The sequence below is a fragment of the Amia ocellicauda genome, chromosome 12 (assembly GCF_036373705.1).
Source record: "Amia ocellicauda isolate fAmiCal2 chromosome 12, fAmiCal2.hap1, whole genome shotgun sequence".
NCBI lineage: Eukaryota > Metazoa > Chordata > Actinopteri > Amiiformes > Amiidae > Amia > Amia ocellicauda.
In genome coordinates, this window is record NC_089861.1 from 13,142,436 (window position 1) to 13,267,500 (window position 125,065).

Here is a 125,065-nt window from a genome sequence, read left to right on the forward strand (position 1 = left end):
TAAGATAATTCTGCTTCTGAGCTACAGTCCAGTAGAGCAGGGTCTCCAGCTCTGGTCCTGGAGAGAAACAGTCCAGTACAGCAGGTGTTCAGGTCTATATTACTAAGGAAGGGTCTGTGACACAAATTGACACAAATACGATATTGGTCTATATACGCGAGGAAGATGTCATCAAGCGGCATTATACAATCATGTAACACTTCAGAATAACGCAACATCTATAGTGGGTAATGAACAACATATTTAAGTACATGATGAGTAGCAAGCTGTAGAATTATTATTATTATTATTATTATTATTATTATTATTGTTTTTTTATATATAAAACATGAAAAAATCATTCTTCCAGGAAAGCAACAGTGAGAGAGTCTCAGCCGGCAACCTGTTCAAAGTGTTTAATGCAGTAAAATCAGACTTGCATATTGCAACACACCTACTACATTTAATTACAAAAAGAACACTTAATAACTATGTTAATGACACTTCTCTAGCTTATTAGTCATCGACTGATGTTATAGATCACTTATTAACACCCAGATGTAATATTATTACAGTGTCACCCAATCTCTGGGACCAGGTTGACACAGAGCCAATGCTCAGGATAAGCTACAGAAAGCTTATGAATTTGCAGTCTGCACAGTGACCCCTTTGAATCCACGGCCATAAATCTCAATACACTAGCTTATAAATAAGCGGTCTGATTTTCATTTTACATTTTTCCCGAATCTGGTTTATCAGATCTATAAATCCGAGGAAACCGATATTTCATTCCACAAGAAAACATCAGATAGAAATGTAATTTATGTGAACAGAATAACAGCATACATAGTTCAATATGTATAAAGACAACTTCATGAATGTCTGAATAGAGGAGAGACAGAGAAACACAAAGAAAGAGTCACAAAGACAAAACAAGAAAAGAGAGACACACAGAGATGCAGGAAGACACAGAGAGAGCGACAGACAGCACGGCTTGGCTACTCAGAAGCACCGCGCAGAGAGCCGGGCAGCAGTGCTCTGTCTCCGGGGCTGAGACTCACCGCTCGCCGCCAGAAGCAGCAGGAAGCTCCCTGCGGACAGAGCCAAGGCCGCGCCGGCGTCCCTGTGCTGTGTGGCGGGCTGGACTCGCAGCAGGGCGGGGGACTCCAGGGCTGTGCCGCCTCTCGGGTCGCGAATGAAAATGTAGGCGGGACTCGGAGTCGCTTCTGTGAGAAACTTGACTTTGCTGTAATAGCAGCTGTGAGCATAATGATGATAACTCAGTATCCAGGGATAGGCGCTACAGCCGAGAGGAAGACATGGTGTGGGGACCGAAATACCGGGCATTTTTATTATGTTTCTTAGTATCCAGGGCTTGATCAATATTTGCATGCAATTGCTCATTTATGCAGCTGGGTGTTTATAGGAGCAATCTAAAATACCTTGATAAAGCGTGCACCAGCAATGTCCCCCACCTGCGCCTGAACCCATTGCGCTCAGGAGTTAGGGACATAATTCACCCAGTGGTACATACACTACATACTGAGACGACCATGGTCAAGCTAACACACACAAAACATCCTACAGTAAATTGGCATGTTATTCACCATAATGGTAGTCAAGGAACAATACTATACGAATGCAATGTACACAATGGTGAGATTTTGATTCATGGAGTGACCAATTTCTCCATTGAACTATGTTATTGAATGTGCACACTTTGGGATGTCACAGTAATGGTAGACAGGGTAGCTTACTATAGGAATCCAGTGTCATTTGTAACGAACAAAGGGCAAATATCGATGTATGTAGTGTGCAATGTGTCATATTCACCTGTCTTGCCAATGCGCAATTGTATGGCATAGGTCATAACTACAAACTTCCAAAGTAAAAGTTTCTGAATTTCACAGTAAAGATAATCAGGGAAGCCTATTATATGAATCCAGTCTCAAAATATGACAGATTCATCTATTTTGGCAATGCGCTGTTTAGCCGCATATTGCTTATCGTAATGTTGTATTAAAATTAACAATACAGGTTCGCATTCAGTCTTATCCTCCACAGAAAATGCAAGCGATTGCACTGCCTCACTGGAGCCGCACTCGCGTTCACTGCAGAGCCGTGTGTGTAATGGCGGCCTCCGAGCGCTAGGGGGAGCAGCGCCACCAGAAATCAGTATCTGAGGTTCGTGTGAATGGCTTTAGCTGCAGTGCCCCTACTCAACACTAGACGTCGCGTTTTCGCCTTTATTACACCTCAGGGTCCTTATTTTGCGCAGCTCATATAGGAAGGTGAATCATTATGTCACTGATCCACACAGCACTGTTTCATATTCCTAACAGCCACTGTCTCACAAGTCAGCTAGCATGACTTTTTTTCCATCAATAATACTAACATCAATAACACATGGCTCTATTGTGTGTCTGTGTCAGTGCTGCCTTGGTTGTGGTTATGACCCTTGCCCAGTCTCTCAGGGATCACAGTGAGAGCGCTGGGGCTCCACTCTGAGCCAGTCTGGGTCTCTCTGAGTTGGAGGCTGCTGTCTGTGGGCCACACTGGAGCTGGATATTTTATACCTGCTGCCTTATCCTGTGTCCATTTACACACACAGGCGTAGACAGATCAAACACAGCTGCTCTCTGGGCTCATCAGCACAGTTTACAGCTAAAGCCTCATATCAGGGTCTTATGTATCTCTGTCCCGGGTTCACTGCAGTCATGTGACCGGCCTCGACACAGCCTGGCCAATAACACAAGGAGCTGAAGCCCCTACAGACTGTCTGTAATGCGTTGGCTCATTCAGGAGATGCTCTCAGACACTTAATGAGGTTTGATTGGAATAATAATGCTGAGGGGAGCTCTGGAGCCCTGGGACAGTGTGCAGTGAGGTCTCTAGAAACAGGAAGTGCCATGTGATGTCATAGACAGAGCCTGTGGACAGCCGGGTGAATAAATAAATCAATACATTCAGTTTGCGCTTCAAGGTTCAGAGTTTAAAGGCAGCCTGCAGGACACTCATTGCAGAGACTCCTGTAGACTGAAGAGAGCTCAGCAGTTATTCATCATTAACAGCTTTATTATTATAAGAAATTACACACAAAAAATAGAATAAAAAATAAATTGTAGGCGACTCTCCAGTGTCCAAGCTGTATGTGCAGATGTTGCATTGTGGGAAATCTGTGTAGCATGTGCAGGTGCTGCTGATGGGAACAGCTTCTCTCCAGCGCTGTGTAGCGGTCAGGGAGGGTGAAGGACAGCAGAGTGTGACTGGAGTGGGCGCTGCTCTCATGCTGGTGTAAGTGTGTTTGGTCCAGAGGTGCTGTGGTGTCTTCAGTCACTCTCTCTCTCTGTCAGCGTGAGGAGCAGGATTGAGCACAGTCTCCCCTGAGGTGTGTCTGTGTCAGTCTGGGTGATACAGATGCAGTTTAACCTGTGTGTGTCTGGGTGTGTGTTGGCCTCTCTCTCTGTCACTGGATGCTTGTCATTTCAAAGGCAGAAGCACCTTTATAAAGAAGGAATAAACAAGCCCAGTCAGAGCCTGTCTGTGGACACAGCAAGACACACTGCAACTGTGCCCACTGCCCTCACCTGTGGCCACAATGGGGACTGACCAATCTGTTACACATATAATACAATATATAGAATAAAACATGAATACTCAAGACTCATATTTTTAAAATACACTTTTCCTCTTTCCAGAAGCCCATTGGCTGTGGTGTGGTGTAGGATAATTTTGTGTGTGTGTATGTGCGTGTGCCCACAAGTGTGTGTGTGTATTTGTTCCCCCAGATGTCGGCTGGTTTGTGGTTTTCTGTAGAGTCACATTAAGCTCCATCTGACACCAGTAGAGGAATAAGCAGAGTTGTGAAATGGAAAGGAAACAGAAGCTTAAGCAAGAGGAGGACTTGGCGAAACAAACACTTTTGTCTCTGTCTCAATCATCAGTCAGTGTGTCTGTACTGAATTGTATTAACCCTCTCTCTCAGTGCAGTGTTAATGTACTGTAGTGTCCAGTCAGTCAGTGTGACAGTACTGTACTGTATTAACTCTCTCTCTCTCGCTCTATCTCTATTATCTATTATCTCAGAAGTCAGCTAACTGGTCTGGCAGCAGCATGGAGAACAAGCAACTGAGAGTTGGAGAGTCGGAGAGAAGGATGAGTGAAAGATGTTTGCAAAGATACCGAAATTAATTAAAAGTGAAGGATAAACATAATTAGAAGAAAAGTCTTGAGAAAACAAAACAAACAACTCATTTCAATTAGACTGTCACTGGTTTCCAGAGAGAGACACACAGACACCTGCCTTTACTCTGCTGGTCTCTCAGTCTCTTCAGGTCGGCTGTGATACGAATCACAGTGAGGACGGCCAGCACTGTCAGCACTGAGAACACAGCTGTCACTGCAATCTTCAGAGCCAGCGCTGCAGGAGCGACAGCACACTGACTGATGGGGCTCTCAACTGTGACACACAGAGAGAGAGAGGGAGAGAAAGAGAGAGAGAGAGACAGAGAGGAGAGGGTTAATACAGTACAGTACAGACACATGGACTGACTGGACACTACAGTACATTAACACTGCACTGAGAGAGAGAGGGTTAATACAGTATAGTACAGACACACAGACTGACTGGACACTGAAGCGCACAGACACTGGCAGGGCCCACAGCACTCAGACACACACACCGTCTCCAGTTCTCCTGCAGTACTCCAGGCTGTTGACTCTCTCGGTCTCAGTGCTGACAGGGTTTGTGGCCTCACAGCTGTAGGTGTCAATGCTGAGTCCTGCTATCTGCACAGAGACAGTCAGAGTGCTGTTGAGATCAGGGGAGCTGGTGTGGTTCAGGGAGATATTCCCCCCCTCTCTGTACCAGGACAGGGTCACCTCTCTCCCATTGGCCACAGAGCACTGTAGGGTGCAGGTCTGCGTGTCGGACTGTGCTTGTGTTTGGGAGCTATTCACCTGCGGCTTGGACGCACGGTCTGTGGAAGGAGAGAGAGAGAGAATATGATATGATGGCACAACACTCACTGAGCAACCTACCTCACAGTGCTGTACAGTCTCTCTGTTATGCACATATCCATTCAAAATCAATGCACTGAGAGAGAGAGAGAGAGAGAGAGAGAGAGAGGGTTAATACAGTACAGTCAGAGTGCTGTGGGGGTCAGGGGAGCTGGTGTGGGTCAGGGAGATATTCAGTACAGTGCAATGGTAACAGATCAGTGTTAAGTACAGTGCCATGATAACAGATTGATGTTCAGTACAGGGACAGTGAAGTCCTCCCAACAATCTTTTTTTAAACCAGACTGGAGACTAAAGCCACTGAACACCAAAACACAGTCTGAATGATCGGTGGTATCATCAGGGATCTCACAGCTCCTCCTTATCATGTATCACCCCCCTCACTGAACACTTCTCATGTGTTAATCCCCCCCTTACTAAATACTTTTCTATGACCAGTACAGAAACACAGTAATACAGCTTTTGACCAGTACAGTCCCAGTGTAGACCAGTGACCAGTACAGTGTCCCAGTATAGACCAGTGACTAGTACAGTGACACAGTAATAAAGCCACAGACCAGTGCAGTGTCCCTGTCCCCTAATCAGCTGCTGTAATCCCACAGAAATTAAGACAGATATCACAGTGTAAGAGGCCCTGTATCTATTTCTGTCTGTGTGTCTGTCCACAGAGCAAGGGCAGCTCCGGCCATTGGAGTGCTGACGGGGTTAGTGGCCACACAGCTGTAGAAGTGAGAGAGTCCTTCTGTCTCCAGAGGGAAAGTCAGGGGGGTGTTGAGATCAGGGGAGCTGGTGTGTTTCAGGGGCTTCTTCTCCCCCTGTCTGTACCAATACAGGCTCACCTCTCTGGCCACAGAGCACGGGAAAGGGCAGCTCCCAGCTAGGCTAATAATACTGCACGGATTAACTTTATTTCTAGCGAACAGCAAACCCACTACAAATGCCCATGGGTCATTCAGTTTGTGCTACTCTAGTCTCTGCATTGTGAAATCTGATACAGACATGATCGTAGATATATACAGTTAGGTCCATAAATATTTGGACAGTGACACAATTGTCATCATTTTGGCTCTGTACGCCACCACAATGGATTTGAAAGGAAACAATTAAGATGTGCTATAAGTGTATATCATCTTTAATTTGAGAGTAGTTACATCCAAAGTGAGTGAACGGTTTAGGAATTATACCCATTGTTATGACAAAATGATGACAATTGTGTCTCTGTCCAAATATTTATGGACCTAACTTTATATATGTATCTATGGACATGATTGACCAGTCACTACAGGCACTGCAAGCAGATGGGACTTATTGCAATGCACAGCACATGTGATGCATGCAGTGTGGACAAGAACCATCAAACTCATTCTGGTATGAAACAAAAAATAATAATAATTGGACCATCAAAAGGTTTGGGCCCCACTTTGTCAGTACAGCCTGGACTGCATGCCACAAAAGAGCCCGGTTCCTGACACGCTCAGTGTGCATTGCAACATGATGTGAAAGATTAATTCCGACTGTACTTATTTGCAGTTTCTAAGCACCATTAGGAGCACAATGACACTTACTGTACACTGTGAGGCAAAATGTTTTGATTATGCTCTTTTCTTCAGTGTTCTCCACTCTATATTCCACAGAGTCCTGTGTGTTGAGCTGTGTGATGTGGAAGAGTCCAGTGCTGCTGTCCCAGGTCACCCTGCCTCTGAACCTCTCCACATTGACAGGCATGAACTCCCCATTAAACATGTCTGCAATAGTGCGAAGTGGTGCACCATGTTTGAAATTACCAAACTGTAACACTGGGGATGTGAAAGTGACTGACCTCCCCACAGCGCCGATCACCTGCTGCACCTCAGGCTGGGAGGAGGAGGGAGCTGTGTAGAGAGAGAGAGAGAGCACCAGTAAATCCGTGCAACATCACTACACAACATCTATAGTGGGTAATAAGCACTGACACTGACTGCACCGCACTGACACTGACTGTACAGCACTGACACTGACTGCACCGCACTGACACTGACTGCACCGCACTGACACTGACTGCACCGCACTGACACAGACTGCACCGCACTGACACTGACTGTACAGCACTGACACTGACTGCACCGCACTGACACTGACTGTACAGCACTGACACTGACTGCACCGCACTGACACTGACTGTACAGCACTGACACTGACTGCACCGCACTGACACTGACTGTACAGCACTGACACTGACTGCACCGCACTGACACTGACTGCACCGCACTGACACTGACTGTACAGCACTGACACTGACTGCACCGCACTGACACTGACTGTACAGCACTGACACTGACTGCACCGCACTGACACTGACTGTACAGCACTGACACAGACTGCACCGCACTGACACTGACTGCACCGCACTGACACTGACTGTACAGCACTGACACTGACTGCACCGCACTGACACTGACTGTACAGCACTGACACTGACTGTACAGCACTGACACTGACTGCACCGCACTGACACTGACTGTACAGCACTGACACTGACTGCACCGCACTGACACTGACTGCACCGCACTGACACTGACTGCACCGCACTGACACTGACTGTACAGCACTGACACAGACTGCACCGCACTGACACTGACTGCACAGCACTGACACTGACTGCACCGCACTGACACTGACTGCACCGCACTGACACTGACTGCACCGCACTGACACTGACTGTACAGCACTGACACAGACTGCACCGCACTGACACTGACTGTACAGCACTGACACTGACTGTACAGCACTGACACAGACTGCACCGCACTGACACTGACTGTACAGCACTGACACTGACTGCACCGCACTGACACTGACTGTACAGCACTGACACTGACTGTACAGCACTGACACTGACTGCACCGCACTGACACTGACTGCACCGCACTGACACTGACTGTACAGCACTGACACTGACTGCACCGCACTGACACTGACTGTACAGCACTGACACTGACTGTACAGCACTGACACTGACTGCACCGCACTGACACTGACTGTACAGCACTGACACTGACTGCACCGCACTGACACTGACTGTACAGCACTGACACTGACTGCACCGCACTGACACTGACTGCACCGCACTGACACTGACTGTACAGCACTGACACTGACTGCACCGCACTGACACTGACTGTACAGCACTGACACTGACTGCACCGCACTGACACTGACTGTACAGCACTGACACAGACTGCACCGCACTGACACTGACTGCACCGCACTGACACTGACTGTACAGCACTGACACTGACTGCACCGCACTGACACTGACTGTACAGCACTGACACTGACTGTACAGCACTGACACAGACTGCACCGCACTGACACTGACTGCACAGCACTGACACAGACTGCACCGCACTGACACTGACTGTACCGCACTGACACTGACTGCACAGCACTGACACAGACTGCACCGCACTGACACTGACTGTACAGCACTGACACTGACTGCACCGCACTGACACTGACTGTACAGCACTGACACTGACTGCACCGCACTGACACTGACTGCACCGCACTGACACTGACTGTACAGCACTGACACTGACTGCACCGCACTGACACTGACTGCACCGCACTGACACTGACTGTACAGCACTGACACTGACTGCACCGCACTGACACTGACTGTACAGCACTGACACTGACTGCACCGCACTGACACTGACTGCACCGCACTGACACTGACTGTACAGCACTGACACTGACTGCACCGCACTGACACTGAATGTACTGATTGACAGACTCACCGCTCGCCGCCAGAAGCAGCAGGAAGCTCCCTGCGGACAGAGCCAAGGCCGCGCCGGCGTCCCTGTGCTGTGTGGCGGGCTGGACTCGCAGCAGGGCGGGGGACTCCAGGGCTGTGCCGCCTCTCGGGTCGCGAATGAAAATGTAGGCGGGACTCGGAGTCGCTTCTGTGAGAAACTTGACTTTGCTGTAATAGCAGCTGTGAGCATAATGATGATAACTCAGTATCCAGGGATAGGCGCTACAGCCGAGAGGAAGACATGGTATGGGGACCGAAATACCGGGCATTTTTATTATGTTTCTTAGTATCCAGGGCTTGATCAATATTTGCATGCAATTGCTCATTTATGCAGCTGGGTGTTTATAGGAGCAATCTAAAATACCTTGATAAAGCGTGCACCAGCAATGTCCCCCACCTGCGCCTGAACCCATTGCGCTCAGGAGTTAGGGACATAATTCACCCAGTGGTACATACACTACATACTGAGACGCATACACTATGGCAAGCCAAATTATCATTTAGAGATATCTCTAAATGCATTTAAAGACATCTTCAAATATTTAAAGATATCTCTAAATCATTTAAAGATATCTGCAAATCTATTAGAGATATTTGCAAATCATTTAAAGATATCTTATTTAAAAGTACATTTAGAGATATCTGCAAATCATTTAGCGATATCTTCAAATGACTTCCTGTATGTAGCCCAAGATTATCACTTCCTGTTAACTTGTTCATTAATTTCTATGTAACTGAAAAAGGAAACAGGAAGTGATAATCTCAGCCTAAATACATGAAGTCATTTGAAGATATCTCTAAATGATTTGCAGATATCTCTAAATGAACAGGATATTATTTGAAGATATCTCTAAATGATTTTCAGATAGCTTTAAATGATTTAGAGATATCTGCAAATCATTTCGATATCTTTAAAAAGCACCTTATTTAGATATCTCTAAATCATTTATAGATATCTCTAAATCATTTATAGATATCTTTAAATGATTTAGAGATTTCTTTAAATATTTGAAGATATCTTTAAATGCATTTAGAGATATCTCTAAATGCTAATTTGGCTTGCCATACAAACACTACATACTGAGATGCATACACTACGTACTGAGACGCACACACTACATACTGAGATGCGCATACACTGTATACTGAGATGCACACACTACATACTGAGACGCATACACTACATACTGAGACGCATACACTACATACTGAGATGCGCATACACTGTATACTGAGACGCACACACTACATACTGAGATGCGCATACACTGTATACTGAGACGCATACACTACATACTGAGAGGCACACTACATACTGAGATGCACACACTACATACTGAGATGTGCATACACTACATACTGAGACGCAAATACTACATACTGAGATGCGCATACACTGTATACTGAGACGCACACACTACATACTGAGACGCATACACTACATACTGAGACGCACACACTACATACTGAGATGCGCATACACTGTATACTGAGATGCACACACTACATACTGAGACGCACACACTACATACTGAGACGCACACACTACATACTGAGATGCACATACACTGTATACTGAGACGCACACACTACATACTGAGACGCACACACTACATACTGAGAGGCACACTACATACTGAGACGCACACACTACATACTGAGACGCACACACTACATACTGAGATGCACATACACTGTATACTGAGACACACACACTACATACTGAGACGCACACACTACATACTGAGATGCACATACACTGTATACTGAGACGCACACACTACATACTGAGACGCACACACTACATACTGAGATGCGCATACACTGTATACTGAGACGCACACACTACATACTGAGACGCATACACTACATACTGAGACGCATACACTACATACTGAGACGCACACACTACATACTGCAATGCACACACTACATACTGAGATGCACATTCACTGTATACTGAGAAGCACACACTACATACTGAGACGCATACACTACATACTGAGAGGCACACTACATACTGAGATGCACACACTACATACTGAGATGTGCATACACTACATACTGAAATGCACATACACTGTATACTGAGACGCACACACTACATACTGAGACGCAGACACTACATACTGAGATGCACACACTACATACTGAGATGCACATACACTGTATACTGAGACGCACACACTACATACTGAGACGCACACACTACATACTGAGAGGCACACTACATACTGAGACGCACACACTACATACTGAGACGCACACACTACATACTGAGATGCACATACACTGTATACTGAGACGCACACACTACATACTGAGACGCACACACTACATACTGAGATGCGCATACACTGTATACTGAGACGCACACACTACATACTGAGACGCACACACTACATACTGAAATGCACACACTACATACTGAGACGCATACACTACATACTGAAATGCACACACTACATACTGAGATGCGCATACACTGTATACTGAGACGCACACACTACATACTGAAATGCACACACTACATACTGAGATGTGCATACACTGTATACTGAGACGCACACACTACATACTGAAATGCACACACTACATACTGAGATGCGCATACACTGTATACTGAGACGCACACACACTACATACTGAAATGCACACACTACATACTGAGATGCGCATACACTGTATACTGAGACGCACACACTACATACTGAAATGCACACACTACATACTGAGATGCGCATACACTGTATACTGAGACGCACACACTACATACTGAGACGCACACACTACATACTGACACGCACACACTACATACTGAAATGCACACACTACATACTGAGATGCGCATACACTGTAAACTGAGACGCACACACTACATACTGAGACGCACACACTACATACTGACACGCACACACTACATACTGAAATGCACACACTACATACTGAGATGCGCATACACTGTATACTGAGACGCATACACTACATACTGAGACGCACACACTACATACTGGCACGCACACACTACATACTGAGACGCAGACACTACATACTGAGATGCGCATACACTACATACTGAGATGCGCATACACTGTATACTGAGACGCACACACTACATACTGAGAGGCACACACTACATACTGAGATGCACACACTACATACTGAGACGCACACACTACATACTGAGATGCACATACACTGTATACTGAGACGCATACACTACATACTGAGACGCACACACTACATACTGAAATGCACACAATACATACTGAGACGCATACACTACATACTGAGATGCACACACTACATACTGAGATGTGCATACACTGTATACTGAGACGCACACACTACATACTGAGACGCATACACTACATACTGAGACGCATACACTACATACTGAGACGCACACACTACATACTGAGACGCATACACTACATACTGAGATGTGCATACACTAAATACTGAAATGCACACACTACATACTGAGATGCGCATACACTGTATATTGAGACGCACACATTATATACTGAAATGCACACACTACATACTGAGATGCGCATACACTGTATACTGAGACGCACACACTACATACTGAGACGCATACACTACGTACTGAAATGCACACACTACATACTGAGATGCGCATACACTGTATACTGAGACGCACACACTACATACTGAGACGCACACACTACATACTGAGATGCGCATACACTGTATACTGAGACGCATACACTACATACTGAGACGCACACACTACATACTGAGACGCACACACTACATACTGAGACGCACACACTACATACTGAGATGCGCATACACTGTATATTGAGACGCACACACTACATACTGAGACGCACACACTACATACTGAGAGGCACACTACATACTGAGACGCACACACTACATACTGAGACGCACACACTACATACTGAGATGCACATACACTGTATACTGAGACACACACACTACATACTGAGACGCACACACTACATACTGAGATGCACATACACTGTATACTGAGACGCACACACTACATACTGAGACGCACACACTACATACTGAGATGCGCATACACTGTATACTGAGACGCACACACTACATACTGAGACGCATACACTACATACTGAGACGCATACACTACATACTGAGACGCACACACTACATACTGCAATGCACACACTACATACTGAGATGCACATTCACTGTATACTGAGAAGCACACACTACATACTGAGACGCATACACTACATACTGAGAGGCACACTACATACTGAGATGCACACACTACATACTGAGATGTGCATACACTACATACTGAAATGCACATACACTGTATACTGAGACGCACACACTACATACTGAGACGCAGACACTACATACTGAGACGCACACACTACATACTGAGATGCACATACACTGTATACTGAGACGCACACACTACATACTGAGACGCACACACTACATACTGAGAGGCACACTACATACTGAGACGCACACACTACATACTGAGACGCACACACTACATACTGAGATGCACATACACTGTATACTGAGACGCACACACTACATACTGAGACGCACACACTACATACTGAGATGCGCATACACTGTATACTGAGACGCACACACTACATACTGAGACGCACACACTACATACTGAAATGCACACACTACATACTGAGACGCACACACTACATACTGAAATGCACACACTACATACTGAGATGCGCATACACTGTATACTGAGACGCACACACTACATACTGAAATGCACACACTACATACTGAGATGCGCATACACTGTATACTGAGACGCACACACTACATACTGAGACGCACACACTACATACTGAAATGCACACACTACATACTGAGACGCATACACTACATACTGAAATGCACACACTACATACTGAGATGCGCATACACTGTATACTGAGACGCACACACTACATACTGAAATGCACACACTACATACTGAGATGTGCATACACTGTATACTGAGACGCACACACTACATACTGAAATGCACACACTACATACTGAGATGCGCATACACTGTATACTGAGACGCACACACTACATACTGAAATGCACACACTACATACTGAGATGCGCATACACTGTATACTGAGACGCACACACTACATACTGAAATGCACACACTACATACTGAGATGCGCATACACTGTATACTGAGACGCACACACTACATACTGAGACGCACACACTAGATACTGAAATGCACACACTACATACTGAGATGCGCATACAATGTAAACTGAGACGCACACACTACATACTGAGACGCACACACTACATACTGACACGCACACACTACATACTGAAATGCACACACTACATACTGAGATGCGCATACACTGTATACTGAGACGCATACACTACATACTGAGACGCACACACTACATACTGGCACGCACACACTACATACTGAGATGCAGACACTACATACTGAGATGCGCATACACTACATACTGAGATGCGCATACACTGTATACTGAGACGCACACACTACATACTGAGAGGCACACTACATACTGAGATGCGCATACACTGTATACTGAGACACACACACTACATACTGAGACGCATACACTACATACTGAAATGCACACACTACATACTGAGATGCACATACACTGTATACTGAGACGCACACACTACATACTGAGACGCATACACTACATACTGAGACGCATACACTACATACTGAGACGCACACACTACATACTGAGACGCATACACTACATACTGAGATGTGCATACACTACATACTGAAATGCACACACTACATACTGAGATGCGCATACACTGTATACTGAGACGCACACACTACATACTGAGACGCACACACTACATACTGACACGCACACACTACATACTGAAATGCACACACTACATACTGAGATGCGCATACACTGTAAACTGAGACGCATACACTACATACTGAGACGCACACACTACATACTGGCACGCACACACTACATACTGAGACGCAGACACTACATACTGAGATGCGCATACACTACATACTGAGATGCGCATACACTGTATACTGAGACGCACACACTACATACTGAGAGGCACACTACATACTGAGATGCACACACTACATACTGAGACGCACACACTACATACTGAGATGCACATACACTGTATACTGAGACGCACACACTACATACTGAGACGCACACACTACATACTGAAATGCACACAATACATACTGAGACGCATACACTACATACTGAGATGCACACACTACATACTGAGATGTGCATACACTGTATACTGAGACGCACACACTACATACTGAGATGCACACACTACATACTGAGATGCGCATACACTGTATACTGAGACACACACACTACATACTGAGACGCATACACTACATACTGAAATGCACACACTACATACTGAGATGCACATACACTGTATACTGAGACGCACACACTACATACTGAGACGCATACACTACATACTGAGACGCATACACTACATACTGAGACGCACACACTACATACTGAGACGCATACACTACATACTGAGATGTGCATACACTACATACTGAAATGCACACACTACATACTGAGATGCGCATACACTGTATATTGAGACGCACACACTACATACTGAAATGCACACACTACATACTGAGATGCGCATACACTGTATACTGAGACGCACACACTACATACTGAGACGCATACACTACGTACTGAAATGCACACACTACATACTGAGATGCGCATACACTGTATACTGAGACGCACACACTACATACTGAGACGCACACACTACATACTGAGATGCGCATACACTGTATACTGAGACGCATAAACTACATACTGAGACGCACACACTACATACTGAGACGCACACACTACATACTGAGATGCGCATACACTGTATATTGAGACGCACACACTACATACTGAGACGCACACACTACATACTGAGAGGCACACTACATACTGAGACGCACACACTACATACTGAGACGCACACACTACATACTGAGATGCACATACACTGTATATTGAGACACACACACTACATACTGAGACGCACACACTACATACTGAGATGCACATACACTGTATACTGAGACGCACACACTACATACTGAGACGCACACACTACATACTGAGATGCGCATACACTGTATACTGAGACGCACACACTACATACTGAGACGCATACACTACATACTGAGACGCATACACTACATACTGAGACGCACACACTACATACTGCAATGCACTCACTACATACTGAGATGCACATTCACTGTATACTGAGAAGCACACACTACATACTGAGACGCATACACTACATACTGAGAGGCACACTACATACTGAGATGCACACACTACATACTGAGATGTGCATACACTACATACTGAAATGCACATACACTGTATACTGAGACGCACACACTACATACTGAGACGCAGACACTACATACTGAGACGCACACACTACATACTGAGATGCACATACACTGTATACTGAGACGCACACACTACATACTGAGACGCACACACTACATACTGAGAGGCACACTACATACTGAGACGCACACACTACATACTGAGACGCACACACTACATACTGAGATGCACATACACTGTATACTGAGACGCACACACTACATACTGAGACGCACACACTACATACTGAAATGCACACACTACATACTGAGACGCATACACTACATACTGAAATGCACACACTACATACTGAGATGCGCATACACTGTATACTGAGACGCACACACTACATACTGAAATGCACACACTACATACTGAGATGCGCATACACTGTATACTGAGACGCACACACTACATACTGAAATGCACACACTACATACTGAGATGCGCATACACTGTATACTGAGACGCACACACTACATACTGAAATGCACACACTACATACTGAGATGCGCATACACTGTATACTGAGACGCACACACTACATACTGAAATGCACACACTACATACTGAGATGCGCATACACTGTATACTGAGACGCACACACTACATACTGAGACGCACACACTACATACTGACACGCACACACTACATACTGAAATGCACACACTACATACTGAGATGCGCATACAATGTAAACTGAGACGCACACACTACATACTGAGACGCACACACTACATACTGACACGCACACACTACATACTGAAATGCACACACTACATACTGAGATGCGCATACACTGTATACTGAGACGCATACACTACATACTGAGACGCACACACTACATACTGGCACGCACACACTACATACTGAGATGCAGACACTACATACTGAGATGCGCATACACTACATACTGAGATGCGCATACACTGTATACTGAGACGCACACACTACATACTGAGAGGCACACTACATACTGAGATGCGCATACACTGTATACTGAGACACACACACTACATACTGAGACGCATACACTACATACTGAAATGCACACACTACATACTGAGATGCACATACACTGTATACTGAGACGCACACACTACATACTGAGACGCATACACTACATACTGAGACGCATACACTACATACTGAGACGCACACACTACATACTGAGACGCATACACTACATACTGAGACGCATACACTACATACTGAGACGCACACACTGCATACTGAGACGCATACACTACATACTGAGATGTGCATACACTACATACTGAAATGCACACACTACATACTGAGATGCGCATACACTGTATATTGAGACGCACACATTATATACTGAAATGCACACACTACATACTGAGATGCGCATACACTGTATACTGAGACGCACACACTACATACTGAAATGCACACACTACATACTGAGATGCGCATACACTGTATACTGAGACGCACACACTACATACTGAAATGCACACACTACATACTGAGATGCGCATACACTGTATACTGAGACGCACACACTACATACTGAAATGCACACACTACATACTGAGATGCGCATACACTGTATACTGAGACGCACACACTACATACTGAGACGCACACACTACATACTGACACGCACACACTACATACTGAAATGCACACACTACATACTGAGATGCGCATACAATGTAAACTGAGACGCACACACTACATACTGAGACGCACACACTACATACTGGCACGCACACACTACATACTGAGATGCAGACACTACATACTGAGATGCGCATACACTACAAACTGAGATGCGCATACACTGTATACTGAGACGCACACACTACATACTGAGAGGCACACTACATACTGAGATGCGCATACACTGTATACTGAGACACACACACTACATACTGAGACGCATACACTACATACTGAAATGCACACACTACATACTGAGATGCACATACACTGTATACTGAGACGCACACACTACATACTGAGACGCATACACTACATACTGAGACGCATACACTACATACTGAGACGCACACACTACATACTGAGATGCATACACTACATACTGAGATGTGCATACACTACATACTGAAATGCACACACTACATACTGAGATGCGCATACACTGTATATTGAGACGCACACATTATATACTGAAATGCACACACTACATACTGAGATGCGCATACACTGTATACTGAGACGCACACACTACATACTGAGACGCATACACTACGTACTGAAATGCACACACTACATACTGAGATGCGCATACACTGTATACTGAGACGCACACACTACATACTGAGACGCACACACTACATACTGAGATGCGCATACACTGTATACTGAGACGCATACACTACATACTGAGACGCATACACTTCATACTGAGACGCACACACTACATACTGAGACACACACACTACATACTGAGACGCAGACACTACATACTGAGACGCATACACTACATACTGAGACGCACACACTACATACTGAGACGCATACACTACATACTGAGATGTGCATACACTACATACTGAAATGCACACACTACATACTGAGAGGCACATACACTGTATATTGAGACACACTCACTATATACTGAAATGCACACACTACATACTGAGATGCGCATACACTGTATACTGAGACGCACACACTACATACTGAGACGCATACACTACATACTGAGATGCGCATACACTGTATATTGAGACGCACACACTATATACTGAAATGGACACACTACATACTGAGATGCGCATACACTACATACTGAGACGCACACACTACATACTGAGACGCACACACTACATACTGAGATGCGCATACACTGTATATTGAGACACATACACTACATACTGAGATGCGCATACACTGTATACTGAGACACACACACTACATACTGAGAGGCTCACTACATACTGAGACGCACACACTACATACTGAGATGCACATACACTGTATACTGAGACACACACACTACATACTGAGACGCACACACTACATACTGAGACGCACACACTACATACTGAGACGCACACACTACATACTGAGACGCAGACACTACATACTGAGATGCGCATACACTGTATACTGAGACGCATACACTACATACTGAGACGCACACACTACATACTGAGATGCACACACTATATACTGAGATGCGCATACACTGTATACTGAGACGCACACACTATATACTGAAATGCACACACTACATACTGAGATGCGCATACACTGTATACTGAGACGCACACACTACATACTGAGACGCATACACTATGTACTGAAATGCACACACTACATACTGAGACGCATACAGTGAGATACTTCCGTATACAGTGAGATTTCACATCCGTTTACACTGAGATTTGACCTCCACATACAAGTGAGATCGGTCATCAGTCACATGTCCGCTCAGCTCCACCCATTAGCCACACACCGCACAGTGGTCCCTTTTGATAAGCATGACATTGATTGTGTTTGGTTTTATACAGTTTTAACTGTTACATATGTAGCAGTCTCAGTCCACTGTACGTTTTTCACTTTGATTACTTTGATTAAATACACTTATATCACATTGCACGCTTTGTGTTCTCCCCTCCAGTGCCCATGCAGTTCGATGATTAATTGAATAATTTAATAGAGTATTTAAAGCCCCTGTGTCACCAGTTAAGGGGTGGCCACTCCTTTGATGTGTAGTCCTTCAATAAACCCGAATGTGTTGACAGCACTGCCGCAGTCTCAGCATTGTCTCAAGGAAATGACAACACTTCCGCTTTCTCTGATAGCGAGAGGTAACGTTAACTCGTGATCACGACATAACGGCCCGTTATGTCGTGATCACGAGATAACCAGAGGGGCTTTTTTTTTTTTTTTTTTTTTTTTGAGCCACCGTAACCTACAGATAGCGAGTTAGATATAGATTTATAGATAGTTATCGAGACATGGATATAGAAATAAATAGATATTGTGGTAGAAAAATCTAAATGTTTAAATTACAACAATTGTCCAGTTGCATAATCATGTCCCTCCAACACATTTGCCTCTTCAACACAATCACTGTTCTTGTTTGTACACGCACATACGTCTCTCTCGACATGTACCAAGCGCTTCCAAGCAGTGAACTTTGTTTCAGTACAATAGCTTCAAATGGTTCAATGCTTTGGAAAGCTTTGTTCCTCCATCACTCATTGCAGAGACTCCTGTAGACTGAAGAGAGCTCAGCAGTTATTTATCATTATCAGCTTTATTATTATAAGAAATTACACACAAAAAATTGAAAGAATCATAAATAAATTGTAGGCAACTTTGTGGTTTCCAAGCTGTATGTGCAGATGTTCAGGCCCATTTCTAGCCTTTTGGGGACCCTAAACAGAATTTTATTGGCGGGGCCCCCTCACTAGCCCACTTGGCACAACATCAAAGGCAACCATCTTGTAAACGTTTGTATAAGCACACATCTGTATGGACAAACATACAATGTACAAATATTCACGTAAAGACTAAAAACAGACCTTATCTTATCAAAAGTCTGGAACACTGTTGGAACACCACAATTGCATTATGATATTTAGCCACAATACAAACACTGACCTTAAAAACCGACAAGGTATCAAAAAAGCTATTAAAAGCTTAATAGTTTCAAAGTATAAAATATATTAAACTTTATGGACACAGCATGTTGTGAACTAGAAATATTTATTTCACCTATGAGATTTGTAGTTCTCACATTATAATACTAATCTACCTGTTCGTTAGCCTAAATTAATTATTTTGTGAAATAATCAAGTAGACCTGCATTTCCCGATCCCATTTTTTACAATGACATAATCAGCAGCACCCCTTCATGTGTAGTCTGATGTCTGTCAGTCAACACGTCCTGACTGATATTTATTATACACTTTGCAGGTTTAAATAAGTCTATCTATCCAAATCCCATTTGGTGATTTTAACTTTATAGCTAATTAGCTAGCTTGATAATTGATGCTGCAGAATTAGTTAACAGTGTTATAGCATATATTTTTACTGGAAAAAATTGAACAAACCTCTTGCAGATCCTATTCAAGGTCAAACTCGCCACAGAAGCAAATACACAGCCACAATGTTATAATACAATGCTATTTGGATTGTCCAGTTAAAGTAACAAGAAAAAACACAAAGCCAGCCATCTGATTTAACTACAAATTGAATGTAATTTAATGTAACTTTAGCCAGTGTGCAATCAAGCTACAGCAATACAAACACAGCATAAGCAAATAATATTGCAATACCTTTCTCTTTTGCTTGTTTTTCTTTTCATAAAAAAAAAATTACACACCACATTTGTATGTTCTTGTTTTTCTGACATTATAATTTGGTCGCGTTCATAATCCTAGAAGTTTTCTTTTTCTTCTTTTCTGCCACACCCACACCATAAGGTCGCATACGCAGTTGCAGATCGATGGCAGGTTTCTAGCGCATAAATTATGATTCCATGATGCCCCTGGGCACGACTCACTCATAAACACAATCTGTAAATTCATTGAAAACTAATCATGTATGAAAATCAATTATAGAAAATCATTGAAAATATATTTTATGTAATTATTATAATGTTTTGCTAGGGGGCCCTCTAGCAGTCGGGGTCCCTAAGTGGCCTCCTATGTCGCTTATGCCTATAAAACGGCTCTGCAGATATTGCATTGTGGGAAATCTCTGTAGAGTGTGCAGGTGCTGCTGCTTCTCACCAGTTGTAGGATAATTTTGATGTTTGTGTGTGTATATGCATGTGCCTACAAGTGTGTGTGTGTATTTGTTTCCCCAGAAGTCAGCTGGTTTGTGGTTTTCTGTAGAGTCATGTTAAGCTCCATCTGGCACCAGTAGAGGAACAAGCAGAGCCTCAGAATAACTAGTTGTGAAATGGAAAGGAAGCAGAAGCTTAAGCAGGAGGAGCCTTAGAGAATAAACACACTTTCTCTTGTGCTTTAACTGTGCTGTGCTGCACTACACTGGACTGTGATAGTGCTGCCATTTCCCACAGTGAGGCAATGACATCACTGCAGTGCAGTGCAGTAATTCAGTAATTCAGGTCTCAGTGCAGGTGAGGTCAAGCTTGAAATGCTTAAGATCTTCAAGAGTTGTACTTTATGCTGAAAAGTGAAGCCTTGCATTTTAGTTGGTGGGAATACTAAATAATAAAGGAGGGACTTACTGTGAATATCTTCTGGATTCACTGCCTTCTAGTTAGCATGGAAGCCTGAGTCCACCACTCTGGCCTTGGAGGAAAACTGTAGAGCCATGGTCTCACTGATGCTCACTACATCAGCCGGTGTGCTGCTGCTACAGTGGAATCCTAGGAAAGACACAGGGTGGAATTTCAAGCAGATGTCATGCAGGCTCAAACTATGTAGATAAGACTTACCACACTTCATCCACACTCAAAAAGTGCCCTATAAATTTGATTTTATTAGAATCTTGATTCTGACTGCAGGACACAGTATTTTCATATCTACACTCTATGTTTATCGTTACTTATCTAATAGCAACAAATTGTTTCAAAGTGTGTAAGACAATCTGAGGGAAAAAATAAATAAAACATTTTTTAAATACAGAGATCTTGTTTATCTGGTTTACATCAGGGACATAAGATTTAAAAAGTAATCAGGAGATTGTTGGATAACTTCTATCAGGCTTTCTTGAAAACTGAAGTGATTGCTCTTATTCTGGTAACAGTTTGGGAATCTTGAAATGCTGACAAAAATTACCTTGTGATAACGGTTTTGAAATGCCAAGATCCTGAAATATATTATTTTGTTCATTTAATATTGTTTATATATATATATATATATACACTCACCTAAAGGATTATTAGGAACACCATACTAATACTGTGTTTGACCCCCTTTCGCCTTCAGAACTGCCTTAATTCTACGTGGCATTGATTCAACAAGGTGCTGAAAGCATTCATTAGAAATGTTGGCCCATATTGATAGGATAGCATCTTGCAGTTGATGGAGATTTGTGGGATGCACATCCAGGGCACGAAGCTCCCGTTCCACCACATCCCAAAGATGCTCTATTGGGTTGAGATCTGGTGACTGTGGGGGCCAGTTTAGTACAGTGAACTCATTGTCATGTTCAAGAAACCAATTTGAAATGATTCCACCTTTGTGACATGGTGCATTATCCTGCTGGAAGTAGCCATCAGAGGATGGGTACATGGTGGTCATAAAGGGATGGACATGGTCAGAAACAATGCTCAGGTAGGCTGTGGCATTTAAACGATGCCCAATTGGCACTAAGGGGCCTAAAGTGTGCCAAGAAAACATCCCCCACACCATTACACCACCACCACCAGCCTGCACAGTGGTAACAAGGCATGATGGATCCATGTTCTCATTCTGTTTACACCAAATTCTGACTCTACCATCTGAATGTCTCAACAGAAATCGAGACTCATCAGACCAGGCAACATTTTTCCAGTCTTCAACTGTCCAATTTTGGTGAGCTTGTGCAAATTGTAGCCTCTTTTTCCTATTTGTAGTGGAGATGAGTGGTACCCGGTGGGGTCTTCTGCTGTTGTAGCCCATCCGCCTCAAGGTTGTACGTGTTGTGGCTTCACAAATGCTTTGCTGCATACCTCGGTTGTAACGAGTGGCTATTTCAGTCAAAGTTGCTCTTCTATCAGCTTGAATCAGTCGGCCCATTCTCCTCTGACCTCTAGCATCAACAAGGCATTTTCGCCCACAGGACTGCCGCATACTGGATGTTTTTCCCTTTTCACACCATTCTTTGTAAACCCTAGAAATGGTTGTGCGTGAAAATCCCAGTAACTGAGCAGATTGTGAAATACTCAGACCGGCCTGTCTGGCACGAACAACCATGCCATGCTCAAAATTGCTTAAATCACCTTTCTTTCCCATTCAGACATTCAGTTTGGAGTTCAGGAGATTGTCTTGACCAGGACCACACCCCTAAATGCATTGAAGCAACTGCCATGTGATTGGTTGGTTAGATAATTGCATTAATGAGAAATTGAACAGGTGTTCCTAATAATCCTTTAGGTGAGTGTATATATATATATATATATATATATATATATATATATATATTAACATCTGTCAGTCAATTAGTGGGGGGGGGGGGGGGTTGGGTGACATGTGAAAGAGATGCATAACATAGGGAGAGGAAAAATACAATGAACCTAGGTCTCAACATGAGTCTCCTGTAACTAAAAGATATGAAAAAAAAAAACACGTCAAGCTCGGAATTTAAACATGCATCTTAAACAGCTTCAGGAACTCGTGGAGATGTATAAGGTGACATTTTTGAAGCCCGTCTTCTTGCTTGAAACTACAGAAGTCAATCATGACATAGACAGAGATACTGAGCATTATAAATCAATATTGAGACTGATGCTCCTCTGAACCTATGTTGCCCATTTTATCAGACAGGCTGACTTTGTCGTTCAGGCAGAGCAAGCTGTCCTGTGGTCTAGATGGGGGAATGGTTAGGTTCCACAGACACTGGGCATTGTTGCTGTAGCAGAGAGGGTAGCAGAGAGGGTGGCATATCGAGGAAACATTGCCCCCAAAACCACTTTAGTCACTTTAGGACAGGATATTGTTACAAAGAATCAAAAATGTAAATTGATCTGTGCATAGAAATACAGCATACACTTATCAACTGTCACAGATTCCTGCCACCAGCCAGATTTCATTTACAGTGGGTGAAACCCCAATCAATCACTCACTTGAAAAATTCCTTAAGGCTTATATCATAGATTTTTTTCTGGATGACTTGTTCAATCCAGGAGATGTAGGCAGAGCAACACAGGGATTTTTGTTCATGGTGCAGCAAATGGGACCAAAGCTGGTGAAGCCATGCAAATGGTCACCAAAACATTTTAGCATTCCTAGTCTCTATAGTGATTTTTAAGTCACACTTTGATTTGCAGTGTATAGATATTTTTTCAAATACTGAGCATATGTTAACAGCATTAAAATAATAACAATCTATTTAATCTATAAATAATGTTTTGCATATGGCTATATATTATTATTATTAATTATTAATAATACAAATAATAATAATAATAATGTATTTTGTTGTTTATGTATTACTGCATTCAGCCACACACCATTGAATTGAAGAGCTGTAAGACTTTTGCCAGCAGAGGAAGCTCTTGTCACATGATAACCACAAGGAGACAACCATTTGCTTTTATCAGGTACATTAATGTATTTGTTACTTCGTTAATACAAAGACTTGATCTATGAACATTACCTTGAACATGGTTATTGTATTAATGTATTCACTAATGTAAATTCCACAGACTTTGGGAGAATTTAATAAATGTAATACTTTTAAAAGGCAAAAGTGAAAAGATTCCTTGTTCACTATGTTCCTTTGCTTTATGATTGTGTCTGTAATTCAGTATATTTTAAGGACAAGTTTTGAGCTGAAATGCTTGGTGTTGTTTTTTTAATGATCCCTGTCTTTATGATAAACTGTAATATTTATGTAAATATTACATTCTGGATGTGCTTATTAATACTTCTTTCCTGCAGGGTATAGTGCTGCACCATGATATGTGTCTCACTTGTTTCATTCCCCCAGCCAGTTGCGTAGGATTTCTTGCTTGCAGGCAAAACCGTCCCCTCAAGTGGCAAGCAGGCACAGTCAATGTGAGTGTTGGCTGGTGCCTCTACATCTATCCTTACCAGGGCGATGTCAAACTCCATAGAGGGCACTTGAGGGTGCTTGACGCCTTCGTGCCTGAAACTTCCCAGCACCCCAAAGCACCTCTCACTGTCCTCAACAAAGGTCAGGTTGTGTTTCCCCAGGCACATAAGCCAACGCTGAAGCTCATTGGCATGTCTACGGAGACACAGCAGATTTTTTGTTTGGATTTTGGTATGTCAATTTAAAACCTAGCTCAATAAAATTAGATTTTAAAGCTGATTGTATTACATTTTTCCCCTCCTTTTTGCCTTAATTCTGAACTGGCAATTAACTTACTCCTGTGGCTTCTGTGCTGTTTCAAGAAGACTGAAATATGGAGATTTAATGTGTATGGAACAGCTAACATCTGAACATCTGCAGGCAGCCACCCATGCCCAACCCCATGCCAAAGCTCAACCAGTTGTCTGCTGCTGCCTTGGAACTCAAGAAAGTTTGGCAGGATTTAGGATAACCACTCCTCCACTCTATCAGACTGCTTTTACCAGATGCGCCACTCAGGATGTTACCTTCTAAACAGGTAACATCAAAAGTCAGAGTATAAAACAATTCAGTTCTATTCGAATGCCGCAGTGTTCCAAACTAGGTTATCTAGTGCTTTAAGCTAACTTATTAATGAAGTGACTTCTGAGGCCCTGATAACTGAGTAGCGTCCAATGATGGAAAGATTACATTTGCTTGCAGCTCCAAAGAAGAAAAAAAAGAAAATAATTTCACGAGGCTGGCAATCTGTTAGCAGAGTTTTAAAATATATATATCTTGGTGTGCACTTAGATAATTTCAAGTTTTATTGTTATATTGTAGAAAGATGCTGATGGGCATTTGGAAAAATAAAAAGATATCTTACCTAATGAAGCCGTGAGCTGCTGTTAAAAACCCAGTACTTGTGAATCAGAGGCCTGACACAGGTATGAAAGAAGACTCATTCTGACTGGCTGTCCAAACCTGCACTAAAAAGTGAATGAGTTTTTATGTTAATCATATGTATAACATGGTTACGGTTAGGGTTAGGGTAAGTGTGGGTTCATGTACTCAACAACAGAACTCAGATGATGTTCACAATGTATTGATGTTTAAATCCTATAGTATTGCTATATTGACTTATGGTATCTTATTGTAAAATGTTACCAGAAAGATACAAACTAAGAGAAAACAACTGTGTATATATGTGTGTGTCACGGGCAATATATCACTTATATATAATTTAAGCTGAGTCATTCAGGTTGCAAACTGATCAAGAGACTCCACTACCGGTCAAGTAGTATGGATGAGCAAGGAGAGGGAAAGCCAGGGCTGGAGAGGGGGGAATGTGGAATTCCCTTTGCCTTAATTGAAGTTAATCTTGTCTAGTTTGCCTTAATTGAAGTCAATTCAGTTCAGCTGCTGAGTTGGTGAAAGTAAATAGGTTGTGGAAAGGTGATTTAGTCAAGTACTAGCAGGAATTCTGTTCCAGGTGGAGCCAGGCGGAGCCAGTTAGGTGTGAATTGGTGGCAGTAGACAAATTACTTAAAGCAGCTGTTGAGAAAGAGCCGCGCTGTTTCTCGGTGACAAAAAGTTAAGCAGTTGACTAGGGAACAGGAACCAAGAGAATGAAAAAACTGTAACATTTAGAAGCATATGGCCACTACAGTGTAGGTTTGTAGAATGATTGCCTTCCTGGATGAACTCATCCAAGAAGATTTCATTTGTGAATGTTGTCGGCATGTTGAAATCCTAGAGATCGAGGTCTGTGATCTTGAGGCTCAGCTTATTGATCTGCTATGTATGAGTGATATAGAAGAATTAGTCAATCGGCCCATGAGTGCTGGCGTGTGACTATGATGTTGTAGGAGTGACAGAAACATGGCTTACAGAAAAGGATGGGGATGAATACAAGTTGAAAGGATACACACAGGATTCACAGTAATCAGGACTGCATGTAGCAAGGATGTGGCTGTTATAATGGGGGATTTCAATTTCCCAAACATAGACTGGGAAAGCCCAGTTGGGACTACAGAAGCAGAAATATAAATGGTTGAGATGGTAAATGACTGCTTTCTAACTCAATTTGTCAGGGAACCAACCAGAGAGAGTGTATGCATTGACTTGATCTTTTCAAATGACCAAGATAGTCAGAGGGACACTAGTTAGAGAACCAATGGCAAACTGTGATCACAATATGGTTAGCTTTGAGGCATTCTTTCAAAAAAACAAAAACAATGGTCTACAATTTTAGAAAAGCAAACCTTCAAGGTATGAGGCGGCACTTAGAAGAGTTAGACTGGATCACACTGGATACAAATTCAGTTGAAAATGGATGGTTATATTTTAAGAATATACTACTTGAGGCTCAGGAGAAATTTGTACCAAAACTTAGCAAATTGAGGACCAAATGGTTTAACAGAAGTATCCAAAGATATATAAAGAGAAAGAAAATGTTGTATAGTGCATACAAAAGGGATAGGGACTAAACAAATACAAAGAATATGTTAAACTGTAAAGAGATCTTAAGAAAGGGATCAGGAAAGCAAAGAGGGAAATATAAAGAAAGCTCTTGGAGCTAAAACTAATGCAAAGAGCTTTTTTCAATACTACAACAGCAATAAGTCAATAAAGGAGGAAGTGAAACAGATAAAGGGCAAAAACTGAAGTTTCTTGGAAAACGAACAAGATGTGGCAAATGTTCTCAATGAGTATTTCACAAAAGTTTTTACAAAAGAAAAATGAGAAAACATGCCACAGGTTAACAATCAGTCCAGTCAAACCCCAAGAGAGATCAGGATAAATGAGGAGGAGGTACTAAAGGGACTAGCAGAATTAAAAACAAACAAATCACCTGGGCCAGATGGGATATTTACAACAGTAATTAAAGAAATTAGGGAAATAATTTATAGGCCATTTACTCAAATATTCCAAATGACACTTAGAACAGGGGATGTGCCAACTGACTGGAAGACAGCAAATGTCATACCAATCCACAAGAAAGGGGACAAAACTGAGCCAGGAAATTACAGACCAGTCAGTCTCGGAAAAGATGATTAGACAGAAAATAGAGCATCTTCATGAAAACCATATTCTTGGAGACAGTCAACATGGGTTTAGACGAGGCAGATAATGTCTTACTAATCTATTACAATTTTTTGAACATGCAACTGCAGCTGTAGATCATGTGAAAGCATATGATATGATATGATAGATTTTCAAAAAGCTTTTGATAAGGTTCCACACCAAAGACTGATCCTCAAATTGGAAGCTGTAGGCATTCAGGGTAATGTAAATAGATGGATTATGAACTGGTTGATGTATAGGAAACAGAGGGTGTCGATTAGAGGAGTCGCTTCTAACTGGAGAGAGGTTGTTAGTGGAGTTCCACAGGGAGACTACGTGGGGACTTGATTCAAGTCCTCAAAATCATGAAAGGCATTGACCACATCAAACCAAAGGAGCTTTCCCAGATCAGCAGGGACACACGCACCCGGGAACACAAATGGAAATTGGGCTTCAAGACATTCAAGACAGGAAAACAGGAGACACTTCTTCACACAGAGAGTTGTCACAATCTGGAACAAACTCCCCAGTGATGTGGTTGAAGCTGAAAATTTAGGAACATGTAAAATCAGACTGGATAGGATCCTCAGATCACTTATTAATGGACACCAAACACGCATGATGGGTCGAATGGCCTCCTCTCGTTTGTAAACTTTCTTATGTTCTTTCTTAATGTTTCTAACAAAGCTGCCAATAGGATGGATATACATCCTAACGCCAGAGCCAACAGGCTCACATACAACCTCAACGCCTTTATCTCATCAGATCACAGGGGTTAGAGGCAGTGACCACTGGTCAAAAAGCAAGAATTGTTAACATGCGCATTTACTTTGTTTGTATTTGCCAGTTTAAAATCTTTAAAAATAATTAGTTATTTGCTATTTTAATGACTGGGTGCACACAGGCATTAATAATTAATAAAATAAAATAGCATTGCTTCGCTGCTTAAACTTATTTTGGTGTTAAAACTTATGAGTGACAGAAGGAGTAGTTAACTTACTTTCTGTTTAATGGTGAGAGCTTGAACGGGTTAAGCTGATTAATGCACACATAGCAGGCAATGTTTAAAGGGCCCGGATGACAGCACACATGTAATGTTGTAAGTTGTAAGAGGGTATGTATATAAAGGCATATGGGATATGTGTGTGTGTGTGTGTGTGAGATACAAATTAAGAGTTAAGAAATTAATTGTTAAGTGGTCTCAATTTTTTCAAGAGCTATATATGTATATATATATATATATATATATATATATATAAAAATTCTTCTAGGTACACTTGCATGCAGTTTTTGAAGGAACTCGGCAGGTAGGCTGGCCCAAACATCTTGGAGAACTAACCACATTTCTTCTGTAGATTTAGGCAGCCTCAGTTGCTTCTCTCTCTTCATGTAATCCTAGACAGACTCGATGATGTTGAGATCAGGGCTCTGTGGGGACCATACCATCACTTCAAGGACTCTGTAGCATTAAGGGGGGGTGTATTTTGATAAGAGCATTCTAGCCCTGAGCTGGAGCTCTGATCTAAAGAAGACTTCTCCCCCAAAGTTACCAGAATTCTTGAGCTCATCGGCCCATGAACTGTTCTACGTCAAAGTGACAGTTTTGGGAGTATGGCTCACCTAGAATGTGCCAAATGGCTCGGAACCCCTGCTGTGAAAACGTCTGGGGAATGTGGCTTGGAGGTTATAAACCCCTTTGAAGCGGGCGAGAGCCAAAATCTCGACACAGAGCTACGAACCCAGGCCAACCGGCATTTCCAAAAGATGGCATGGATTGACATCAGGCATAAATCGAGTCTCCTCCAATAGGAGACTGGGGGCTAGCACAAATCCAACCTCGCAAACTCAAGAACCAATCACCTATGATCTAAAAGGGCATAAAAAGTAGCGCACAGCACTTTCTCTCTCTCTCTCTCACCTGAACCGGTAACTTGCTGCCACAGCTCAACTTGTAGCTCTGTTGCCAGAACCGGAACCAGAAACCAACCAAGTCTTTGCCGGCAACAGAAGAGTTAAACTGGGAGAAGGAGATTGAGACATACGAATAATTATTTTAAAGAACTTTAGAACTTGCGCCTGCCTGCCTGTGCCCACCTGATCAGTGGAGTTGAGTCTTAAGAAACTTGTCCGTCAGAAACTAACAGGGCCCTGCTTTCCTCAAAGACTTTGTCTTCAAGTAACTATGGTGGAAAACCCTGCTTGCAAAGAGGACATCCTGTGCACAACCTTGGAGCCTTCAAACCAGTGGAAAATCTGTTTGGAAAACACTCTACTTTCGCGAAAGCCCAACTTCCAGGAGCATCGACTCAGGAGGTTATTGGACAAAGCCGAACCGGACTGCCTGTGTTCCAAACCACAACCACAACAAACTTTGTTTTGTTGATCTTCAGTGAATTTTAATTTGTTTTCCCTTTTTGTATAACTAGTCTAGTGCTACATTTTATCTTTGTTTTTAATACATTTGAGAATTGATATCTTTGGAATTGGTGTCTGTGTCCAATTATTGCAGAAATTGAGATCTACAAGATTCTAGGATTCTTGATAAGGTGATACTTAAATTCACTTCTTTAACTGAAATGTATAAGTGTACCTTGTGATACAACTCCTTGTTCTTCTTTACGCTGAAGTTGGTTCTTAATGACTTTGCTGTATGTTTGGGGTCGTTCTCACGCTGCAGAATAAATTTGGGGCCAATCAGATGCCTCCCTGATGGATAAGTATCTGCCTGTACAATTTGCAGAAATGCAGCCCCAAACTTGCAAGGAACCTCCACCATGCATCACTGTTGCCTGCAGACACTCATTCGTGTACTGCTCTCCAGCCCTTCGGCGAACAAACTGCCTTCTGCTACAGCCAAATATTTCACATTTTGACTCATCAGTCCAGAGCACCTGCTGCCATTTTTCTGCAACTCAGTTCCTGTGTTTTCATGCATAGTTGAGTCGCTTGGCCTTGTTTCCATGTCGGAATATTTAATGTTATTCTTGTCCTTTATTAGTTTAAGTTCACCCATGTCATGTAAATAGTACAAACTAAATTGGAGGAGCTATAGAGGGAAAAGGTATAAAAGCTCAGCAGAGAGCTCATTCAAAAAAACCTGGGGATAGACAGGTCCTCAAATGTGCTTGAAGTGCTTAATCAAATGCTATTGCCGTGAAATTGTGCTCAAATGATTATTTGGTAACACTTTACAATATGGTACCGTAATTGATCATGAATTAATATACAAATTCCATAGGATTAAACATCAATGCATCATGAATATCATTAGAGTTCTGATGTTGAGCACATGAACCCACACTTACCCTAACCCTAACCATGTTATATATGTGATTAACATAAGAACTCAGATGAAGTGCATGCATGTACATGTGTTTATCCTGTGGTATTTATATATTAATTAATGAGGAATCATGGTACCTTATTGTAAAGTGTGACTTATTTAATATGGAGAAAATAGCTTGTTTTGTTTTATTAAATAAAGTAGTTTGCCTTTTTGCAAGCAATCTACTTTTTGGAGTGATATTTCTACACTGACTGCCTGGAAATCCCTACACATGCCAACTCCCGAAACATGCCACCAAAATGTCAAGGTGCAGGTAATGTATAAAATATGTATAAAGTGTTAAATTATTTGTCCTAACACAACCTTAGAATTCCTAATAAAGGTATTTTGGTATTTGAGAGTTATACTGAGGATCTCCTGAGAAGGCCAATTACATTAGCTAATCTGAGTTTGAATCTAAACTGCTCTGATTATGACTAAATTTAGATTTCTAATTTGCTAGCACTTTATAAGGACATTACAGAGCTGTGTTATTATTCAAATTGGTCTGTTCCTCTTATTTTCTTTTCTCCTTTATCTTCATAGAGTAGTTTCTAATAAGTGCCACATTTGAAATCATGTAGATTAATACATATACTGTCTCCTGTGTTTAAGTTACAATACGAATTAGTAAGAAATATGAAAGGAATATTTTGTTTAGACCACATATTCTTCTTTTTTTTACAAATACATATTTTCCCCCTGCCAATTTCACAGTTTGCTTGGCTGAAAGAGTCTTGAGGGAAATAATTACTGAATTTATATGCCTAGTAGATGTCTGGACAATTGCGTTATAATACATAGCAAAATACATATTCTAATATTGCTGTATTTAGGGCAAGATAAAATTAATGGTAATACTTGACATTAAAGGTTGTAATTTGTGTTTGTAATGGGCACTTACTGGTATCCCCCACTGCTTGTTTCCATTGACACATATTACATAATACACTGTTCCTATAGACCAATGGTTCCCTATCCTGGTCCTGGAGACCCAGTGTCCTGCTGGTTTTTAATCCAGCTGCACCCTCAAATAATTAACCAAACCTTAATTGAAATAATAACTCTGTGTTGAGAGATTTGTCTATTGATCATTAAGAAATAGTTATCTATAATCCTTAAATTAAAATGTTAGCATGAGAATGAAGCTGTGATTGTCTGTGAGTGCATACTATACAGTTAACTAGACAGATAGAAGGAGAGATAGACAGAAGGAGATAGACAGAAATCATTAAAATTAAGGAACAGACTGAGCATCATGACTCTTTTATTAATGCAAATGTATGCTGTTATCTAGTACAACATGCCAGCTAAACATGAATGTTGATTGTTCATGATTTCACTGCACTGGCTTCATTCAAATCCGACCTAATATTAAACCAATAAATAAACACATACACAAATAGCTAATAGAAGCTAAATTAAAGCACACAATGGAAGGGATTTCCTGATGTCTGCAGCAGTGTAGTCTTTACAGTATAAAGAATATGGTAACAAGAAAACAGACTTCATAATTCCAAAGCTATGTTAGTACTCTTGTCCTTTTATGGCAAAAAGGTTTAGACACATGCATGTGCTCCAACAGGCTCTCCATTTACAATCTGAGTATTTGTTGACGGAGTAATGGTGGCTTGCCACATGTTGTCGGTCAATCTAAAAAAATACAAATTATTATTAATATATATTATAATATATATATTATATTATAATATATATTCATATTTTGTCTTATGTCAGCATGAATGTACGTTTATAATTAATTGGAAGTACTCCATCATCCCAATTAAATATAAACATACATTCATGTCTGCATAAGAAACCTTAAGAACCATAAGAAACACAGAAGGCACATAGATACAGTGAGGGGAAAAAAGTATTTGATCCCCTGCTGATTTTGTACGGTTGCCCACTGAAAAAGAAATTATCAGTCTATAATTTTAATGGTAGGTGTATTTTAACAGTGAGAGACAGAATAACAACAAAAAAATACAGAAAAACGCATTTCAAAAAAGTTATAAATTGATTTGCATGTTAATGAGGGAAATACGTATTTGATCCCCTATCAATCAGCAAGATTTCTGGCTCCCAGGTGTCTTTTATACAGGTAACGAGCTGAGATTAGGAGCACTCTCAATCCTAATCTCAGCTCGTTACCTGTATAAAAGACACCTGTCCACAGAGGCAATCAATCAATCAGATTCCAAACTCTCCACCATGGCCAAGACCAAAGAGCTGTCCAAGGATGTCAGGGACAACATTGTAGACCTACACAAGGCTGGAATGGGCTACAAGACCATCGCCAAGCAGCTTGGTGAGAAGGTGACAACAGTTGGTGCGATTATTCGCAAATGGAAGAAACACAAAATAACTGTCAGTCTCCCTCGGTCTGGGGCTCCATGCAAGATCTCACCTCGTGGAGTTTCAATGATCATGAGAACGGTGAGGAATCAGCCCAGAACTACACGGGAGGATTTTGTTAATGATCTCAAGGCAGCTGGGACCATAGTCACCAAGAAAACAATTGGTAACACACTACGCCGTGAAGGACTGAAATCCTGCAGCGCCCGCAAGGTCCCCCTGCTCAAGAAAGCACATGTACAGGCCCGTCTGAAGTTTGACAATGAACATCTGAATGATTCAGAGGAGAACTGGGTGAAAGTGTTGTGGTCAGATGAGACCAAAATCGAGCTCTTTGGCATCAACTCAACTCGCCGTGTTTGGAGGAGGAGGAATGACCCCAAGAACACCATCCCCACCGTCAAATATGGGGGTGGAAACATTATGCTTTGGGGGTGTTTTTCTGCTAAGGGGACAGGATAACTGCACCGCATCAAAGGGATGATGGACGGGGCCATGTACCGTCAAATCTTGGGTGAGAACCTCCTTCCCATTGAAAATGGGTCGTGGATGGTATTCCAGCATGACAATGACCCAAAACACACAGCCAAGGCAACAAAGGAGTGGCTCAAGAAGAAGCACATTAAGGTCCTGGAGAGGCCTAGCCAGCCTTAATGCCTCAAAGCCTTAATGACTTGGAGAGGATCTGCAAAGAGGAGTGGGACAAAATCCCTCCTGAGATGTGTGCAAACCTGGTGGCCAACTACAAGAAACGTCTGACCTCTGATTGCCAACAAGGGTTTTGCCACCAAGTACTAAGTCGAAGGGGTCAAATACTTATTTCCCTCATTAACATGCAAATCAATTTATAACTTTTTGAAATATGTTTTTCTGGATTTTTTTGTTGTTATTCAGTCTCTCACTGTTAAAATACACCTACCATTAAAAATATAGACTGATCATTTCTTTGTCAGTGGGCAAACGTACAAAATCAGCAGGGGATCAAATACTTTTTTCCCTCACTGTAAATAGATAGCTTTACCCATTCATTCTCAAAGAAGGGATCTATCAGTAGCTACTCTATTTAAAACATGGCACTGATTGATTAATACATTAGCCAATAAAGAGCATGAACTGGTGGCTGGAGAATTCCTGATATCTCAGATCATAATTCCTCAGGACTGACTTTATCAGAATGTAAGACCAGGAACTACTCGAATGGCATTGGGCTGTTCAGTATTAACAAGAATCTGTGACACCAGACTTAGTTCATGCTGCATATACCTCCCCTTCACTGTGCTGATAACAGGCATCTGTGGCACAGAATAAGATGAGCCATTAAACACAGAAGACTAGGAGGAAATCACTCACTGCTGAATACAACTGAATTCCTGTAATTACATTTGGAATTATTATTCTTTATGTCTGGGATAAAAAGTGGCAGTATGTTTGTATGCATGTATGTGTTTATTTTAGGGACTAGGAAAAACATAAAGCCCACCCTCAACTTCTAAATCTTTTGTAACTTGGATATATATGTTTATATATTTGTTAAAGGTCAGCTCAACCAACAAGCTCCACAACACATCATTTGCAAGACATATATATGTTTTTTTTAATATTGTCTTCCTCACAGACAGTCATTTGACACTGTGGATTGAATCAAGAAAATACTTTTGCCCATAGGCCTTGGTATCCATAACTGAATTAATAAACAAACAAATATGTATAAAATAAACATAATACAATGCTAGATGCCTTGGCTGCTTTCCAGCAATCTGGGTTGAAATTAATCCAGTAATAACATGGGGGACTGCCTGACTCTTCAGCAGTTAACTGCCTCTGCAGTAGTTAACAGCTTGGCATCAATGATTAAGATGGTTAATTTCTTAATAAAATCAGTCAGGAATTCTGGATAGCATACAGTTTCAATGTTGTTTTTGTGTTATTTGTTCCTCTTATAATATTGAGAAAATGGTAGCCAATGGAATAATGTAATGTTTTTAATAGTGTAATGTTTTATGTTTACCTGCACACTGTTTCTGTATGTAATCATCTTTTTACAATTATATAATTGTGATTGGAAAAGTTCCTGCTGTAAAATACCAGTATCTATTTTAGCTGTAGTCTGCGGTTTGGTCATGCGTTGTATAAGGGGAAATTGCACAGAAACACTATATATGGATATGCATATAACTTGTTTTAAATTATAATTGGGAAGATGGTTTTATTTAATGATGACATACAATTATTATCATAAAATTCCCTAAGAGCAGTCATTTCTATTAAATCTGGACCAGATCCATATTGTAGTAATGAGCAGGTTCTCCAAATATCGAGAATGACTAATGGCTCCATGTAAACCACAACTGATTTATGTATTGTCAGGCTGTTATTTTTACAATGAACTTTGCTTTCCCTGTATGAATAATCCTGTCCATCTTCTTCCTCCCCTTTAATATTCTCCCTCTGCTCCATCCTCAAGCACCTCCTCCCCCAGCCTGTTCCCCTTCATTAACCCTTACAATATTTTATTGATCCAGGATTTTATCCAAGTATGTTTAATGTTGTACAAGATGTGAATTGGTCTGACATGCTGTTCAAGAGAAGTAGTGGGGGGAACCGGTCTTTTACAACACAGTGAACATCAAAATTAGGTACAAAATACAAGAACTGTGAGCATCCCAGTTGAAAATTGCAGAAAATTCCCAGAGTTTCAGTCACACCTTGAGAGAACATGTTCAATATAACTTTGATGCTGGAGAGTGAGATCAAGCTCCTGCAACCAGTAAACAAACAAACAAACCTGAAACAAGCTGTTTGTAATAACTTAAGAAATAGAGCCGCTAGGCACACGTTTAAAAAAATAAAATCATACATTTCTCGGTATTCCTAACATTGTAAAACAATTTTACAAGAGTTATGCGCCTATAAATACCTTCACTGTTCAGCCACCGAAATGTACTGAAATGGATCCTACTTGGTATAGCAGCTACTATGTACTTAATTAGCTCACATTATGACTTGGACAGCTTGATCTTAGATAATGAGCTCTGTTCCAGCCAGCCTGAAAGGAGGGGTGATAAATAGCCAGTTACAAAGAAAAATGACTATAAGAAGAATGAAGGATACATTTTTTCCTCCTGTACTAATGCAGTCAACAGATTTTCTGGGATAGATGAATTATTCTGTTAAGGCTGGTTTAAAAATGAATCTGTATGTTATATTGTGTGATTATTATTTTTTGTAACTCTATTGTTCAAAAGCTGGCAACATATTTGTAAGGTGTATATTCTGAAACATTTTGTTTTACACTGAGTTTTCAAAACATATTACCCAAAAAATAACAACTTCTATGACAAAGACCACTATTACTATTACTTTTTTTTTTTTTTTTTTTTTTTTTTTAAGAGAGCTGCACAAGGCATGAATATCGAAATCCCTAGTGTTACAGGATTGTGGACAGGTTAAAGAAACCAAATTTCTTCAGTCATGGACAGAGACCATTATAAGGGCATTCGATTCGAGATGACCGAAGTCTGCCCCAATGACTTCTTCACTCTGAATAATGAAACAAGCACCAGAGGGCAAACTAAGCCACAATCTTCACAGAAAATGGAGAATGTCTTGCAAATTATTTTGAAACCTTTATGTAAGGACTTAACCAATTGATTTTATGCTTATATTGTGGTGACGTTTTGATCCCCATTTGCTTTCTGTATGGGCCATATCACACTGCCTGTAGGTTTTAACTTGTAACTGGGCTACCACTACAATGAATAACATGCGGTGATGGTGCTGCAATTAGATAATTTCACTGCAAGTGCCAAATCAGCCTTACTGGGGCTGGTGACCACAGCAACCCTGACCTCCACTGTTTAGATGCACATTAATGAGCTTCATGGCTGGTACTCCTTTTTTGCGGTAGGCTTTTAGTGGAAATGAAAATAATTGCCTCTGTGAAAACAACAGGGACCGTAGACAAAATTGGTAACAGTGGCACAAAATTGACATCCCTTTCAATATCAGCTTCTGACAGTCTTGCAGCTAAGAATAACTTTGAATCTTTGTAGCGGGCTGGTTTTAGAGAGGTGTAAATTGTACCACACTGTCTGGCCTAGGTCTGTACTGACAGATTCTTATTCATTCTTATGGCAGATTAAAGTTTGCAATAAGAAAGCATCACATTACGAAAAGCCTTTCTTTACCAATAGGGATATCATCCCAGGGATTAGGGATTACGGAAGGCTCTGTTCGAGGGGGCAGGGTGTTGTCAGTTGTCCAGTAGACTCTAAATCCCTTTGCCTCGGTGAAAAGATCAGCATGAAAAAACATCACAATCTTGTTTCCATGGGACTGAATGAAGGGTGGCAATTTGGAGCCACTGTGTGGACCTGGTAAAAGTGAAACATCCATATTTGAGGCATTGCACGAGAAATGCAATTAAAACTCAATTGAATGAATGGGCATTAATCCATTGCTCCCCCACAGGTGAGTATAATTACAGATAAGAAAGCCCCCTTCCCAACGTCACTCCCCACATCCTAATCTCTACCCCTGCAATAGCTCTTTGGCTTGTTCCAACTAGGGGTTTCCGATTCTCTCATTCTCATGGCCAGACAGTCATTCTCTCAACCAGGGTGGTTAACGGATATTTCCAATTCTCAATCCAACTCAACAGTAGCTCCTGATTCTAGGTCACTAAAAACACTCACCGTTCTTCTTTTAACACTGGCTGCTTCATTATAAAGGACTACATTATCAAAGCATTTCAGTTCAGAAAGGCTGTTCAAAATGGGTGAAATTCAGTGTTATCCTGGGTAGTTCATGGGCTAGTCTGACTTTATAATCACCACAGTCCCTCATGATTTTCTTTGCAGCATAACGAAAACATATTTTTAATACATTCCAAATATACATCAATCTACAACTGATAGTTGATATTTTTTCTATCAATTTGGAGTTGGGAAAAATGCACCAAACAATTATTTGATTATGGATGGTATTTTCTGAGACCATTACAGTATGACACTGACTGAAATGATTCACACATCAAATTGATCTGTTGTGTTTTTAATATTCAACATTAAGGGAAGACATGAGGCATACTGACTGACCTGGCCAGAGATTTTAACCTCTTGCTAAAAATGTGGTCATGGCAGGAATTCCACTTTCTCCGCAGCTGATTCAGTTTCTCCAATAAGGTTTTGAAAAGTTATTTTGCACTAAAAAACTCTAAAAATGTATCTCCAGTCTCCTGGTACTTAATGGGCTTTTTCCTATTTAATGTGCTGTATGAAAACATGTTAATATTGTAGTAAGATTTGTCAGTTAGATATAACGCAAACATCGCATAATGAAGTGGAAAAGCTGATCAATAAGGAAAAGGAGGAATAAAGATGAAACTTCACATGCTAAGTAGGTGCCTGAAGGAATGGAGGTAGTAGCTCCAGTTGATGTCCTGACATGAGAGAGAACAAACACGAAGAGGTCGCTTAGTCCATCTTACTCATCTGGGTGATGGTGGCTTATTGATCCATGGATCTCTCACCTGTTCGTTTCTTGAAAGTTCAAAATCCCTTTGCACAAAGGAGTGCCTATTTTCCATCATAATTTAACTCATAGTCCAGCAGGAATAGCTAGTACATTAAATAACTTCTTATTGGTCGATGTCTAACTCTGAAAGAACAACCGATCAACAGGTACTAAAACGGCTTGATATCTCCAAACAGGATCTGATTGAGTGTAATATGTTTATGGACACTGTTGTCATTCTGCTCATTGATAATTGCTTTGTATTCTATTCATTGTAATCCAGTATTTCTCCTCATGTTCTTACTTAAGCACTTGTTTAAGATGGTATGATTTTGTAAATATGATATTTTGATTATATTGTACCCTTGTAAACCTTGCAGGTCACTTTGGATAAAATTAAAACTTTAAAAATAATATAATGTGTTTTTTCATCTTCTCCTTGCACTCTGTAGTATCATGCATTCCCATGCATTCATGTTCTGAGTTAGCTACTGTGAGCTCACTTATTTTATGAGCATGCAATGTACACTGCTATCATAAGTTATGGTTATAGATGACTCTTATCTAGAATTCAGTCCTCAAGTTAAGGACCATTAACGCAGGTGTCTCGAAAAGCATGTTTTTCCGCATTTTACTGTGCGCTACCTTCTGTGTCCTCTGGATACACTGCTTCCCATTTGGTAGTAAAGCCGTGGTCAGCCAACCGTGCGTCTGAGTGAAAGCTCAGGGACAGTCTGTTATTGGAGCTGACAACCACCTGGAGGACCAACAAAATGTGTGCCTGTGGGAAACCAAACGCACCAACATTGAAGAAAAACAATACTAGCACACTTCAGAGCAGCACAAAAAACAATGCACACCGACCAAGTTTTTCTTTCAAAAGTACATTATACAAATATCACTATATACAATTACTGCATACCTGTCAGTCTTACTATAATTTCCTTACAGATAAAGAGCAATTGAAAACAGAATCAAATTATAAAAGTAGATAGATTAATAGATAGACAGATAATTATAGATACTGGATTGACAATAAAGTACTGAACAGTTGTTGTTCTCCATGGTGCTTTAACAAAAACATATTTTGGGCACCCAGAAGTCAAATAAAAGCAAGTGAAGAATGGGGCTACGTATGGGAAAACCACACTGTGATGACAGTGGCATTGGGTGTCTGACATTGCCCCAGTACAGGCATTAAGTCAAAAGCCATGATGAGCACTAATGTAAGAATGGACAGCTCAAACCACAAATGCTTAAATTCTGAGTTTTACCCTTCAGTTCAGAGACCTCCTTCAAAAATCTAGGATGTCATTTAGGGTGTGTATGTGTGGGGGAAATATTATACAAAAAAGTGGACTTTACTCACAGATAGAACCCCAGGGGGTTTGTTAGCACCCCTGTAGAAATGACACACAATGCTGGTGGAAGCTTTATCATTACTATCAGTACAGACAGTGGGTGAATCAGTGTAAGCGGCTCTTTCAGCTCTGCATGTTCCCTAAAGTGCAAAAGATAACAGTAGGCAAAGAGTTCTACAGTCTATGTTTTTTTTTTCCTTTCTTGTTTGTTTGCTTGGTTACAGCGTGTTGCTGGACTCTTATTTTTTATCTTTTTAAACTCCGCTGTCAGTTTCCTGCCCCCACCCCTCCTGCTGCCCCCCACTGAGAGTCAGGCCGTGTCTGGCAGAGTATCGCTGCCACTCAGACAGCTGGGTCTCTGCTGAGGCTGGCCAGGCAAGCCCCTGGACCACTGGAGAGCCAACTGACAGAAACAATGCTACGTGACTGTCTTGAACAAGGGCACGTAAGGACAGTGCAAAGTTTAACAAAAGTCTGCATAAACTTCACTAGCTACATAAAGTATGATCAAAAGAAGTTATCCAGCTTAAAAAGTCATTTTCTGAATCGGCTTTTAAATGCCAGAAAAAAAATACTGTCATTCAATATTCCGTTTTGTTTTTCGAAACAAACGGAAGTGAAGCCCTAATGACAGAAGATAAAAGAAGAGAAACATCAGCTGTTTTTTTTTTTTTTTTTACATTTTGTTGATATAAAATTAGCTGTGAGGAAGACTTTGAAAATCCAAACACCAAAAGCACCCTATATGATGAAATAGCCAAGTGTATGTTCATCAATTTATGATGAAACAAGTCCACTCCAAAGTATTAACAAAAATAATTAGAACTGCAGTATAGCAAATATGCTGCTGCATCCCCTAGTGTGATGCCTATTTGACATTGCTTACCTATTACTTCCTGTCTGATTTCAAGGCTGTCAATGCCACACTGCCCTGGTTACCTTATAATGGCCATTTCTGTGATTGAGATGCCTGACCAGCAGGCCCTGAGGGACAGTGATCTTCCACACACAGTTCAAGTTACCAGGGTAGGGCTCCAGGTAGTTCATAGAGGTGATTACTCCTTTGCGGCCCCCATTGCTGCCACAGCCCAAATCTGTAAGACAGAGAATTGTAGCATTACAAGAAAGTTTTCCTCAGAACCACATGTTGAACTCATATTATTATTATTAGTGGAAATAGTAGTATTTATTTCTTAACAGACCGCATTAGCCAGATCAACTTACAGTTGTCACCATTTCATTAAATAAAATTACATTAAGAGCAAGAAAATACCACATTATTCCTAATTGAAGTAAATGAACTACAAAATATAGTGCAGGATCCTAATAAGGGGTAGTTCAAGCCAAGGCTGAAATGTGGTAAAAGTGATATCAGTGCTATGTGCAATGGGCCCAACTGCCCAGATTAACCGCATCTGCATTAATGTAGACCTTGGTTTTATATGGGCCTTTGTGTGCACACATCCTATTTCATTATTGTTAAATGTGTCTGCATACCTGGTTCTCAACCATTCATGGTTAAATATATTTTCATCAATTAACTTTCCTCTACAAAGCCTGTGTTTCTGATTCCTTCGAGCAGTGTATTAGAAAAAATATAGGTTTATGACTGAAGAACAACCTAGAGGAGAAACTTCTGAGGACTGTCATCTGGCGTGGAGAAGATCAAACATTAAAGAAGGAGGATCTAATCTATGCAGGGATTTAAATCTTGACTTAAGACTTCTGAATTTAAATCAGGGAGAATTTTTCAAAAGAAGCAAATGAAAAATCTCTAATGTGTTAGGTATATTGCTCATACATAAAAACTATGGGTGTGTATGTGAGACTCAATGTATGTATTTTTATAATCTGCCGATTCTTCATGCTGTTTATGTGGCTTGCTCCACATCTGGCTAAAACCAGTGTACTTAATGCAAATTTAGTTAAACTTCAACTATTATGTGATAATATGGTTTCATGTGATTTTCATTTTTATTAATTGAACAGATACACTTTAAACAAGGGGTTCTCTTTTGCAGGCAAAATGGGGAGATGTTCTTAATATGCAGTTTCTGAGTACTAAACATATACTAGAAAGGGACAAGGAATCCAAGGAATTACTGGCATGAGTCAAGTGTATGAGATAAAGCTGTGTATATAATATAATTTACAAAATAAAATACCTGTTTGCCTTTTTTAAAAATCAAATCTCTACAGAGGAGTAAATATCTAAACCTATATGTGGAAGTAAATGATATGCTTTGCCTGTTGAACATAATGGATATACTGTGCATAAGATACATTAAAAGTCACTTGCATTCAAACGTGCAGCACAATGCAGATATTCTCGAATGCTGGCATCTGTACAGCATAGATTAATCTCTTGCAATTCCATTAAGTCTCACATTATTCATCTTACAATCATATTCTGGAAATTGCCGTCATTTTATTGAAGTAGGGAACACATGCAAGTCAAGGGCAAAGCAACAGTTATCTGCTTGTTAACTGCTAAATATTTTTTCATGAACAAAGTAATTGTTAAATAAGTCTGCAAACTGCAATGACAGGCTATTTAGGTGACTGGAAAACAACAACAGCAACCAGCAACAACAGAAGCTTTCTTGTTGACAAAGTCAAATTTCAACTGAATTAGTCAACCAGTGTACAAGAAAAATATACACATTGTTGTCAGGCTGATTACGGTCTGAAGCAGCACAGAGTTAGATATAGTTAGAAATATTTCCATCTCCAAAAAAAATATTCTTGAGTTTTCCCTTGAAATGCAAAATCTATTTCTATGGGGTAAAGTACAGGTGGGAAGAATCAATAATGTTGCCACTATGAACCACTGTATACCTATAAATCAAGTGCTGCTGTTGCATATATTTCAGAAAAAATAGGAAGGGATAATAAATGGTATAGCTGTTTCAAAGAGATTGGAATGAGACCCCTGAGAATAAAACAGTCTAACTATATTCATACAGTTTCTGGGATATGTGTGTTTCTTACATGATCACTTTCCATGTATCCACATAGTTGGTACAGAGGGAGGGCAGAGAGCTACCTCATGAGAATGGTGGCACAGAGGATCATTTCAGAACTCAGACACTTTATAGCTCCTCTTCATCAAAAGCTGAGCTCCAGGATACAATAAACCAAACAAATGACACAATCCTAATATTAGTAAAGCAACAGAGTGTTGAAAGCCATAGAAATGCTGGTGTTGCAGCTGCATCCTGTTCTTATTGTGAGACTCGAGGTGCCTTCTCCAGGGAAAAATGTTTAGTCTATAAATTCACTTCCGTCGACACAGAAGGAGAAACAGGCAGCAATTCGGTATTGTTATCAGTCAACAGAGGCCGGTGCTTAGTTGTTTCAACCAGCTTGTCTTCCTCTGAGCACTGAGGTGAAGTGGGTACTGTTATTGTTATTTGTATAAAATACTGCTCAGTGGACTTTTATTGGGATCATGCTTTCACTGTTATTCTGTACTTACCAAGAGGGGAAGGCATCGTGGTTATAGGGGGCCTGAGGGGTGTACTACGAAGCGAGGTAACTGGCTTATCCAGGTAAATTCAGGAGTAACTTTGGAAGGTTGGGTGTAACTTCCCGGTTAACTCATACTACGAAAGGTGGATAAGTTTTACCCTCGGTGTTACCCTATATAAGCACTGCCTCGACATTGGGCACGGGTTGCAAGAGGCTCACTCCGCAGGGCGAGCGTGTTTAGAGACCGGGCAACTCCTCTAGTTCACCCCGATGATGCTCTTTATGAAAGATATCGATTCTCATCCAAGGGAATTCAATGTCTTTGCCAACTTCTAGGGCCAGACGTCTCAATGCCACTCGCCGGAGTGATGCCCTCACTGGCAAGTGTGTCTTGCTGTGTGGTATTTTGCCAGCGGACACTTCATGTATTCTATCAGTGATGCTGAACCTCTGAGCAGGAATACTGTGTGCCGTGCAGTTTGCAAGGTGGTACTTGCTCCCTCTAAACTGCTGGATGCATTTGTTGTGTTCCCTGGCCATTTAAGCCTTCTAAAGATCAAAGAGGCTTTTTATGCGATCGCAAGTAATTCGCAATATAAAAATACTTCGTTTATTTTTAATATGCATAGGCTGGGCCTATATGCAGAACACGTTTTCCATAGGAATCCCGAGGGTGATTGGTGCGATTGACTGTACACATATCCCCATTAGAGCGCCCATGGGAGAACATGATGGGGATTATGTGAATAGGAAGTAATTTCACAGCATCAATGTTCAGGTATTTGATCATATCGTATTTGATCTGACATGTAGGCTAGCCTACATTATTTTGTCCTTAAAACTTCTGCTTATATTCAAGACAATTTAAGATTTGGTGGTGAGCCACGACCAAGAGTGGATTCCCGAAATATGCATGAATCATGCCCACCTCCAGTTTTCACTCTATGCCTTTTTTCTGTTTGCTGTGAACACATGAATAGGCTATTATAAGTGTAGGCTACACAGCACATCTGTACTGTGTATTTCTGATGAGAAGCATTAATACACACCACTTGATAGAATATTTTTATATTTCATGCAGACTTGTTGCAGGTGCGCTTTCCACTGGGGTTGCAGCTGAAATGAGTGTTAGAATGAAGTTATTCTGAACACAATAACATTCAATTCATACAGGCAGCCCTACAGCCTAGGTGCTTTAGTAGATCTTAATTCATTAACAGTGAGTAACAGGCCAATTTCAAAGATGTAGCCCATGTGTAGGCTATAATTGAATTATCCTAATTGTTGTCACATATTTAGATAGACTATTTTACGTGTCCTTACATCTCAATCATATTACAAATAAAAGAAGAATCTGTAAGACAAAATAGAGAACATATGACAAGAATACTGTTCTTACGAATTTACTCTGTCGGCAATGCGCTGACTTTGTTGGCCGCCACGGTGTTACATTTAGCCACTAACCTTTCTTTAAACCCTCATATCCTGACATTATCAGCTGCATTATTCCGGGGACAGTCCGGCACACAGACACTGCGCACACACTGAGCATGCTCACCCACTTCACGCGAACGTGCACTAACTCCAGTTAAGTTAACACCGAGTCAACTAACCGACATCTTAACCATCGTCGTAGTACCGGTTAACACCAGTTTAGGCAATCAGAGTTTCAACCCTGACTTTCCTTGATAACCCCGAGTTAAATCTGAGTAGGTTAAACTCCCTTCGTAGTACACCCCTCAGGAGTTGTCATGGGCTGGTGTTGGTAAACAGTGTATGTAGCTTGGAAGCCCTTTGCGGTTTTTGTGGCATCTGTTTTGAAGCATACCACCATGGATATGAAAATAGACACCAGTGGCTTGGGAAATACGCCTCCAAAAAAGTGACCTGAGATGCAGCAAAAAATTTAAAGTGTAGCAAATGTTTGTATACACCTATACCTAAAGGTCTCAGCAAAAAACAAAACATCCATGACTAAAAGCATACTGTAGCCATTATTTAAGACAGGCATAGGGGATCTTCTGACTTAATGGGTATTGCTAATGTAATGGGCCCATCTAAATAATGATGTTCTCATTATCTGTGTTGGAACCCTTTCATAAGGGAAGCTGATTAAAATTAATTAAGAACAGGTGGCACAAACTAGCCATTTAGCCAACAGTCCGTCAAATGAGATATGCAGATATGTAGCAAGTACAAGCCTGATTCAACAGGTATATGTGCTGGCATAGAAAACGCACAGATTCTCTTTCATTGGCCTACCGTGGCCCATACACAAACATCTCTGTGGGTTGTCTATAGCGAGGGTGACATGTGAGGGGTAACACTGACCCTTTGACATTGCCAAAGCTGCAGTGTCCTTGGGGTTTCATTTCTTCCAATCTCTTAATGAGGCAGTTCAACCAATTACTGAAATAATTACTAACAATCTATAATAGAGTTAGATCTATGGCCATTAATAGAGGAGGAAGGTGTGATTGAACATAAACAAAGCCTTAGCTATGCTGTCTAATGAATATCACAAACTTATCTCTGATTGTAAAAATTAAACAAATTCAATGGATTGCTTCCTCAATTCTCTCACTATTGCTTTACTGGAAAGAAAATACTGTATTCATGTTACATAGATTTTTACAAATACAGTGTCTGTTGATGCAACCTTGTCTTTGCAGATTTGTTTGACCTATAGAACCTGCAAGGATTTTGTTACCTAAGATCAGGAGTGAATATTACCATTTTTTTATTATTTAAAAATGTTTTTTCTGTAAAGACTTTCTTTTGTAGAGCTGTTTATTGTGTCTACAAGTTTCTGTCCTAATTCTCACCCCTAGACTAGAAGTAAAAAGTCTGAGTTCAAAGATTGAGGTCACAGTACATTCATTAAATCTTAAGTTCGCAAACAGCTAATGAAAACAACATATATGTGTCCTCTCTTTAAGTACCACACTGGTAACTCCACCTACTGAAGTAAAATAAGTTATCAGTTATACAGGACTTACTCGTGTACTAAATCTTTATACCCAATGATCTGGAATTAGGATCTAACTCAGAAAGTCCCCAAGGAAATTCTGATTAGAGATGCAAGTGCTGACACAGTCACTGAGAGATATTAGGAAAGGAGCTTATACAAATTTTCACAAACCTCCTCTCAAAAGGTGAATGATAACACATTGCTTGTAATGAAGTGAATGTGACAGTGGTGCAGCCACTGTTTTGTGTAGTTGTTTTCAGCAAGTAGATGGGGACAAATGTAGCTGGTGCGGTCAGAGCTCCCCACTCGGCATTCGATCCGCACACCACAGGCTCCCCTCTGAGCTTCGCACCTCAGCAGCTCCAACCAGTAGAGTATTAATCCCACTATGCCAAAAGACCGGGTTTCAACATGGGAGGCTTAACACTGTACTGATGTTACTGAGGGGTACGTCACTTGTAAAGTGCCCAATTACCATATGAGCTCCGTTACACCAACACCCAAGAGCATTTTACACTACTTCTATTAGTGTGCTTAAGTGTTTACTAAAGTGTTACCATACAACCATCACTTCAGTTAGTAATGTTCAGCTATTTTTCTGAAGCTTGCTGCTACAGGGCTTACATTGAACCAGGACTATTTTCAGTGAGGTATTAGTATTACAGTATCCTTTACAGGATGACACAGTTTTGTTGAGGCACTGTGTGGACTCTTAGTGTAAAAGGAAACAGAAGGCTTTACATTGCACTTTTGGAGGACTTACTGTATGTCTGTACTAAATTTTTCTGAGAGTTATAGATGTCAGCCGAGTTGATTAACAAGGCCAAATAAGGAAAAAAAAGTTTATTAAAAATAAATACTTACACTAAACAAACTTCCCTAGGTTTTGCTTATTTAAGTAACATCCTTAATGTTTTCTTGCCTTAGTTAACATCCTTATTAGTCAAGGTAGTCCCAGAGGGACAAGATGTTTTACTGGTCCACCTTTGACCATTAACAGTGATAAAAAATATCAAAAAAGACACAAAGGGCTTCACATCCCAAATCCCTGAACTAGTAACACAAAATGAAATGCCTGTGATGCCATAGAGAACAGAAAACACTTACAGGCACTCCAGAGAGTTGCCAGCATGTCAACCATGGAAAGAAAAAACATAGAGGTATGCTACTTAACACCTGTCACAACCCATGAGGAAATATAAAGTTTCATTTAATGAGGCCCCACTTGTTCTTTCAATCTACACATTGAGGGAACTGTCTGGAAATCTCTGTAGACTGGCAGAAAACAAATGTTCTGTCTGGGCTTCTAGCACTGACATTGTAAATGGCAGTTCTGTAATACCTGATAGAGGACGCCATTGTCATAGTTCTTTTGTGGGAACCTAGGGGTTAGCAGCTCTCCACGGTCACCTTGCAAATGACCACCAGCTCCTGCTATTTCTCGAAACACAAATGGAGAACATTTCAGTTCCAAAGAAGCCCAAAGGAAATATATTTCCCACATTTCTTGAAGGCATAATGAAGGCACATTTCCTTTTCTTTTTTAGGTCAATGAAGTGAAAGCAGACTCTGCTGCCCAATTTTTTTTTTTTTTTTAACCGTATTTTTCAAAAATCTGTACATTTTCCTGAAATGTACATTTACTAACTAAGTTTATAATATCTGCAAATACTTATCTATATTTAACCTTTTAAATCAACCACCTTTGTCCAAACCAAAGTATTGCTACCACAAAGCATGTCATCCCCTTTAGCTAGACCTCTTTAAGTCCTAGAATTCCTGCAGCAAAGCTTGAGCACTTAGCCACGGAGCCAGGTGATTGATGAGAGCTATGAGTGCTACTGCTGTTAGTTACTAAAAAAAACTGCCGGTGATGGGACACTGCAGCAGGATTGATGTTAATGAAATATGTGTGGTCTGTTCTCCTAACAGAGTAAGGGCACGATACTGCTGTGTCAATGTGCTGCAGACTTTTCACGCTTTCGGACGTTTGTTTCAGATTGCACAGTGCTGAGGTGTTACTTTGCCTCACTGCCTCACAGAGGTTTTGGAACTGCGGGAGTTCTTATAGTTAAATCCCCAGACAGTCACCAGTGGACTAGCTGCAAAATGAATGCTGGCACCAGCCAAGTGTCTTTTTTACATCTTGGACCAATACTGGGCCGTATGTATTTGCCCAAATGTGGCAACAATTTACAGCCATGTGAAGCACATGTGGCCCAGTCTTGCCCGAAACTGGACCATTCTTGATGTAAATAGCCCACCAATGGACAATGAACAATAGAATCCATATTTGCAGTCCTCTTCTGGTCCCATTAAAGTGGTGTACAGCTACTCCCTTTTGACATTTGTTTGTTAAAATTAATTAACCATTTCATTTTATAGTATTTTTTTGACTCTCACTTTCTAAATTGACTTACAGATCAAAGGGAAATATATTCATTAATGTTGTAAAGTGAAGACCTCCCACAGCAGTATACAGGTGAAACCCTATTCCTTGCTTAGTCAATCACCATTCTCAGCAATGTTATCTTCTTCTCCTGGCCTTATTTTATTTTAAAAATAAAAATCGACTTTATATAGTTTACAGAACCCCTTCAAAATAGCTGATGTGCAAGTAGTTATCCATGCCAGGTATGAATTCTGTTTATTTGACTTTGTAGAGCAGGTCCTTCTGTACTCCTTACGGAGGAACCCCAAGTTGTCCCTGATAGATAAATAATCCCCTGTACACATGTTGTTTTCTTCCACAGACAAGTCTTCAAACCAGAAATGGATAACCTAAAACATTGAAAAAGTGCATTTTCAGCAACAAACCATAAAGCTGCTGACATTTACTTTCATTCCTCAGGAGGCTCCTGCTAAAAGCCTTGCTTACACTGTGAAATTCTTGCTTTTCTTGCTGGTGTCACATGGTTGGATGAAATACATGACTTTAAGCCATTAAGTTGCTCTGCTTTTAAAGAAATGCGAGGGCTATGTTTAGCTGGCATTCCAACTCACATATGTTCATGGCCTTTGATGACTGGATGCCTGAATCTCAATCTGCTTACAAATCAGAAGCAACATCATTTTGGCGAGCTTAGATTATTCCTTACATGAATTGTTGCAGGTGGGTCAAACATTTAATTTGTTCTGAGTTTTATTCTCTAAATTATGTTTTGTACTGGGACTTACTTATAGGCAAAGTAGAATGACATGTAAAGGAACAATAATACAATAACACAATAATAAAATCATCATCATAGTAATAATAACAATATATAGAAGACATTGCATAGATAGGCTAAAATATGCAAAAATATGTATACATATTTTATTATAGCATTTGTATAACTGGAAGAACCTTTATTTACCCTATCTGGATCCACTGCTATCTGCCATGTACAGCTTGTGCTGTTGTCATAGCTGCTTGGGTAATTCACACTGGCAAACTCTCCAGAGGGCCCAGTGTGTTGTTGTGGGTTTCCACATCCAGAATCTGTGTGCACAGAAATGGGATACGGTTCACTTCTGCAGTGTGAAGAACAGCATGTGTCAACATGTTATTCAACACCTCAATAATTTTTTTCTTCCTCACCTCCATAATCAGAAAAACAAAGCATACTGCACTTAATACCCCCCGTCTGTAATCTGTCAACAATCAGATAGAAGTTGGAGAAATCGGAGTATTTGTTAAAAGGTTCCTGTCGGTCACATACTATAAATATATAATTCTATTATCCACTGCTGTATTGCTTCTGAGGGCTTATTTATTGACTTGCCTCCTTACCTGTTTGTGGTACAAGGCCACAGGCAGATTAATGTGTATTATTTTGGGACAATTTGTAGGGACTTTCTTTCCAAGAAGGAACTGCAAACCTGAAGTTAATATGCAGGATAAGGATTTAGCCATACAGATTATTATATTTGTTCATATGGAGACTTCTAAAATATTACATGCTTGCTGTCTATATAAACCCGTCCTTCTGTTCCTGCTGTTTTCTAAACTATTGGTCTCATCACTTGTTGAATATCACTTGATGAAAGAACTGAAGGGCACCCAAGTGAGAGCTTGAGACAACATGTATAATTTGTACAATGTTATCAGTGTCATTTATGTGTCTGATCATCGCTACCAGTGTTCGCCATTGTGATGACAGTTGGATGTGTACAGACAATCTGTGATGGCTTTGTTGTGTTTTGATTTTTTTCCTAAGCTGGAAATTGCCTTGGGAATAAGGTCAGTGAGTCTTCCCAAATCACTCTTTCCTGCTGGGTTACAGACAGGTGCGTGTTCATTCAGTTAGCAGGAACACATTGTCACCAGGAGTCTGCCATGTGTCTTGCATTTGGTTTAGGATTATATATTAAACCCATTTCAAGAAGGAAGCATACATTTTTGCCATGGAACTGACCCTGAGACTTCCATTCCCATAATTCTCAATCCACACCTAAACACATACAAACCCCCCCACCAGGTTGGGACAGGCAAGAACTTAAGGAAGTATTTAAACATATATATATATATATATATATATATATATATATATATATATATATATATATATATATATATATATATATATATAGTGGGGGGAAAAGTATTTGATCCCCTGCTGATTTTGTATGTTTGCCCACTGACAAAGAGATGATCAGTCTATAATTTTAATGGTAGGTGTATTTTAACAGTGAGAGACAGAATAACAGCAAAAAAATCCAGAAAAACGCATTTCAAAAAAGTTATAAATTGATTTGCATGTTAATGAGGGAAATAAGTATTTGATCCCCTATCAATCAGCAAGATTTCTGGCTCCCAGGTGTCTTGTATACAGGTAACAAGCTGAGATTAGGAGCACTCTCTTAAAGGGAGTGCTCCTAATCTCAGCTCATTACCTGTATAAAAGACACCTGTCCACAGAAGCAATCAATCAATCAGATTCCAAACTCTCCACCATGGTCAAGACCAAAGAGCTGTCCAAGGATGTCAGGGACAACATTGTAGACCTACACAAGGCTGGAATGGGCTACAAGACCATCGCCAAGCAGCTTGGTGAGAAGGTGGCAACACTTGGTGCGATTATTCGCAAATGGAAGAAACACAAAATAACTGTCAGTCTCCCTCGGTCTGGGGCTCCATGCAAGATCTCACCTCGTGGAGTTTCAATGATCATGAGAACGGTGAGGAATCAGCCCAGAACTACACGGGAGGATTTTGTTAATGATCTCAAGGCAGCTGGGACCATAGTCACCAAGAAAACAATTGGTAACACACTACGCCGTGAAGGACTGAAATCCTGCAGCGCCCGAAAGGTCCCCCTGCTCAAGAAAGCACATGTACAGTTTGCCAGTGAACATCTGAGTGATTCAGATGAGAACTGGGTGAAAAGTGTTGTGGTCAGATGAGACCAAAATCGAGCTCTTCGGCATCAACACAACTCGCTGTGTTTGGAGGAGGAGGAATGACCCCAAGAACACCATCCCCACCGTCAAACATGGAGGTGGAAACATTATGCTTTGGGGGTGTTTTTCTGCTAAGGGGACAGGACAACTGCACCGCATCAAAGGGACGATGGACGGGGCCATGTACCGTCAAATCTTGGGTGAGAACCTCCTTCCCTCAGCCAGGGCATTGAAAATGGGTCATAGATGGGTATTCCAGCATGACAATGACCCAAAACACACAGCCAAGGCAACAAAGGAGTGGCTCAAGAAGAAGCACATTAAGGTCCTGGAGTGGCCTAGCCAGTCTCCAGACCTTAATCCCATAGAAAATCTGTGGAGGGAGCTGAAGGTTCGAGTTGCCAAACGTCAGCCTCGAAACCTTAATGACTTGGAGAGGATCTGCAAAGAGGAGTGGGACAAAATCCCTCCTGAGATGTGTGCAAACCTGGTGGCCAACTACAAGAAATGTCTGACCTCTGTGATTGCCAACAAGGGTTTTGCCACCAAGTACTAAGTCGAAGGGGTCAAATACTTATTTCCCTCATTAACATGCAAATCTAAAACTTTTTTTGAAATGCATTTTTCTGGATTTTGTTGTTGTTATTCTGTCTCTCACTGTTAAAATACACCTACCATTAAAATTATAGACTGATCATTTCTTTGTCAGTGGGCAAACGTACAAAATCAGCAGGGGATCAAATACTTTTTTCCCCTCACTGTACATATATATATATGTTTATTAATGTGATTATAAAATCTATAAAAAAATAATCTAAGTATAAAAGTGATAACATTACAGGTACCTGAAAAGCCCAAAGCCCAAAGTTCTGCCTTTCCTTCTGCTGAAGCAAAACATTTGCAGTTTATATTATTGATATATTATTTAATGCACCAGTAAAATTTTTACATCAAACCCACACAAAGACTTGCATGTAGAAATAATCTAATAGAGGTTGAATATGTAATGGAACAATTATACATATAAAGAAACTATTAGTTTTTTTTTCAGCTATATCAATACCACAAATACCAGAAATCTCTGCTGAATCTCTGTGATTTCAGTAGATAGTTAATTTAGTTTGTTTCATCATAACTTTGCAACTTGAAAACCCCAAATTGTTTAATCAAATAGAAAATAAGAGAGAAAAAAATACCCCATCTCAGATGTCTTTAACCCATACGCCATACAAAATCCTAATCATTTATCTCATTATATCAGACTGACCACTGAACACAGACTGAAGTCCACTTTGCTTGAAGCTGCCAACTGGGACTCAACAACTCAGACTCACATTTGAATAATAAACAGCATATAATGCAAAGAGGGATGGTTTATTTTTGTTCTTACTCTGATAAAGTAATAGACACCTCAACGTATCTTGAGGATAATCAGTCAATACTGATTCAGCCTGTAAACATGATAAAGCAGCTTTTGAAGGCTAGAATCTGATAACATAAGGTTCTTATGACCAATTTTCTAGGAAATTCTAAATATAAGATTTTCTAATGTATAACCTTAACATCCTATGCTCTTGAATATATATCGTCACCATCACCACCAGCCTATATCAATCCACTGCTGGATGAAGATGTTTCCACTTGCTTCCATCTGCAACTTCTCCTTTCCATGTCACACAAAATGTATGATTTCATCTTCCCATCTTTTATTTTGTCTTCTAGGTCTTTGTTTATCTCTTGGGATCCATTCAATAACTTCCTTTGTCCATCTTTGCTCTGTTCTTGCAATGTGTCCAGACCATTGCCATTTTAACTTTTTCACTCTTTCAATCTATTGATAGATAAATAGATAGAGAGATTGTTTATAAATTGGCAAGTGAAAGTCTGGACTGAGGCATTTAAAACATTATTGGAGTATAAGGCAGATGATACAAAACTGACCTCCAGCACTCTGACTCCTGCAGGCAATTGGTATTTCTAATATACTGCTAACTTAACAAAAAGTCATCACATTTAATACATAAGCTTGGACTGATAACATTAAGAAGTGTCAGAGTTAGCCATACCAATTGAGTGGTTTGTTATGGTAATTAGTGTATGTATATAAATAGCATGTTGAATAGGGGTATGTCTTTTTATAACTTGCACATTTAAAAACTTAATAGGATGCAAAGAGTGAAAAGACAACTATATTCTTCAGAAAATAAGCACCTAGACACCTTAAACTGAATATACATACATACTGCTCTGTATTTTAATTAGGCTGAGGTAAATATATAACTTTCATTAACATTTAATATATTTCCCTGCATATCTTGTTTGGTTCTGCTTGAGTTTAAAAAAGACACAAGACATCTTTAAAATGTGCATGGCAACATGTACTTGTGCAATTCCGCCTCTGAACAGTAATTTCCCATATACAGTGTGCTTTGTAAGAGTAAAAGAAACCTGTATTTTAAATGGGTACCATAGTATAATGATCTTAGCATTAGCAAGTCAGACTGTACATTGCCTTATTGCCATGTGCGTGTCTACAGTATTACTTTACAATTAATATACAAGATGGAATGCAATTGAAGATGTTTTATACTGTAATTGATGTGGCATTTCTGATAGGGATTATTTATCTGTGTTAATGTACATCAATCCGGCAGATCAATGTGCTGGAGCAGCTTGCCTCCAGAAACTGCTCTCTATATTACTGAGGTAATCAAATGGAGTCAAGGGTCAGCTAAGACTAAATTATGTTTTATAGCAGTTTCCCCCAACAGAGGACAGAACAACTATGATCTAGATCAGTATTTGGTGACCTGCAGGACTTTGCATCACCTAAAGCCATACAGACCAAAGAATCAATACTTTTTATCCATGGATATTTGTTCAAAAACCATGAACTCACAATGCATGGTTTTGAAAACAAATTCAATTAGCAGAGTCAATTCCCTTACCACTGGTGGACCTTGAAATGAGGCACCATTTCACATTGCAAAAGAGTCAATATTGTTTAACATCGGTTTTCCAAAGAATGCTCTGTGTGACAAATAACCTTACTTTGCAAGAGATTTCAATAATAAACTTACGTCTTCTTTATTCACTTTTTGTGTTTGCCTATAGGCTGTATATTTGTGAGACACACATGAGAAGGAACCTTACAGGACAGCTAAACTACTCCTCGTCGTTAACCACAGGCCCATTCTGGCTGCAGGAAACGCAACTGTTCTGGATTCTAGTTTCATCTGTCAACATCGATAGCTACTTTTTCTTAGCAATGCTTTTTCTTCTTTGTTTCTTTGGCTGACTGTGTGTATCTGAGTGCTTAATTCATTCATTCAATTGGCTGATGTTGCTAGTCCATAAGAGAGCATAAGAGCTTTTTTTAGGCATATTAATTATTCATAATGCTAAAAATAATGTTCACAAGTTTATATGTCTGCTGAGATCTGAAGGAGTCAAAACACGACAAATGATGAGGAAAAACATTATATATACACTCACCTAAAGGATTATTAGGAACACCATACTAATACTGTGTTTGACCCCCTTTCGCCTTCAGAACTGCCTTAATTCTACGTGGCATTGATTCAACAAGGTGCTGAAAGCATTCTTTAGAAATGTTGGCCCATATTGATAGGATAGCATCTTGCAGTTGATGGAGATTTGTGGGATGCACATCCAGGGCACGAAGCTCCCGTTCCACCACATCCCAAAGATGCTCTATTGGGTTGAGATCTGGTGACTGTGGGGGCCAGTTTAGTACAGTGAACTCATTGTCATGTTCAAGAAACCAATTTGAAATGATTCAACCTTTGTGACATGGTGAATTATCCTGCTGGAAGTAGCCATCAGAGGATGGGTACATGGTGGTCATAAAGGGATGGACATGGTCAGAAACAATGCTCAGGTAGGCCGTGGCATTTAAACGATGCCCAATTGGCACTAAGGGGCCTAAAGTGTGCCAAGAAAACATCCCCCACACCATTACACCACCACCACCAGCCTGCACACTGGTATCAAGGCATGATGGATCCATGTTCTCATTCTGTTTACGCCAAATTCTGACTCTACCATCTGAATGTCTCAACAGAAATCGAGACTCATCAGACCAGGCAACATTTTTCCAGTCTTCAACTGTCCAATTTTGGTGAGCTTGTGCAAATTGTAGCTTCTTTTTCCTATTTGTAGTGGAGATGAGTGGTACCCGGTGGGGTCTTCTGCTGTTGTAGCCCATCCGCCTCAAGGTTGTACGTGTTGTGGCTTCACAAATGCTTTGCTGCATACCTCGGTTGTAACGAGTGGTTATTTCAGTCAAAGTTGCTCTTCTATCAGCTTGAATCAGTCGGCCCATTCTCCTTTGACCTCTAGCATCAACAAGGCATTTTCGCCCACAGGACTGCCGCATACTGGATGTTTTTCCCTTTTCACACCATTCTTTGTAAACCCTAGAAATGGTTGTGCGTGAAAATCCCAGTAACTGAGCAGATTGTGAAATACTCAGACCGGCCCGTCTGGCACCAACAACCATGCCACGCTCAAAATTGCTTAAATCACCTTTCTTTCCCATTCAGACATTCAGTTTGGAGTTCAGGAGATTGTCTTGACCAGGACCACACCCCTAAATGCATTGAAGCAACTGCCATGTGATTGGTTGGTTAGATAATTGCATTAATGAGAAATTGAACAGGTGTTCCTAATAATCCTTTAGGTGAGTGTATATATATATATATATATATATATATATAGGCTGCAATTTTCCCTTTATTAATTGTGAAAGCTTGCCAAAAATCATGAAGCACCATAAATGTATATGCAACTACAAAAGAAAAACCTCTCTCACATTCCTTGTCACCAACATGTAACAGCATTTGTATTTCTATAATCGATGATAATCAAAGCAATTAAATCTCCTTCTCTTGCAATGAGGTGCTCAGTAAAAGGTAGCAAAGAACACATTTCCAAATGGCCACAAGCTGTGAAAATATGCCTCAACAATTCAGTTTACTCACAGCTTCACTAAAGCATCCACACTGTGTCATCACACACGAAACATACAGACGTGTTGTGTGTCTGTGAGTGTGCATCTCAGCAGCTGTGGCTTGCCTGCATGATCCATCAATCAAAAGATTCTAGTGGCGTATTACTGGCTGAGCATGTCAGTATATTTCAGACTTAAAATTCAGAAACTCAGACAGGAGAAATTATGTTGAAACGGCAGCCAGGTTAACATTACTGTGTATTCACATCTGTGCTCACTCAGTAGGTTTAAGCCTGAGATGGTTCAATACATTTCTGGAATGTATTGGATTCACATAAGTGTCTTTACAGTATTAAATATGTGGAAGGGCCTAGAGAGAGAGAGAGATCAATGGTGGATCTTAATCTGATTAAAATGTGTATCTTACTAAATGACAAAGGCAAGCATCTGCAAAACAAATGGTCAAAAGCCTAGGAAAATTGTGTTCCTCTTATAAATTAATTTAATAAATCAATCAAAGACAATAATAAATATAATATTATTAGGCCATTCGCACAAAATAAACATTTAATTTGCTGTTTGTTTAATCTGTAAATGAGCAACATAGGTGAACAGACCTTTCAGGAAATTAAAATGACTTTAACACTTTGTACATCACAGTGGATGGTTGTATCTGTTTAAGTGTGGAAGGAAGTTTTTCATGTCCTAGGGATGCTTGGAATTAGGAGTCATAGGTAGGTATGATGACTGTTGATGAGAACCTGTTTCTTTCATTTCAATTTTTATAAGAGATATCATAAGTCACCTACATTAGGATGTTTTACATGTGGGCAGTAAGAGGTCTGAGTTGGGGTGATGCATTTCATATCTGCAACACTAATTATCAATATTTGCTTTTGGGATATGGTTAAGCTGACACTTCCTGCACAGCCTCTGTGCTCTCAAGCTTGGCCAAGGTCTGCTGACTGGCTTGGAGGCCAGCTGGTTCTAGATGACCTTGGCATGAAATTAATAAATTGTTTCAGGTTTCTGGCTTAGAGCCCAGTCGGAGAGTCAGGAACAAGCTTCTCTGTAGAGTTTGCAGTTTGCCTTTAGAAGATATTTGCAATTGTGCTTAACACAGTAAAACTTAACACAGGAAAGCTCACAGCTCCATTAACTTTAATGGCTCTTTAAATCACAGGGCACTTAACTGATTTAAATGGGCATACAGATGTTTTTGTCAAGAAATTCACCTTAATGTCGAGAGTATTGCTAAAGTCCTGTCCTGCATGAAAGAGTTAAAATTAATTGTTATTGATTGTCTTTGACAACCAAGTCAACAAATTATACATTTTAAATTATCTGTATTTTCTTATCTTTATTTAAAACTAGCATTTCAAGCATTTTAATAGATCCAGGTGTTTGGGAATACTCTTCAGGTATTTTTAAGTGTTTACACTGTAAACAAGTTTTTTTTCTTCAAAACCTAGTCCTACCTGGCTACTTTCTCTCTCAAATTCCAAATACAATATGCTAAATATACATATCCATTTACACAAGCCTATCTCTACTATTATAAACCCATCAATGTCAGCATGCTGTGTGGCCATATGCCTCTATAGTCACCAGGACATTTTGAGACCAGATTTTAAAGCTGTCTTTAAACCGAATGACATTAACATGTAAATTAAGCATTACTCCTTTGGTAAGATTAATCTAGGTACTTAATTTCCATGCATAACAAACAGGTAATACTGATCAGCTCTTCACTATTGCTGTCATTGATCAGCTCAATGTCCTTGACTTGGCCACAAGGGTAATTTCATATGAGGGTTTTAGATATGATTCTTTATTAAATGAAATAAGATAAATAGTGACTATAACATTGTATTAAAAGCAAATGTCACCAAATATAATATATAATGCAAATGAATACTTAATACAAATACTTTACAAGTCTTTATTCATTTTTATTATTGCTGTGCTGTGGAATTATAGTCATACTTGTTTTCAGCATTTACATCTTTGCATTTAAAGGTCATTTTACCATGATGTCTCAAGGTGTCCTGGTGACCCTGCAATTATAGGGTCACCGTATTCAAAGGATAAAACTATGAAGAATTGGACTTTGTGGAGTAAAAGGCACCGTGGATTCCAACACTGGGTGAGTATTAAACATACTTTTCAACCTTGTATAGTTACTTTTGTGCTGGAAGACAAGAACCTGCTGCGTTAAATATCACATCCAGATCAGTTTCTTCCTGAGCACATATTAATGAAAACAAGCCCTCTGCACTGAACACAGCATGACCACAAAACTCCTACCTGATCCAACTTCCTTTGCAGTATAATTGTACCGCAGATATTAACCAGCAGAACCAAATGCAATTCCACCGCACACAACATATTTACAGTTTTAACCATAGCAGGTACTCACTTTGAGGGGACGGTTATTCATGGTCAAGAAAATATACTATTATCAGTCCGACACAGACCCCTGTGAGTAGTGTGAAGAACAAGATGAGGACTTTCTCCAGATTTCTTACACATTTTAATTTGACGATTCTCTGATGTATCTTCCACATTTTTCATGCTGCTCAGTCTCATTCAGTCTTATATAACTTTGAATGTTTTTCTTGACTCATTTTGGGATTTAACCACTGATCCACGCCAGGTATGAAACCTTTCCCTATGCATATCAAGTAATAATGGCTTCGCTGATATTAATCATAATTGTACAGGTGTTTTCTTTATAACATGTGTAAGGTGAATTTTGACCAAAGGATCGTGATTTATCAATTGGAAACAAATAAAAGTATGCAGCCTACTTTTCTTGTTCATAGCAAAAAGAGAATCTTAAACTCAAATATTTTTGTTGCCAACATATTTTAATAATATAAAAAAAATTGCATCTGAACTATGCAACTCCTATTTTATCTCAACAGATCTTTCTGACATTCTCAACCCTTCATGTTTCTCTCACCCCTATCTCTCAAGTGTGACCAAGGCCTAGACTAAATACACATGTTCGACTTCCCACAAAATGCTAAATAAACACCTGTAACCGCTTGATTTATATGCAGTAGAAAGTGGCTTCTGACAATAATAATAACAAAATGTTTTTTTTTGTTAAAAGTCTGGATTTTTTGCTTTAGTCACTGGAATTGTATCCTGTCTATTCTTATATAAAGTATTGGCATTTGAGAGTTATAATAACATGGGTCTCTGATTTAACTCACCTTGAACACACATCCCTGCCCTCAAGTAGTGATTGTAATGATAATACTGGCACTAGAAATAATTAATACCTAAATGGTGACTATCCCAAGGTTACTGGTCCTCATGTCTCTTTCATGACTGCATTAACAGTTGTTCCTAAATCCTATAATTTCCTTAAGATGCATGTGTGGTCAACCACTGCCTTTCCCCAATAAATTATGCTTTAATCTTTAGTTAGTGATAGGCCTTTCTAATCATATGGGCCTTTTTTCAAGTTGATCTCTTTAAGATGTGCTCCCTCTTTTCCAAAACAAGACAGCAGATACAGATACATTAACCCTTATGTGACTAAGTCCTTGATGTCTACAGCTAGGTTTTCCATTATCGCTGATACTACCTTAAAAAATAAAGTTAAGAAAAACATGATGGTCTCAACCAGATATTTTTTTGTAATGGTTGATACGTGGATTTTAAATACAGCTGCTAAAGCCTTATATTTTTCAAATTTAAAATTACCTCTTTTGTGCTAGCTCAGGATACGTTTAATGTTACCAATAAAGATAACATTAATAAGTAGGCATCGGTTTTGAGTCTTTATTTCACTTGTGCAGAACTCACAATGTAATTTAAGTTGGTCTTTGTTGTTTTGTTTATCTTTGTAATTGTAATCAAAATCTGTGATGTACGTGTATGTGGTCAAACTAAAAAATCAAAAGGGACAAATTAACATCCAAATTGTTTCACATAACACTTAGTTAGGTCTTCCACTACGAAACCTAGCAGATATAATCAAATATATCTTTCATAAACTTTAAATCTTACACAATGTAATCAATCAATACAGATTTCCGTATTACAAATACGTATTTAAACTTTGTTTACCAATCAAATGCAACATATATTGCAAGAACATTTCAACACGTAATAAAACAGCAGATGTCTACACAAACGACAAAACAAATGTGTAAATTAGGAAAAGAGAGAGATTCCTATCAATAACTAGACGATTAGCTGCGTCCACGATGAATAAGCCTATACGTGACTGTATCTAAAAATACATCGCCTCCAGTACTGTAATTTTGCGTAAGTACGTGGTCGCTTAAAATCTGCGATCTACATTGTTAATATCTAGAACCATCGATATACTTATAACAACAAAGTATTGCTCACCACGATGGGAATAATTAGCTTCAGTTTGGAAGATGGGGCCTTAACATGTTGAAAACAATGCAGCTCTTCCCTAAGTAGCTGTTATACCAGTAGGGAAATTGTACCTCTAAGAAATACCTGGAGAAATGTGTGGAGTATGAGACTTCTCCCCTTAAGGCATCTCAGGACTTCCTGGTGATTGCCCAGCATGCTGTTGATCACCTGTAGGTGCCCCTTGCCTGAAGATTCAATGCCCCCGCATTCCCTATTCGAACATATGCAGCATACACAGTGCCCTCCCAGGACTGTCCCCATGTTGCCTGATATTCTGGTGGAGATCTAGGTCTGTGGAGTATAAATCTGCTCCTGCCCCAATCCATAACAGAGGTTTTCAGTCACATTCCAGGAGCACAAGAGTCTGATGACCTTCTTCTCATGAACTCCTCTATTGCCATAATGGTCTCCCTTAATGTGGTCTCAAGAACTCTCCTGCCCTTCTCATCAGTGCAGGGTCACATATGTTGCCACTGGTGGACCCGTTTCCAATTCTTCCAGCTGGTCCACTGGTGGCCACACAGGTCTTGGTTCTCGGACCTTGTTGCCCTGCTGTACTGGGATCCTTGGGAGTTTCCCTTTCAAACAGATCTACTATCTTAGGTGCAGGGCACTGCTCCAGGGCACCCAGACTTCCTAAAACTCTTGATTGTGTCTGAAAAATATGTGAGAGAGTTGTATGCACTCTCAGTGCATCCCTCTTGTGCTCGCTTTTGGTGGTGATGACTCCAGGATTATGCTTCAACTTAACCATGCTTTCCTTCCAAAAGTTCTCTCCTCCTTCCATGTTACCAGCCTGGTGGAGTTAATGTCATTTCCTCCTCCTCCCTTCTCCTCTGAGGAGAGCCGTTTGCCCTTGCTTTGCTCTGTCTGTTACTGTGCTACGTGGACTGTACTAGGGTTAGGGGGATCCACTACACAAGCAGCGACTGTCCCACTAGATTGTGGATGCTATTGCAATGACCTACAAGTCTGCATGCATCTGGAGGTGCACTCTGCTCAAGGTGTGGTTTTGTCTTGGGACCTTCTTCAAGTTGCCCACCTGACATCTGTGCGGCTGCAAGCTGGGTGTTGCCACACACCTTTATTCGGTACTACAGACTGGATGCCTCTATCGGGACTACGGAACTGGCTTCAGTTGAGCCTCAGACACCTGTGTGGCACATGCTCCTGGCCTCTGTTGTTGTGTTTTAGCAGTCGAGAGGCTTTCTTCCATCTCCTGCCTATATTCACAGTTTATACCTGTCTGTGCATCCTGGGAGGCTATGACCTCGGATGTTGCTTAACTGAACAACTCCCTCCCATAACTGTATATTGTTCAAGTTGAGCAGTGTTCATCTGAGCATGGCCTTGTAGCCCTTACTCCTGATTTGTTCTGATTGGTGGTGTGCAGGTACCTCTTGGTCCCTGCTTCCTATTCAATATTTTCATCTTCCAGTGGAGCCTGGCCCTGTGGCTCCTGGTCCTGGTTTGTTTTGATTGTTGGTGTGCGAGTCCCTGTTGGATGCCAGCCTTCTTTTATGTTATTGTTGATTATGCTTTAGTCAAGACCTCACCTCCATGCAGGCTGAATTGGCTTCTTTAAGCTTAGCTGGGGCCTCCCTCATGACGTGAGGTCACGTGTGAAGCTGTTGGCTTCGACATAAAGAGACAGGATGTCTGTGCACTGTTCTAGTTACAGCAGGCAGAGGGAGGGTTTGCTTGGGTGACAGCAAAATTATTCATGAGTTCCCCATGGTAATGAGCAGGTCCCATCCCCCTTTAGTCTCTTTTCAGTTAACTGGGGTTACATTTGCGAACCAATCCTTATCTTTCGAGTTAGAAGCACTGCCCAAGGGGGAGGGGTTTTCAATGAGCACGCTGGAACGTATCTAAGACATTTGTATATCAAAGCCGCCATTGGCCCTTGTGCCCGTCACTCAAACAGGACCCTTCCACTTCCTGCTTGTATAAAAGGTAACGTCTGCACAAGGACTTCCTCTTTTTGCCCTTCACCTTGGTTCGTGAAGACGTGTAAGAGCTTTTGTGTTTGTGAATAAAAAACAGAAATTGCGATTTTCAGCTAGCTGGTAGTACAAATAGTAACATCCACCCACCAATTCGCTACAGTTGTGTGTTGTTGTGCTATTTAAATTTTATTTAAATTAGCCACCCTGTTTTGTTCTGTCCACGCCACGGAAGTCCGTCGGTGCCTCGGTTCATCTCGGCTTTCACACGACTACTAGTCGTTTATTATTATTATTATTATTATTATTATTATTATTATTATTATTATTATTATTATTATTATTATTATTCAGTCTAGTTTGCTGTGTTGGTTTTTGTCCATAGGACTTTTTCCTCCACAGTGAGAGCGCACGCAGCGGCGGTAATAGCCGAGGCCTCGATCTGTCGTAAGAGACCTCGCCCGTGAGAGGAGCTCCTCCGCCGGCTTGCGCCCGCACTACTGTCCACAGCTGTGGCCGTAGGAGGTCTCGCTCTTCCAGTTTACTGGATTGAGCTCTGCTGCGCTCACTCATCCGTGCAGTGGTTCTGGTGTGTTAAGCCCCACTTTGGCTGGTGGTTTCTCTACCGTGAGCCCTCCGGATTCTGTACAGCCCGTACGGCACTTGCAGTGTGCAGTGCTTTGTTCGGCGCACTTCAGCGGTGCTTGGTGTTACTCCTCGGGACCTCCCATGTTGTTACCACAGACGAAAAGGCACAAGCTCTGTAGACAGGGGGTGAGATGCCGCCATACTGGCTCTCAACACCAGGATGGACCAGATTCTGCGCCCTACTTGCTGTGCAGGCAGCCCGAGCTGCTGACCTGCGCCAGCGACACACCGCCAGGCAGGCGACCTACCCAGGCCCGTCACACTAGAGCCAGGCCAAACACCAGGAGCCGCGGCCAGATGACGGGCAGCAGACCCCCGCCCCCCCACCTCCCGCACCGCGGCCCTGAAGCGGTTCAGCAGCCTCTGACCCACCCATACACCCCGCAGCACTTACTGCTGAGGTTTGATCTAGGGTGGTGGGGGATGTGTGTGGTGCTGGCGGAGGGGGGGATGCTGGCAAATTGTGCTCCATAAGTGGCACTCCAAACTAAAAAATGATCCAGCCCTTCTGGCATTTGCCAGAATTACCTGATGGCCAGTCTGCCTTTGCCTGAAGATATGCTACTCGATTCTCTGAATCCTGAAATAGATGTTTGGGTAAAGATTGGCAATCTGCTTTCCAAATGTGTGTCTTAAAGGCTCACAGGAAGAAGTAGAAATGCTAACCTGTCCACATGATATTTCTTGCATTTAATTCAATACTGATCAGTTAGGGACAATGATTTGGTAGCAAAGTTTTATTTCAGAATAATTCAATCAAGGACTTTGTGTTATGTCAAATCAGTGAAATTCAATCCAGGAGATAAACAGCACATTTTAGATCAAATCGTAAAAACACAAACAAAGAATTGAGAACAATACACAACATTGGGGATAAAATGTATCAATGTTGACATTTTTATTTGTATCAGTATTATACTTATTATACTTACTTCACTTCTTTAAAAGAAACAGACCCAATGTTAAGTGCAAAAAAATACCTGGATGAAATTGCAATGTATACAACATCAAATAAACCCAGGCATTTGAATTTTAACTCTGACTGTAATGCTCAAAAACAAACACCCTGAAAATGACATACATTAAACGCTTATAACTGTATTTTGCAATTCAAATTTGGAGGGTGAGCAGGGCATTAATCTTGGTATGGAACCACAAGAAAATCTATTACATGTCACATATCTGGATTGAACTTTCATGGCAGTTTTCAGAATATCATGCCAAGTGTTAATAAGCCCAATAAGTAAGATGTCCAATTCTGTAAATGCTTTCCTTTTAAGTATATAACTAGCTGAACATCAAGGCCAAAGGGCAATGGTGTATTCATCACTGTCAGAGGTGAAGCCAAAGTTACACATATTGGTTCTGTGATTTCCTTGGAGTTTTAATACCCAACTTCTGTAATAGATAAAGACTGTCTTTTACTTTAACAGTTTCACTGCCATGAAATGAAATAGTGTCAAAGAGCCTGTTGTTTTTTCTCAGGAATATTCAATAAGCAGCCTGTGTAATGGCTGTAAAAACGGCACTTATGTGAGAGCCCCGAGGTTTAGTAAATCATTATTTGGTTACTCGAGCAAGCTCTGAATTCATAAGCTTTGCATATGAATGAAATGTGTTTATTGGTGAGTAAATTACTCACATATTATGAGCATATCTCTCTTGTTTTTGCAGTCTGCTTTCTGAATGTTTATATTGACATACATTTGGCTCAGGAGTGCTTCTGTGCTGCTATGTAATGTATTTGCAGTTGTACTTATTTCAATTGACAATGTATCAATTTGGTATTTTAGTGCTGGGGTAAACTATTTACAGTATTTAATGATGCCATATTAAAAAGAGGATTACTTAATACATTTTTTTTCTGATTCATAGTATGTCAGTATGTTGTAACATTAGATAAATGTTTGGCGACCAAATGAATCATAATCATAAAAAAAATATTAAAGGACACATAAATTATACATTATTATACTTGTATCAGACTACTTTCACTGGCCTGTGTTTGTACTCCATTTGCAAGAAATGAAGAAAGCACATATTCATGTTTGAAAAATAACTCAACAGTGAAGGGAAAACAATTAAAAAATTTTACAATTTCACATCATGCAGTCATTATCTTATTATTAGTTGTAGTACAAACAAAAGCTGACCTAGTCCATTATCTGCAATTATGTGAAACTATTTATACACATTTGGTTGGCCTGATAAGGGCTATCCGGTCAAATGTGAAAATATTAAGCCTCCTGACTATGTTGAATAACATGTTATTTAATTTGTATTATATACTATAATTTTCAAAATTGTATAATTCATGTCTCAATTTATTTTCTAGCAGTATTTGATGTACACACACACACACACACACACAACTCACAAACTGAGACACACAAGACATTATTAAATTGTATTTAAATGATGTGGCTTTAATAGTATGAATCTTAAAATAAGTTATAAATACTAGGCACCCAGTACCTCAGAATGTTTTAATGTATTTGGATATGAACCATGTACCTGTACACTGTATAATATAATAATAATCATCATCATCATCATCATCATCATCATAATGTTGGTTGCTGACACATTTGCTTGCCTTACTGCCCCCTACATTATTGTCTCTTTAGTAAAGGCAATGATGTGAATGTTACCCAGATTGTATTAAAACACAAAGGGTCACTCTACTACTACAATTAATTTGTTTTCTAGCAATTCCTCTTGGGGAACTATGATTTATTAGCACTTGCTCTGTCAGCCCTAATAAATCAGTCTTTTATGAAGCAGCAAAAGGTGCCCTTGAGTTCTTTTTGACTTTCCCTCTTTTGCGAATGAGTCCCTTTAGTCCTGCAGTGTGGCAGTAAATAATAAGGGAAGCAAAATGTAAATGTCCTCATGCATACATGCACTACAAACGCAGCAATAAAGAGACAAACTCATTTCATTGGGGATTGCACTGCAGCTCCAGAAAGAAAAGGGAAAAGAACACCTTGCCTCTTTGTACCACAAACAAAAGTAGGACAGGTTTCCCGTTGGGTATTACAGTGCAAAGAAGAAAGTAGCACTGCCAATTATTTCATGCAACAATGTGTGAAGAGTGTAGAAACCTTTCCAAGAGGTAAAGTACTTTTGAAGATAAACTAATCGAGAAAATACGCCATTGAAAGGGCTGCAGGGAGTTCTTCAGTCTGCTTCTTTAATTTTTTAATGAGTCTTCTTTTCTGATTGAATAAGTCCAGGAAGTCAACGTGAAAAGGCGAAGTATGCATTCTGTTTATTTGCAGTGTTGAGAGATTGAAAGCGACAATACTGTACGTCAGTGTCAGTGAAACTATAAGGTAGTAGCAAGTAACTGAGTTGTGTATCAAAATGGAAATATCTCCATTACAATAATATCCTTAACTTTAAAGCTAGTGTTCTTTAGAACTTGTAAAATATCTGATTATATAACAGGGTGTTTGCTTAAGACAGCAGACTTCATGAACTACTCTGAATAATTAGGTAATATTTTTGGAATATGCTTGAACAAATGTGCAGTAGTTGTTTATTTTGCCTTTGAAGAAAGAAAAATAGGAGACTGTAATGTGCTTTCACAGACAGGAATGAAACATTAAATCTAATTCAGGCTGCTGCTTTATTTAGCTCATGTTACTAGCCTTTAATAGTTGCCACCATTCAATATTAAGAATTAGTTTAAAACAAAGCAACTTTCTATCCTACGAAATTCCTCACAAGTTGGGAATGACATTCTCTTAGACATAACCTTAAGTTATCTTTCATTTCGAAAATACTTCCCAAGAGGGAGTATGGGATGCTGCGTATCCAAGCTGTCATAAGGGAGGACTAACGGCAGACACACTGGCAAAAAAAAAGCCAATGACAACTCTTAAAGACCTACAGCGGCCATGGCTGAGATGGAAGAAACTGTCCATGTGTCAACAATAGCTCAGGTACTCCACAAATCTGGCCTGTATGGAAGAGTGGCTAGTAGGAAGCCATGTCTGAAAACAAACAAACATATAAAATCCCTCTTGGAATTTAGATTTTGTAGTTCAAAAACTGAACTATTTGACCTAAATGCAATTCATTATGTCTGGCACAAACCCAACACTGCACATCATACAGATAAAAAACATCCCTATGTGAATGAAGCATGGTGGCAGCATCTTGTTATGAGGGTGCTTTGCAGCGTCAGAAACTGGGAAGCTTGTCAGGCTAGGGAGCAAAATGGATGGAGCTAAACACAAGCAAATCATTATGGAAAACCTGCTTCAGTCTGCAAAAGACCTAAGACCGGGATGGAGATTTACCTTTCAGCAGCAAATTCACCCCAGCCAAATCAACACAAGAAAGTGAAAGGCCTAGAGTGGCCAAGTCAGGGCCATGATTCTTCATTCATATCCACAACATGTTAAAATCAGAGTGTTTTGATATGATATGATGGTAAGCTTTGTTTGTTTGGTTGAAATACATGAAAGTACAATTCCTCAAAATAGTACTTTCATGTGTATTTTCTGTAAGATGTTGACGCAGCACTGTTGTTGTGTTTTCCTGCTTAGGATTTTTCAGAGACATATACCCATGTTAAATTATGGACACCAAAATAACACATTTTAGTTCCTTCAATCAGATTTAAAGACTACTATTTTTTACATATAAACTGCCATCTAGAAAGTGGCTGGAAGATTCAAGGCAATTATAATTGTTCAATAAGAAACCTAATTAGCTGTATATCATGAGCCTTCCATACAATGTGAAACAGACCTCAAGGGCACATTTCTCCAAAAACTCTTCATCTAGTAACTAGATTGTAGTAACACATATCAAAGCCATTCAGGCGTACTGGAAATAATCATTAAATAAGTAATGAATCCTTTAAAGCAGTTGGGAATATCCGGTAATCCCATATTTTTTTGCAGAAAAAGCATTTGGATCACAGCACGGCATTTAAATTGTCATCAAGTTGTCTATGTTCAGTTAATGGTTTTCTGTCTAGTAACATGATTGGCACCTGTCTTCTTGCAACTCGAGCAGAAACCAATATTTATTCACAAGCATAGAGCAGACCGTCGGGAGAGTATAATAGTGTCCCAGCTTTATCTCTTGAATCCTTCTTCTCTTATGTTAAGAATTGCCTGAGGCGGATGTAATCTGTCATTTAAAATGGGTTTGAAACATTGAAGTTAAATCCAGGCAGGGAATTCAATATGTAAGCACCAAGAATTAATTAATGGTTGTAAAAGAAAAAAAAAGAAAAAAAAAACACAACAATGACTTAAAAATTGGCACTGGGATCTAGGGAAGTTTACTCAGTACACAACACTTGGCAAAGAAATAGCAAGTGTCAACCTTGATAAGTAGAGCAGTGTGTAGGGTGTGTACCAACGGTGCTATGTATATACAATATATATATATATATATATATATATATATATATATATATATATATATATATATATATGTGTGTGTGTGTGTGTGTATACACACACAGTGCCTATAGGATGTCTATACTACCTACAATATTCACCTTTTGTTGCCTTAAAATTTAAATGCATTCAAATCGTTTTTTTATTATTATTATTTATTTATACATCCTAACTCACAAACTGAGAAAAACATTCTAGAAATGTGTAGCAAATTAATAAAAAAATATAAACCGAAACAGCTTGTGTCCACCTCCCTTATAATAGCAATCCTTAATTAGCTCATATGTAACCAATCTCTTTCACAATCACACACCAAGTTAAGTGGCCTCCACCTGTGTTAAATTGTAGTGATTCACATGATTTCAGGATAAATTCATCAGTCCCTGTAGGTTCCTTCTGCTGGGTAGAGCATTTCAAAGCAAAGACTCAACCTTGAACACCAAGAAGCTTTCAAAAGAACTCTAGCAAAAAGTTGTTGAAAGGCACAGATAAGGGGATAGATATAGAAAAATATCAAAGGCCTTAAATATCCCTTGGGGCACAGTCAAGACAATAATTAAGAAGTGGAATATATATGGCACCACCAAGACCCTGCCTAGATCAGATCTTCCCTCCAATCTGGATGACCAAGCAAGAAAGAGACTGACCTCTTCGTAGCCTCTCTGCTCAATGGCAACTTTGCAATAGCTATAGGCTTTTATGGCTAAGACTGGCCATGTTGTACCAACAATATTCAAATTACTCCACAAATCTGGTCTGTATGGTACCCAAGAAAGACCACCTTGAATCCCATTTGAAGCATGCAAAAAACACTCAGGAGGCTCTGTAGCCCAAAGCACATCATCCAAACAACACTATCCATACTGTGAAGCATGGTGGTGGCAGCATCATGTGATAGGGATGTCTCTCATTGAACAAAAGTATAGAAATGTCCTTGAGGAAACCTGCAAGTTCACCTTCAACTTAAATCACACAGCCAAAGCTACACTGGAGTGGCTAAGGAACAAAAATGTAAATGTCCTTGAGTGGTCCAGTCAGAGCCCCGACCTAATTACAATAGAAACGTTGTGGCATGAATATTTCGTCCATTAACGCTCCCCAAGGAACTTGAAAGAGCTTGAACAGTTTTGTAAAGAAGAATGGTCAAATATTGCTAAATCTAGGTTGGTAGAGACCTATCCCAACAGACTCACAGCTGTAACTGCTGCCAAAGGTGCTTCTATCAAGTGTTAACTTAGGTGGGGTGGAGAATTATCAGTCTTATTTCAGTTTTCTATATTTAATATATAATTTTATTCACAATACAAACTTGTGTCCCCTTAACAGTGTGGAAAAAAAATCCTTATTGAAATGCATGAAACTCTGAGGCCCTGCTAGATGATGGCCTCCCCAAAATATTTCAACTGTTTGTATATATAAATATATATTACACAAATCAGTATCTTCGGTATGTGTCTGACACATTTGTCAACAAAGATTGAAAATTCACCTAGTATAGTTTACATTATTCCAAAAAAGTAAATGGTATTGTAATGTAAGAAAAAATATGTTTTTCTATGATTTTAAATATTGGCCATCAGATACCTCCAGGGCCCATTATTCTTAGATATAAATAACTGAATGTGTGAAAAAGAAAAATAGTATTGATATCAGCAGCATTTGTCAAAGATAATGACACATACACTCACCTAAAGGATTATTAGGAACACCTGTTCAATTTCTCATTAATGCAATTATCTAACCAACCAATCACATGGCAGTTGCTTCAATGCATTTAGGGGTGTGGTCCTGGTCAAGACAATCTCCTGAACTCCAAACTGAATGTCTGAATGGGAAAGAAAGGTGATTTAAGCAATTTTGAGCGTGGCATGGTTGTTGGTGCCAGACGGGCCGGTCTGAGTATTTCACAATCTGCTCAGTTACTGGGATTTTCACGCACAACCATTTCTAGGGTTTACAAAGAATGGTGTGAAAAGGGAAAAACATCCAGTATGCGGCAGTCCTGTGGGCGAAAATGCCTTGTTGATGCTAGAGGTCAGAGGAGAATGGGCCGACTGATTCAAGCTGATAGAAGAGCAACTTTGACTGAAATAACCACTCGTTACAACCGAGGTATGCAGCAAAGCATTTGTGAAGCCACAACACGTACAACCTTGAGGCGGATGGGCTACAACAGCAGAAGACCCCACCGGGTACCACTCATCTCCACTACAAATCGGAAAAAGAGGCTACAATTTGCACAAGCTCACCAAAATTGGACAGTTGAAGACTGGAAAAATGTTGCCTGGTCTGATGAGTCTCGATTTCTGTTGAGACCTTCAGATGGTAGAGTCAGAATTTGGCGTAAACAGAATGAGATCATGGATCCATCATGCCTTGTTACCACTGTGCAGGCTGGTGGTGGTGGTGTAATGGTGTGGGGAATGTTTTCTTGGCACACTTTAGGCCCCTTAGTGCCAATTGGGCATCGTTTAAATGCCACGGCCTACCTGAGCATTGTTTCTGACCATGTCCATCCCTTTATGACCACCATGTACCCATCCTCTGATGGCTACTTCCAGCAGGATAATGCACCATGTCACAAAGGTCGAATCATTTCAAATTGGTTTCTTGAACATGACAATGAGTTCACTGTACTAAACTGGCCCCCACAGTCACCAGATCTCAACCCAATAGAGCATCTTTGGGATGTGGTGGAACGGGAGCTTCGTGCCCTGGATGTGCATCCCACAAATCTCCATCAACTGCAAGATGCTATCCTATCAATATGGGCCAACATTTCTAAAGAATGCTTTCAGCACCTTGTTGAATCAATGCCACGTAGAATTAAGGCAGTTCTGAAGGCGAAAGGGGGTCAAACACAGTATTAGTATGGTGTTCCTAATAATCCTTTAGGTGAGTGTATTTCTGTACACATGAAGAGATACTGAATGCTTTTTGTTACTGAGCTTTTAGATACACTTTATGAAGGGTGTAAATCAACTGTATATACATACATGAATAATAACAATTGAAATGTATGAGTGAAAGGTATACATTACATTATTATATATTAAGAAAATAAGAGAAATCATAAAAATGGAGGAGGCCAGTGGTTCCATCTATCTCTTTGACTTGATAATCGTCAGTAAACACCATCTTCAGAGAATCCAAGCTTTTCTCTTTCCTCTCATTCTGTCTTGATAATAGTGTACAGGGAGGGACATGTTCTGGACAGAAGGACAGAAGAGGTTTGCTGGATATTATTTATAGTCCACAATGGTCAACTAACATTTGGTTAAATGAGCAAATAACGTCTGCCAGAACACGGCAATAGCATGCAATATCTAACTATATATTTAAAACATAACAGAATCCTAGATGTATTTACATAACAAAAAAATAAAAAATAAAGAATGGCCCGAAACCAACCATAGCTCATAGTTTCAGTATGTAAAGTATTAGTTGCAAAAAAGCTGATCAAAACCTTAACCACTCAGCAACTGTCCTCAATTTGGTTAGTACTGTGAGACACCATGCTGAAAGTAGGCATTTTAAGGAAAACCAATAATCTTTGCTGTCATTGCATAATCTCGTGGGGAAAGGGAGCTTCAAATCGAGTCATCCCTGAAACCTGTGTCTTTTAAAGTACCTTATATATTGCTTTTTGAAACGTGCACAGTGGAAATCGAATTGTATGTCTGATTGTGAACAAGGCTTCTAAAATTATGATACTAGGTGGTTCTTGCTTAAAGAGGTTAACTCAGTCCACATCTGAAATCATGCTAAAAATACCACTGTCTAGCACCTTGGGGCAATGTTGAGCAGATGCAAACCCCAATGTTCAGAGGAGCTATGGAATCTGAAAGACAAAATGCAATAGCTTATAACATTTTGCTCAGCATCTGGACCTTTTTATAGTGCCTTTGACAGAAAACCAGTTGCTTTTAATTTGTTTCTTAGATGTGTAGACATATCAAGGTTAGTTTGGCACATATCAAATGGCTACATGGACAGCTGACAGGAACTTTTGTTGCCTCTATAATGGCTAATTTATCAAATACACATTTGTAGTCCTGCAGTGTATTTCTTTCTTTCCTGTCCTAGTTTGGCTGCCTGTGAGCCAAAGTTAAGAAGGCATCGTCTTTTAGCTGTTCATAAAATGTAACAATGAGATAGTGTAATACAGTGTAACGTTTGGTAATTGTCTCAGACTATTCAAAATGTTGCAGACATTTCACCAGACTTTTTCCTCATTCTCCATTCTCTGCACATAAGCACACACTTAAGATTCCACCTCCTTCCTCTGAAAGATTTGCATGATCATATTAAGTCGTGACGAACTGCACTTTTTCTTTAGACCACCTTTTTCATCCACACACGACTGTATATTCTCCTTCTTGCCTTTGCACTGGACTAGTGTAGCAGGTACCACATTTTTCTAAATTAGATGCTGTACCCTTTTTGTGTTGCAAGCTCCCCTTTTATTGATACACTATGGCTCACAAGAGCCTCATTCCAGGCAATGTTAAGTCTCATGTAATTAAACTGCTTCCAATTTCAACTCCTGCAGCCCCATGTCTCAAGGGAAAGCTGGGGATGAAATATGTTAGTAATCCATGCTTTACTAAAGCAGGCTACTATATTGCGAAACTGAATCTAGGTCTCTGTACCCCCTCCCTTCTCTGGTTCTAAACAGTGAGGTAGCTATGAGAGTTTCATGTACTGAAGATACATTAATAAGACCTAAAACTAGAAAATAACGTGTTTTTTGTTGTTGTTGTTGTTAACATTCCTAAAAGTAAATAAAGACATGAAAGTAATCCAATCACAAATGAGAAAGTATGATTAGTGCCGAGTCATATTATTAGTGCAGAGCTTGTGTGAATGTTACCAATTTTTATGTACACAGAGATGTCCACAGAGATGTACAGCTGTACCGGCATTTTTTTAATAAGAAAGTGAACACAACAAGGAGATTAAATAGACCACCTTAACATTTTCCATACAGGACTGAAGTCTACGGACACAAGCACTGTAGATTTCACACAACAAATTGCTTGCCGATCCTCTCTGTCTAGACAAAACAACAACAGATTCTCAACAAGCTGTACAATTACGAAAGTCTTCCCCCTCTCCCATATATTATAAAGTAAGGTGTTAAACAAATCCCTAAAAACATTTAACAAATGCACATGCTTCACTAAAAAGTCAGCAATGATTGAGGTAAGGAAAACAAACAATACATACAATTACAGGGGATGGTTTGGATTACATAGGAAAGGGATTGGACTCCACAGTGAAATGAAACATAATATACTAACATTACAACTCACATGCATATCCTATATATTATTGCAGTCTGGCTTTAAATTCTGTTAAAATCTTATTTTGCCTCCATATTATAAACTCACCTATGCTTAAAAATATCATTAAACCACATTTAGTTTTTTATTGTTCTTCTTTTCCTCTGCAGGAAATGGCTTCTCATTTATTACTTTGCATGTTTTGCTCAATGTTCCCCACAAACACCAAATTGTCCAACCAAATTGTACAGGTATCCCTTAAATCCATGTTCATTTTATTATAATTTTTTGCGTCAGAACACATGGAAGGAAAACACTCCTGTAGACTTCTGCTGTTGGTAACTCCTTGCCCTTTATCAGTCTAACACGGAAGATGGCGGGGGCCGTACACAACAGTTAGGTCGCCTGACATTTTGTAGAACAGACCTGAAAACATTGGGCTGCCTCCTTTTAGTTTTCTTTCCTGGTGAAGACTCTGCGGAAACTGATTTTCGGCCTTTAGTCTGTGTTATTACCTTCTCATGCTCTCTGATCTTGCACTGGAGGTGACTCTGGATGGCAAAGCCCAGGGATTCAGGATCCAGAGAAGCTCCGTAAACTTCCCATGTCATCCCTTGTTCATCCCACACGACATCGCGTATGCTCTTTGATGCCTTTTCCTGCTTGCACGTTTTCCCACCCGAACTCTTCTGGTTGGTCTTTGACTCCAAGTCCTTTTTGTGCTTCCCTGAATCCCCTGCTGCCTTCCTCTCTTTCTGGTCCTTGACTTTGGATTTGTCTTCTGATAGGACAGCTTTCTGTTTTACGTTTTCTTCGTTCTTTGCAGATTTGCTGTTGCTATCCACAGCGGCTTTGGCCTGGGCGAGGACAGCTTTGGGATCATCTTTTGTTGATTTAGGTGCTTCGGTGACTTTCCCAGAAGGCAGAGGTGTGTGTGAGGAGGATTCAGCAGCAGGGCACTTGGACTGGACGGCCTCTGACGGCAAGGCCACCACGCCAGCAGTGACTTGGCAGGCAAGGTTAGTTGTAATAACTTTTTCAAGGACACTACCTTTAACTTTGGATGCTGTTTGAACTGCACTGGCAGCCTCCGATTTAACAAGGCATTGCGTGTCTGGTTTTGAAGGTCGATTACTCTGGAAGCTAACAGTAGCTGTCAAATCTGGTTGGCTGGGGGTTTCTATATTTATCTGATATACCGGCTGTAGAGGTGCAAGAACCTTTTGGACATTGCATATAGATTGCCCAGCTTCTTTAGGCTTTGTACCTGGTCCACTCTCTTGTGGGAGAGTAGAGACTGAATGTTGCATTTTACCTGTATTTTGACATACAGCCTTCGATAAATCAACTTCCAGTCTAGCTTTCTCTGATATGGGATCTGTCATCTGGCTGCTGTTGACCTGTGAGGGACCAGTGTGAATCTGTGAAGCAGCTGCAAGTAACTGGATTGATGTATCACTTACAACAGTGGTAGATAATATCGGAGCCTCTGTTGTGGCGATGTGGTAAACAGGTTCTGAGACACTATTTATCTGATAGACAACTGTAAGGCTCTCTGAGTTTTCTGTCACTTCCCCACAAACCTTAGGTGGCATAAGTGGTGGGAAAAGATAGGGACTGGTGGCAGCTGACCTACTCTGGACACTAGCAACAGCTTGGACCTCAACATCCTGGCATTTCTTTCTGGGAGCCGGGCTGCACTCTGTCAGAACAGTCATCGTTCCAGCTTCTTTAAACTGTTTGCAGTGTTCTTGTTGGGTTTGTGTTTTTTCTCCTGGCAAGGTGCCCTGGGTGTCTGCTGCTTGGTTTGCCATCTGTACAACCATTAATCTGCTCTGTTGCCCTCCAGGAGCTGTGGCATCCTGCAGCATGTGTGCTGGCGTCTTGTGAGACGAAGAGCTCTCAGAGTCTTCCAGAGATTTTAAATCCTTCTCAAAACAGCCAGGGCTTAAATCCTTTTTCATATCAGTTGCTGCAGTTTGGATCACTGGCGCAACTGCTCTGCTCTCTGACAGTTCTGTGCGCTGTTTCGGGAGTAATGTCTCCACTTGTTTCAATTCCACTTTTTGAAGGTTTTCTGTATCATTTCCACATTCTTGCAGCGTGGTGCTTTGTACCTTTTGGTGTGATTTTGCAGGATTAGTTACCTGTACCGACGCTGGATTAGCAGTGATATTAGAAACCTCTGGGCCTTTCGCTTTTACCACTGATGATACAACCTCTTTTGCAGTTGTGCCAATACAGTTATCATTACCTTTTTTTGGCAGAAGAGCTTCGGAAGATGTATCCTTTAGAGAAACGTCTTGCCTTGATATCCCCATTGGATCTGAGTTCTGTGCTTGTGTGTTCTGTTCTTGAAATGCCTTTTCTGAACTCTGCACCTTCACTTCCCTCTCCTCTGTCTGCAAACCAGCCTTTGATTGGATGACTGACGTTGACTGGCTAATATTAGAATTATCCTCCTTCTGAACTGTAGGTAACACTCTCAAATTGGCATTATTGTCCCTCTGCCCTTCTTTCATGTCACTTGCGCACATGCTTTTCAAATCTCCACTGGATTCCATGTCTTTCCCAATTATGACTTCAGATTTGGATTGGAGATTGTGATCTCCATTTGGAGAAGCAGCCGGGTTAGAAATATTTGCTTTGCTGGGCTTTCCATAGTCCAGTGTTTTGTCCTGCTTGGGTTTAGCTGGAGATACGCAAACTTTGTTTCGGTTCAACTTGGGTTCATGTTCCCAGTTGTCATTGGGCTCCTTGCTTCCCAAGTTATCTACAACAGTTAAAGGGCTCACCATTTGAACTGTAACAGTCCTCTGTGGATTTGGAATAGTACCCATTTGAATGCTGTTTTTGATTAATCACCTTAAAAACAGATGTACTTTCTTTGTAGATCCAAAGTTTAATGGTGTCCTCTTCAAGTCAATGCTAGCCTCCAGGTTAGAACATCTAAAACAAAAATACAAATCAGAAGATGATTAAGTTCAGTAAATCTCATCACAATAAGTCTATGGATTGTAAAGAGAAAACATTAAGGATATTCATTTTAAACATATAAGTCTTTACTAGTCTTTTATAAATGTTTACTAGTGCACTTTTTCTGAATGTTTGAGAGGTGTTTAATTGTAAATTATGTATTGTAGTTGGCATGACATTATACCAAATGTCATATCTCCTTTAAAATCTTTACAACCAAATAACAAAATACAAACATGGACAAATTTAACAACATTAATATAATTGGCTATGGGCATATTAAAAGTTTGGTTCTTTTGTAATAGCTTATATTTTTCTTTTATATAAAAAGTCTTAAAAACACTTTATTCTGAGAATGCAAACAGATCTGACAGAGTGTGGGAAAACAATCAACAAATAAATATATACAAATAAATATATACACACACACACACACACACACACACACACACACACACACACACACAATTACATATACATATTTCCTTCATAAAGGAAAGCAGACATTAAAAAATGAATTATGGAGAAATGTTGTATCATGTTCAATCAAAAGTATGCCATCATTTCAATATGCCCTGAATTAAAAGATGTGTAAATAATGCTGTCATTATTTGATGCCCACTTTCCTAAGGAAACACTAAATTGCCCAAATTCATATTAATATTATTGCTTATTAAGTCCTCAAATAAACTTTGCACAAGCTGTGTATTAGAATAATGTATACATTATAGCTGAGCTGATGTCACAAGGAATATATGTATCAAAAAAAAAAAAAAATGAAATAAAGAAGACTCAAGATGACAACACTCAATAACTATTTGCAGACCAGCTATATGTATATGATTTGGTATATGGTATGGTAACTTATTCATTCATTCATATTCCCGGGCATTCCAACAGTGTCTCTCCTGTGTCAGAATATAATTATATTAGCACAGGTTGAATTTTGAGGGCAAATCATAACTTCATCCCTAGCTCCAATTACAAGTTCAACACACACTATTTGATGGCAGGTTTGCATTAGGTAGAAAGAAGAAAGTCTGAAAACACAGGTGGCACAGATTCCACAAACAATTGAGAAAATGGAGACCTACTAAATTCAGTGTAAGCTAATAAGAGATGGACATAAGTATTCTACCGTATTCTACTAAGTATTCAGGGCACATACAAGTATTCTATTGTTTTTTTCCCCATGGAATCACAAGAGAGAAGGACATTGGTACATTTCATAGACATAAAAACATTTAGGTATGGAAGTATGAGTATCTTTGAACAACTATAACAAAGGTAAATTTGGCATTAATACTCAATGCTTTGATGTATAAAATAATCATACTATGAGTTCCATATGACTTTATTTTTGATTGCCAACCCTTTTTTGACGTAGCCGGAGATACAATGTGATGGCTGTATTCTTAACGAGAATGGTGCTACATGCCACAGATCATATATGACCACAGTCTGCAAGACTAATTGCACAATATTTCTGACCTGGAATCTGTACTGTCAACTGGAAGCCACAAGTTAAGATATGGAACTGATTTAAAATCCATTTGATTTAATGCAAAGAATGGGCGTTTTGTACTGCATAAGTCTGTACAGTTAAGTATTTAAATGAAGATGGTGATTTTCTTTGTTCGTCATTAAACTAAAGGTTAATTAAATGTGGGGGTTCTCAATTTATGTAAGTATGTGCTGTACAATTGATCCATTATCTTGTCAGTCTCTTTACTGTTCCCCTTACTTTCCATCCCCTCGTATTGTTCTGGAAAGACCACTTTGAATTAATTTAATTACCAATATTCATACATTACAACAATTGGTTTTGCAAATATCCTTTCTTTTGCTCTTGGTGCCTTAAACACAACCTTAAATGTGAACTGTGAACTTTCTTTTAATATGTTTTCTAAATATAGATCGAAATATGTTATACTACTGTTTACATTTCACAAATTGATTTTCTCTGAACTGTTTGCAAAATGTCCATAAAATTACACATTCATCCAAAACTATTTTTTTTGTGGGACTGAGGCTCTCAAGGACTATCCTGATTTACAGGACAAACACTAACTCTTTCCAAGAAGAATGGGGGGGGGGAATCATTTCTAGACCTCAGGTAAATAAAAATAAACCTTCCTTCAATCAGCTTCTCCCTGTTCACATTTAGAATATGTTTTAGTCAAATCAACTTGACCAAAGTAATTATATGAAACAAATTCCAAGAAAAAGGACCTCACACAGGACATGAATGAATGCACAAATGGATGTCAGACAGATGTTGGCTAACTCACCCTGCACTACATTAGCATCTTTCTCGTTTAGGTTACAAATTAAGTATTAGACAAGACAGACTAGAGTAGAACCACTGTACCACAGAACAAGAGCAGGCAGGGAGTGAGGTGGAGATAACTCAGGTTTTACTGAGGTCTCTGTGACTATCCTAATTAGGTTCTCCATGTGAAAAGGAGCTCTTTAGAGGCAATGGGGTTTCTCAGGATGATCTGGTCTTGTTCATTATTTGCTTGTAGCTGCTAAACTAAAACTGCAACATTACACTTTTCAGTAACTTTTCAATCTCACATATTAATGGAGAATGACATTTTATGTTGTTGCCTCTTGAACAAATGGTCCCACATTTCACAAATACACCATAATCTATTTTTTCTATCTATTTCTGTTATATTTACATAATAACCAGCTCTGGGTCTGAGAATGTAAAATGTTATAAAATACAGTAATATGTATGTATAATAGTCTGTCAGTGGACATTTCCAAACTTTATTTATTAAAAGTAATTATATTGAATGCCAACCATATGAAAGTAGACAGAAGACAAACAGATGGTGTACAATATGTACACCTGCAAATATACAATTATGTATTGAATTTCACCCTTTAGAATTATAATATGGTTGGAAATAAATACATCATTAGCTTCTTGGTGCAATCTGCTCAGTAGTCTATCTGCTTTAAACAAAGCTCCTAAAATAAAATTGAAAACTTAAGATTTAGGCTACAATTTATCTTGGACCAACAGACTCCTGAGTTAAGTACCAATTAATCTCTGCAGTACTTAAGACACTCACTTTTACATAACGGACTAATGGATATCTGTGCAGTTCGTGCAAGACCGTTTAACGCAGACAACTCAGTTCTAAAATAAGAACTTAAGTATACCTCGCCAAAAAATTATCTTTAGTTGAAGAGGGATGCCAGATTTCACATGGACATTGAAACAGTCTAAAAGAGTTAAGCAGATTTGGCAGATTGAGGTCTCCATTCTTCAGCGCTCTCAATCACGCACTTCTTAAAGAACTGTCTCCCGTTGGGAAAAAGACAGTCATTCTCTCCCTAGCCAATTTATTTCTTAAGGGGGAAAAAAGTATAGAAGGAGCTTCCTGTGTCATCTAAATAAAGTAATGGCTACCTTATCCATTCACAATAGCCAAAGTTAACAATTAACATTAATAAGACATAAATACCAATAACAATACATAAGTTAAACATTACATACTACACATTTAGGGAGTGTCTACCATCAAGTGAGTGTAGTTGATGTATGAAACCTAGGGGAAAGCAAATATGAATCTTATTAAATGTTTGCCAAAGTCTGAAACTCCCTAACTATGTTTTATATTACTGAGGACTGATCTAGAAAAATCTCCAAAGCCTGTAATTATTTATTTTATCACAGCAGTTATGCTAAGACAGAGTGCAGGTGAACTAGTGCCTATACATTCTCCATGTCATCGAGATTTCAACATTTAGTTGCTTGTGACAAGAAAAAAATAATTTTAAATTGCATTGAAGTTAGGTAAATGAGGTAACTCCATTTATATTGGTTAAAAATGTTATAAGGCTAATCTGAGGAACTGGCTTCAGTTGGATACTGTAAAAGGGAAAATTGGTGCATAGGCCAGGGAGAGCCTTTTCATAATTAGCCCATAAAGATTCGGATTCACCCCTTGAACTTTTGCAATCCCAGAAAAGAGACAGCAGACTCACCTATCTACCCAATAAATTAAGATTGATTAATGAAAGCTTCTATGAAAAGACTGATTAGGAAATGGACAGGAGAAAATTCCGGCCTTTGTTTTCAATAGCATGCTTTGCTTTTGTCACTTAACATCCTAATTTGCAAAGCTATATGACAGAGATAAAGGGTTGATGATTCAGGAAGACAGGAGAAGCCATATTTCTCCATATATAATTAAAAAAATATATATGTAATCTGGTATTTCTAGGGACTATTACCTATATGGAAAACCCACATATGTATAATGTATGTTTATATATTGATATTTTATTAAAATTATAATTATATGAAATACATATATGTACACATGGTTTTCCATATGGGTAAAATTAGAAGTTCAATAGAATTACTATACTATACTATATTTTTTGTGCTTGAACTGAACACACACTTCTATGGATTCCTTAAGTATCGTTCAGATTTTATGCATATTTGGTGCACTAGGATTGTATAATGATATTTATGGTCATGTAGTCTTGAGATTATTAATGGTGATTTTGATATTGTACTGTAATGAGGACGATTCTTATTTCTCTCCTTCAACATTCTTAAAATGCGTGGCTACTATATATGTTTAGACTTCTGATGTAAGACAAAATATTGACACAACCAAACTGGACTATTAATATTATTCATGAAAATGTATTCCTGCGTTTTAATGAATAATGTACTGTCAAATCTGCTGGAGAACTGTAAATCGGTGTAAGAGATCCTGATAGCCTTTACATCATCCTGATCATGCTGAAATGACACTATTAAATAGGCTGTCGGGTTTGTAGTAAATGGCACAGTCGCACTACGCCACTAATGGGAAGAATAAATACATCTAATTCCACCTGTATATAGTAAATAAATAAATACATAAATAATGTAGACGTTTCCATCTAGTGGAATCAATCATTGAAAAGAATCATATAACAAAACTTTTATTTTATACAGTTGATAAATCAGGCTAATAAATCATTATACATTAGGTTAACCAAAGTAGTTAGAGCCCACACATTGGATTGGTAACAAGGAATTTCTAGTGAATGCCATTGCACATATGAACTGAGAGGGTTTCCTACTGACATTAGCCGACTGCTTTTTAGACAGCTACATATATTTCTACGGTGAAGTGCTTCAGCATAGAAATTACAACGAAAAAAGAGCCGCCTCAGAAACACACCTCTTCCTTACTACTACTAAACACAAAGCAATGTGAACAGAAGAGCTGCACAAACAGAGACCCAGTTATGTACTCCCATGTCACTGGTGCTAATGAGAGCAGCAATTCGATAGATGGCATGATGATGATGATGATGATGATAATGATTATTATTGTTATTGTGGCTGATGTTATTATTGTTGTTAAATATATTGCCCTGTTTAAAAACACATTTCTCTCAACTGCAGTCCTCAACATTTAACAGAAGAATAGCAATAAGTTTTATTATAACATATGTACAACAGCGGAAAAAAACATAATAATAATAATAATAATAATAATAATAATAATAATAATAATGCAAAGCACCCACCTTGTTGTGCACTCGAATACCAAGACTCGGCATTAAGGCGCATTTGACCTTGCGGACAAATTCATCATCTAGATTTCATCCATCTAATCCTGTATAAATGCAAAACAACAGGCTGCCTGCAACCCCTTTGGCTTCCTTTAAGGTAAACGCTTAATTTGATGGTAACGCTGCTTAAGCCCCGTACGCTTCCCTGGCTGTGATTTCGGCTGAATTTCAATGAAATAATTTGAGTTGAACGTCAGGGGCAGGAAACCACGCCTTCAGAGCAAAATAGGATATGGGTCTGATCTCCAGCAGAAATAATTGGGTCACACTGGGATTCTTTAGGAGGTGTGCAGCTGCCAACGACACTAACGCATACACCCCATGTTCCCGGGAAACACATTGGATGGGAGTAGGAAAAGGAAAAGAAAAAAAGCCTGTCACACCCATATTTAGTCTCCCGTAAAAACACAATGTATTGCTTTTGTCAAGTCCAACATAGCCACCCCTCCTAGCGCACAGCCGGCCACCCGGGGACGTGAGTGCATTGATTACTGTTAGTCCTATCGGGGCGCAACTGCACCGTGCAGGTGTTCATGCACATGTGGATACTTTGGATTATTTGGATTAGCTACAGTTGTGTTTTGTGTTTTGTTTTGTAACGAAGAAAATACAGCATGCTATTGGAAAGCACAATTACCCCACTTCATCTGGGTTTGTTTATTTATTGTACTGCTGCTTGTTGAAGTTTCAATTGTGAAACATAATTAAGATGGAAGTGTTTTTTATTTTTTTATTTTTTTTCATATGATCCATTTAAACTCTTATTTTATTTAAATTAAAATGGCTGGGGGTTCATAATAAACAATCGGTGAAAACAGCTTTTTGCTTTGTGAACACATGATCGATTTTGCAGTGGATGTTAACACAAGAAACGTGTTCCCCTGCAAAAGCAACTCATTGTATAGCTTGCAACACTTGTAAGTGGGATTGCTTTTCGGTCATAGTTTTAAATTGTAGCACATGACCGTTTTTTACTGTTTACATTCACAAAATAATACCTTATATGTGTATGTATACACTAGATTCTTATATTTATCTCACCCCCATCTCACATCTCAAGTAAAGAACGTTTGGAAGCAAAAAAAAAAAAGTTTTATGCATACCTTTCTTCATTTGGTGATGTTGTTTGTGGTATACATGATGTCTATAGAAAATAAAATACATTTATAATTAACATTTCATTTGATTGGAATATAACATACTTACATTCATATACTTTATTTTAAGAAAATGCACCATAGCATATGGTTCTGTTTATAGAAAGATATGAACTTTGTGGATGGTAGTGATATGATATTGTAATCATGATTTCATTATTCAATCTCAGACTGTTTTGGTATTATTCCAGATGTGAGCAGTAATAAAATAATGTGCCTGCAAATAGAAGTAAAAGTTAAGGAAAGTTAAAAAAAGAAAAAAAAAAGAAAAGAAATGGAACTGTGATAATTGTTCTGAATTTCAACATCAAACAAGCATACAATTCTCAAAGTACATAACTCCGTGTATTATTTACTGCAAATTACTATAACCTCTATCTTAAGTTCCCTTTAATGCCACATTAGAGTCTGTTATTTATCTGATTGAATTTTAATTCAAGGCTGTGAAAACTCAGCCATGCCTGTGGTGTCAGCAGAAATATTTACTCCTTTCTCTCATATTAATGTTTCAATTCAACCAGAGAGAGGGAGGGGGGGAGACAGATCAAACAATTCTGCCCCAGGGAACTTTCTAATGCTATCTTTCTCTCTAAGATACTGCATTAGCATTCCTAATAAGCTTTCCAAGAAAGGCTCATTCACTACCTAAGTAACAAGACCCTTTTTATTAGCTCTGTAAGTCTTTGAGCTGACCTTGAGCTGAAATTATGATGTTGGTGGTGGATACAAGCATGGAGTACAGTCCTCTCCTCCGCACAGACTCAATGAATGGCAACACCTCCCTTATGATCTATAGAATAGAGATGGTGAGGATGTTGCTGAGACCCCAGACTGCTCTATTCATGAAGGCTATAACAGCTACTCTCCTCAGTGAGTCTGGGGTTTATGGATCTTATGGACCTGATTCTGTGTGCGGTGGCTTGTCTTTGTAGGCCAAACAGAGAAGCACCTATGAAATAACATTGAAATGTGTTGCAAAGTTAGATTATTAGATTCCTAATTTCACGTCATTGGCATTGCTAGCACACCATTGCCTGGGTTGAAGCTGAAAAGATTCTGCAGGATTTGAGCATGTGGAGGTGAAAGGCAATGGACATTGAAGGATAGAGAAGGTCACTGAGAGACTCCTATTGTTGTCCTTTTATTGTGCAGTTTCTCACTGAGTCACTAGAGGGCATTATCTTGCATCTTGTATATCGTGTGCGCACCATATGTGGATGGAGGAGTGAACTGCTGTAGAAGTGTGGTGCTGGGTGTCATGGTTGGCTTGAGCAGTGCGCTGAATACACCATGGTTTGGTCTGGATTTCTATTTCCATTATTTTGAACAGGGACCCACATTCTAGTTCTTCAGCCATTGAAACCAAATCATCAACATCCCTCAGTGCTATGAAGTCACTTTTGCTACTGAAGTAAATTTGTTTACTATCTTCAATATTATAGCACATAACATAGTTAAAAATACTAATAGTCTTGATTGATTGGAGTTCAGGGTAAGGAACAGTAATAGTTTAACATTTAGGAAAAATATAAAAATAAGAAAGCAAACTTACTTTTATTACTTAATTACATTTATTGTGAAATGCAACTAAAAAGACATCTTTCATTAAAAGGGAACATGTTTTTCATGGGTGGGGGGGTCACTTACGTAACAATAAGTTGATCATCCAATGCATAATGACTGGTGTGTGGTTAGTTTTATGCTTTGTGTGTCCATCAGAAAGCATTATTTTCCTAATAGTCTTGGACAAGGTAGAGCAGTACATGATTTTTGCTATTCTGGGTGTGTGAAACTATTTAAGAGAGTGATTAGACATAGGATTAAATTGTAATGTTGAGCAACCTGCCAATGCAAATGACAATGCTGGTACTTGATGGTGGGTTTCCAATATATAGAGTTTTGGCATGTTTCCATTAGATATAAGCCTCTGATAAATGGGTGTGTTGTTTTTGTTTTATGTAATCTGGGCTTTAACTAGACATGATCAGCAAACATCCCACTATTGCATTTTTATGAAAACAAAATTGTTACCTTATGCAGAAACAAACAAGCAGAAACTAAATTTGAATCATGGAAGATTTAACATTATTTGGAAATAATGGAGCAAAAAACACTTTCCAGTCATGTAGGTTCACTCTATTAAATATTCAAGATCCGAATAATTTGTGATGCTATTTTTGAATGCTTAAAAAAAATAACCAAGGAATATGGGAAGAAATGTGTAGAAAACACAGCATTCTTTCTAATGGAAATACAACAAAATTACTTGTCTTTTCTTTCATTTAATATCCCGTAGTTTTAATAATAAAAGCAAGGTAACATCAGTCTCCTTCAAAATTCTGTTTTAAGCAGTTTTATAACAATATTTTTTAAATTAAAACAAGCAAGGAAAGAATTATCAGTTGATATTATGTTTGCTATTAAAATATCCGGTGCACATTACTGTATGATATATAACACTTGTGTTTATATTTTGTATTTTAAATGGATGCCCTATCTATTTGAACGAGACCCTTTTCCAATAGATGATAAAGTTAAAAGGGTAAAGGTAAAATAACTAAGAATATCTGAGCATACAGCAATATCTGTTCAGCAGACTATCCTACAAGATAGTGGTGGTTGAATGAATATTGCTGTAAAATATTTTCCCCTTCTCTAACTCAGGAAAAAGAAAATAGACTGGGCTTTCTAACTTTCAATGTTATGTGATGCATAATGACACATCTCCAAAAACCTTGGGATTTGAACAAAGGTAATACGTGCTGACAAATCAGCTTTTTCTTTATAACATAAATCAAATGATTTATTATTATTATTATTATTATTATTATTATTATTATTATTATTATTATTATTATTTTCCATCCCATAGATCCTCCAAAAGAACTGTGTTCCACATTCTTATTATTAGATTCTATTTTGGGGAATTTGTTTCCTCCTCATAAAGTCAGGCTTCCGAATTAAGTCAGGTCACGGACAATGATAACTGGTTTTATAAGATCAAACTGAAAAATATTATATGAGTGGCGGACAGATGAGCATTCTGCCCTACAAGGGCCTCATAGAGTGATGTGTCTTTTCCATTTACCACTGAAGAATGGAGTTCCAGCCCATTTTCATTCTATCTTTGTTTCCACCTTCAAAGTATGAGTCAGTCTTCAAATAGATGGACCAAATAGAGTTTGAAAGAGACTGATAAGTTGTGCTATTCCAGGCTGCTATGCATTACATATATACAACGGGCTAAATGAATTGGTATTCTGTAATGACATTGTTTTTTGAAAAAGGAGCAAAACAACAACTACAAAAATTGTAATATATAAACCTTTCACATTTCAATCACTAAAGCCTCACCTGAAGTACTTAGCAGTTTGTGGGGGGCACTCATTTTGGCATGAATCATTTTGCATTTGAATTTCTAAGTGAAGACAAGTGAGAATATTAGCTGAGGTTAATTTGCTTCGCAAGGAACTCTTTCTTGCTGAGGCTTGATAAATTATATTATTTTCATGCGATCAACAGCTTCTGGCTGCTTGCAGTCGATTGTGGGAAATATCTATTGACCGGGCGAAGAATTGAAATGAACGAAGGCTACTTTACGAGCAAGCACATTTAGTTACTAGACAGTTCTGCTATTATTACTAAAAACTTACCTTTGTGCCACAATGCCAAAATATCAGATTGCATGTGATCCATTGCACATAAATCACATACTGTATCAAGGCCTGAAGCAAGCAGCTTAATCCTCTCCCAAGTCTGTGTGACTCATAATGCCACTGTTTATTCACAGTTTTGTATGACACAAGTTACGCTCCCAGACACTCTAGCAAGGTCCTCATTTACAGCTGGCTGGACTGAGTTTGTGGGGACTTTGAAGTTACCTCAACTCTGGACAATTAACAGCACTAATGTCTGTCAGCCCTTCTAGCAACAACCTGATTTGCCATTGCTGGTCTCCCATCCATGCACTGACTATGTCCAACCTTGCTGACGTGATGGGATCAAGCTTTAAGGTGGTATTGCATGCAGCTGGCTACAAAGCTGATATGTAAAGCTCACAGGATGTGAACTCCACCATGCAGAGAACTTGAAAGATGCCATTTTGATGTAGATATGACCTACATCTTGCTCTAAAGTAAGCAGGAATTTTAGAAACATACAATTGTAAATGACATAGTGAGTAATGTATGCACCACAATTATATTGGTATGTTTTCCAATTTGCTTTTCTTATAATTCTACAAACCTTAAGAAATCAAGTTACATTCAGTTCAGCAATATCAGTAGAAACCTGATTTAATGTTGTTGGTGTTTTCCAGTAGGAGCCTAGTTCTGTGATGTCAGCCCCTTCTATTATAGTGTGGATCAATTAAATTGACCCCTTCCCTTTAAATTGCATTCCTGTGTCAAACATGGTTTTCTGGAGTGTTATTGCAGGTAGAAAGGGCTTCACCAATGCATTCAGTAATGACATGAAATTCTATCACATTGTTTTCCTATTTTTAAAATTATTTTATAGAATATATTGAAGCTGTTTAATAGGTTACAAAAGGACATGAGACTAATTGCAATCAAGATTTTAATAATTATAATAATGTTATTTTAAGGTGTCATGTCATTAAAATGTAGGTACTTAATTTAAATGTTTTGTTTCTCCATTTAAGTAAATAAAACATGATGCTTAACCACTATTTTCACAGTTATTCTATACATTAAATGATCGATTGATAATTGGTAACAAGTTCATTTACAAAATTTTGCTTCTTCAAATACAAATCTTAGAGTTTGACCAATCGATTGATCTGTCTATCTATCTATCCATCCATCCATCATATGTGAGGAAAACTCCACTGTGAGATAAATGTGTTCCCAGTGGTGTGAAATAGATATCTCTCAGTACCTCCACAAGTAGCTATTCCAGACTTCACTCAACGCAGAAATGGATCATTATACCAGGTATGATGGAGGTGGTAATTAGGACTCATTATTGAATTAGTCTGCACTGCACACTTGGAAAAAGCACAGTTGAATGGTCTGAATTACTACAGAGGTTACATACTCTTCAGCAATATGCCACAAATTTGGCAAGTGTACCAGATGACATTCCTAGCTTCAGGCCTTATTCAACTGTTCTTCCTCTAGTGGACTGAAATTTATTGGGCCACATAAACTATTATTAATGGTTACTTTAGTAGGTTGGCATTTACAGAATTTAGTTCTCAAAGAGTGCTGCTAACATTCAAACATTTCCAAAATAATGTAATGTGATTTAAATAAGGTACATTGATTTGTGGACATTGTGAAAGAGCACTGATACAAAAAACACATGAGTAGTATAGATTATTATGGGGACATACTTGTATATATTAAGGCTAAAACATTTTTACTATCACACCTTTCCCATTCTTACTGGTAAATATCCCCGTGTCTATATTGTAACCGCTGATACAGTACATTCCTTGACATGACATATAATAAAATCAACAATTAATTGTGGTTTATTGTACAATTATGTGAATATCACTTTAGATATTCCTGATCCATGCCAATTGAAAAAAATAGCCTCCTACTAGCTGTCTGTGATATTCAGTTTAACATCAGACTGGTACATTAAAAACTTAAATACAAGGTACATATTCTATTCAGTATACCTATGTATGTATGTATTTTGTGTCTGTATTATGTATGTATTTGTGTGTGTATGTATATATAGTACAACAATAGAACATTGCAAGAAACACAAAGATGTCTATTAGTTCATAAGCCTTCCTCTTTGGCTGGCACAGTTGATAGCTACAGAACTGTTTTACATTGAATTGAATTTAAATGTAATGGCTTCTCCCTCAGGAGTGAAAAAAATCCATAGTAGTTTACATTAGTATTTCTGAAGAAACTACAGTCCTGCAACATTAATTACAAAATGCACTGTATACAAATGGTTAATGCATTTTACTGAACCAATACTGATGTGTTTACTACTATGTTCAATGTAGTTCTTGTACAATAAACTAAAGGCAAAAATGCACCATTTACTAATTATATTGCAATTACTTTCAGGTTTTGGAGTAACTTTTATTTTTGCATTAACCACTTTTTCCCTCTGGAAGAACAATGGAAGCTAGTCCAGGGAGGTACTGAGAGCCCCTGTAGAGATGTGAAAGAGTTGAAAAACAAGTGTAACCAGAGTGACAGATCAGGACAAATTTGGAGGACTTAATCAGATATGTACCAAACAGGTAGAAACACTACCACTAGACAAGAAGGATTTAACCCATGTGATCTCACTTGTTCTTAATAACTAGAATGCCAAATTATTTTTATGCAGTAGTTCTCATATGCAGCTGCCATCGGTATTAATGCAAAAATAACAACCCACCTCATGGTTTCCCCCTACGTCATCAATTGTCTATATATTTGTATACTCTGCCATGAGCAATAACTTGTTGACAGCTATGACACCTAGTAGTGTATACTGAACCCTGCTGTGTAAACAGGAAAACACTGCTTCATCCATGATTCAAAGAGACAGAGACACCATAGAAAGATGGTGCCCATCATACTTGAATCAATGCTGGAATAATAGCCTTTAAATCCAGTAAGACATATTTTAGGCCGAAAATTGTGTGACTTTGTGATTCTCCCAAGAAAACAAAAAGAGCAAATTATTATTTTGTTCTTTCTTTTTAAGTAGTTGATTTTCTTCCAAAAAATGATCATAGTATGTCTGTACTTCATTAGCCTTGTATCACATGAAACTCCATTTTGTGGACCTTTTTTATTTGGCACATTTTCAAATATGGTACACTGTAGTAACTAAGGATAACTAAAGCAGAGTTTACCACATGCAGTAAACAACTACAGAAACCAGACAACAAAATGACAAGTGTTTCCTTAATTAAAACTGAAAGAAAATGCTGAGTCGTGAGGAATTGTTATTGAACAGGCACATGGCAATGGTATGTTTTTAATTAACATCTCTATAGATATATAAGCTGGGAAAACAAGATTGGAGTAACATAGAGAACAGGGTCTTATATTAAGCAGTGTTGTGTTTTATTACAATTTATTTCAACTGGAAACCATTGCACTTTACAAGCACAGTGAAGGAGAGAAGAACATATCAAGTTAAACTATTAGCCTCCATTTCCTAATTAAAATGATGAAGTGGTACTGTGTAACCCTGTAAAAAAAACAGTTACATTATTTCTTAAGAGTGTTCTAGCTTAAAAAATAATATTATGTACTGGAAACCTAATTTAAACTTAATGAAAAAGGTCAATACAATATGCCTACATTTAATATTTAGTATTAATTGTGTATTTACCTGACTATCTGAAACAAAAGCCTTTATAAGGTCACACTGAATGTAGGTTTAATTAAGAATATACAGATCAAACTACACAGTTCATCTAACAAAATAAAAAATACATATACATATCAATGCATTGTGATACCATACCAGGACAGAATATACTTTCTAAATTATACTTTTAATATTTAACATTTTTGGATACAGTAATAAATCAAAATTAAACTGCAGTATTTCTAGCAGTGAAAATTTGTGCTAGCAAATTAATACACTATGATGTTTGCAATATAAGTAGGATATCACAAAAGTAAAAATTAATTTATAAAACCAGGTGCTGTTGTATTTTTAACTTGGTGAATTATCTTTTTGCCGAATCATTAAAAACAGCCCCTGTCTGTACTCAGCACCTGTCTCATTGTATTGTGATGCACTTTATAAACTCTCTGTATTATTCTGACAGAAAGGGGGCACAGGGAGATCCTTGATGGCTAGTTTTAACAGTCCTAACTATTCATACTAAGGAAACCTAAGGTTTTCATGTATAAACTGACTTTTTAAAACTTTGATTGATTTATGCAAATTAGAAAGAAAAAGTAATATTCAAAAATCATTTTATGTTTAGATGTCCTCATTGTATTTCCTAGGAGTTTAACAATTATTAAGGTGAGCAATACAAGATACAATACAATACAAGATGCAATACAATACAAGGTGAGCAATCCACAAGAAAGCGGACAAAACTGAGCCAGGAAATTACAGACCAGTCAGTCTCACCTGCATCACCTGTAAACTGTTGGAAAAAATGAATAGACAGAAAATAGAGGAGCATCTTAATGAAAACCATATTCTTGGATATAGTCAACATGGGTTTAGACGAGGCAGATCATGTCTTACTAATTTATTAGAATTTTTTGAACACGCAACTGCAGCTGTGGATCATGTGAAAGCATATGATATGATATACTTAGATTTTCAAAAAGCTTTTGATAAGGTTCCACACCAAAGCATTCAGGGTAATGTAAGTAGATGGATTATGAACTGGTTGATGTATAGGAAACAGAGGGTGTCAATTAGAGGAGTTGCTTCTAACTGGAGTGAGGTTGTTAGTGGAGTTCCACAGGGATCAGTACTAGGGCCTTTGCTTTTTCTAATCTATATTAATGATCTGGACTCTGGGATAGTTAGCAAATTTGTCAAATTTGCCGATGATACTAAAATAGGTGGCTCAGCAGATACAATCTCGGCAGCACAGGCTATTCAAAGGGACTTAGATAATATTCAGTTGTGGGCCGACACCTGGCAGATGAAATTCAATGTGGACAAGTGCAAGGTAATACACGCAGGTAACAAAAATGTCCACTATAATTACACTATGGGAGGTACAGATGTAGATGAAGTAACGCATGAGAAAGACCTAGGAGTCTATGTGGACTCCTCACTTTCTCCATCCAAACAGTGTGGGGAAGCAATGAAAAAGGCAAACAGGATGTTAGGGTATATTGTCAAAAGTGTAGAATTTAAAACAAGGGCAGTGATGTTCAGACTGTACAATTCACTAGTTAGAGCTCATCTGGAATACTATGTACAGTTCTGGGCTCCACACTTCAAGAAGAATATTGCTGCTCTAGAGGCAGTTCAGAGGAGAGCAACCAGACTTATTTCAGGTCTGAAGGGAATGTCCTACTGAGAGACTGAGGAACTGAACCTTTTCACCCTAGAATAGAGGAGACTACGTGGGGACTTGATCCAAGTCTTCAAAATCATGAAGGGCATCGACCACATCAAACCAGAGGAGCTTTTCCAGATCAGCAGGGACACACACACCCGGGGACACAAATGGAAATTGGGCTTCAAGGCATTCAAGACAGAAAACAGGAGACATTTCTTTACCCAGAGAGTCATCACAATCTGGAACAAACTCCCCAGCAATGTGGTAGAAGCTGAAAATTTGGGAACATTTAAAAATAGACTGGATAGGATCCTTGGATCACTTAGTTATTAATGGACACCAAAGGAGCACGATGGGTCGAATGCCCTCCTCTCATTTGTAAACTTTCTTATGTTCTTATGTTCCCTTTCAAATTGAAAGACAGCCATTACCTAATGGGAAGAGCCTTCTGACCTGCCAATCATTGAAAACATGTACCTCGTCGTTCCCTCGACCCCGCTGTCAACATTGATCGACCCCGTCGTTCCCTCGACCACGCTGTCGACATCGATCGACCCCGTCGATCCCTCGACCCTGCTGTCAACATCGATCGACCTCGGCGATCCCTCCACCCTCCTGTCGGCATTCCATCGACCTCTCGACAAGCTCACGTCGACCCGCTCTCGACCTCTGGACACCCGTGTCGACCTCTCGGACCTCGACGTTGACAACCTCGACTTCATCACTAACCCCCCCCCCCTCCAACAGACTGACCAGACTTGACCAATGGCAAGCCTGCACCCAGGACTCCTGGGTGTGAACGACGGTGACCCACGGATACGCCCTCCAATTCCACTCTGGCCCCCACCCCCTTCAGGGTGCTGCCCACTACTGTCGGATGTCCCGAAAGGGCTCAAGCGCTCTCTCAGGAGATCGCGGTGATGCGGGAGAAGCGAGCGATACGACTAGTGGCCGCAGAGGACTCTCGAGCAGGCTTCTACTCGGGGTACTTCCTGGTTCCAAAGAAGGACGGAGGCTTCAGGCCCATTCTTGATCTGAGGGGCCTCAACATGTTTCTGAAGAAAAGATCATTTTGCATGTTGACTGTACAGTCTATCCTCCAGTCCATCCGGCTGGGCGACTGGTTCACGTCAATAGACCTCAGGGACGCCTACTTCCACATCCCCATCCTCCCGGTGCACAGGAAATACATGCGCTTCACCTTCCAGGGCCAGGCGTACGAGTTCAATGTGCATGCCGTTCGGCCTCTCTCTGGCACCTTTTCAAAGTGCATGGACGCAGCCTTGGCCCCCCTCAGGACAAAGGGGATAAAGATCCTAAACTACCTGGATGACTGGCTGGTGTGCGCAGACTCCAGGCTTCAGGCAGAGGAACACACAGCGGAGATCATACGTCACTTTACTACACTGGGTCTCGCAGTTCACACAGAGAAAAGCTCCCTCGAGCCCGCACAGATGGCAACTTTCCTGGGAATAAGACTGGACTCTCAAAATATGCTTGCCTACCTGTCCAGAGACAGACTCGAGTCGTTGGAGAAGTGCCTGGCATCATTCAGAAGGGCATTGACTCTCCAGCTGGTGAAATTTCAAAGACTGTTGGGGCTGATGGCGGCTGCCTCGAATATTCTCCCTCTGGGCCTGATGCACATGCTCCCATTGCAAGGCTGGGTAAATGCCCACAAGCTACACCCAGCGAGACACAAACACCGCCCACTGACAGTGACCGCGGCGAGCTGGCAGTCACTGTCCTGGTGGAGAAACTGCAACAATCTGCGCCTCGGCCCCCCCCACGGATGCCCGCACAGACGGGAAGTCATCACCACGGACACCTCTGGAACAGGCTGGGGCACTGTCTGGAATGGCAGCGGAGTCCAAGGAGTGTGGAGCAGCCTCTGGTCAGACGCACACATCAACGTACAGGAGCTGCAAGCGTTGCTTCTGGCACTGCACCACTTTCGCCACGATCTAGCAGACAGACACGTCCTGGTCTGGACGGACAACACGTCAGTGGTGGCCTACATCAACCACCAGGGGGGCTTGCGTGTGTCCCTGCTGATCTGGAAAAACTCCTCTGGTTTGATGTGGTCGATGCCTTTCATGATTTTGAAGACTTGGATCAAGTCCCCACGTAGTCTCCTCTGTTCCAGGGTGCTGTGGCACCCCAACCCAGCACAGCTGCAGTTGTGGGTTTGGCCCCTGAAAGGCACTGTCTGATGTCTCTAGGGCTGCCTTCGAATGTTGTGGAAACGCTGTAATCGGCCAGGGCCCCCTCCATCAGAGCCCAATATACTTACAAGTGGTTAGTTTTTCAGATCTGGTGTCTAGAGAGACATGTGGATCCCGTGTCGTGCCCCATATCGACAATCCTGTGCTTCCTGCAACAGCTGCTTGAAGACGGGAAATCTGCATCCACGTTGAAAGTTTATCTGGCTGCTATCTTGGCATGTCACAATAAAATTGACAATGTCTCCCTAGGATCGCATTTCCAGGAAATCCAGTTTTTGAAAGGGGCAAAACGCTTGAGACTACCGATAAAGGACACAATTCCAGCCTGGGAATTAGTGCTGAAAGGACTGAGCGGTGCTTCTTTTGAGCCCATCTCCACAACAGAGCTATGCTTCCTCTCGCTCAAGGTAGCTTTTCTTGTAGAGATAACATCGGCAAGGAGAATTGGTGAAATTCACGCCTTGTCTGTGGATAAAGCCTGTCTGATCTTCTCGGGAAGCAACGACAGAGTCACTCTCAGGACGAACCCGGCCTTCCTGCCCAAGGTCGTGTCGGCGTTTCATATAAATCAACCTATTGTCCTGGAGTCTGTCCATCCCCATCCACACGAATTGGATGAGGACCGCAGACTACACACGCTCTGCCCTATCCGGGCTTTTAGGTGCTATATGTGGAGGACTGCGCAGAGCCGCAAATCCGACCAGCTGTTTGTCTGCTACGGTTCCACCACCAGAGGGCGGGCAGTTTCAAAACAGCGACTGGCGCACTTGGTGGCGGATGCGATCCAGCTCACCTACCAGACTGCTAATGTTCCCATGCCTGAACACATCTCAGCGCACTCAATGAGGGGACAAGCCACGTCATGGGCTCTCTTTCACGGTGCCACACTGCAAGAGCTGTGCAATGCTGCGACCTGGTCCGGGCAACAGACCTTCACAAGGTTCTACCGCCTCAACGTGGCGGACCAGCTGCGCCCAAGCTTGGGCTCCCAGGTACTTCAAACTGCTAGCCCTCTGACTGCCAAAGTATGGGTCCCAGGAAGGAAAAACTGAGCTGAAGGAAATTCTTGCAAATCCCTGTCTACAAAAAGGGGGTGGGGGGTATTCAATTAAATTAATCAACTTTTGTGTGTTATGTTTTGTTTTGGAAATGGTTTCAATATAAATCTGCACACAGTGAATCTACTAGTACAGCTCCAATCTTGTCTCCATTGCAACCTATGAGCTAAAGTGTTTGAGCGGTAACAATGTCAGCTTTTTACCAATACAAAAATATAACATAATAAGCTAACATATTGTACTTCATTATACATATTATGCAGGGCTTAATTTGTGCCGGAACAAGTCGGATCTCGGGTTTTGAGTGTCTGTGTACCAGTACGTATTTATGCCGATCCTGTCACCCCCCCCCCGCCCCACGCTGTCACGGTTTTCACATCCTGCACTGATCCGGGACCAGCGCCTGCCCCATCAAACCTCCACTCTCATATACACTTTGCGTTCCGGCACCTTTGGATTTACAAATTAAGAACTGATATTATGTGATAGGGCCACAACACTCCAACTTGAATGCAGACTTGTAATTGTCTGCTTTTGGGATCCTTAATCTGAAATTTCAAACCTAAACATTCCTGTTATACATCATCCATAATCAGCATGATTTATGTACTGTGTTTAAAAAGCAGTTCAGTCGGAGCATTGATTTTTGTAACTTGCTAAATTGACTGTATGCTACTTACAGTTAGGTCCATAAATATTTAGACAGTGACACAATTGTCATCATTTTGGCTCTGTACACCACCACAATGGAACTAGTTCCCTTGTATTTACTGATGATGTGACTGCTGACAAAAGCAGCAGGATGAATTCTGAAGTGTTTATGGCTATGTTATCTGCTCAGATTCAGTCAAATGCTTCAAAACTCATTGGACGGCGCTTCACAGTACAGATGGACAATGACCCGAAGCATACAGCGAAAGCAGCCCAAGACTTTTTTAAGGCAAAGAAGTGGAATGTTCTGCAATGGCCAAGTCAATCACCTGGCCTGAATCAAATTGAGCAGCATTTCACTTGCTGATGGCAAAACTGAAGGCAAAACACCCCAAGAACAAACAGGAACTAAAGACAGCTGCAGTACAGGCCTGGCAGAGCATCACCAGGGAAGAAACCCATCTATGGGTTCCAGACTTGGAACCAAGTATTGAAACTCACAATTTAATTCATGATTATGTTAGTTTGTCCAAATACTTTTGAGCCCATACAATTGGGGGGACCACATATAGAAGTTAGTGTAATTCCTACACTGTTCACCCAATTTGTATGTAGCTACCCTCAAATTAAAGATGAAAGTCTACACTTAAAGCACATATTGATTATTTCCTTTCAAATCCATTGTGGTGGCGTACAGAGCCAAAATGATGACAATTGTGTCACTGTCCAAATATTTATGGACCTAACTGTATTTCAGACAAAAGTAATTTTCTCTCTCCAGCTTTAAAGAGGAAATAAACTGGCTACAAATTATAACACAATTAATATTCACTAACATGGAGCTAATATGAAACAGAAAGTGTGATATTAACAATGTTAATTAATGGAAGAATGGAATTAGAATCTCTCTCTCTCTCTTTGTATGTGTGTGTGATACTGAAATAGACAATCCATTGCCTTTGGGGGCAAACATAAGCATTAAGATACAACATTCACGTGAATCATTTTCATATTTTGGAGGATTAGAATTTATATTGCAATGAGTGGATAAATCCAAAAGAGAAGTTGAAACACAAACACACACAAAGAACAAATCTTTGATATAACGATATGATATAAAATAGCTTCATAGTGATCTTTGCTTGATAATCAATTATGTTTCCAGGGAAATACAAATTTAGCTTGCTTCCTTTTATCAATATTTTATTTTGACTGTGTAGTTTTTTCTCCTCAAAAGTTCTTCATATTGATCAAATAAACCCCAAACTGTAAAGCAGTCTTGTGACAAGTCTAACTCGACTGAATGACTGACATCTTGGAAAAATGAGTTACAGTCTGTCTCAGTTAGCTAGCTAGTTGAGCTTGCAAATGTGGCAGCATTCTGCAGATATGTCATTTACAGATCTCAAATAAAAAAAATCTGAAATGTAATACAACATAATGAAACCCTTAATGTATGTATTTTTAATGTTTATATTGATTTAAATATGTAAAATACAGGTAAATAGCAAACTTAAAAGTTATTAATGGGTATGTATTTAAAAGTGAAAAGGTACAAAATGGTGATCACCTGAACTTCTGGGGTGAGGCAGCCAAAAAAAAAAAAAAAAACTAGACAATATTCATGTTAAATCTGTTTCAGACATTGTGCATCAGCTTCAGTACCTTTGCTATGATAACACATTGACACATATTCATTATGATATTATTTATTACTGTTCTCTAGCATTACTGCATTACCATGCACACATATTCTCTTATATTCACATTCTGCATTAAAGTAGGCCTGGTATTACCATTTTAACATTTTAACAATATTGACATTTGTCATACAAGCAATGACATATATTTTCTAAATGTACACTGTACATAAAACTCTATACTAATAAATAAGTAAAGTCTACATGGAAAAATTGAATAAGTAGGTCAGACAGCAGTCCAGGAAGCAGGCTAATGTTCTTTTTTCGTTAGTGTGAAACTGTTTAAACAGGGTGGGAAGTTGTCTCCACCAGCTGGTCAATATGGGAGATGTCACCTAACAGTTCTTATTTATTTCTACAGTCATCCATTTCATTTGTAATAACTGCCTCCTCTAGTATGTGGTAATAGTGAGACAGAACCTTACCCCACAGATGCAGGGCACAAGGCACGGAACACCATAGAAGTGATGCCAGTCCATCACCGTGCAGCACACAACACTCACACAACTTCAGGGCAATTAAGAGTAGCCAATCAACCTAAGCAGCATGTCATTGGCAGGAAATCAGAGCACCTGGCAAAAACTCAAAGGGCCACAGGGAGAACATGCAAACTCCACAAGGACAGACACACAAGGCGGGAATCAAAGCTGGGTCCCAGGAGCTGGGAGGTTGCAGTGATAACAACTGCTCCACCATGCTAACCTACAGACATTCAATTGCATATACTTAATACGTTTTTTTAAGTCTGGTATCTCAGGTGAGAATAAAATATATAATAAATCTGAAAATATATATATATATATATATATATATATATATATATATATATATATATATATATATATATATATATATATATATATAAGCAAATATAGTAAAGAGTTTAGAGATTCAAATTGGATTCACCAAATTATTATTGGGCCCTAAATGGTGGAACGCTGTTCCCACTGAAGTCAAAACAGTAGAGTCCTTGACCTCATTCTGGCGCTTACTCAAGACACATCTTTTCAGACAGTACTTATAATATTAGTCCTTTTAATGCCCGTTAGATAGCACTTCAGAGTTTCATTATGATTCTTGCGTTTTTTATTGTTTTCCTCCTTGCTCCCTTTCCCATAGCCCTTGACTCTGACCCTACATCTTGACAGCAGTTAGCTTTTACTGTCCAGGATGTATGACCTCACTTACTGTACTTGCCTGTGTAAATTGGAAGGTGTAAAATGTATTATATTTTGAATTGCTATGTTTTATGTAAATTGAATTTGTAATGATTGATGCCTTAACTGTATTTTTGCTCTTTGTTTTGCGCTTATGTTGTAAGTCACCCTGGATAAGGGTGTATGCCAAGAAATAATAATAATAATAATAATAATAATAATAATAATATCACAACACTTGAAATTATAATATTGTTTATGAATAAATACATGTCATGAATAAATAACGCTCACTCCCTTTGATTGAGCAAAAAGACCTAAATAAATAAAGGGTAAAAAATACAAAAGATTATACTGGGACAATGTACAGTAGGTTTAAATGATTATTATATATCTGTATATTTCTGTGGGTTAGATTCTTCATATAAAAAAATATTATTTGTGTAATTATTACAATTGTACAGACTTTTAACATTATTGGTCATGTGTTTGTTTCAGTAGTTGAAACCACGTTCGTGTATTTATTATATATATTGTATTTATAGAGGCTCATTGGGAATAAGAAACTGATACAGAAAGACATTTTCTAGATGACAGTCTCTCAAGTCACACCATGAAATGAAAAAGCAACGGGAGAAACCATGGTCGCAGTCTTGCCGTGCAATTTCCGCATGTGTGCACAGATGTCCTCTGATCCTATTGGCTGAGCAGCGCAGACGCGCGCAGAACTGCGGAAATGTGCGCGACACGCATGTGTGTTTTCGCTGCGTCATCTCGACTGTCCGCGCATGCGTCGTTTTAGTTTTGTTTCCGGGGCTTTTAACGACACCACTGTTTGCACACATCATACACAGTGAATGAACTGAGGTAGCTGGCAGTGGACACGTCTTACGTGTAATAATTGGGATTTAATCGCATCGTTTGCTGGTTGTTTTACTATTTGTCTTCAGTTGGCAAAGGATATTGCTTTGGCTGGCATTGCACACAGTTTCATACGGTAACTATACGATTTTGCCACGTGATAATCTATAATAACAACATTACAGTATATTATTATTATTGCTGTTTGAATATGCCTTAAAGCTTCCCCTTAACTGTGACTTTTCCTTACTTGTCTGTGAAATGTCTGTGTAAAACGGTGCTTTTCAAGAACCTGATGCTCCTTCCTCCCCGGTTGACAATAATAATACTTTCTTAATAAGAATGTAGTGTCTATACTTGTATTGAAATATATTGATATCATTGATATCATTTAAATCTGCGAATCATCGAATTTAAAACGTGCGTTACTGGCCAGTTTAAGATGGTGCTTTGTTGTATTGATATTAGATACCCTAAACAGGGACTGAGATACCTACTAATTAAGTTCAAATGTCATTAATTTTCTGGGTAACTGTGCTACACTTGTGTCATAGCTATTGAGTATTAGTTATCACGTCCATTGGTTGGTACTGGCAGTGTGACAATATACAAACCTACACATTAGTACATTTTTATTGTTTTCCCTTTAAAAAGTGCTATAACAGCAATATTCAGCTCTTAAAAACTACATTTATTCTGGACCCTATCGAACGTGATTTTGTATTGTTTTGTGTGTGTATCATCTTAAGATTTCAATTTATAAATGGACAGTTCATAAATAATGAACAATCTTATAAATAAATAAACAGTGGAAATTAATGGTAACGTTTCACACCTTTCCCCTTTTTCAGATGTTCACCTACATTTGGCAGTATCTTTACACGTCTTTCTTGAGATTTTGGCTGAAGTGGTTTATCAGGCAGATAACAGGGAAATGTGAGCTGCAGCGGATCTGTGATGGATATGATCAAGGAGCAACCAGGACCTTAAAAACAGGTATCATGGACAGACTTCAGTGTTGAAGTTAATTCAAACTGGAATTGAAATTGACCAGTTTGCAAAGTATTGCCATGTCTATGTATTTACACCATTATTGATGTGAAAATCAAATCATATTGTGTTCCATGTGCTAAAGTGCTACAAAGGAATGTTTATGCAGATAGTGTAATAATTATGAAAGAACAAGAACAAATGGTTATTTAATTTATTTTTTTATTTTGTGTGATCCAACTGCTAAAGGAGATGTTGTTTTTCGAATGGTATATTATGGAGGCTTTCACCTGGTTACATCACTCTATAATCCATACATGTGTAAATCAAACTTTATCTTTGCAGCCTACAAATCACTGTAAAACCAATTCTGTGGGTTACACATCTCTGTTGAAGATCTACTTTTAAAACTTTAAACTGAAGCTCTAGGCTTAAACACAATCAAAAATATGAACACATTAATTAATCAAATCATTTGAAGATTGCTAGTTTAGATCTGGAGGAGGGGGGTTTATACAGCTTGTGGCAAGGCTGTGCCAGGGAGCTGGGGTTTGTGTAAATATTTTGTTTATTTATGTAAGCCTGGGAGTTTAGTTGTAGATCATTATTATTATTATTTCTATTTCTTCCTTTATTTTTGATATTTTGTTAATAAACAAGCCCGGTTGTTTTTTGCACTGACCCTCTGGTATGGACCGTTATTATTCTCCACCTACACCAGTGCCTTGCCACAGACTATCCCTTTTGTAGTGGGGGTATCAAAAACAACCCCACATTTGGTGGCAGCGGTGGGATTTGCTGACCAAGGAGACATTGGAGTTACGTGAGAAGCGTTACCTTACCAGAAGTGCCGCTATGCCACCCAAGAGCCTGATGGGGGTGCCACATCCTGTGGCACGCAGCCAGGCTTCCCTGGAGGAAGAGGAAACTTATGAAGAGGAGGAGCAAATCATGGAGGGAGCTATGGGCAGTGTGGTGGAGAAGGAGCCAGTGCGACGAGTGGGAACGTCGCATGGTGAGTTGGCAGCACTCTATGAGCTAGTCCACAAGTCCATGAGGTCCCAGGAGAAGCTGGCCTATCAGCAGGAGCAGCGATGGAGAAGTGTTCAGGTTCAACTGAACCAGGTCTGTGATGAGATGGAGGAGAGGCAAGGGCAGACCCTCAGAGGATGGCAGCAGCAGGCAAGGGAGCTAACAGTGGAGGCCCCACCAGCTCCTGAATCAATGCCAGCAGCTATCTGCTGGTGTTAACCCCTGGATGCGAGCAGCAGTTCCCAAACTTGAAGATGGGGATGACATAGAACAACATTTAACTACTTTTGAGAGGCTCGCTACTGCCTATAGGTGGCCGAGGGCAGAGTGGGTGGTGCATCTGGTGCCCTTTCTCACCGGTAAGGCCCGCAGTGCCTATGTAGCCATGGATATGATCGTGTTAGGGAAGCCATCTTGATTAAATATGAAATTAATGAAGAAGTATACCGCCAAAGGTTCTGTGAGCCCGATACTCAGCTAGAGGAGACTCCCCGTGAACTTTACAATTGTCTTAAGGACTTGTATCAGAAATGGCTAAAACCAGCAGGAAAAACAGTGGAGCAGGTTGGAGAGGTTTTGATTTTGGAGCAGTTTCTCTGCACTCGATCTCATGAAGTGAGAGTTTGGGTAAAAGAGCACAGCCCACAGACTGGCCAGCAAGCTGCTGAGCTGGTGGAGTCACTCCTCTCTGCTTGTCGGGTTCCGAAGAACTTCCGCTATGAGAGGATCTCCAAACCATCTCTGAATAGGGGTAAGTCTGAGGGGTTTGGTGGGGGAAGTGGTCCTGTAGGTGAGGGAAGTAGAAATAATCGTAGACTTCCAGAACGACAACTTGATTCCAGGATGTTTAGAGCCAGACCCCTACAGGCAGAACAGAGCAAGGGCTACCTATATGTTATTTTTGTGGAAAGGAGGGCCACATTAAGCCAGAATGTCCTGCCCTTAAGGCCAAAGGCACCAGTTTATGTTGTGTTCCCCGTCCAGCCACCCATGGGGAGGAAACCCGGGAGGTTCTGGGTAGGATGCAGATTGTACCCGTCACGGTCAATGATATACCCGCCACAGCCTTGTTAGACACCGGTAGTACCCAGACGTTAGTGCAGCCCTACTTGGTAGAGAGTCTGGGCCAGAGAGGGGTAGGGAGTTTAAAGGTGTGGTGTGTTAATGGAGATGAGCATGAGTAACCCACAGCTGAGGTGTATTTAATGGTGCAGGGACAGACCAGTGGGGGTGGTTAAGGGCCTAAGCCATCCCGTGGTGTTGGGGCAAGATGTGTTGGTCCTCCCAGAGCTGGTGCAGGCTCGTAAGCCTGTTAATATGGTAGTGACCAGATTCCAAGCTATACAGCCGGTTAAGCAGGCTCCAAGTCAGTCATCCCAGCAGCAGTTTCTTCAGGTTATGCCCTTTAGCCAGAGTGAGATTCCCTGTGATTATGAGTCTAGGGATAGATCAATGAAGAGCCGGAGTCAGAGGCGGAAAGAGAGGCTACTGGGTACAGTCAGGGCTGGGAAAGAGTTAGTTCTCCGCGAGCCTGATCCAGTGCAGTCAGAAGGGGATGGTTGGTGGAAGGTACCAGGAGATCTAGGCCGGCTACAGAAAAATGACCCCACTTTAAAAAAATGCATTCAGTAAAGTCACTGAGATAGATGGTGGGAAGACTGATGTAGCCCCCACTTTGTCTGGGGAGAGTTATGTAGTGAGGGAAGGGTTGTTATATCATAAGCCAGAGGGGGGTGCTCCAGAGCAGCTTGTAGTGCCCCATAGTTTGAGAACAAAAGTATTGTATTTGAGCCATAGCATTCCCTGGGCAGGTCACTTGGGAAGTGTTAAGACCTTAGACTGCATTGTTAATCGCTTTTATTGGCCAGGGTTATACACCGATGTGCAGGAGTATTGTAAGACCTGCCCTGAGTATCAGTTGACCAGTCAGAAAAGGGTTTGGCAGTTTCCTCTACAACTGATGCCTATTATTACTGTTCCTTTCTCTCATATAGGCATGGATATTGTAGGCCCTTTAGAGAGGAGTCAGTGTGGTCATAGGTTCATTTTAGTGCTCTGTGACTATGCAACACATTACCCAGAGGCCTTCCCACTCCATAGGATAACTGCCAGGGCAATGGCATATTTCTTGTGTAGGGATTCCTCAGGAGATAGACAGGAAAGCTGTGCCCTGATCTGTAACTAAGACCCTTCATCAGGTTTATAATCTGTTAGGCATTAGGGGTATCAGGACCACTCCCTACCACCCGCAGACATATGGCCTTGTGGAGCATTATAATCAGACATTAGAGACCATGCTGAGGAAGTATGTGGCTGCGAATGGCAAGGACTGGGACCGATGGCTTCCTTACCTGTTGTTTGTCTACCGAGAGGACCCTCAAGCCTCCACTGGGTATTCCTCCTTTTGAACTTCTCAATGTGAGGCCAGTGAGGGGACCCCTTGATGTTCTCCGTGAAGCCTGGGAGAAGCTTCTGGGCCAACCACAGTTCTGCACTATGTACTGCAAATGAGGGAAAAGATGGAGGGGATGTCGGAGTTGGTACGGGAAAACATGGAGAAGGCCCAGCGGCAACAAAAGGACTGGTTTGTTAAAAAAGCTAATCCTAGAGTCTTCCTGCCAGGACAGGAGGTGTTGTTGCTTCTGCCTACCACTGAAAATAAATTGTTAGCCCAATGGCATGGACCCTATAAAGTCCTAAGGAAGATGGGGCCTGCCACTTATGAAATTGAGATGTTAGAGCGTAGGAAGCCTATGCAGACTTTCCATGTTAATCTCCTCAAGGCATGGAAGGCACGGGAGCTGCCTGTCAGTCAACAGCTTTTTGTTCGTGCTGTCAAAGAAGAGGAAGACCAGACTGAGCAGTTCTTCCCTTCTAATGCTCAAAGCACTGCTGTCAACCTTGACCTCTCGCATCTTAATGTACAGCAGCTGGCTGATCTTGTGGCCATCTTCCCACCAGACCTGTTTCATGACAAGCCTGGTTATACGCCCTTAGTGGCACATAACATCCCCCTCAAGATCCGACTCCTGTAAGGCAGAGGATGTATCGGATTCCAGAACGCCTCCTCCCAGTCCTTAAGAAAGAGTTGGAGATCATGAAGTCCCTCGGGGTCATTGAAAGGCCACACACTGAGTGGAGTAACCCTATTGTCCTGGTTCCCAAGAAGGATGGGAGTATTAGGTTTTGTATTGATTTTAGAAAGGCGTCAAAGTGGGACTGGGAATTAACCTATCGGCCTGGAAAGCTGAACACCGTGGCAGACTTCCTGTCTCGTCATCCAGACGTCGAGTCTTCAGGGGGAAGGGAAATGTGAAAAGGTTCATTTGTACCTTTTTCACTATCCTGTGTCCTATATTTATCATTGTAGCTCACGTTTACCGGCTTTGCGGTGTTGTTCGCTCATACCTGTTGCGATTTGTAATGAAACATGAATGCAGTCTGTTGGAGTAGAATTTATATATTTTATCTCTATCATTAAATTTATATCTGTGCTGCAGGATGTTTTGGAGTATTTAAACTTGTGTAAACTTACAGAGTGGGAGGGGGCATTGATGTCTTTCGGCAGCGTCCCTTTGTTGTGCTTCCTGGAGTGTGGGTGGGGGTGTGGGTGGGGGCGCACGCCGTGCCGCGAGCCTGCTTATCAGGGTGCGCGCTATTGCGCGCCACTGTATGTATTGGCGTCTGATGCTGTTATTACTGGAGGGGTGGGAGTATTTGCACCCTGAATGATATAATCTTAGGAGAGAACTGTGATGTCTCTAGTATGTAATATATTTATGTTGGAGACTCTCTATACATAAGAATCTACTGGACTGTCAAACTCTTTGATTTAATGGCTTATTTTCTTAACTGGCTACCCCTGTATCCACCAGCTTTAGTGGTGTATGGCCCGATTAGGGTAGGGCTGTGGGGAACTATTTAAATGGCTAGTTTAGATCTGGAGGAGGGGGGTTTATACAGCTTGTGGCGAGGCTGTGACAGGGAGCTGGGGTTTGTGTAAATATTTCGTTTATTTATGTAAGCCTGGGAGTTTAGTTGTGGATCATTATTATTATTATTATTTCTATTTCTATTTCTTTATTTTTTATATTTTGTTAATAAACAAGCCTGGTTGTTTTTTGCACTGACCCTCTGGTATGGATCGTTATTATTCTCCACCTACACCTACTATCCCTTTTTGATTGGGATATCAAAAACAACCCCACACTTATAATTAACAAAAAAAGTATTCTATAAGTAACTTTTTTTTTTAGTTCCAGTGTATATCTTTTTTGGTTCTTACATTTCTGTCTTTAATGTCATTACAGAATACTCTCTGGAAGCCTCAAAAAGCCAGGTAAGAAAGGCACCAAGGTTAAATAAAATCCTATATGAGCACTGTATTAATCCTGTTCTGATTAAATACTAATATTTAAAGAATTAAAACAAGGAGCTGCCTCTTAATTGGTGTTACTACCATTGTGCTGGTAGTAACCCATCTCTTAATGCCTTCACTAGATGTTTCCTAGCCTTTATCACCCCCAGTACGCCTGGTGTGAACAGCACTGGCTTATGCAGTGGAAGAAGCACTTCTGATGTTAATGGAGTAGTGATCCTCTGCATTCTTTGCTCTCTCAGGTCTTAAGGAGTGCAGTGACTGTGGAAGAAGATGAGGTGGAGAAGTGCGTCAAAGATATAATGAAGGAAAAAAATGTTAGTGAACAGAAGGATCCAAAGTAAGTTTGAAAATGTTAACAGGTGCAGATTACATCTTCCTAAAAAATCTTGCAGTTGTTGTTCTACTGCCTGGGATTTAAAGAACGATTGGGATCTCCTAGTTCACTCCAGTTTGAAAACACAGCAAAAAAGATGCTCTTTGATTACAAATACAGACACAGTTTAGGTTCTACTCTAATGAAAGATGTAATAGTCCCCTTAGTGTAAGGTTTAACACACAAGTCTCCAAGTCTAAACTCCAAAACTACACTATCTTGTCATTGTTCATGCATGTTGTTTGGGTGAAGTGAAATACCCATTCCCAAATACTCAGAATTCTCAAGTTGAATATTTTGGCTGCAAATATAATTATCGATATGTATTAGTGGCAATTAAACAGAATGCATAACGAAGCTAAACATCAAAAATCGTGATGATGAATTACATGTGTTTCCTGTGTTTATATTTCAGAATTTATTTGCTCAGATGTATGTGCCCTGAAAATATTTACTAAGAAATACAATGGACTCTGATTGTGACTGTGAAAAATAATGAATGCATATTATTATACTTTCTGTAAAGTATACTTTACACTGAACAAAAACAAAATTGACATTTGGTAAACTTGAAGAAGGAAGATTAAACTCCTGTTTCTTTACTGTTCCTATTCTAGATTTAAGATGAATCTGCATGTTTGTTTACTTCAAATATCTGGTTACAAGAAGCTGTATGTAGCTGTAGAAGATCTCCGAAAACAAACATTCAATTCTGAAATGAAGGAGCATGAAAACATGCTTTTAAAGGTAGGGGTCTGTTCATTGGACTACTTTACAGATGTAATCTTTAAATCAACGCAGTCAAGTATTTTGTGCACTCACAAAATAAGTCAAGTGATGAGCAACATCACTAGGCATTTACACAAAACCACAATTAATTATATCCTATAATCCTGTTATTTTGTGAATTGTATCCACACTCTGCAATTTTAACTACACATTTCCACTGTCTTGTATTCAAATTGAGAAATCAATCATCTTTTTCAGTACAGTAGTAACACTAGTAGTAACACACGGATGGGCTACAACAGCAGAAGACCCCACTGGGTACCACTCATCTCCACTACAAATAGGAAAAAGAGGCTACAATTTGCACAAGCTCACCAAAATTGGACAGTTGAAGACTGGAAAAATGTTGCCTGGTCTGATGAGTCTCGATTTCTGTTGAGACATTCAGATGAGAGTCAGAATTTGGCATAAACAGAATGAGAACATGCATCCATCATGCCTTGTTACCACTGTGCAGGCTGGTGGTGGTGGTGTAATGGTGTGGGGGATGTTTTCTTGGCACACTTTAGGCCCCTTAGTGCCAATTGGGCATCGTTTAAATGCCACGGCCTACCTGAGCATTGTTTCTGACCATGTCCATCCCTTTATGACCACCATGTACCCATCCTCTGATGGCTACTTCCAACAGGATAATGCACCATGTCACAAAGGTCGAATCATTTCAAATTGGTTTCTTGAACATGACAATGAGTTCACTGTACTAAACTGGCCCCCACAGTCACCAGATCTCAACCCAATAGAGCATCTTTGGGATGTGGTGGAACGGGAGCTTCGTGCCCTGGATGTGCATCCCACAAATCTCCATCAACTGCAAGATGCTATCCTATCAATATGGGCCAACATTTCTAAAGAATGCTTTCAGCACCTTGTTGAATCAATGCCACGTAGAATTAAGGCAGTTCTGAAGGCGAAAGGGGGTCAAACACAGTATTAGTATGGTGTTCCTAATAATCCTTTAGGTGAGTGTATATGATGATTGCTGTTGCAATAACAACTTTAAATATAAAATATATATGTGTAACTGTTATTACTATGACCAAAACCTATTTTTTGCATTGTTTTTAATGCAATATAGGCCATTTAAAAAAATAATGATACATTCCTATTCTATGTGTCACACCAAAGGACAAAAAAACAATTACACGCCCTACAGGGAAGTATAGATGGTGATTTAAATTATATTTCTAAGAGATTGACTTATCTTCATGCATGTGCAGGGGGTCCTCCTAAGACATGCTGACTTCCTGTTGTCCAACATTAAGTGCAGTTTAAATGCTTGAATTTCTTGGCAGATTAACTGTCACACCATAGGACATTGATTTTGGTGACAACTTTTTTTTTTTAGATAAAAAAGTGGAAATTTATATTTGTTTTAATGGTGTGATATACTAGCATAGGAAACCCCTGCAGAATCAGTTTAGGAGCCTTAAATTGCATTTTCCATGCATGCAAGATTGAGTTTATTCAGAGTTTTTATAACTGCACACCTCCGGGGACAGTCACACCACAGGACATTTTGAGTATTTGGAGTGAAAAAAATCAAATATGAAATAATCCTTCTTTACTAAAAATCATTGTATAAGTTAGTCCATAGTAAGTAGTTTTATGGAATATAAAATTAAATATGTCAACATTTTATCGTGTATCACTTATGTTGCTACGACATGAAAATGGCTGCGTCTTGTCTTTTGCCCATTACTGAATTTGTTTTTCGTTATCATTTCTAATTGTGACCGTTTTTGTGTGTCTTTGTAATTATCTTTGACAGTTATGGAATTTGTTGATGCCCACAGTGAGGCTGGAATCCAGGGTCACTAAGCAGTGGGGAGATATTGGTTTCCAAGGAGATGACCCTAAAACTGACTTCAGAGGAATGGGCATGCTGGGCTTGTCCAATCTTGTGTGAGTTTGTGTGCTGTATGCTAATGAAATGCTCTGAAATGAAGACATGAAGCTGGTATTGTTTTTTTGGTATTTCATTAAAATCAAAAAACGAATCGGCTGAACTATTGGTTGCAATCATTTTATATTGTTACTAAATTTTAGATTTATTTGAATTCTAACTGAGGTACACAATTAAATCTAAGCAAACAATTCCAGCCTGATCTGTATAAACTGTCATAGTATGTAAAAAAAAAAAAAAAAAAAAAATCCTTCTTTAAAACAAGCCAATTGATATTATTAGCAAAACAATACTCAAGTGTATATGAACGGATTAATGGTGTATGTGAAGTGAGCTTACCGCTTCTTCCTTGCTGTTAATTAAGCATTGAGCATTTAAGTAATGTCTGCAAATGGATTGAACACAAGAACCTATGACTTAATGCCAGACCATATTGATCCCTGAAAAGGCTTTGTCCTTGGTGTGTTAAGTGCATCTGACGTCTATGGGAAATAATTTATTTCAAAACATAAGTAGCAAAGTTAGAAATAATTGCAGTGTTTCAGTGCACTTATTAGAGACAAAAATAAACTGGCATTTTGCACTGATCCTTATGCTGATGCAGTGATGCACAGATATTTCTGTCAGTACCCAGTTTGCCTATAGCAAGTTTTAGCTTGGAAAGTGTATGATATACAGATTTGAGCAGCTAGAGCTCATGCCAGCCTCTCCACCCTGCCTAACACGACATGCCAATAATAATCTCCCCCGATGAGCACTGCCAGTTCAGAATCTTATTTACTTCCTTCTTGTTACGTATTGTAACATAACTGATTTAGGGGCCCAGACTGGAGTCAGTGTTGTGCGAACTATATTTGAGCCTCCTTTGATGTACATGGCACAAGAGAGGATTCACTTCCATCTATCTAGTCATAGATTGTGAAGTGTTGTCTTCATACTGCCGTACATGTGTGTTGAAGGAAAAGTGGGGGGAGAGGGTTAGGCAAACTGACAACACTGAAATGTAGAGCCTGCAAAATTATTAAAGGGGCGCCATCCTCAACAACCAGGGTGATGTAGAGGCCATCTAATCTGGTCAGGATCCAGCCAGCCACAAGACCCAGACAGGTCATACATACTTGAAGAGCGAGGTAGCACAGAAAATGGTGTCTGTCTACCACAGGATGAGCAATGACTGCCTACTGAAGAGGATGCGGCATGGGGGAACACAGAATGCTAACAAATGTCTGAACTCTGTCATATGGTCAAGGGGCCCCAAGATGGTGTTTGTTGTGGTGTGTTCATTTTTATAGAATATATTTATTTCCTTTTCTTTTTCCAGATTCTTTAGTGAGAATCACACTGAAGTTGCACGGCAGGTCCTGTCTCACTCAAATCATCCAAAACTGGGGTAAGATACTTAAAAGTAGTCTTTTGTACATTATAGATTGATTATAATTGTCATTGTTATTAAAGGGTACAGATATTAGGCAGACCTTTCAGACGAAGTGCTAGGGACCAGTTTGTCAAGATTCCACAATATGCTGTATGCTTTAGCTATTGAAGGACAAATTGAAGCTTGAAACTAACGGGAATCCAGTATTTATCAAGGTTGAAGACTGAATTTAGACTAATTCTTCCAAGTACATTTTTCTGCCTATTTTCTGTTATTTTGTTAACCCAAAGAAAGGTTTAAACAGTAGATCTTGTCGCTGTTTTTAAACTTGATTTTCTTGAGCCAAAATCTGCTTCAGCGTCTTCTGTACTGAATTGCTCTGTGTTGGAATGAAGGCTCCATTATCAGGGCCGAGTGCTGCAAATTGAAGAGGCTAATGGTTTTCTTGAGCAATGCTGTAACTGTACAAAAGTTGGGAAACTTGGCAGATAAGATATTGCCTGATGTAATTTATGAGTTCAACAGCAGGATTGAAATTTGATCTAATATGTTTTCAGCTAGTGTTTTTTATTATTTGTATGTATTTACCTTAGGAACAGTATTACTTGCATAATAAAAACAAGGCATTGCTTGCACCACTGTCAGTCCAGCCAATACATTGAAAGGGATAGTAGTAATACTGAAGTGGAATTTCGTAAGAGGATCCTGATGAACAAGGTGTAATTTTTCTCCTCTGTAATTTTTCTTATTATGTTTCAGGTATTCCTATGCTATAGTTGGAATAAATCTTACAGAGATGGCATACAGTTTGCTTAAGAGTGGAGCTCTCAAGACCCATTTCTACAATGTGGTTTCTGGAAATCCTCAGATGGAGCACTTTCATCAAGTATACTGTGAGTACTGATCTACACTAGGAGGCAGCAATGTTTCTCTCAGTTTTACCTGGAAACCTGCTGAAGTTTCCAACCTGCAGTTAGTTAATCTAATGGAAACGAAACACAAGCCAAACCCACAGTCGCTGCTCCTCCCATAAGAGGGGATGAACTTCACAATGGCCTGGTTTTACAAAAAAGCTCTGGGACTAGTCCGGCATGGCATGGCATGGCATGGCACGACACGGAGCTTAAGCCAGTGGACCCGAGGCATAAGTGTTTGTCCACTGTTCTATTTTTAAATGTATCAACTGGGAAACTGACCGCTTGCTGTTTTAGTTGTTCTTAAAGGAAAGTGAGAAATGCGTGCAGAATTAACTGTTATAGGTGGGGAATGTTGTATTTAGATTATTGTTCTAATGACGTACATTTTTCAGACAGCTGAAAGATTTTAACTAATATATATATATATATATTTTTTTCCACAGGTTACCTTGTGTATGAGTTTGATAAATTTTGGTTTAAGGAGGAGCCTCAAAGCATCATGGAGTTTAATCACTACAGAGAGAAGTTTCATGAGAAGGTGAAAAGACTCTTGTTGGAACCAGATGTGGCCCTCTCCATAACTTTGGATGCTAAACAGTAACCAGTAATGGTTTATTGGAAACCTGATTTGTAGATAACCTTTTGAATATTAATTGTATAAAATAATACTACCCTTTCCTTTTAATTTAAAGCCCCTCAGACCTTTTTATAACAGTATTTATAAGTGCGCAATATTACACAAAAAAATGTATGTACTACATAGACTGTAGATAATTGACAATCACATCGGTGTTTACAATGATTTTCTTGAAACTGAATCAAAAACAAGTTATTTTAGTAGTGATAAATGTTATGGGCTTACAGCATAAAAAAAATAAACTGCACACCTGGGAGGCTGATGATTGTGTTTGGTCACAAATTAAAAGTAGAAGAAATATTCTTGATCCAGTTATCTTTGTTGAAAATTGTCACTGTTTATTAGAGGACTGATTATTTTGCAATGCCCAATTATAATTCTTCTCAGGAAGTTTATAGTTATGTACACATAGCCTTGCCATTTTATGTTTCATGTTCTAATTTTTCTTGGCAATCAAGATTTTTGCTGCTTGTCTCACTAGTGTTTCACATTATTAACTGATTAGTCATAGTGTCATACAAAACCAGCATTTGTGCACTAGGAGGCTTTTTTAAACCTATATATCTCTATAACCATACCGGATTTATCCTTTACAATTGTGTAATTTCCATTTTACAAAATACAATAAAACCAGTCCCGACGCCTTAAGTACCACCTTGCAAAAAAGTGTATGCATTTAAACATCAACTTAATATAATTAAATATTAGTTCAGTATTCCAGAGAGGGTAGGCTTCTTGTGTCAGTCCCCAGCATGACTAACCTCTCCTTGCCTTTCACTATCAGTTAAAATAAAAAGTGAAACTCTTTACTCCACGACTGGCATCTTGGCATGGTGCATTATAGGTCATTTATAGTTTGGTTTTCCAGGCAATATAATTGATTCATATATTTGTATTCTGCTCTTAAAGACTGTTACTTTGTACCCTTTTTTATAGGAACTTGTGATGGTTGTAATGAAAATAATTAGCTTTGCATTCTTTATTTTATCTGGGGTGCCAGATATAGGCTACTCTATTATAACAACGTAGAGTAAATCTTCCCCAGCACATCTCCAGCGGATTTTGAGAATAGTGGGCAGCTCACACTTGACGACCAGCTTTCACTGAATTTGTCTTTTGCGTCATGAAGGAGTGCACACTACACGATCACTTAAGTACAGGGGGTCACACGCTTAACGACTGATCTGAAATCCTTTGTGGGGATCTCCGACACAGCCACAAAACTCCCCAAATCTCGTGGAAACGTGGGTGATCCATCCAGAGAAAAAGTAAACAAACATGGACCTGGGCACTACAAGCTCGCTGCTTTTGCTGTTTGTGTTCGTCTGTGCGGACAAACAAAAATAGCATAGCAAAAAGAGAATGTGGGTGAAGACTGCTGCGAGAGTTGGAGGTGATTAACAGTCACAGGCTATATTCATCCCACAGAATGATCATTGTATTGTAGGTATCCATATTTTGCTCAGACCTGTGTCAGTTACAGATACTAATTAGTATTTGTATTTGAAAATATAATTTTCCCTGTATTAGACTACTTTTAAATAACCTGCCCTGAAACAACCATTGTTATTTGAGGTATTTGAATAAATACGTATGAAAATCAAATAACCTTGTCTTGTTTATTCTTCCTGTTTTTTTTTTTTTTTTTCCTTCTTCTTCATTCAACTCTCATTGGTTGCTGCCGGTCTCCATGTGATGCTGATCACTAGGGCTGTAACGATTAGTCGACTTATTCGACTATAAAAATCCGTCGAGTTTTATTTCAGCCGTCGAATAGTCATTTAGGTATATATTTTGCCCCTATCTTAGTCGTTCGTATAAATATCCTTGATCTTAGCCCATTAGTGTAATATTATCGTTGGCCCTTATTCTAAAGCACCGGTAGGTGGCAGTAATGCATCACTTGGTTTGTCATCCACCTGTATGCTCCTCATTTTAAAAATGTCTGAATCTGCAGGGCCCAATCAGCCTACCGCTCGTAATAAAACTCGGGCAAAAGCATCAAAAGTATGGGAATATTTTAAACAGAAAGATAATGATAAAAGTACGGTGCTTTGTGGCCTGTGCAAATCGGAATTGGCTTTCCACAAGAGCACAACCACCATGACTGAGCACTTAAAACGAAAGCACCCCGGAGCCTTACAAGATCAGCAGCAGGACGGCAGTGCATGGTAAGTGTTTGCTAGTTTGCTAACCAGTTTGTTAATAATATGGCAAATGTGGTGTGATTTATGAAATTACGCCGATGAAAGTGTTGTATTTGATGTAAGCTTGACTCTCATGATAATCTATGCAAAAGTCTATATCCAAAATTCTACATCGAATTTGTCATACCTACACGTACGTAATACTTCACCGTGGCGCATTGAGACACAATATGCCACATGCACAAAATAACTTGAAAGTGACTTTTGAATACAAGCACACCAGAATTTCCCAGTTAAAATCAACTGGTTTTCTTGCCAATTATTGTGCCACCGGCGATGGCAACATTGAACAAATTAATTGATTTTAGCTGGGAAATTAAAGTAATATTTAAGTTATGCTGTACGGCTATGTGGGATATTGCACCTACGTGTGCCGTGATAGAAGACACGTGGGTTATTTGCATGTTTTCAGCCATTACAAATTATAGACCTGTGAAACATATGTAGGCTCTGGACACTAAGCACTTAAGTATAGCGTACAATTTCTAGTCCTCGTCAGTGTAAACCTCCGCTCCGAGTTGATTTCTGTAATCAGAGCCGTGTATTTACAGAGTTCGTGGAACGCAAGAATAGGACGCCATGTTGGCACCAGAACCCCATAAGAATGCATTGATAATAAAGCAATATTTGCGATATTTTTGTTGAATTATTAGAAATATGCAATTTTTTAGGAGCTGTTGTGAAGGCAGGGTGATCAAAAACTATTAAAACAAAAAACTCGTGTTGTATGTTTATATTGATTGCCCCTATGTCCCCTTCCCCTGAGCTATTAACTAACACATTAGTTCAAACTCATTAGATATTAACACATCTCATCTGCAATTATTAGCTCACAGATCTAGGGTATTTTCTTATGCACTTATGTAATTTTTTAACTTTAATTTGTACTAAGTTTTTATCTAATTTTAGACTGTATTGCACTTTTATAATGCTCTTATGTTTTGTAAGTCACCCTGGATAAGGGCATCTGCTAAGAAATAAATATTATTATTAAGAGATTTTAAGGTTGGTTCAGTTTAACTACTTCCTTTGAGATTTATCTTGCATCCACTTTGAAACCAAGGGCAACAGTAAATGTTTGTGCTGGGGCATTAGCACTAAGTTATGTTATATTAAGTTATGTGAAAACATTATGAAATTATTTGCTATTGCCTTATTGACTTTTTGCATTAAGATGAAGAACATGACACTTGATGCTGTAGAATACAATCTGATACGCATGTAAACATGCTTTTTGTGTGAGGAATAACATTTTTTTCTGCTTTTCTTTATCCTAGTAAAAAGCAAAGTCACATGGAGGATTTCATGCAATAGAGAGATATCACATGCACACCCCAGTTTGCATCTGCCCTTTCTGAGAGTGTTTTGCAAATGTTAGTTAAAGATATGAGACCAGTGTCCATGGTTGAAAATGATGGGTTCCGTGCCATGATCCAAACATTTCGTCCTGGTTACCAGTTATCTTCCAGAGCCAACTTCACAAATCAAATGGAGAGGAAATATGAGGAAACATTCCAGAAGGTTAAGGAGATGATAAATAACAACAGGAGCAATATTGCACTCACTACAGATGCTTGGACAAGCATTGCAACCAAGGCCTACCTGGGTGTCACCTGCCATTTTATTGGAGAAGACTGGGAGATGACTTAATTATGCCTCACCACAATGCCACTTGAGGAGCGACACACTGCAGCTAACATTGCAGCATGGATAGAGGAAGTTACAGAAAAGTTTGAGATTTCTCCTACACTCCTACACTCCTAACTTATGGGATATACTTGATAAAATCCTCGTAACAATTTGCACTAGTAATTTTTAAGTACATTTTACTGCTGTAATATCAAGTACAACTCACTTGCCAGTATCAAGTAAAATCTACTAACCACTAAACTTAACATTTGTGAAGATATTAAGTAAATGTTACTTAATTATATTTAAGTTATAAGTTATATTTATTTAAAGTAATTAAGTAAAATCAATTTATTTTTTTCATAGAAAGGAATGTCGCTGTCATCAAATGACTTCTATGAAGTAAATAAATAGATTTTATTATATTTTTTCTGTTTGACATTTTCAGTTACTTAGTTGTATGAAGTTATATTACTCACTAATGTGTAAATGTTGCTAATTTTCTTTAGATAAATGTTACCAAATAAATGTAATCATTTCCTCTATGCTTTTAATATACTTTTATCACAAATCACACAACTAAAATCCATTACAATTAAACAGTTAATTTTGTCAACATTAAACAATGAATCAGTCATGTTCACATGACCTGTAAATCAATTCAATCTCCATTAACCAACATGAATTAATAGAAATAAAAATAAAAATATCAGTGCTAATTATTTTATCCTACAGTATACACTGTATTTCAACATGTTTTTTGTTTTGACCCCAGGAGGCATAAAATATAGAAGGGCATACTCCTACTCCTTCCCCTACCTAATGTTCTTGTCACCAAGTATTATACTGTATCAAAGTTAAAACAGTCACTGATTTGTCAGTATATATTGCAAAGATTTGTTTGTGTCATTATTACCTTGCTCTTAAAGATAAATCTACTGCATCCAAGTGCCTTAGTTCACACTAAACTGAAAACATTTCAGACAGACAATTTCCCACAGCTATTTAGCCAGGGTGAACTCAAAGGCAAGGTGCTAATTCTTCACAAGGGTGCAATCAGTACAAAATCACTAAACTCCCCGGTCTTTTGGAGAGTCAAAACTGAAGAAGGCCACTGCAAGTCTGTGTTAGAGGTCTTCATGGGTCCACCCGACCCGGTCTGTTTAACATTGTGTGTAATACCCGAGTGACGCGACGACTTTACCAATTGACGATTGGCGATTTTTGAGATATCGTAGTTGGAGTTCGTTCACTTTGTATCTAAATCTGTGACAGACGCGTCTCAGAGCACAATGACAGCACATTAGTAATGCTAACGTCAGCGCCGTGGCACTGAACCGGCATCTTATTATAGTTCAAGTTATGTATTATACAGATACAAAAAAAACTCCAAAGCTGCAAAGTCGCGTTTGTCCTCCGCCACCGTGACAGCAAGTGGACGGTTGAACGGAAATAATATGCAGATTATAAGAGGGTCTAATGGAGCTAACAGTGTCTTTGCAGGTTGTTGTTTCAGTCATTTGCAAGATGGAAACCTGAGTTGGGGTGTACCAGCAGCCCAGATTGTACAGTACTTGCCATGGCGAAAGCATTTAAGACAGCAACTTCAATTTTAAAGCTTGTACTTTTGGGGTCAGCTTAATCCCATACAGTTCTAGGGAAAGTTTCTGAAACACCTTAAAAGTGTAACACAGTGTTAGGGGGTATGCGAGGTTGAGGGCATAAATCAGACCCATAAGCAGTGCACAAGCTTTAGAAGTACTGCCGCATCCTGGCAACATCTCCTTGCCTTCAAGAAGGATGGATACATCCACTGGATCCTCTCCATCAACACCATGGACGACCAGCATCTTGAGAACATGTCATTGAGTGGTGTCACTGCGGCTGTCCTCCTGCATACAATTTATGCAATTAAGACAATTCTATTGAGAAACAAATAAAAATAGAATTGCTTGAATAATTCGAAGTGACTTCATTATCAGGGCAGAATGAACACATAGATGCTAAAAACGACCATCATTAAACATAGTTCAGATTACGTTAAATTGAGCACTCCACAGATTGTTGCCATGAATGAATGTTGTTTGGCTGTTGCTCCCAGCTATAAATTGTGTTTCTGCACCTTTACAGTGCCAGGAAACCCTATAGCTTTGTAACTCCAGAGCACGTTTATTTTTTGTAATTGTACTTTTGAATAATTGACAAATATCCATTTAGTTTGTTCTTCTACATGATATAACATTTTGTTGGCCTTTTTCAATGTTCCATTTGGGCCACTGAGCGGAATATGTCCATCCCTTTGTCTGCCTTCCTCTCTTACTTTACGGTTAACTTGTCAAACTGTCATTAAAAATAAAATAAAATCATGCTTTAACAGGCAATCTTCAAAAAGTTCCTCTTCTTTCTCGCCAAGGTACAGTATAAGGCTGATAATAGCTTCACGTCTCATCTCAATGCTTTGGTTCTGTGAGCAGATTAATATTGTGTCAATACTTAACCATTATTCATACACAATAAACTGTCAAGTGAGAACACAAGAGCATACATGAGCAAGGAGCAGTGATTTGAGCACATGGAGCAAGAGCCATGTGTGGAGAGATGGGGCGTGCAGGGGCATAGAAGCTTTTATGAAACTTATCAATACTCAATTAAGTTTGTAAGATTTAGTGCGATTGCAACCAACTGAATTTTAATATGCATGTTAATATGCTTACTTTCCTGCACTGCAATATTGGACTCTTGTAACTGTTGAGTTCAGTTGGGATATTGGGACAACCCTATTTTGCACTTAAGTTTGTGGTAATTTATGTTGTCATTTTGACTACTGTTTTTTTTATTATTATTTTTTTTACTTTCTTTAAGCCTTACCTTGTAAGGAATAAGTTATGTTTGTGAAATTTAGGCCCTACTTAGATAGCCTATATAAGCCACTTAATACTGAGAAAGTTGTGTGCAGCAGTAAAATTGTTAAATGTACTGCGAGTCATGTTTTTCTTTTTTGTTGTGATTATTCGAATAATCGGTCATTATTTGTATAGAATAATTGATTATCAATATAATCGATAGCAACAGCCCTACTGATCACTTCACCCTATGCAACCTGTGCCTATCAGGTCATAAATATTAAACATGTTTAATAAAATCGTAGGGGCTCCGACTAGCTTATGATTGGATTGAAGGAGCTGCTTGTCATCATGATTAGTGCAGATTTGGCGGGAGGGTCAAATCGTGCTAAAAATTGTGTAGTGTGACCTTAGTTTACAATTATTTCCAAAACAATAAGGAATAAACAGCAAAACAAATGAGTAACATACAAACACACAAAGAAAAGACGCAAGCCCCCTTTCTGGCTTATGTGTTTTATCTTAAAGGTCCACACAATGTATGTCCTAAGTTCAATTCTGTTGGGGTAAACCCAATGGTTTCTTGCATGGCAGAGTTAATGACAAACCTAAATTCACACAGGTACTGATCGCACTTGTTATGTCTGCCAGCAACATAAGCAATCATGGGTTTCACGGTCCGCTTCTCTCTCAGTCAAGTTGGTTTGGGAATGATAAGTGGTATAAGTGGTGATAAGTTTTTGTACCACTGAGGGCCATGATTGGAAAGCAGGAAGTCGCGAGTTCCCCAGTGAGTAAATATTTCCTTAACCAAAATGTGTCCAATAAAAGCAGCTGTAGCTTTACATAAAGGAAATAAGTTTCCCAGCTAACTTTCAAGATTCAGGCTTGAACTTCTGAAAAATCAGACAGTTCCGTATGAACTGAATGACATCCTTCCACATCGTGGGCCAGTACCTCTTGGATATGTCTTAAAGTGTTAAAGCCTCCAACATGGCCACTAAGAGGATTATCATGAAAAGCAAGAACTCTCTTGGGGACTAATGTCATTGGAACATATACGTGATATTTCAAACCTCTATTTGGTTGCTTTTGGTTTCAATACACTGTATCTTCTAAAATTGTTCCGAAAATTCTGAGGGTTTTGTATCCAACAAGGACTGATAAATCTATTGAATCACTGGATCCTGAATTTGACCTTGCCAGAGCTCCTCATCGCTCAAAGGGAAAGGTTCAAAGGTATTAGACTTGGGCCCATTACCTGTTTGTACCCCCATCATAATTCCCTCTGAGAAACCCAGTGGGGCTCTCGATAAAGCATTAGGGGCACACTTTCCCTTCCGACACTCCACCATAAAACTAAAGTCCTGTATGCGTAATACCCAATGTATCAGCCTGCAGTTAGGATTAGTCGTGTTGAAAATCCATAGCAGCGAAGAATGATCAGTGACTATAGAAAAATGTTTTCCATCCTAGAAATGTCTCCATCGCTCGAAAGCCCGTACAATGGCAAGACATTCTCTTTACACAGTAGAATAGTTTTGCTCAGCTCTGGCTAATGTCCAACTTGCATGTGCCAATACCTACTCTGTATCTGGAGTTATTCACTTCACCTGTCAGTGGTCATAATGTTATGGCTGATCGATGTATTATTTATTATAATTATTTACTATATTAGATTTGCACCTGATATAGCTGGCATCTCAGCAAGTTTCTGTCTTTCCTTTGGAATTCAATCTTAATCACGTTGCAAAAAACGTGTAACCATTTTTTTTTTTTTTGTTCCTGGGTAGTAAGTATTATTTTCAGTGTATTTAGAGTATAATCGTGAAACTACTCACTACTAAGTCTTTTGTAGTCATTTTTGTATTACTTTAGTATAAATACATGTTCATTTGGATTCATATGTTGTTTTTTTCTGACTTTATTTGAACGAAAAGACACAAATTCACCCCTTTTCTCATTGGAAATAGTTAAATCTCAAAATATCACTGTCCTGGTCACAAAAGCAAAGTTTGTCGGGAATAACAGCCATTTTCCATAATTTTGAGTCATAAGCAATTAGAAAATAACACTTACTACACAGGAACAAAAATTACATAGTGTAATGAATGCTAATTGTTCATTCTGTCCACGGAAAGCAAAGTACATTTTACCTTTATTCCAAAATTACCAGGCATGAAATAAGTGGTCATTTCTTGGGATGAAATGTGAATTATATTAACGAAATGTGGAGTTCGAGGGACAAAATACTATTTATGTGCACAAATGCGTTTCATGGATGAGGAGATGCATTTTAAATACTTTCGTATGTCACCACGTTGTTCTTCTGACCTGCTGCAGCGCCTACAGCCAGACATCGTACACCAGTCGCCCCAGCACTGAGCGATTGGCCGCGGCTCTTAGAATCTCCCTGCTCAACTAATCAGCGCTGGCTTGCTGTAGGTCATGAAAGTGTTGCTGAATGGTGGCAGAATAAATTATGATATCATACATATTCACAAAACATATCTTGCCACGCAGACCTCCATGAACTTCTTCCATGAACTGCTGGAAAGTGGCAGAGGCATTCTCCAAACCAAACGACTTAACCTTGAATTGATAAAAGCCAGAGGAAGTTACAAATGCAGTTTTATCTTTACTGGCTGGCTCCATTGCCATTTTCCAATAACCACTATTCGGGTCAAGAGTAGTGAACACACACGCACCAGATAAGGATTCCAAAATGTCCCCAATTGTAGGCATGGGGTAAGCATCATCCATGGTTCATGCATTTAACAAAAGTGTTGTGTACTATCTTGTTTTGGAATCAGCACCACTGGTGAAGCCCAAGTTGATTTAGAAGGCTCAATAATTCCCCTTTTAAACATATCCTCAATATGGTCTTGAATAAACAGCTGTTTAGCTATAGAGAGGTGAAATGGTTTTTGTTTCATAGACCACTCAAAGGTAGTACAAATGCTTAGTTAGTGAGGTGCAACCCAATTCTGAAGTGCAAACTTATATTGGCTAATTAATTATATTACTAATTAAGAGTACAGGATGATTAGAGAAAACAAGAGGAGGAGGCACTGCCAATTACAAAGAAGTATATGCTGTTTTTCTGCCCATGGCTCCCTAACTGGAATTTACCGAGTTCTCCCATCCATCACCAATCCTGTCATAGATACAAAATCCAAACCCATGCACAATACTAGAGCACAGGCTCAACCTCAGGAAGCACTAAGGTAGGAATAACCCACTTGAAACCATGCATCTCCAAACTCAAATCAACCTGTCCAAATGGATGACTTCTTTATCATAAAGTATGTCCTCAGGTTTTTTTAATCATTTTCTACAGACCTTCATTAATCAGAGTATATGTAGCATCTGTATCCAGAATAGCATTTCCAGAGAACATCTGGAGGGTTACTGGCACTGATAGCTGACAAAGACATCCTAATCCTAATCTCAGCTCGTTACCTGTATAAAAGACACCTGTCCACAGAAGCAATCAATCAATCAGATTCCAAACTCTCCAACACGGCCAAGACCAAAGAGCTGTCCAAGGTTG

General features: G+C 39.7%; 4 protein-coding genes across 4 annotated transcripts; 1 reads left to right on the top strand and 3 right to left on the bottom strand.

The window, feature by feature from the left end:
- Positions 1-4,087: 4,087 nt before the first annotated feature.
- On the bottom strand, positions 4,088-6,860 carry LOC136763994 (SLAM family member 9-like). Its single transcript, XM_066717823.1, has 3 exons — positions 6,564-6,860; positions 4,662-4,958; positions 4,088-4,438 (listed from the first exon to the last, which is right to left on the bottom strand). Exons 1-3 carry the CDS (start codon positions 6,739-6,741, stop codon positions 4,239-4,241), a joined length of 675 nt encoding a protein of 224 aa, XP_066573920.1. The 5' UTR covers positions 6,742-6,860; the 3' UTR covers positions 4,088-4,238.
- LOC136765081 (ovochymase-1) lies at positions 6,848-52,144 on the bottom strand. The gene is given in 23 exon segments (XM_066719551.1): positions 6,848-6,852; positions 8,778-8,974; positions 20,781-20,805; positions 22,457-22,597; positions 24,674-24,783; positions 24,998-25,116; positions 25,779-26,124; positions 26,834-26,859; positions 26,861-26,885; positions 30,014-30,048; positions 31,604-31,684; positions 33,922-33,965; positions 33,968-33,991; positions 38,884-39,069; positions 40,856-40,967; positions 41,580-41,610; positions 42,511-42,539; positions 42,541-42,665; positions 46,777-46,900; positions 49,356-49,453; positions 50,701-50,794; positions 51,370-51,494; positions 52,132-52,144. Coding segments are annotated over 23 exon segments (2,115 nt in total).
- A 23,536-nt stretch (positions 52,145-75,680) lies between these two features.
- On the bottom strand, positions 75,681-84,863 carry gprin3b (GPRIN family member 3b). The gene is made up of 2 exons (XM_066718383.1): positions 84,606-84,863; positions 75,681-79,022 (listed from the first exon to the last, which is right to left on the bottom strand). The coding sequence occupies exon 2, from the start codon at positions 78,911-78,913 to the stop codon at positions 76,430-76,432; it is 2,484 nt and encodes an 827-aa protein (XP_066574480.1). The 5' UTR covers positions 78,914-79,022; positions 84,606-84,863; the 3' UTR covers positions 75,681-76,429.
- A 17,514-nt stretch (positions 84,864-102,377) lies between these two features.
- On the top strand, positions 102,378-115,484 carry elmod2 (ELMO/CED-12 domain containing 2). The gene is made up of 9 exons (XM_066718384.1): positions 102,378-102,572; positions 103,288-103,432; positions 108,769-108,797; positions 109,079-109,176; positions 109,830-109,959; positions 111,770-111,903; positions 113,226-113,294; positions 114,039-114,172; positions 114,640-115,484. Exons 2-9 carry the CDS (start codon positions 103,288-103,290, stop codon positions 114,795-114,797), a joined length of 897 nt encoding a protein of 298 aa, XP_066574481.1. The 5' UTR covers positions 102,378-102,572; the 3' UTR covers positions 114,798-115,484.
- Positions 115,485-125,065: the final 9,581 nt, after the last annotated feature.

Excerpts from the sequence above, each read along its gene's own strand:
- LOC136763994 (XM_066717823.1), bottom strand. The coding sequence starts at position 6,741 with ATGTTTAATGGGGAGTTCATGCCTGTCAATGTGGAGAGGTTCAGAGGC. Across the intron at positions 4,959-6,563 it reads ATTTTGCCTCACAGTGTACA|ACCGTGCGTCCAAGCCGCAG; the intron begins GTAAGTGTCATT and ends CTCCTTCCACAG. Across the intron at positions 4,439-4,661 it reads CTGCAGGAGAACTGGAGACG|TTGAGAGCCCCATCAGTCAG; the intron begins GTGTGTGTGTCT and ends TGTGTGTCACAG.
- gprin3b (XM_066718383.1), bottom strand. The coding sequence starts at position 78,913 with ATGGGTACTATTCCAAATCCACAGAGGACTGTTACAGTTCAAATGGTG.
- elmod2 (XM_066718384.1), top strand. The coding sequence starts at position 103,288 with ATGTTCACCTACATTTGGCAGTATCTTTACACGTCTTTCTTGAGATTT. Across the intron at positions 109,177-109,829 it reads AGTGAACAGAAGGATCCAAA|ATTTAAGATGAATCTGCATG; the intron begins GTAAGTTTGAAA and ends TTCCTATTCTAG. Across the intron at positions 111,904-113,225 it reads CTGGGCTTGTCCAATCTTGT|ATTCTTTAGTGAGAATCACA; the intron begins GTGAGTTTGTGT and ends TTCTTTTTCCAG.